This window comes from Ornithodoros turicata, unplaced genomic scaffold (assembly GCF_037126465.1).
Source record: "Ornithodoros turicata isolate Travis unplaced genomic scaffold, ASM3712646v1 Chromosome132, whole genome shotgun sequence".
NCBI classification, from domain to species: Eukaryota; Metazoa; Arthropoda; class Arachnida; order Ixodida; family Argasidae; genus Ornithodoros; species Ornithodoros turicata.
In genome coordinates, this window is record NW_026999309.1 from 270,343 (window position 1) to 375,381 (window position 105,039).

The 105,039-nt window shown below is 46.4% G+C and overlaps 2 protein-coding genes and 3 long non-coding RNA genes across 10 annotated transcripts; 2 read left to right on the forward strand and 3 right to left on the reverse strand.

The window, feature by feature from the left end:
- Nucleotides 1-4,404: 4,404 nt before the first annotated feature.
- LOC135372225 (uncharacterized) lies at nt 4,405-9,671 on the reverse strand. 3 transcript variants are annotated; one of them, XR_010415891.1, is made up of 5 exons: nt 9,444-9,671; nt 9,196-9,377; nt 8,526-8,616; nt 5,468-6,362; nt 4,405-4,488 (listed from the first exon to the last, which is right to left on the reverse strand). It is a non-coding gene; the product is annotated as an uncharacterized LOC135372225 (long non-coding RNA). The 3 variants fall into 3 exon arrangements; XR_010415890.1 differs by having other exon boundaries at nt 9,251-9,377; nt 9,440-9,671; XR_010415889.1 differs by having other exon boundaries at nt 9,440-9,671.
- Nucleotides 9,672-13,444: 3,773 nt separating this feature from the next.
- On the forward strand, nt 13,445-33,635 carry LOC135372228 (uncharacterized). Its single transcript, XR_010415893.1, has 10 exons — nt 13,445-13,583; nt 14,541-14,663; nt 16,002-16,104; nt 18,464-18,566; nt 20,926-21,028; nt 23,387-23,489; nt 25,847-25,949; nt 29,831-29,933; nt 32,290-32,392; nt 33,309-33,635. It is a non-coding gene; the product is annotated as an uncharacterized LOC135372228 (long non-coding RNA).
- A 4,623-nt stretch (nt 33,636-38,258) lies between these two features.
- Nucleotides 38,259-50,385, reverse strand: LOC135372226 (uncharacterized). The gene is made up of 4 exons (XR_010415892.1): nt 49,539-50,385; nt 43,096-43,990; nt 41,221-42,107; nt 38,259-38,841 (listed from the first exon to the last, which is right to left on the reverse strand). It is a non-coding gene; the product is annotated as an uncharacterized LOC135372226 (long non-coding RNA).
- A 1,104-nt stretch (nt 50,386-51,489) lies between these two features.
- LOC135372227 (zinc finger protein 501-like) lies at nt 51,490-69,996 on the forward strand. 3 transcript variants are annotated; one of them, XM_064605899.1, is made up of 5 exons: nt 51,490-51,783; nt 54,053-54,240; nt 58,844-58,996; nt 59,705-59,857; nt 67,733-69,996. In XM_064605899.1, the coding sequence occupies exons 2-5, from the start codon at nt 54,135-54,137 to the stop codon at nt 68,896-68,898; spliced, it is 1,578 nt and encodes a 525-aa protein (XP_064461969.1). In that variant the 5' UTR covers nt 51,490-51,783; nt 54,053-54,134; the 3' UTR covers nt 68,899-69,996. The 3 variants fall into 3 exon arrangements, with proteins under 3 accessions (XP_064461969.1, XP_064461970.1, XP_064461972.1); XM_064605900.1 differs by having other exon boundaries at nt 54,058-54,240; XM_064605902.1 differs by lacking the exon at nt 67,733-69,996 and adding an exon at nt 63,553-65,200.
- A 3,648-nt stretch (nt 69,997-73,644) lies between these two features.
- Nucleotides 73,645-86,845, reverse strand: LOC135372230 (uncharacterized). 2 transcript variants are annotated; one of them, XM_064605906.1, is made up of 5 exons: nt 86,717-86,845; nt 84,194-84,215; nt 84,036-84,108; nt 79,833-80,278; nt 73,645-74,248 (listed from the first exon to the last, which is right to left on the reverse strand). In XM_064605906.1, the coding sequence occupies exons 3-5, from the start codon at nt 84,085-84,087 to the stop codon at nt 74,027-74,029; spliced, it is 720 nt and encodes a 239-aa protein (XP_064461976.1). In that variant the 5' UTR covers nt 84,088-84,108; nt 84,194-84,215; nt 86,717-86,845; the 3' UTR covers nt 73,645-74,026. The 2 variants fall into 2 exon arrangements, with proteins under 2 accessions (XP_064461976.1, XP_064461975.1); XM_064605905.1 differs by having other exon boundaries at nt 84,036-84,215.
- Nucleotides 86,846-105,039: the final 18,194 nt, after the last annotated feature.

Sequence of the window (105,039 nt, forward strand, 5' to 3'; positions counted from 1 at the left end):
ACCGTGACTCCCTCCTTTTCCTCCCTATGTTCTTCAGCTACGGTACCACTCAGTGGCATTCACAAATGTTCCTTTTACGTTTTTCCCTATTTCCCTCTTCCCAATCCCTTCCCCGCTTAATGTTTTTACCGTGACTCCCTCCTTTTCCTCCCTATGTTCTTCAGCTACGGTACCACTCAGTGGCATTCACAAATGTTCCTTTTACGTTTTTCCCTATTTCCCTCTTCCCAATCCCTTCCCCGCTTAATGTTTTTACCGTGACTCCCTCCTTTTCCTCCCTATGTTCTTCAGCTACGGTACCACTCAGTGGCATTCACAAATGTTCCTTTTACGTTTTTCCCTATTTCCCTCTTCCCAATCCCTTCCCCGCTTAATGTTTTTACCGTGACTCCCTCCTTTTCCTCCCTATGTTCTTCAGCTACGGTACCACTCAGTGGCATTCACAAATGTTCCTTTTACGTTTTTCCCTATTTCCCTCTTCCCAATCCCTTCCCCGCTTAATGTTTTTACCGTGACTCCCTCCTTTTCCTCCCTATGTTCTTCAGCTACGGTACCACTCAGTGGCATTCACAAATGTTCCTTTTACGTTTTTCCCTCTTCCCAATCCCTTCCCCGCTTAATGTTTTCATCGTGACTCTCCCCGTCTTCCCAACGTTCTTAAGCTACGGTACCACTCAGCGCCATTTACAAATCTTCTTTTTACATTTTTCCCTATTTCCCTCTTCCCAATCCCTTCCCCCGCTTCACCGTGACTCCCCCCACCCCATTTTTCTCCCTACGTTCTTAAGCTTGGGCACCACTCAACGACATTCACCAACGTTCCGTAACACAGGTGCAGTCTTCCGTGACACTCTCTAGTTGTTGTCTCCGTTGAAATGTCTGCTCAAGGATGATGCCCAGGGTTCGTGGATTGTCCTCACGTGCCTGTCGAGTGCAAACTTTCGAGAAAACCTCTTGCAGCACACTTGGCACGCGTGCGGCGTCTCTCCCGTGTGCGTCCTTTCGTGCGCTTTCACGTTGGTCGTCTTGTCGCTGGAGTAATTGCAGAAGCGACAGTGGTGCCGCCCTTCCCTGTAGAAGCGCCGAACCCTGTGGCGCCCACCCGGGGGTGCTTCGTGGGCCGGCGCGCTGCCGCTCCAGGACTGCTCCAAGGAGTCCGTCGCAAGTCCCTCTTCGATGCCTGTAAAGTGAAGATGATAACCGACAGAATTAATTACATGAAAGAGACCCAAGAAAACTCGCACAATTAGAAATTAAATAGAGAAATGGAATTCAAATTCGTAAATTAAAATAAGTTAGTGATAAAATTGAAATTAATCATAAAACAGATGGAATGCAAATGAGCTGATGATGGAAAAATGGCTAGGAAGCAAGCGAGCTTGTGAAGATGATGCATAACGTAAAGCCCCGAGACTAGGGAACACGAAGGGACAGACACAACACGAAGTCGCTGATGATATTAAACCCCAAAATGATGAAAACCCCAAAAACGAGGGAACAAAAGGGACCAAAAGGTAATAAATTATATTGAAGTGAATATTATAGTGAACCATATTGTATGAATTATATAAACATAGAAATTAATCATAAATTAGACGGAACGCAAATGAGCTGGTGCCAACACCCGTGATGAAAGACTAGGGAACAAAAGGGACAAAAAGGAATTGTGCATGTGTGCGTTCCTTTTTCTTCCCCAGTCTCGAGGGTTTTTGTCAAGGGTACCATAATTTTCGGTGTATAACGCGCATCTTATACACGAAAAAAATTGAAAACAAATAGGCAGTGTGTGCTATACGTCAATATATTGGCATATAGGACAGCCGGTGGGCTTGTATAGTCTGTTTTCTGCTTTGTTCATTCAGTTTGCGAGTGTCCAACAGTAATGCCGCATGCGACACACACAATGTGTAAGTTGTGTGCTACACTGCAAAACATTTTCCTCCATGGGTGCGTGTTATACAATGAAAATTATGGTGGCACATAGTTCAACAGTGGATTATTAGGCTACAGTGTACAGAAAAGGTTGGACCATTTGCGTAGGAAATAGCAGCATCTCTGTGTAATGTGATACAAATTGTCAAATGTGTCATTGTGAGGCAAAATCAATCGTCAGTCGAGATGCGATCAATCATGTGGCATCCCACCAGGTGATTGATCACGTTTGGAACATTCCCATGGTCTTCCCTCGGGCATGGTATGTCATGTGTATGCCTGCACCAAAGATTTTTTGCTTCTCAGCGCTGTGGTTTAAACTTGATGTGGTCTGGCAAACCTATGTGGTCATATTTTGGCCACTCTAGTGCAGCACCTTGAGGGGTGCCTTGAGGGGCACTACAGCTGCCAGGACACAATGGTGGGTATGCTTTCAACCAGTGTGCATGGAAGAGTGCATTGGATGCTGTGATTTATCTCCTCACCCCTCACACCCAAATGTTTAGCAACACTGCCACCCTTGTATTTCATACCTGTGCATTCTTTACTGGGAAGGGGTTTGTGTTATTACAGCTCTAAGCACATGTCAGCAATGGTGCCTGCAGCTGTTCCAATGTAACTGTAATAATGACCCCCTCGGACAGACTACTGACCGACAGACTACTACAGACTACTACCCTCTCGGACAGACGTGATACGTGCGCACGCTTTTGCCATGATGCTATAGTCCTTTAGGAAAGCGTTCTCGTTTTGTCGGGGCACTCGGTATCAGTGGAAAGTTATGGAAGCGAGTGTAGTGGAATTCATCTCACATAATCTTTGGAAAATGCATGTGCATACAGGTTGGACATTTTGTTAGCATTTGTCAGACAATAAAAATGAAATGACTTAAGGTGAGCAGCTTGGCATGTCGAAAACTTAAAATGGCTGCAAAACTTCGTCTCAAGATGCACATGATAAATGTGAAGGGCAATTATTTGCACAGATATCATCCTGCATTTCAATTTTTACAGCAAAGGACGTACGTAATAATAGACGCGTAGAAAACTGCCACCGCAAATACCGAAACTCGTGCGGCTCTGTCATCAGGGCAGGCGTCTTAAGCGTGCAAGATGTCACATGCTTATGACTACCAATGACAGTGGCCCGAGATCTGATGTCACAGCTTGATGAGTCGTGTGCAAGGGTTTATGTCTTGCCAGGTACGATACGTAGAATTTTTTTTTTCTCTCTCAATGCTCTATAGTCGTGTTCAACTTAAGAAGGAAAATAAACCTAGTCTGCCAACTACATAAGCCGATGGAGATAAGGAGGCGCAACACTGTGCCAGGAGAGATACTGCAGCGCCAATACGCAGTGTAGTGTCATGTGGCCAGTCTTAACGGCCAATCCAGAAGCAGAGTGACTGTGACGGATTACATTATCTCACTGAGGAGGCAGCATGACCTCTCTGTGTCCAACCATCGTATCCGCAGTGGAGTAATGTTTTGGGAGCTGACGGACTACATTTCTTTTCCTTCCTCAAGTTGAACACGGCCACAGTGTGCGATTCAATGCGTGCATGATGTAAATTGATGTAACATGACGTAACCACGTGTATCGAAGTGTCACAGCCCCTTTAACGCAACAGATGTCAAGTTATGCTTCCTTACATAGACGTCTTGTTTCGTACAACCGTACACAAAAAATTTTCGCTTCCCCCGACGTGATCGTGTCACCAGCATCATGGTCGTGTCAAGACGCTCCAAAAGTCGTTAAAAGACAGCCCTTTGCACATTTGGCACTGTAGTATTCGTTTGCGTAGATTACGTGTCAACCTAGACGCCCTTCTAACGTCGAGGAAGTCCTCGAGAATGTCCGCAGGGCTCTGTCCTCGCAGCGCAGCGACAGCTGCAGGTCCTCTCAGCACTTGCGAACAGTCTTGAAAAAACGTCCGCAGGGCTCTGTCCGCGCAGCGACGGCTGCAGCAGTCCTCTCAGCACTCGTGGACCGTCTTGGAAACGTCTGCAGGGCTCTGCTCGCGCAGTGCAGCAATGACTGCAGGTCCTCTCAGCACTCGTGAACAGTCCTGGAAAAACGTCCGCAGGCCTCTGTCCGCGCAGTGCAGCGACGGCTGCAGCAGTCCTCTCAGCACTTGTGGACCGTCTTTGAAACGTCCGCAGGGCTCTGTCCGCGCAGCGCAGCGACAACTGCAAGTCCTCTGAGCACTTGTGAACAGTCCTGGAAAAACGTCCGCAGGGTTCTGTCCCCGCAGCGCAGAGCGACGGCTGCAGCAGTCCTCTCAGCACTCGTGGACCGTCTTGGAATGCACCTCCAGGTTTGCCTTCCGGGTAAATCCCTTCCCGCAGGTCTCGCACACGTACGGCTTCTCTCCCGTATGTTTTCTCTCGTGGGCCCTCACGTTGGTGGTGTAGTCGCTGGAGTAGCTGCAGAAGTTGCACTTGTGCCTTCCCCCCGCTCGGAAGTGCTTCACCCGGTGGTGCTTCTTCAGGTAGTCCGCGCTGGCGAAGAGACTGCTGCACAGGTGACACCGCACGGGAAGCACTCCTTGCTCACCTGCAGAAGGAACGAGAGGTTTTGCGCTTCCGTCAACTGGCTCGCGGCCATCCTGCGGCGAATTCAGGCGGTCATTTCGTGGCAACGTTTTTTTTTTTTTTGCCGGATCCCGAGCCGTCGTGTTAACCTTGGTCAAAGCGAAGCAGTCTCACAGGGTCGCGTGACGCTTTCCTAGCGCTTGGAATTTTCCAGCGGGCTCTTTTTTTCGCTCAGTCTCAAAACGACCGAGGAGCGCGGGTTGCCAGACTATACCCGGCGGCGTCACATCCGCGCTGCAATGGTGGCGAGTGCCCTCATTGGCCCGCGTGTTGAAATCACGTGGCTTAGCAGACGACAGAACTCGAAGACGGGCGACTGGGATGCCCCCTAGTAACTAAAACCGCTAGATTTCCAGCACTCGTGTTCGGGTGGCAATCGTCACGTGATCCAGCTCGGCCTGCGACTTAGCAATTTCTGAGCGCTAGGCTGTGTTGCCACGAAATGACCGTATAGCTGCATATTACGGTTCTACAGTGCTGGACAAAAGTTTACGGAACACACTCCGGCACGTTCCAATCTCAGAGTGGCACGCGAGCAGCGGACGGTACTGCAAGGACTTGTAAGAGGTGACTGGGTCACCTAGGCCCATGTCTGTACGGTTCCCGTTTGCTGCTGGTGCGCCACCCTGAGGAAAGAATGCACCAAAGTGTGTTCCGTAAACTTTTGCACCATACAGTTCCTTGTGGTCGAGTCTTTCTGAACCTTACACGGGATACAAGATGTGAGCATTTGGGTTAGCTGTCCGTAGCTGCGGAGACATTCTAGCGGTACCTTGGCCTTTGTAATTACATGCCATAGTTCTCCTATCCTGGTCTCTCTCTCTAACCATAGTTTCAATGCCTTAAGAATTAAGCGTGGTCCACAAGAGGCTTGACTATAACGTACTATATACACATCTACGAAGGAAGACTAAGAAACTTGTCCATGACTACATACGTACACGAAACACAACTGCCCGTGTCTTGTAGCCACAATCAGTACTTATATCTACACATCTAAGAGTCACAAATATTTGGTTATGAGAGCCCACTTCCTGCTAGCATAAAGGGTTTCAATAAAAGTACAGTGAACTGTACTATTACTCGTTTTATCAGGCAACAGTAGTCAGAGACAACGTGTTCGGGAGAAATAGCCACAATCTATAACAATAGCAAGACAAATAAAAACAAAAGACTATTTTCAAATGACAGACGCAACTGCCGAAGCATTACGAGACAAGCAACAACAGGAAGCACAAGTGATGGCTTCACATGGTTTGCACAGCACAAGATGTTTATGTAGATTCACCGGCGACGTGTTTCAACATGAATGTTCCCCTGATGAACTCGAAGGTGATCTAGTGGATGGCAAAAACTCTCCTCGAACTTGTCCCTGATCCTATCCTTTCCCTTGGAACATGATGCATGTACACTCTTGCATTCCTGATGCATGTACGGCTTCGCTTGCAATTTGCTGCTAGCTGACTATTTCAATTTCTTGCTTGCACGTTAGCACCGCAGTGCAACTGCTGCTATAGGCAGTTATGCCAGCACGGAAAGAACAGGAGACACGGGGTTTAGTGCGCGTCCTGGGACGACTTCAGGGGGAGTTGCACCGACGTCTGTCTAGAAAGAGCGGCAGAAAGCCCAAGGCAGCTCTCGGACAGGACAGCAAGATGGAATGATTCCAACACCTTCTACCTTTCGGTCTTCAACATAACCTTCTGAATGCCACCAGCAGTCGCTCTATCACCACAGTTCCGTCCTCATCACTCATCTCTTGCGAAGGTACCTTGCGGAGGTACTTTTGCTACTCAGTGGGACCTCCTAGGATTCAAAGGTACACTTTTTCAATGCCTGCAAAACAAAAAAGGGTGCTACAGTCAGCCGTATTTGGTAAATATCGGGAAGCGTAAGACACCGATCTTTTGCTTTTCCCCCTTTTGCTTCCCTTTTTTACCATTGCCAGAAATTATGATGCCAGTCACTAACCGTTCTATCTCTTTGTTGAACTCGTACGCACACTATATTTAGGGCCTGACTTTTTAGGGTTAAACCCGTATCCGCCCGATATTTACCCCCCGAACGAAATCTGTAAAATTCGGGTTTAACCCGAATCTACCCGAAAACATCCGGGTCGTGTGGCACACTCGTAAGCGTGCATTAAAATAAAGTTTGATAACATTGCTAAACATTAGTTCCATGATAAGACAAATTTTTATTAAACAAAAAAAAAATCACCCGAATTTCTGATGACAGAATATGCCGTAACGGGATTTAACCCGAATACACCCGAATTTTCAAATGAAAAATATCACCCGATATTTACCCCCCGAATTTGGCCAAAAATAAAACCCGAAAAAGTCAGGCCCTAACTATATTTTACAAAATGCTGGACAAAAGTTTACGGAACACGCTCCAGCGCATTCCTTCCCCGGGGAGGCACTCCTGCGGGGGACAAGCCATCCATTACGGATCCGGGTAACTCAGTCGCCCGACAGGGCAAGCGAGCCTGCAGGCCGGCACTGTCCCGTTCTCTCCGCCGGCATGTCGCTCCGAGGGAAGAACTCGTCGGATCATGTTCCGTAAACTTTTGTCCGGCAGCGCGCGGTGAAATCTGTGCTGCCGGGGCTCCCGTGTGGGGCCTGGAGTGTCCGTATAAATAAATGAAATAAATAAATTAAATAAATCAAATAAATAACACGTGCAGTGTTTTTTTTTCTTTAACTTCCGCGTCAGCGCCTCGAAGCAACTGTGGCTGTGAGTGGCGTACGGATGTGGGCGGATGGAGAGGGGACAGCAGGAAGGAGTGCGGGGCAAGTATGTGTCCTGGGCCAACTTCGCGGGGAACCGTGCCGACACTGGTCTGGAAAGTCTCCGGAAACTTTTCCCAGGGAAAAACCTTAGACAGCACGGCCGGTGACGGGATTCGAACCCGTGTCCTCCCCCCCTCCACCCCACCCCCAAATCTTGGGGTGGATAGCGATCATCTCAACCATTATGTGAGGGGAGCCAGTGGAAAGCCAAGGTCATTTATCGTTATTGTCATTTCAGTCATCCTTATGGCTGTCGCAAAAAGAAAAAAAAAAACAAGATAAAGCGAAAAGAAAACACAACAAACTGTTATTTCTACTGGATGACTACGTTACGCATCTACAACCAACACCACATGAATGACGAAACCCACTTATTCGCGGAGTCACGAGAACTTGTTTGTTTTGGGGTTTACACTTTCTCCAAATCGTGAGGGAAAATATTTGGTTTTTATGTTAGAACCTGCAAAATAGGGGAGACCTGGTAATGTTGTATGCATATTTTTGACTGGACACACTAGATGATAGCGCTGGGTTCGTGGTATTTCTTATTACCTGTGCTCACATAAGTGCAGGCCTTATACGTTTTGGACTGTGACGCAAATTGTGAGGCAAAAAAAAAACAACTGATTTTGCTGAATTTTGGACTGTGATGCAAATTGCGAGGCAAAAAAACTGATTTTGCTGAAGAGAGCAGTAGTTGAGTTTTATTCTAAGGCGTGAGTTTCTAAGCATAATCGACAGTTAGAAAAAAATTCTATTAGATAATACCCTTCTATAAATTAGTTTGCATTACCTCTGTCCGTATCATAAGCCCAACTGATCTCACTGTTGTTAATGGGCACATTTCCAAAATGAACTATTATTATTATTATTATTATTATTATCACTTCCTGCCATTGTAAAAAATTCTCAGGATCAATGCATATGGAGGCATCTATGAGCATACACCTCACTTTAAATACCGCTTCTCTTGGTCAAACTTGCTGAAACACTTTTAAGGATATATACAGGGTGTCCCATAAATGTGTCATTGAATTATAATAAAGAAACTACACCACCTAGAGTCATGCGGTCAATGGCATTTGTTCTTACTGGGTTTTTGCCACCTCCTCATGTGAATGTCGTGTAACGTAAGTTTAATTATGTAAATTTTTGCGAGCTTAAGTCGGAAATTTGCCTAGTAAAGGTCACTTTTTTACCCCACCAATGTGAAGAGCGTGTTATTTCTTTCCTTCCATGCATGATCACTGTCTCTGTTCCTGCAGCACCTCCTCTAATGCTTCATTGTGACTGGGCTGGAAAATAGGAGGAAACGTGCATTTAATTAATTTAATTATTTGCCACCTGATGTAGTTCAAGGTGTATTTTTTATCAAAACTGGATCAGAAAAGTCGTGATTAGTTTTACGAAGAAGCTCGAATCATGTGGGCCATGTAGCTGGTGGCATGTTCTATGGGATCTGCGGACCTTGCCATAACACGAAGCCGTACTTTCAGCACACCTACATGTGCAATTGGCATGTACAAGGCTCAGTAACAGAACAGGTCCCAATCGCATTACAGCATGGCCAGGATCGGGTTCTAGGTCTTGAAATTAAAGCAAACATTTCAAGTTTTGGAGCAGAGCTGGCAGTGCGGTGGTATTCAACCCGTATTTTCTTTCTGGGCAAACTATAGTGAATGATATCATATAGCTCTATAAACTTAATATTGTAAACATAATTTTCCACACTGTGATTAAATTTTCTGCAGCCTGTCAACAAGGGCAGGTGTAATGGAGACTTCATTCCAAAGTGGAAATGAATAGGAAAATGACAGCTCCCTTCCTATCAGCTGTGGCCCCGGGGAAAAGAAATATTCGCTTATTTGTCATACCTTGTCATACGATGTCCTTGCTTCACCTGTAGACAAAAGTACAGATATGACTTACATATTTGGTGCGGTAAAAGTGAAGTTTCACGCGAAGTTCGAGGCATGTTATTGTGCGAAAGCACGTGTAGCAACGCAATGCGTGAAATCCTGAAGATCACTTCGGCTTCCTCCTCTTTCACACGAATCTGCAGCGAGACGACGACACATCAGAAAGGTAGTTCACACTACATAAACATTGGGTCACTACCTACACCGTAGTTCGGATTTGGTTCCTATGTCCCGCTTGTACCTTCTCTTGGTTCGGCCGGCATTCAACTGGTTAGTTTGAAGATACTGTGCGTGGCACAGTAGCTTGCGTCACAGATTCACAGATATTCACAGTATGAAGAGATGAAAGGATGACACAACTCCGACAACCACCAACAACTGACACATCGACGCGAACTGGCCATGCCGACTTGCTTTTCAAAACCTTCAAAACAGACAAGAGTACAGACAGACAAACAGACAAGTTCTGATGCCGATGGCGCTCGGTAAGATATCGCTTCATGTTTCGGTTTTGTTATGATTGCGCATTTTCCATGATACTCCGCTATCAGTTGTTCTTTCGAGTCGTATATCTTGTTGACATGTTTTTATCTACGTGTTTCCTATAGCCGCAAGCCGGTTTCCGTCGTCGGATTCCTTAAAAGAAAGTTTTGAGTAATAAAGGGTTGTGGTTGGTTTGGAACGAGGCAGGATGGTCCCTCATTTGATCGGCGGCTCGCGACATAACAGGTTTCAATACTGATATTTATATATTGGGTGATATTTAGCAAAGAAGGGAATTCTACGTTCCAACGGAATTATAGTCAGCGACACAAGCACCACAAGGACCGTGATCAGACCACGGTTTTTCTGGCAGTAACACCGGGTGCGTGTACTGAGCGGCGAATGTCGCAACAGGATGCCGAGATTGTTGTCATTCTATCAGGGCCTTTCTAGTGATTAAAACGTACAGGTGGGAAGGTATGCAACTGTTAAAAAACTTACACATTATCTATGTGATCAGAATATGATCGGACGAGATTAATTAATGCGGTATATTCTTGCAACATTTTCGAAAACTTGCGCATGCGTGATAGGAAGGAACAACAACCCAAGCAGCACAATGTACTGGAAGTCGAGTGTATTAGAGGTGGACGGCATGTGTCTTATCAATGTTCTGTAGTTTCATGAATCTGTTCAAGGCCTTTCATCTACCCGTGCACCCCTATTGCACTCGACTTCCAGTGCATTTTGCTGCTTGGGAAGGCCTTGTTAGAACTCAGGATAAGGCAGACCAGCTGGAAGAGCGGCAACCTTGAGCATTGAAAGATAATGAAGTTCTTGGTTCGCCAGTCAGTGCAATGTGTTTTTGTCCGTCTTTTTAGCTCCCCGGCACTGGGGGCTTTTTAACGCTTGTAATCGCGATTATTTTTATAGACTTTGTTCTCCTTTCTGATAATAAAGTGCCACAGTCCAGAATGCTGCTAGGCCGTCTCGGATTTTCTGAACTCTCTCGCACACGCTCGTAAAATGCACGTAGAGGAACAACATCTGCATCACCTGAGCGTAATCACACGCAAAGCCACATGGATGAAGAAATGCATATGCGGCATCGGCATAGAAGCGCGGTACTGCCCGTTTTCAAACTGTCGATTCGGAGTGTACGTAATCCAAACCGTACAGGTTGGGACAAAAGTTTACGGAACACGCGAGTGACGTACTCTTTCTCCGGTGCGACACCCCAGCGGCTGCCGGAAGCGAGTGAGTCCACTGTTTCGGAGGGGTGGAAGGGTGCGCTGTTAGCGACACACAGCGGTAACTTGTACTTCCCAGGCACAGCGCATCCGTCCACCCCTTCGAAACAGTGGACTCACCCGATTCCGGCAGCCGCCGGGCTGTCGCACCGAAGAAAAAGTACGTGGCTCGCGTGTTCCGTAAACTTTTGTCCCAAGCTGTACGACATGTCTTCGGACGTACGCCACGGCACTCTCAGCTGCAATTAGGAAGCGATACGTGGCCTTTACCGTTTATGCTGAGAGCAACACACAAAGTATATGGATTCGTGCTTCATGAAAGGAAGAGATACAATATGTGTTGTTTGCACTGATGTTTTAGCAGGTGGTTGTGTGAATGTCCGTAGAACCTATACATTAGTTCCCTGTGCGCCAAGGTCAACCGACCGAAGAAAAAACGAGGGTGTGCCATCCAACATAGGAACCCACATGTAGAATGCCAACAACGAGTGGTCTACCGGATCCCACTGCAGTGCGGACGCGTTTATATAGGGCAAACCGGAAGATGTCTTAACGTCAGACTTCAAGAACATGGGACATCCATTAAGAAAACACCATCCGGGCACCTCGCTTTGCACTGTCGTGACTGTGGGTGACCTCGCGCGAACAGATGTATACTATCAGTACACAATGAGCAGCTAACGAGGGAAATAGTAGAGGCATTTTTTATTACGAAACAGGACGATGATGAATGCGTAAGCGCTCCGTCACTGAGCCTCTCCCCCGCGGAGATAAGTTATCTCGGGAACACGTTGCGGTGTAACCCGATGGTGTCATGTGACTATAAGAGCAGGCACCAATCTTTCTTTTGTGTATAAACATGCTTTGTTTAGTTGAGAGTTAGCAGTCGTCCTGTCTTCCTTCTTTGTCCGCGTCTTTGTGCTGCTTTATCACGATGAACCTATACATCTCTCGTCCCCCACACGAGTAGAGCATGAGTTCAGGTGAGTCACCCCGTCTGCAGATCAAGCTGGTGAAGTTCAATGTTGTTAGCGCGGCATCCATGCACGCTTTTTGGGTGTCTTATTCGCCATTTTGGGCAGTTTCTTCCCCGAAGAAATTTGTTCCGAGCGGATGTTAGTTTCTCTGTTACGTATCATCGTAGAACGAGAAAAAAAAAAACAATGTGCAAGCTTTTTTTGCGATAACGATTCACAGGTGAAGTGAAAACGGTTTAGAGCACTAAACAGTTAAATTACGAAAAATGAGACTTTTGTTCAATTGAACTGTTTAATGCTCTCAACTGTTTTCGCATTTTTCCGTTACGTATAGTTGACGTAGTCTATACCCAAGGGTTGTTTGAATTCCCATCAGTTTCCTGCTAAGGCCCCTCTTCCTGTTTGACACTGCTGCCTCGAAGAGCGTAGATGAAGGTATCGCATCTAATTAATTAATCTTCTAGGCTAGTTCCTAAAATGTTCCTCTGGCCACCTTGTGAAATCACTTTCTCTAATGAGTTAAACCGACTCAAACCTGTTGGGTTTGCCATCCACCGGCTCCCCAATGGCAGATGCAGGGACGTATCCATCAGTGATGGCCAGTAGTTCAACTACCTGATTGTAGTTAAAAAGCAGTTAACTACTTGCAGAAATGTACTGTGCAACGACTAGTTACACTACTATTTAGAGTAGTTAACTACAGTAGTTAGGTTACTGCAGACTCCAACTATAGTTCCGATTTTCCCGCAAGCTTTACGGCACGATTCTTCCGACTTTTACTTTGAGCTACTTGTTTGATGAGAACGGAGTTGCTGAGCAATTGTGCCGTGCATGTGTACTAAATCTTCACCTTTATAACCGCTTGTGATTCACATTGTCCAAGAACATATAGAATATATACAACAACAACTGTAGAATGGGATTGGTGTTGATGTAGTTAAAATACATTGCAGTAGTTAAATAAGTAGTTTCAATTACCTCCCCTGAAAAGTAGTTGAACTACTAGTTAAACCACTCCATCGCGAAGTAGTTATAGTTAAACTACTGTAGAAGTCGTTAGTGGCCATCACTGGTATCCATACCCCCCCTTTCTACACCCCCAAAAATTATGCAATATTTCGTCAAAGACTATAAAAATAAATGGGAGTAGCTGCATGTTATCATCTAACTCAGGGCCGGCGAAACGGTGGAGCAGCCGGGGCCCGTAATTTCTTTCGCCGGCCCTGATCGTGATCACTTTGACGGAGGTTTGAAAAGCGCGCGTCCACGAGGAGGAAAAGGAGAGAGGAGTCACGTGGGGTAGGCTGATAGCCGGCAAAGAGACTCTCCCATTTGGAAACAGGCATATCGTTTTGTAACGCCGCTAAATCTTCCCCGAAGCGACTACAGACTCTCTTCCTGAAGCTCTTGGTGCTCTCAAGCTATATCTCGAGCTCATTTTACGATTCGATTATATCATCATCATCATCATCATGGGAAATATGGCCGCGCCCACACAAGGCAGATCCGGCGAGCGCAGCCCAGAACGATGCGTGAAACGCGGCATACTAGCGTTCTATATGCACTATTAACCTGCTCGTTACAAGACGAGAAAGGAAAATATTTGCTTTGAGACTCAGTCCCGTAACTATAGGTGGGCGATTTTGCAAATTTCTGTTCATGAGTCTGTGTTACTGTGTGAGGGAAATGAGCTAAGTTTTCCCATTGGAGTCAAATTCCCTGCATCGTAATGCGAGCTTTGCACTGTTACAGCTCGGGAGATTAAGGGGTAGCAATCTCCCATTTACTTGATTATTTCAATAGCGCTCTCAATCGCGGAAGGCTGCATGGACGATGTTTTTGGTTGTGTCAAGCGCGAGAAATGTCTTGCGGGCTGCCGCTTTAAATGAGGTGACAAATCGCTGTATCACGGTACCCGCTAAATAATGATAATTTTGTGGTTCTGTGACACCAGAGCAACTTAACTTTTGCTTTTCAAGACGTACCTGTTTCGTGCGTGCAAAGCTACCGCTCATCAAGAATTTTCTCGGGTCGGGGGTGGGTCTTGACGCCCATATCCTGTTGCTGTGGCGTTTTTGGCCTTAGAGGCCGGTATATTTGCCTTTGGTTATTTTTTATTTTTGGGGTGGGGGCATATGACATTACGGAGGGTGGGTAGTAATTAGGAAAAAAAAATCCCACGAAAGCGTGCTTTCATTTTTGCAACAGACACAAGAAGGTGAATTAATAGTACCAGTGTATGTCACACAGCGCTGACTGATTAACACAATTAATTGGATGCCAGTTACATAAAGTCGACCTTTTGCTCCTTTCGTTACTCCCAAACGGAGGTTATAAACTGTTTGACATCTTTTACAACGTTGCTAACTGTAATCTGTGCTGCAAAACGATTGAATAACAACCTGCTGTAACTGGAAGATATCGTGCAAATCCAGTTTTGGCTCACCGAACTGATATTTCTGTCGGACTGAAACATATAGCAAAAGCCACTATATGCTTTGAGTAATGCACACTTTCCTCAGACTACTCTGGAAGATACTGCTGAAATGAAATATTCAATGTGATATACTGAAATTATTTATTGTTGCAGGAGCAATGGCAAACTGCACTGCAGTACACATCAAAGAACAGGAGGGCTCTTCGACGCCTTCGGATTGCAGCTTGTCAAGCGAGTCGTCCAGTAGGAGCTCGAAGAACAGAACAGAGCCTGACAGTAAGTGTTCCGTTACCAAGTACTCACATATTCCCACTCCCGCAGAATATTCTGGTGGAAGAAAAAACTTCTGGCAGGAGTTCCACTACTATGCAAGTAGCAGACGACACCATTGGCTTTGTCGTCTGCTACAAAATATTGTGTAGCTGAGCCGCGGTATGTGCCCCACGGCTGGAAGAGCACAGAAATACATTTTTCGTATCTTCCGCTGGAACATTCTGGGGAACGCTGCTTGTGTGAATGTGCGTGGAAGAAAAAAACTGCTGGGCGGAAGTTCCACTACTATGCAAGTAGCAGACGACACCATTGGCTTTGTCGTCTGCTACAAAATATTGTGTAGCTGAGCCGCGGTATGTGCCCCACGGCTGGAAGAGCACAGAAATACATTTTCCGTATCTTCCGCTGGAACATTCTGGGGAACGCTGCTTGTGTGAATGTGCGTGGAAGAAAAAACCTTGCCGTGCTGTACATTCAATTTCCGCGGTAATTATGACTCTATTGCGGTGAGTGCATTCTGTTCATGTTTAATGCGTGTGTTGATGTGTCGGACAGATTGCTATCATTCCAATGCACACGTGAGCCAGTGTAGACAGGGGGTGTAACCTTTGGCGATGAATCAATTCTTGTGGTGCATGTTACTGGCCTGTTCAGCTCTTTTCTGTAAAGAAAAGAGCGTGTTAATAATGACTTCTCTGCTACTCTCAGTATGGCGGCAAGTGGATCGCGTTACGACTGATATAGTGCAAGAAAATTTCATTGAATTGTCGAAATCGCCCGCGTAGTTGAACTAGAAGCCGTCCCCACTGCGTACGTTAACCTTGGACACACTGCTAGGAGTACGTCTGATTGTTCCTTTCTTTCCCATGTGTCTTCATATTTAGGACGCGTGCCTGGGAGGGGGACAGCCCGCGGGTTTTTCCGAAAAATAGGCTGAACCAGGGCGCGTGATTAGAGATGTGGTGTTAGCAATGGCGGAGAGTGTTCATATTTTACACGCATGCCAGGGAGGGACGGGTCAACGCGAGAGTGATTGGAACTGTAAAAAGAAAAGATGTCGCGGATAGCGCAGGCTTTTCGTGTTTACTGCGTGTTTGGGGGGGGGGGGGGTATGGCTGCTTTTGCAAAATTTCGTCGGTTAGGCTTAGCCCGACCACGCGCTGAAGTGATTGGCACTGTGCCAAAAAGATATCGAGGGTAGCCCAGGTTTTTCGTGTACGTATTTTGACGAGTGGACTTCGGCCAGATTTCGTCGTTTAGAATTATGGAGCCGACCCCACTGCGTACGTTAACGTTGGACACACAGCTAGGAATTTGTCTGATTGTTCCTTTCTTTCCCAGGCATCTTTTGACGAGAGACGGAACCCTAGTTCACAGACGTGGACTAATGCCCAGAGGAGTGTTCAGAGGGAGGATGACCTGCTACGTGTGGCGTGTTGGCTCGGTAAGTGTCTCGTGTTCATATTTATGGCGGGCGTCGTTAGAGATCCTTCGTTAGAACGTATTCGTGATTAGAGATGTGGTGTTAGCAATGGCGGAGAGTGTTCATCTTTACGACGCTTTTCTGGGAGGGGGGCAGGCGGGGGTTTTCTTGAAAAAAATAGGCTGAACCAGGGCGCGTGATTAGAGAGTGGTGTTAGCAATGGCTCCAAGCCCGGAGTGTTCATATTGACGACGCGTGTCTGAGAGGGAAGCAGGCGGTGGGTTTTCCCGATAAAAAAAGGGGCTTAGCTCGAGTGCCTGGGCGCGTGATTTGAGATGTGGTCTTAGCAATGGCGGAAAGCAGAGTGTTTATATTTTTCATGCATGCCAGGGAGGGAAGGGGCCACGCGAGAGTGATTGCAACTGTGAAAAGAAAAGATATCGCGGATAGCGCAGGCTTTTCGTGTTTACTGCGTGCTTGGACGGTGGGGCTGCGGCAAAATTTCGTCGTTTAGGCTTAGGCGATCACGCGCTCAACTGATTCGAACTGTGAAAATATGATATCGCTGATAGCGCAGGCTTGTCGTATTTACGGCGTGTTTTTTTTTGGGGGGGGGGGGGTATGGCTGCTTTTGCAAAATTTCGTCGGTTAGGCTTAGCCCGACCACGCGCAGAAGTGATTGGCACTGTGCCAAAAAGTTATCACGGGTAGCCCAGGCTTTTTGTGTGCGTGTTTTGATGGGGGGCTGGGGCAAAATTTCGTCGTTTAGGCTTAGCCCGATCACGCGTTGGACTGATTCGAACTGTGAAAATATGATATCGCTGATAGCGCAGGCTTGTCGTATTTACGGCGTGTTTTTTTGTTTTTGGGGGGGGGGGGGGGTATGGCTGCTTTTGCAAAATTTCGTCGGTTAGGCTTAGCCCGACCACGCGCAGAAGTGATTGGCACTGTGCCAAAAAGTTATCACGGGTAGCCCAGGCTTTTCGTGTGCGTGTTTTGATGGGGGGCTGGGGCAAAATTTCGTCGTTTACGCTTGGCCCGCCCACGCGCTGAAGTAATTGGAACTGTGAAAATAAGATATCTCTGATAGCGCATTGTGTTCGTAATTGCTGTACTGCCTTCGCGTCATTCCGTTCCCTTGGTGGCGGCGACGCTGCTAGCGGCACCACACGGGAGAGATGGCGATCCGATAACCACGCTTCGTCTGCTAGCGCTGAATTTCCATTCCTCCCCGCAAAACGTGGAAAGCGCTGCCCCGTCGATGCATTTGGAGCTAGCAGACGACGCGGGGTTATCGGATCGCCATCTCTCCCGTGTGGAGGCGCTCGCAACAACCCCAGTCACCAGGGAAACGGAAGTGATTTGCTTGTCGGTGGTGGTGAGCGCCCTCTCCCTTTGCCGCGGAAACCAGTTATCGCCAGTTGCTCCGGAGAATTGGGGGTGGAAGAGGCGGTCGGGCCAGGTGCAGTGTTTCCCGTCAACCGTTCGTTATTCCTAGCGCCGTGCTGTACATTCAATTTCCGCGGTAATTATGACTCTATTGCGGTGAGTGCATTCTGTTCATGTTTAATGCGTGTGTTGATGTGTCGGACAGATTGCTATCATTCCAATGCACACGTGAGCCAGTGTAGACAGGGGGTGTAACCTTTGGCGATGAATCAATTCTTGTGGTGCATGTTACTGGCCTGTTCAGCTCTTTTCTGTAAAGAAAAGAGCGTGTTAATAATGACTTCTCTGCTACTCTCAGTATGGCGGCAAGTGGATCGCGTTACGACTGATATAGTGCAAGAAAATTTCATTGAATTGTCGAAATCGCCCGCGTAGTTGAACTAGAAGCCGTCCCCACTGCGTACGTTAACCTTGGACACACTGCTAGGAGTACGTCTGATTGTTCCTTTCTTTCCCATGTGTCTTCATATTTAGGACGCGTGCCTGGGAGGGGGACAGCCCGCGGGTTTTTCCGAAAAATAGGCTGAACCAGGGCGCGTGATTAGAGATGTGGTGTTAGCAATGGCGGAGAGTGTTCATATTTTACACGCATGCCAGGGAGGGACGGGTCAACGCGAGAGTGATTGGAACTGTAAAAAGAAAAGATGTCGCGGATAGCGCAGGCTTTTCGTGTTTACTGCGTGTTTGGGGGGGGGGGGGGTATGGCTGCTTTTGCAAAATTTCGTCGGTTAGGCTTAGCCCGACCACGCGCTGAAGTGATTGGCACTGTGCCAAAAAGATATCGAGGGTAGCCCAGGTTTTTCGTGTACGTATTTTGACGAGTGGACTTCGGCCAGATTTCGTCGTTTAGAATTATGGAGCCGACCCCACTGCGTACGTTAACGTTGGACACACAGCTAGGAATTTGTCTGATTGTTCCTTTCTTTCCCAGGCATCTTTTGACGAGAGACGGAACCCTAGTTCACAGACGTGGACTAATGCCCAGAGGAGTGTTCAGAGGGAGGATGACCTGCTACGTGTGGCGTGTTGGCTCGGTAAGTGTCTCGTGTTCATATTTATGGCGGGCGTCGTTAGAGATCCTTCGTTAGAACGTATTCGTGATTAGAGATGTGGTGTTAGCAATGGCGGAGAGTGTTCATCTTTACGACGCTTTTCTGGGAGGGGGGCAGGCGGGGGTTTTCTTGAAAAAAATAGGCTGAACCAGGGCGCGTGATTAGAGAGTGGTGTTAGCAATGGCTCCAAGCCCGGAGTGTTCATATTGACGACGCGTGTCTGAGAGGGAAGCAGGCGGTGGGTTTTCCCGATAAAAAAAGGGGCTTAGCTCGAGTGCCTGGGCGCGTGATTTGAGATGTGGTCTTAGCAATGGCGGAAAGCAGAGTGTTTATATTTTTCATGCATGCCAGGGAGGGAAGGGGCCACGCGAGAGTGATTGCAACTGTGAAAAGAAAAGATATCGCGGATAGCGCAGGCTTTTCGTGTTTACTGCGTGCTTGGACGGTGGGGCTGCGGCAAAATTTCGTCGTTTAGGCTTAGGCGATCACGCGCTCAACTGATTCGAACTGTGAAAATATGATATCGCTGATAGCGCAGGCTTGTCGTATTTACGGCGTGTTTTTTTTTGGGGGGGGGGGGGGTATGGCTGCTTTTGCAAAATTTCGTCGGTTAGGCTTAGCCCGACCACGCGCAGAAGTGATTGGCACTGTGCCAAAAAGTTATCACGGGTAGCCCAGGCTTTTTGTGTGCGTGTTTTGATGGGGGGCTGGGGCAAAATTTCGTCGTTTAGGCTTAGCCCGATCACGCGTTGGACTGATTCGAACTGTGAAAATATGATATCGCTGATAGCGCAGGCTTGTCGTATTTACGGCGTGTTTTTTTGTTTTTGGGGGGGGGGGGGGTATGGCTGCTTTTGCAAAATTTCGTCGGTTAGGCTTAGCCCGACCACGCGCAGAAGTGATTGGCACTGTGCCAAAAAGTTATCACGGGTAGCCCAGGCTTTTCGTGTGCGTGTTTTGATGGGGGGCTGGGGCAAAATTTCGTCGTTTACGCTTGGCCCGCCCACGCGCTGAAGTAATTGGAACTGTGAAAATAAGATATCTCTGATAGCGCATTGTGTTCGTAATTGCTGTACTGCCTTCGCGTCATTCCGTTCCCTTGGTGGCGGCGACGCTGCTAGCGGCACCACACGGGAGAGATGGCGATCCGATAACCACGCTTCGTCTGCTAGCGCTGAATTTCCATTCCTCCCCGCAAAACGTGGAAAGCGCTGCCCCGTCGATGCATTTGGAGCTAGCAGACGACGCGGGGTTATCGGATCGCCATCTCTCCCGTGTGGAGGCGCTCGCAACAACCCCAGTCACCAGGGAAACGGAAGTGATTTGCTTGTCGGTGGTGGTGAGCGCCCTCTCCCTTTGCCGCGGAAACCAGTTATCGCCAGTTGCTCCGGAGAATTGGGGGTGGAAGAGGCGGTCGGGCCAGGTGCAGTGTTTCCCGTCAACCGTTCGTTATTCCTAGCGCCGTGCTGTACATTCAATTTCCGCGGTAATTATGACTCTATTGCGGTGAGTGCATTCTGTTCATGTTTAATGCGTGTGTTGATGTGTCGGACAGATTGCTATCATTCCAATGCACACGTGAGCCAGTGTAGACAGGGGGTGTAACCTTTGGCGATGAATCAATTCTTGTGGTGCATGTTACTGGCCTGTTCAGCTCTTTTCTGTAAAGAAAAGAGCGTGTTAATAATGACTTCTCTGCTACTCTCAGTATGGCGGCAAGTGGATCGCGTTACGACTGATATAGTGCAAGAAAATTTCATTGAATTGTCGAAATCGCCCGCGTAGTTGAACTAGAAGCCGTCCCCACTGCGTACGTTAACCTTGGACACACTGCTAGGAGTACGTCTGATTGTTCCTTTCTTTCCCATGTGTCTTCATATTTAGGACGCGTGCCTGGGAGGGGGACAGCCCGCGGGTTTTTCCGAAAAATAGGCTGAACCAGGGCGCGTGATTAGAGATGTGGTGTTAGCAATGGCGGAGAGTGTTCATATTTTACACGCATGCCAGGGAGGGACGGGTCAACGCGAGAGTGATTGGAACTGTAAAAAGAAAAGATGTCGCGGATAGCGCAGGCTTTTCGTGTTTACTGCGTGTTTGGGGGGGGGGGGGGTATGGCTGCTTTTGCAAAATTTCGTCGGTTAGGCTTAGCCCGACCACGCGCTGAAGTGATTGGCACTGTGCCAAAAAGATATCGAGGGTAGCCCAGGTTTTTCGTGTACGTATTTTGACGAGTGGACTTCGGCCAGATTTCGTCGTTTAGAATTATGGAGCCGACCCCACTGCGTACGTTAACGTTGGACACACAGCTAGGAATTTGTCTGATTGTTCCTTTCTTTCCCAGGCATCTTTTGACGAGAGACGGAACCCTAGTTCACAGACGTGGACTAATGCCCAGAGGAGTGTTCAGAGGGAGGATGACCTGCTACGTGTGGCGTGTTGGCTCGGTAAGTGTCTCGTGTTCATATTTATGGCGGGCGTCGTTAGAGATCCTTCGTTAGAACGTATTCGTGATTAGAGATGTGGTGTTAGCAATGGCGGAGAGTGTTCATCTTTACGACGCTTTTCTGGGAGGGGGGCAGGCGGGGGTTTTCTTGAAAAAAATAGGCTGAACCAGGGCGCGTGATTAGAGAGTGGTGTTAGCAATGGCTCCAAGCCCGGAGTGTTCATATTGACGACGCGTGTCTGAGAGGGAAGCAGGCGGTGGGTTTTCCCGATAAAAAAAGGGGCTTAGCTCGAGTGCCTGGGCGCGTGATTTGAGATGTGGTCTTAGCAATGGCGGAAAGCAGAGTGTTTATATTTTTCATGCATGCCAGGGAGGGAAGGGGCCACGCGAGAGTGATTGCAACTGTGAAAAGAAAAGATATCGCGGATAGCGCAGGCTTTTCGTGTTTACTGCGTGCTTGGACGGTGGGGCTGCGGCAAAATTTCGTCGTTTAGGCTTAGGCGATCACGCGCTCAACTGATTCGAACTGTGAAAATATGATATCGCTGATAGCGCAGGCTTGTCGTATTTACGGCGTGTTTTTTTTTTGGGGGGGGGGGTATGGCTGCTTTTGCAAAATTTCGTCGGTTAGGCTTAGCCCGACCACGCGCAGAAGTGATTGGCACTGTGCCAAAAAGTTATCACGGGTAGCCCAGGCTTTTTGTGTGCGTGTTTTGATGGGGGGCTGGGGCAAAATTTCGTCGTTTAGGCTTAGCCCGATCACGCGTTGGACTGATTCGAACTGTGAAAATATGATATCGCTGATAGCGCAGGCTTGTCGTATTTACGGCGTGTTTTTTTGTTTTTGGGGGGGGGGGGTATGGCTGCTTTTGCAAAATTTCGTCGGTTAGGCTTAGCCCGACCACGCGCAGAAGTGATTGGCACTGTGCCAAAAAGTTATCACGGGTAGCCCAGGCTTTTCGTGTGCGTGTTTTGATGGGGGGCTGGGGCAAAATTTCGTCGTTTACGCTTGGCCCGCCCACGCGCTGAAGTAATTGGAACTGTGAAAATAAGATATCTCTGATAGCGCATTGTGTTCGTAATTGCTGTACTGCCTTCGCGTCATTCCGTTCCCTTGGTGGCGGCGACGCTGCTAGCGGCACCACACGGGAGAGATGGCGATCCGATAACCACGCTTCGTCTGCTAGCGCTGAATTTCCATTCCTCCCCGCAAAACGTGGAAAGCGCTGCCCCGTCGATGCATTTGGAGCTAGCAGACGACGCGGGGTTATCGGATCGCCATCTCTCCCGTGTGGAGGCGCTCGCAACAACCCCAGTCACCAGGGAAACGGAAGTGATTTGCTTGTCGGTGGTGGTGAGCGCCCTCTCCCTTTGCCGCGGAAACCAGTTATCGCCAGTTGCTCCGGAGAATTGGGGGTGGAAGAGGCGGTCGGGCCAGGTGCAGTGTTTCCCGTCAACCGTTCGTTATTCCTAGCGCCGTGCTGTACATTCAATTTCCGCGGTAATTATGACTCTATTGCGGTGAGTGCATTCTGTTCATGTTTAATGCGTGTGTTGATGTGTCGGACAGATTGCTATCATTCCAATGCACACGTGAGCCAGTGTAGACAGGGGGTGTAACCTTTGGCGATGAATCAATTCTTGTGGTGCATGTTACTGGCCTGTTCAGCTCTTTTCTGTAAAGAAAAGAGCGTGTTAATAATGACTTCTCTGCTACTCTCAGTATGGCGGCAAGTGGATCGCGTTACGACTGATATAGTGCAAGAAAATTTCATTGAATTGTCGAAATCGCCCGCGTAGTTGAACTAGAAGCCGTCCCCACTGCGTACGTTAACCTTGGACACACTGCTAGGAGTACGTCTGATTGTTCCTTTCTTTCCCATGTGTCTTCATATTTAGGACGCGTGCCTGGGAGGGGGACAGCCCGCGGGTTTTTCCGAAAAATAGGCTGAACCAGGGCGCGTGATTAGAGATGTGGTGTTAGCAATGGCGGAGAGTGTTCATATTTTACACGCATGCCAGGGAGGGACGGGTCAACGCGAGAGTGATTGGAACTGTAAAAAGAAAAGATGTCGCGGATAGCGCAGGCTTTTCGTGTTTACTGCGTGTTTGGGGGGGGGGGGGGGGGTATGGCTGCTTTTGCAAAATTTCGTCGGTTAGGCTTAGCCCGACCACGCGCTGAAGTGATTGGCACTGTGCCAAAAAGATATCGAGGGTAGCCCAGGTTTTTCGTGTACGTATTTTGACGAGTGGACTTCGGCCAGATTTCGTCGTTTAGAATTATGGAGCCGACCCCACTGCGTACGTTAACGTTGGACACACAGCTAGGAATTTGTCTGATTGTTCCTTTCTTTCCCAGGCATCTTTTGACGAGAGACGGAACCCTAGTTCACAGACGTGGACTAATGCCCAGAGGAGTGTTCAGAGGGAGGATGACCTGCTACGTGTGGCGTGTTGGCTCGGTAAGTGTCTCGTGTTCATATTTATGGCGGGCGTCGTTAGAGATCCTTCGTTAGAACGTATTCGTGATTAGAGATGTGGTGTTAGCAATGGCGGAGAGTGTTCATCTTTACGACGCTTTTCTGGGAGGGGGGCAGGCGGGGGTTTTCTTGAAAAAAATAGGCTGAACCAGGGCGCGTGATTAGAGAGTGGTGTTAGCAATGGCTCCAAGCCCGGAGTGTTCATATTGACGACGCGTGTCTGAGAGGGAAGCAGGCGGTGGGTTTTCCCGATAAAAAAGGGGCTTAGCTCGAGTGCCTGGGCGCGTGATTTGAGATGTGGTCTTAGCAATGGCGGAAAGCAGAGTGTTTATATTTTTCATGCATGCCAGGGAGGGAAGGGGCCACGCGAGAGTGATTGCAACTGTGAAAAGAAAAGATATCGCGGATAGCGCAGGCTTTTCGTGTTTACTGCGTGCTTGGACGGTGGGGCTGCGGCAAAATTTCGTCGTTTAGGCTTAGGCGATCACGCGCTCAACTGATTCGAACTGTGAAAATATGATATCGCTGATAGCGCAGGCTTGTCGTATTTACGGCGTGTTTTTTTTTGGGGGGGGGGGGTATGGCTGCTTTTGCAAAATTTCGTCGGTTAGGCTTAGCCCGACCACGCGCAGAAGTGATTGGCACTGTGCCAAAAAGTTATCACGGGTAGCCCAGGCTTTTTGTGTGCGTGTTTTGATGGGGGGCTGGGGCAAAATTTCGTCGTTTAGGCTTAGCCCGATCACGCGTTGGACTGATTCGAACTGTGAAAATATGATATCGCTGATAGCGCAGGCTTGTCGTATTTACGGCGTGTTTTTTTGTTTTTGGGGGGGGGGGGGGGTATGGCTGCTTTTGCAAAATTTCGTCGGTTAGGCTTAGCCCGACCACGCGCAGAAGTGATTGGCACTGTGCCAAAAAGTTATCACGGGTAGCCCAGGCTTTTCGTGTGCGTGTTTTGATGGGGGGCTGGGGCAAAATTTCGTCGTTTACGCTTGGCCCGCCCACGCGCTGAAGTAATTGGAACTGTGAAAATAAGATATCTCTGATAGCGCATTGTGTTCGTAATTGCTGTACTGCCTTCGCGTCATTCCGTTCCCTTGGTGGCGGCGACGCTGCTAGCGGCACCACACGGGAGAGATGGCGATCCGATAACCACGCTTCGTCTGCTAGCGCTGAATTTCCATTCCTCCCCGCAAAACGTGGAAAGCGCTGCCCCGTCGATGCATTTGGAGCTAGCAGACGACGCGGGGTTATCGGATCGCCATCTCTCCCGTGTGGAGGCGCTCGCAACAACCCCAGTCACCAGGGAAACGGAAGTGATTTGCTTGTCGGTGGTGGTGAGCGCCCTCTCCCTTTGCCGCGGAAACCAGTTATCGCCAGTTGCTCCGGAGAATTGGGGGTGGAAGAGGCGGTCGGGCCAGGTGCAGTGTTTCCCGTCAACCGTTCGTTATTCCTAGCGCCGTGCTGTACATTCAATTTCCGCGGTAATTATGACTCTATTGCGGTGAGTGCATTCTGTTCATGTTTAATGCGTGTGTTGATGTGTCGGACAGATTGCTATCATTCCAATGCACACGTGAGCCAGTGTAGACAGGGGGTGTAACCTTTGGCGATGAATCAATTCTTGTGGTGCATGTTACTGGCCTGTTCAGCTCTTTTCTGTAAAGAAAAGAGCGTGTTAATAATGACTTCTCTGCTACTCTCAGTATGGCGGCAAGTGGATCGCGTTACGACTGATATAGTGCAAGAAAATTTCATTGAATTGTCGAAATCGCCCGCGTAGTTGAACTAGAAGCCGTCCCCACTGCGTACGTTAACCTTGGACACACTGCTAGGAGTACGTCTGATTGTTCCTTTCTTTCCCATGTGTCTTCATATTTAGGACGCGTGCCTGGGAGGGGGACAGCCCGCGGGTTTTTCCGAAAAATAGGCTGAACCAGGGCGCGTGATTAGAGATGTGGTGTTAGCAATGGCGGAGAGTGTTCATATTTTACACGCATGCCAGGGAGGGACGGGTCAACGCGAGAGTGATTGGAACTGTAAAAAGAAAAGATGTCGCGGATAGCGCAGGCTTTTCGTGTTTACTGCGTGTTTGGGGGGGGGGGGGGTATGGCTGCTTTTGCAAAATTTCGTCGGTTAGGCTTAGCCCGACCACGCGCTGAAGTGATTGGCACTGTGCCAAAAAGATATCGAGGGTAGCCCAGGTTTTTCGTGTACGTATTTTGACGAGTGGACTTCGGCCAGATTTCGTCGTTTAGAATTATGGAGCCGACCCCACTGCGTACGTTAACGTTGGACACACAGCTAGGAATTTGTCTGATTGTTCCTTTCTTTCCCAGGCATCTTTTGACGAGAGACGGAACCCTAGTTCACAGACGTGGACTAATGCCCAGAGGAGTGTTCAGAGGGAGGATGACCTGCTACGTGTGGCGTGTTGGCTCGGTAAGTGTCTCGTGTTCATATTTATGGCGGGCGTCGTTAGAGATCCTTCGTTAGAACGTATTCGTGATTAGAGATGTGGTGTTAGCAATGGCGGAGAGTGTTCATCTTTACGACGCTTTTCTGGGAGGGGGGCAGGCGGGGGTTTTCTTGAAAAAAATAGGCTGAACCAGGGCGCGTGATTAGAGAGTGGTGTTAGCAATGGCTCCAAGCCCGGAGTGTTCATATTGACGACGCGTGTCTGAGAGGGAAGCAGGCGGTGGGTTTTCCCGATAAAAAAAGGGGCTTAGCTCGAGTGCCTGGGCGCGTGATTTGAGATGTGGTCTTAGCAATGGCGGAAAGCAGAGTGTTTATATTTTTCATGCATGCCAGGGAGGGAAGGGGCCACGCGAGAGTGATTGCAACTGTGAAAAGAAAAGATATCGCGGATAGCGCAGGCTTTTCGTGTTTACTGCGTGCTTGGACGGTGGGGCTGCGGCAAAATTTCGTCGTTTAGGCTTAGGCGATCACGCGCTCAACTGATTCGAACTGTGAAAATATGATATCGCTGATAGCGCAGGCTTGTCGTATTTACGGCGTGTTTTTTTTTGGGGGGGGGGGGTATGGCTGCTTTTGCAAAATTTCGTCGGTTAGGCTTAGCCCGACCACGCGCAGAAGTGATTGGCACTGTGCCAAAAAGTTATCACGGGTAGCCCAGGCTTTTTGTGTGCGTGTTTTGATGGGGGGCTGGGGCAAAATTTCGTCGTTTAGGCTTAGCCCGATCACGCGTTGGACTGATTCGAACTGTGAAAATATGATATCGCTGATAGCGCAGGCTTGTCGTATTTACGGCGTGTTTTTTTGTTTTTGGGGGGGGGGGGTATGGCTGCTTTTGCAAAATTTCGTCGGTTAGGCTTAGCCCGACCACGCGCAGAAGTGATTGGCACTGTGCCAAAAAGTTATCACGGGTAGCCCAGGCTTTTCGTGTGCGTGTTTTGATGGGGGGCTGGGGCAAAATTTCGTCGTTTACGCTTGGCCCGCCCACGCGCTGAAGTAATTGGAACTGTGAAAATAAGATATCTCTGATAGCGCATTGTGTTCGTAATTGCTGTACTGCCTTCGCGTCATTCCGTTCCCTTGGTGGCGGCGACGCTGCTAGCGGCACCACACGGGAGAGATGGCGATCCGATAACCACGCTTCGTCTGCTAGCGCTGAATTTCCATTCCTCCCCGCAAAACGTGGAAAGCGCTGCCCCGTCGATGCATTTGGAGCTAGCAGACGACGCGGGGTTATCGGATCGCCATCTCTCCCGTGTGGAGGCGCTCGCAACAACCCCAGTCACCAGGGAAACGGAAGTGATTTGCTTGTCGGTGGTGGTGAGCGCCCTCTCCCTTTGCCGCGGAAACCAGTTATCGCCAGTTGCTCCGGAGAATTGGGGGTGGAAGAGGCGGTCGGGCCAGGTGCAGTGTTTCCCGTCAACCGTTCGTTATTCCTAGCGCCGTGCTGTACATTCAATTTCCGCGGTAATTATGACTCTATTGCGGTGAGTGCATTCTGTTCATGTTTAATGCGTGTGTTGATGTGTCGGACAGATTGCTATCATTCCAATGCACACGTGAGCCAGTGTAGACAGGGGGTGTAACCTTTGGCGATGAATCAATTCTTGTGGTGCATGTTACTGGCCTGTTCAGCTCTTTTCTGTAAAGAAAAGAGCGTGTTAATAATGACTTCTCTGCTACTCTCAGTATGGCGGCAAGTGGATCGCGTTACGACTGATATAGTGCAAGAAAATTTCATTGAATTGTCGAAATCGCCCGCGTAGTTGAACTAGAAGCCGTCCCCACTGCGTACGTTAACCTTGGACACACTGCTAGGAGTACGTCTGATTGTTCCTTTCTTTCCCATGTGTCTTCATATTTAGGACGCGTGCCTGGGAGGGGGACAGCCCGCGGGTTTTTCCGAAAAATAGGCTGAACCAGGGCGCGTGATTAGAGATGTGGTGTTAGCAATGGCGGAGAGTGTTCATATTTTACACGCATGCCAGGGAGGGACGGGTCAACGCGAGAGTGATTGGAACTGTAAAAAGAAAAGATGTCGCGGATAGCGCAGGCTTTTCGTGTTTACTGCGTGTTTGGGGGGGGGGGGGTATGGCTGCTTTTGCAAAATTTCGTCGGTTAGGCTTAGCCCGACCACGCGCTGAAGTGATTGGCACTGTGCCAAAAAGATATCGAGGGTAGCCCAGGTTTTTCGTGTGCGTGTTTTGATGGGGGGCTGGGGCAAAATTTCGTCGTTTACGCTTGGCCCGCCCACGCGCTGAAGTAATTGGAACTGTGAAAATATGATATCGCTGATAGCGCAGGCTTGTCGTATTTACGGCGTGTTTTTTTGTTTTTGGGGGGGGGGGTATGGCTGCTTTTGCAAAATTTCGTCGGTTAGGCTTAGCCCGACCACGCGCAGAAGTGATTGGCACTGTGCCAAAAAGTTATCACGGGTAGCCCAGGCTTTTCGTGTGCGTGTTTTGATGGGGGGCTGGGGCAAAATTTCGTCGTTTACGCTTGGCCCGCCCACGCGCTGAAGTAATTGGAACTGTGAAAATAAGATATCTCTGATAGCGCATTGTGTTCGTAATTGCTGTACTGCCTTCGCGTCATTCCGTTCCCTTGGTGGCGGCGACGCTGCTAGCGGCACCACACGGGAGAGATGGCGATCCGATAACCACGCTTCGTCTGCTAGCGCTGAATTTCCATTCCTCCCCGCAAAACGTGGAAAGCGCTGCCCCGTCGATGCATTTGGAGCTAGCAGACGACGCGGGGTTATCGGATCGCCATCTCTCCCGTGTGGAGGCGCTCGCAACAACCCCAGTCACCAGGGAAACGGAAGTGATTTGCTTGTCGGTGGTGGTGAGCGCCCTCTCCCTTTGCCGCGGAAACCAGTTATCGCCAGTTGCTCCGGAGAATTGGGGGTGGAAGAGGCGGTCGGGCCAGGTGCAGTGTTTCCCGTCAACCGTTCGTTATTCCTAGCGCCGTGCTGTACATTCAATTTCCGCGGTAATTATGACTCTATTGCGGTGAGTGCATTCTGTTCATGTTTAATGCGTGTGTTGATGTGTCGGACAGATTGCTATCATTCCAATGCACACGTGAGCCAGTGTAGACAGGGGGTGTAACCTTTGGCGATGAATCAATTCTTGTGGTGCATGTTACTGGCCTGTTCAGCTCTTTTCTGTAAAGAAAAGAGCGTGTTAATAATGACTTCTCTGCTACTCTCAGTATGGCGGCAAGTGGATCGCGTTACGACTGATATAGTGCAAGAAAATTTCATTGAATTGTCGAAATCGCCCGCGTAGTTGAACTAGAAGCCGTCCCCACTGCGTACGTTAACCTTGGACACACTGCTAGGAGTACGTCTGATTGTTCCTTTCTTTCCCATGTGTCTTCATATTTAGGACGCGTGCCTGGGAGGGGGACAGCCCGCGGGTTTTTCCGAAAAATAGGCTGAACCAGGGCGCGTGATTAGAGATGTGGTGTTAGCAATGGCGGAGAGTGTTCATATTTTACACGCATGCCAGGGAGGGACGGGTCAACGCGAGAGTGATTGGAACTGTAAAAAGAAAAGATGTCGCGGATAGCGCAGGCTTTTCGTGTTTACTGCGTGTTTGGGGGGGGGGGGGGGGTATGGCTGCTTTTGCAAAATTTCGTCGGTTAGGCTTAGCCCGACCACGCGCTGAAGTGATTGGCACTGTGCCAAAAAGATATCGAGGGTAGCCCAGGTTTTTCGTGTACGTATTTTGACGAGTGGACTTCGGCCAGATTTCGTCGTTTAGAATTATGGAGCCGACCCCACTGCGTACGTTAACGTTGGACACACAGCTAGGAATTTGTCTGATTGTTCCTTTCTTTCCCAGGCATCTTTTGACGAGAGACGGAACCCTAGTTCACAGACGTGGACTAATGCCCAGAGGAGTGTTCAGAGGGAGGATGACCTGCTACGTGTGGCGTGTTGGCTCGGTAAGTGTCTCGTGTTCATATTTATGGCGGGCGTCGTTAGAGATCCTTCGTTAGAACGTATTCGTGATTAGAGATGTGGTGTTAGCAATGGCGGAGAGTGTTCATCTTTACGACGCTTTTCTGGGAGGGGGGCAGGCGGGGGTTTTCTTGAAAAAAATAGGCTGAACCAGGGCGCGTGATTAGAGAGTGGTGTTAGCAATGGCTCCAAGCCCGGAGTGTTCATATTGACGACGCGTGTCTGAGAGGGAAGCAGGCGGTGGGTTTTCCCGATAAAAAAAGGGGCTTAGCTCGAGTGCCTGGGCGCGTGATTTGAGATGTGGTCTTAGCAATGGCGGAAAGCAGAGTGTTTATATTTTTCATGCATGCCAGGGAGGGAAGGGGCCACGCGAGAGTGATTGCAACTGTGAAAAGAAAAGATATCGCGGATAGCGCAGGCTTTTCGTGTTTACTGCGTGCTTGGACGGTGGGGCTGCGGCAAAATTTCGTCGTTTAGGCTTAGGCGATCACGCGCTCAACTGATTCGAACTGTGAAAATATGATATCGCTGATAGCGCAGGCTTGTCGTATTTACGGCGTGTTTTTTTTTGGGGGGGGGGGGTATGGCTGCTTTTGCAAAATTTCGTCGGTTAGGCTTAGCCCGACCACGCGCAGAAGTGATTGGCACTGTGCCAAAAAGTTATCACGGGTAGCCCAGGCTTTTTGTGTGCGTGTTTTGATGGGGGGCTGGGGCAAAATTTCGTCGTTTAGGCTTAGCCCGATCACGCGTTGGACTGATTCGAACTGTGAAAATATGATATCGCTGATAGCGCAGGCTTGTCGTATTTACGGCGTGTTTTTTTGTTTTTGGGGGGGGGGGGGGTATGGCTGCTTTTGCAAAATTTCGTCGGTTAGGCTTAGCCCGACCACGCGCAGAAGTGATTGGCACTGTGCCAAAAAGTTATCACGGGTAGCCCAGGCTTTTCGTGTGCGTGTTTTGATGGGGGGCTGGGGCAAAATTTCGTCGTTTACGCTTGGCCCGCCCACGCGCTGAAGTAATTGGAACTGTGAAAATAAGATATCTCTGATAGCGCATTGTGTTCGTAATTGCTGTACTGCCTTCGCGTCATTCCGTTCCCTTGGTGGCGGCGACGCTGCTAGCGGCACCACACGGGAGAGATGGCGATCCGATAACCACGCTTCGTCTGCTAGCGCTGAATTTCCATTCCTCCCCGCAAAACGTGGAAAGCGCTGCCCCGTCGATGCATTTGGAGCTAGCAGACGACGCGGGGTTATCGGATCGCCATCTCTCCCGTGTGGAGGCGCTCGCAACAACCCCAGTCACCAGGGAAACGGAAGTGATTTGCTTGTCGGTGGTGGTGAGCGCCCTCTCCCTTTGCCGCGGAAACCAGTTATCGCCAGTTGCTCCGGAGAATTGGGGGTGGAAGAGGCGGTCGGGCCAGGTGCAGTGTTTCCCGTCAACCGTTCGTTATTCCTAGCGCCGTGCTGTACATTCAATTTCCGCGGTAATTATGACTCTATTGCGGTGAGTGCATTCTGTTCATGTTTAATGCGTGTGTTGATGTGTCGGACAGATTGCTATCATTCCAATGCACACGTGAGCCAGTGTAGACAGGGGGTGTAACCTTTGGCGATGAATCAATTCTTGTGGTGCATGTTACTGGCCTGTTCAGCTCTTTTCTGTAAAGAAAAGAGCGTGTTAATAATGACTTCTCTGCTACTCTCAGTATGGCGGCAAGTGGATCGCGTTACGACTGATATAGTGCAAGAAAATTTCATTGAATTGTCGAAATCGCCCGCGTAGTTGAACTAGAAGCCGTCCCCACTGCGTACGTTAACCTTGGACACACTGCTAGGAGTACGTCTGATTGTTCCTTTCTTTCCCATGTGTCTTCATATTTAGGACGCGTGCCTGGGAGGGGGACAGCCCGCGGGTTTTTCCGAAAAATAGGCTGAACCAGGGCGCGTGATTAGAGATGTGGTGTTAGCAATGGCGGAGAGTGTTCATATTTTACACGCATGCCAGGGAGGGACGGGTCAACGCGAGAGTGATTGGAACTGTAAAAAGAAAAGATGTCGCGGATAGCGCAGGCTTTTCGTGTTTACTGCGTGTTTGGGGGGGGGGGGGTATGGCTGCTTTTGCAAAATTTCGTCGGTTAGGCTTAGCCCGACCACGCGCTGAAGTGATTGGCACTGTGCCAAAAAGATATCGAGGGTAGCCCAGGTTTTTCGTGTACGTATTTTGACGAGTGGACTTCGGCCAGATTTCGTCGTTTAGAATTATGGAGCCGACCCCACTGCGTACGTTAACGTTGGACACACAGCTAGGAATTTGTCTGATTGTTCCTTTCTTTCCCAGGCATCTTTTGACGAGAGACGGAACCCTAGTTCACAGACGTGGACTAATGCCCAGAGGAGTGTTCAGAGGGAGGATGACCTGCTACGTGTGGCGTGTTGGCTCGGTAAGTGTCTCGTGTTCATATTTATGGCGGGCGTCGTTAGAGATCCTTCGTTAGAACGTATTCGTGATTAGAGATGTGGTGTTAGCAATGGCGGAGAGTGTTCATCTTTACGACGCTTTTCTGGGAGGGGGGCAGGCGGGGGTTTTCTTGAAAAAAATAGGCTGAACCAGGGCGCGTGATTAGAGAGTGGTGTTAGCAATGGCTCCAAGCCCGGAGTGTTCATATTGACGACGCGTGTCTGAGAGGGAAGCAGGCGGTGGGTTTTCCCGATAAAAAAAGGGGCTTAGCTCGAGTGCCTGGGCGCGTGATTTGAGATGTGGTCTTAGCAATGGCGGAAAGCAGAGTGTTTATATTTTTCATGCATGCCAGGGAGGGAAGGGGCCACGCGAGAGTGATTGCAACTGTGAAAAGAAAAGATATCGCGGATAGCGCAGGCTTTTCGTGTTTACTGCGTGCTTGGACGGTGGGGCTGCGGCAAAATTTCGTCGTTTAGGCTTAGGCGATCACGCGCTCAACTGATTCGAACTGTGAAAATATGATATCGCTGATAGCGCAGGCTTGTCGTATTTACGGCGTGTTTTTTTTTGCGATAAAGTCCGACTTTTGATTTTTCTTCTGTGCATAGTCTAAGGAACTACCTACAACATATAAAATTTTCGAGGAAAGTTTTTGGTGGGGTTTTTTAGATAAAGGCTTCCCAAATTCGTCATTTTTCGGTGGCATGGTGCTACTAAAAGAGGTATCGCTTACGTTCCTTACAGAGTAGAGCAACAAATTATACATCATTCGATAGCCCTATGAATGGCAAATTAAACGGCATAAAGCTCAGTCTTATCCGTTTTGTACATCGTCCGCAAAGCTGCAGTGAATATGGTGTTTTTCGGCACTTTGAGTCAACTTTGATATTTTTTTGCAGGCAAACAAAAACCGGTACGGCACTGCCAACGAAGGATCCTATTCTGCCCTAAGTGTTCTCAAGCCAGATCAAGAAATTACTATAATGCGAGAAGAAATGGCCTTGTAGCGAACGCTCAAACCCGCTCGCGACGACGTCGCCTTATGAGAGGCATTTTTTTCCTCCTCTCCTATTTCCCGAACCGCGCAGCGCAGAGAATTCGGAAAGCGTTTATTTCTCATAACTCACCGATGGCTTCAACATATATTTTTTTCCCGTTCATTCGAGACATCAAGTGTACCGGATTGTTCGATTTGAGATGGAACTAGCCCAAAGCAACCTGGTCCATCATTAAACCGCACTCTCTCATGTTCCTGTAGATGATGTTCCAGTCAAACCACACTGGTCCTGTAAGTGGACACATCGTTACCAAATGATCCAATGTGGCCACGTGGTTCACCAAGGCCATGGTCCATCATTTGAAGTGCACTCTCTCATGTTTCTGGAAATGATGTTCCAGTCAAACCACACTGGTCCTGTAAGTGGACACATCGTTACCAAATGATCCACTGTGGCCACGTTGGTCACCCAGGCCATATGGTCCATCATTTGAAGTGCACTCTCTCATGCTTCTGCAGATGATGTTTCAGTTGAAATGCCTGACCACAGGTGAGACATCTGTGGTTCCTCTGACCCTCATGAACTGTTCTTGAATGCGTCTTCAGGTTCCCCATCTGAGTGAACCCCTTGGAACACACTGGGCACACGTAAGGCTTCTCTCCCGTGTGAGATCTCTCATGGTATTTCACCTTAGCACTGCTGTCATTGGAATAATCGCAGAACCGGCACCGATGTCTTCTTCCCGCGTGGGAGCGCTTGTTCTTGTGCTGCTCCCTCAGGAACTCCTCCGACGAGAACGCACTCTCGCACCAGGGGCCTTGTGGACGCTCCTCGACGTCCCCTGCGAGGCACAGAAAAGAAAAATCACGCTCCCATCGAATGGTATCGGGAAATGGTTCGAGCTGCACTGTAACGTGTAGTATCCTTATCGTTCTTATCCTTATCGTATCTTATAGCCCTTATCGTTCGGGCACCCTGATAAATGTTCCAAAGTGCACCTAAAAAATTTACAGGTTCAGGTGCAGTTCAGGCATCGAGCACGGAAATAACTGTCCAAACTGCCTTTTTTAGGTAGTAAGGGAGTTGCCTCAGGACAGAAGCCGCCGATATTTCGAACAGAGACTGTTCTTCTTCTGGGCACCGTCCTCATCATTGGCATGGTATTTAAAGGGTTAGGTGTGACGTGTTTAAAGGTTCATGCGAATTGCACCTTTAAACACGTCACACCTAACCCTTTAAATACCATGCCAATGATGAGGACGGTGCCCAGAAGAAGAACAGTCTCTGTTCGAAATATCGGCGGCTTCTGTCCTGAGGCAACTCCCTTCCTACATTCTACCGGTTCGCTGGATTTCTACCCATCTACTTTTTTAGGTAGTGGTTTTTAGTTTTAGTTTTCAGTTAGTTCCTGGTTAGTTAATTCTGTTCCTGGCACATTCAATGTGTCCCAGGAACAGAATTTAGCATGAGTGCATTCAGTCAACATTTTTTTTTTAAGATCTAGAGCACGAATTTATTTAAGATACGCAGGATGAGTTGATGCGATGCATATGCGTTGTTGTATTCACTCAGTAGCAAGAAAATGTTAGTTACATGCGGAAGTGTGACTCGTCGTCGACAGCTTCGATTACGAGAGGGTTGAATTATGCGAGATGTAGCTCATTATGCGAGCTCAATTATGTGGGCCCAAGGCCAAAAGGATTACAAATATCGTGTACCACATTAGCGTGCTGAGTAATTTTCAGTCGTAACATTTGCACCACGAGGCAGCGTTTGTGCTCAACTAGGGTGTACTTAACACGTTTCTTATCATCCGTGTCCTAGAAAAAAATCGTTGGACAAGCCAAGTCCAGAACACGCGTTTCATTAGTTCAGGGTCAGTTCCCAGATCGTGAAAATAGTAGTAATCTGGTTCGGCTCTGGAGAAAATAGTTGCCTGGATCCAGTTCGACACCCTTCCCACGGCTTCTCACACAGACACTGAATACTTTTCCGTAGTCATCCCATGACGTTGAGCCACATTATCATCACCATCATCATCATTAGATAGTGTTAAAGTCATTCATTTCACGTGGAATATATTTTTTGCATTTTGGGGGTAGGTTTGAGGTAAAAAAAGAATTCCCAGTTAACCTAAATTTGTGACAGATCTGGACTCATATCGGTCGATCGCTTCAGTAGTCAACCTGGGGGTAGGCTTGAATTACTAATGATTCCGAAACAAGCAACACCAACACACTGTTCATCTTCTAGTTCTCCTCTAATTCCAAGTCTTTCCTTCCATCATCTATGGGGCCCACAACATTCATATTCAATGTCCAACGCCACTGTACTGTACCTCCAATTTGCGGGTACGTAAATTCACAAATTCTTCACGCACACAAAGAAATAGTTCCACTCGAAAAATTCAACTTGTACTATTCTCCACTCAGAACTGATTCAAGTCATCTCATATTCCTCTGAAATATGAGAAGCACTATTTTTTCTATACTACAGAAGAAATCTGCTGTATATCACGACATTATTTGCTTCTAATCCGTTTTACGGCTCATGACATGAACCTTTTCTTCCCCAATTTTGAAGAAACAGAAAACCAGAAAACGCGAGGGTGTATTAGCGGCCGTAAGTGCTGGACTGACTCAATAATCGAGCAAACCCTCTGTTAACTCGTTGGTGTACTGTCGAAGCAAGCTATGTGTTCACACTTGCAAAGCACAAAACATGTGTAGCGTGAAGAGTGTGTGAGATGATTTGATGTGTCCTTGTCAACTATTGATGTGACGGGTGTACCTGAACTGATAGGAGCACAAATAGGACTACACGTAGAGCCTATTTAATTGACAGTCCTTCTTCACATAGCACATGGAATGTACAAAGGTGCTGAGCTCCAGTACCTGCGCCACGTTACATCACTAGCAACTTCATTCTATGCACTGTGCTCAATGTACAATTACACATTTGCTCTCCTCATCACGGACGATAAGGGAAAGTGTCGACCGCACAGTTCTCGTACCACATGGAAGGATGTGGTCTTACACTTGGAGTAAAACGGTGTTTGACTAAATTAGGGATAGACAATTACTACCATCCCTTACCCCCGCTTAATGGTTTCATCGTGACTCCCCACTTTTCCTCCCTGCATTCTTAAGCTATGATACCACTCAGTGACACACACACAATTGTTCTTTTTACATTTTTCCCTATTTCCCTCTTCCCAATCCTTTCCCCGCTTAATGTTTTCATCATGACTTCCCCTTTTCCCCCCAACGTTCTTAAGCTACGGTACAACTCAGTGGTATTCACAAATTTTTTAAAACATTTTTCCCTATTTCCCTCTTCCCAATCCTTTCCCCGCTTAATGTTTTCATCATGACTTCCCCTTTTCCTCCCAACGTTCTTAAGCTACGGTACAACTCAGTGGTATTCACAATTTTTTTAAAAACATTTTCCCTATTTCCTTCTTCCCAATCCCTTCCCCGCTTAATGTTTTTACCGTGACTCCCTCCTTTTCCTCCCTATGTTCTTCAGCTACGGTACCACTCAGTGGCATTCACAAATGTTCCTTTTACGTTTTTCCCTATTTCCCTCTTCCCAATCCCTTCCCCGCTTAATGTTTTTACCGTGACTCCCTCCTTTTCCTCCCTATGTTCTTCAGCTACGGTACCACTCAGTGGCATTCACAAATGTTCCTTTTACGTTTTTCCCTATTTCCCTCTTCCCAATCCCTTCCCCGCTTAATGTTTTTACCGTGACTCCCTCCTTTTCCTCCCTATGTTCTTCAGCTACGGTACCACTCAGTGGCATTCACAAATGTTCCTTTTACGTTTTTCCCTATTTCCCTCTTCCCAATCCCTTCCCCGCTTAATGTTTTTACCGTGACTCCCTCCTTTTCCTCCCTATGTTCTTCAGCTACGGTACCACTCAGTGGCATTCACAAATGTTCCTTTTACGTTTTCCCCTATTTCCCTCTTCCCAATCCCTTCCCCGCTTAATGTTTTTACCGTGACTCCCTCCTTTTCCTCCCTATGTTCTTCAGCTACGGTACCACTCAGTGGCATTCACAAATGTTCCTTTTACGTTTTTCCCTATTTCCCTCTTCCCAATCCCTTCCCCGCTTAATGTTTTTACCGTGACTCCCTCCTTTTCCTCCCTATGTTCTTCAGCTACGGTACCACTCAGTGGCATTCACAAATGTTCCTTTTACGTTTTTCCCTATTTCCCTCTTCCCAATCCCTTCCCCGCTTAATGTTTTTACCGTGACTCCCTCCTTTTCCTCCCTATGTTCTTCAGCTACGGTACCACTCAGTGGCATTCACAAATGTTCCTTTTACGTTTTCCCCTATTTCCCTCTTCCCAATCCCTTCCCCGCTTAATGTTTTTACCGTGACTCCCTCCTTTTCCTCCCTATGTTCTTCAGCTACGGTACCACTCAGTGGCATTCACAAATGTTCCTTTTACGTTTTTCCCTATTTCCCTCTTCCCAATCCCTTCCCCGCTTAATGTTTTTACCGTGACTCCCTCCTTTTCCTCCCTATGTTCTTCAGCTACGGTACCACTCAGTGGCATTCACAAATGTTCCTTTTACGTTTTCCCCTATTTCCCTCTTCCCAATCCCTTCCCCGCTTAATGTTTTTACCGTGACTCCCTCCTTTTCCTCCCTATGTTCTTCAGCTACGGTACCACTCAGTGGCATTCACAAATGTTCCTTTTACGTTTTTCCCTATTTCCCTCTTCCCAATCCCTTCCCCGCTTAATGTTTTTACCGTGACTCCCTCCTTTTCCTCCCTATGTTCTTCAGCTACGGTACCACTCAGTGGCATTCACAAATGTTCCTTTTACGTTTTTCCCTCTTCCCAATCCCTTCCCCGCTTAATGTTTTCATCGTGACTCTCCCCGTCTTCCCAACGTTCTTAAGCTACGGTACCACTCAGCGCCATTTACAAATCTTCTTTTTACATTTTTCCCTATTTCCCTCTTCCCAATCCCTTCCCCCGCTTCACCGTGACTCCCCCCCACCCCATTTTTCTCCCTACGTTCTTAAGCTTGGGCACCACTCAACGACATTCACCAACGTTCCGTAACACAGGTGCAGTCTTCCGTGACACTCTCTAGTTGTTGTCTCCGTTGAAATGTCTGCTCAAGGATGATGCCCAGGGTTCGTGGATTGTCCTCACGTGCCTGTCGAGTGCAAACTTTCGAGAAAACCTCTTGCAGCACACTTGGCACGCGTGCGGCGTCTCTCCCGTGTGCGTCCTTTCGTGCGCTTTCACGTTGGTCGTCTTGTCGCTGGAGTAATTGCAGAAGCGACAGTGGTGCCGCCCTTCCCTGTAGAAGCGCCGAACCCTGTGGCGCCCACCCGGGGGTGCTTCGTGGGCCGGCGCGCTGCCGCTCCAGGACTGCTCCAAGGAGTCCGTCGCAAGTCCCTCTTCGATGCCTGTAAAGTGAAGATGATAACCGACAGAATTAATTACATGAAAGAGACCCAAGAAAACTCGCACAATTAGAAATTAAATAGAGAAATGGAATTCAAATTCGTAAATTAAAATAAGTTAGTGATAAAATTGAAATTAATCATAAAACAGATGGAATGCAAATGAGCTGATGATGGAAAAATGGCTAGGAAGCAAGCGAGCTTGTGAAGATGATGCATAACGTAAAGCCCCGAGACTAGGGAACACGAAGGGACAGACACAACACGAAGTCGCTGATGATATTAAACCCCAAAATGATGAAAACCCCAAAAACGAGGGAACAAAAGGGACCAAAAGGTAATAAATTATATTGAAGTGAATATTATAGTGAACCATATTGTATGAATTATATAAACATAGAAATTAATCATAAATTAGACGGAACGCAAATGAGCTGGTGCCAACACCCGTGATGAAAGACTAGGGAACAAAAGGGACAAAAAGGAATTGTGCATGTGTGAGTTCCTTTTTCCTCCCCAGTCTCGACCATAATTTTCCATAATTTTCGGTGTATAACGCGCATCTTATACACGAAAAAATTGAAAACAAATAGGCAGTGTGTGCTATACGTCAATATATTGCCGTATAGGACAGCCTATACGGCAGTCTGTCTGTTCTTCTATAGTCTGTTTTCTGCTTTGTTCATTCAGTTTGTGAGTGTCCAACAGTAATGCCGCATGCGACACACACAATGTGTAAGTTGTGTGCTACACTCCATAACATTTTCCTCCATGGGTACGTGTTATACAATGAAAATTATGGTGATACATAGTTCAACAGTGGATTATTAGGCTACAGTGTACAGAAAAGAATGGACCATTCGCGTAGGAAATAGCAGCATCTCTGTGTAACGTGATAAAAATTGTAAAATGTGTCATTGTGAGGCAAAATCAATCGTCGATCGAGATGCGATCAATCATGTGGCATCTCACCAGGTGATTGATCATGTTTGGAACATTCCCGTGGTCTTCCCTCGGGCATGGTACGTCAAAGTGTATGCCTGCACCAAAGATTTTCGCTTCTCAGCGCTGTGGTTTAAACTTGATGTGGTCTGGCAAACCTATGTGGTCATATTCTGGCCACTCTAGTGCAGCACCTTGAGGGGGCGCCTTGAGGGGGCACTACAGCTGCCAGGACACAATGGTGGGTATGCTTTCAACCAGTGTGCATGGAAGAGTGCATTGGATGTTGTGATTTATCTACTCACCCCTCACACCCAAATGTTTAGCAACACTGCCATCCTTGTATTTCATACCTATGCATTCTTTACTGGGGAGGGGTTTGTGTTATTACAGCTCTAAGCACATGTCAGCAATGGTGCCTGCAGCTGTTCTAATGTAACTGTAATAATGACCCCCCTCGGACAGACTACTGACCGACAGACTACTACAGACTACTACCCTCTCGGACAGACGTGATACGTGCGCACGTTTTCCCATGATGCTATAGTCCTGTAGGAAAGCGTTCTCGTTTTGTCGGGGCACTCGGTATCAGTGGAAAGTTATGGAAGCGAGTGTAGTGGAATTCATCTCACGTAATCTTTGGAAAATGCATGTGCATACAGGTTGGACATTTTGTTAGCATTTGTCAGACAATAAAAATGAAATGACTTAAGGTGAACAGCTTGGGATGTCGAAAACTTAAAATGGCTGCAAAACTTCGTCTCAAGATGCACATGATAAATGTGAAGGGCAATTATTTGCACAGATATCCTGCATTTCAATTTTTACAGCAAAGGACGTACGTAATAATAGACGCGTAGAAAACTGCCACCGCAAATACCGAAACTCGTGCGGCTCTGTCATCAGGGCAGGCGTCTTAAGCGTGAAAGATGTCAGATGCTTATGACTACCAATGACAGTGGCCCGACATCTGATGTCACAGCTTGACGACTAGTGTGCAAGGGTTTATGTCTCCCCAGGTACGATACGTAGAAATTTGCTTTTTTTCTCTCAATACTCTTTAGTCGTGTTCAACTTAAGAAGGAAAATAAACCTAGTCTGCCAACTACATAAGCCGATGGAGATACTGCAGCGCCAATACGCAGTGTAGTGTCATGTGGCCAGTCTTAACGGCCAGTCCAGAAGCAGAGTGACTGTGACGGATTACATTATCTCACTGAGGAGGGAGCATGACCTCTCTGTGTCCAACCATCGTATCCGCAGTGGAGTAATATTTTGGGAGCTGACGGACTACATTTCTTTTCCTTCCTCAAGTTGAACACGGCCACAGTGTGCGATTCAATGCGTGCATGATGTAAATTGATGTAACATGACGTAACCACGTGTATCGAAGTGTCACAGCCCCTTTAACGCAACAGATGTCAAGTTATGCTTCCTTACATAGACGTCTTGTTCCGTACAACCGTACAAAAAAATTTTCGCTTCCCGACGTGATCGTGTCACCAGCATCATGGTCCAAAAGTCGTTAAAAGACAGCCCTTTGCACATTTGGCACTGTAGTATTCGTTTGCGTAGATTACGTGTCAACCTAGACGCCCTTCTAACGTCGAGGAAGTCCTCGAGAATGTCCGCAGGGCTCTGTCCTCGCAGCGCAGCGACAGCTGCAGGTCCTCTCAGCACTTGCGAACAGTCTTGGAAAAACGTCCGCAGGGCTCTGTCCGCGCAGCCACGGCTGCAGCAGTCCTCTCAGCACTCGTGGACCGTCTTGGAAACGTCTGCAGGGCTCTGCTCGCGCAGTGCAGCAATGACTGCAGGTCCTCTCAGCACTCGTGAACAGTCCTGGAAAAACGTCCGCAGGCCTCTGTCCGCGCAGTGCAGCAACGGCTGCAGCAGTCCTCTCAGCACTTGTGGACCGTCTTTGAAACGTCCGCAGGGCTCTGTCCGCGCAGCGCAGCGACAACTGCAGGTCCTCTGAGCACTTGTGAACAGTCCTGGAAAAACGTCTGCAGGGTTCTGTCCCCGCAGCGCAGAGCGACGGCTGCAGCAGTCCTCTCAGCACTCGTGGACCGTCTTGGAATGCACCTCCAGGTTTGCCTTCCGGGTAAATCCCTTCCCGCAGGTCTCGCACACGTACGGCTTCTCTCCCGTATGTTTTCTCTCGTGGGCCCTCACGTTGGTGGTGTAGTCGCTGGAGTAGCTGCAGAAGTTGCACTTGTGCCTTCCCCCCGCTCGGAAGTGTTTCACCCGGTGGTGCTTCTTCAGGTAGTCCGCGCTGGCAAAGAGACTGCTGCACAGGTGACACCGCACGGGAAGCACTCCTTGCTCACCTGCGGAAGGAACGAGAGGTTTTGCGCTTCCGTCAACTGGCTCGCGGCCATCCTGCGGCGAATTCGGGCGGTCATTTCGTGGCAACGTTTTTTTTTTTTGCCGGATCCCGAGCCGTCGCGTTAACCTTGGTCAAAGCGAAGCAGTCTCACAGGGTCGCGTGACGCTTTCCTAGTGCTTGGAATTTTCCAGCGGGCTCTTTTTTTCGCTCGGTCTCAAAACGACCGAGCAGCGCGGGTTGCCAGACTATACCCGGCGGCCTCACATCCGCGCTGCAACGGTGGCGAGTGCCCTCACTGGCCCGCGTGTTGAAATCACGTGGCTTAGCAGACGACAGAACTCGAAGACGGGCGACTGCGATGCCCCCTAGTGTGATCCAAGTAACTAAAACCGCTAGATTTCCAGCACTCGTGTTCGGGTGGCAATCGTCACGTGATCCAGCTCGGCCTCCGATTGAGCAATTTCTGAGCACTAGGCTGTGTTGCCACGAAATGACCGTATAGCTGCATATTACGGTTCTACAGTGCTGGACAAAAGTTTACGGAACACGCTCCGGCACGTTCCAATCTCAGAGTGGCACGCGAGCAGCGGACGGTACTGCAAGGACTTGTAAGAGGTGACTGGGTCACCTAGGCCCATGTCTGTACGGTTCCCGTTTGCTGCTGGTGCGCCACCCTGAGGAAAGAATGCACCAAAGTGTGTTCCGTAAACTTTTGCACCATACAGTTCCTTGTGGTCGAGTCTTTCTGAACCTTACACGGGATACAAGATGTGAGCATTTGGGTTAGCTGTCCGTAGCTGCGGAGACATTCTAGCGGTACCTTGGCCTTTGTAATTACATGCCATAGTTCTCCTATCCTGGTCTCTCTCTCTAACCATAGTTTCAATGCCTTAAGAATTAAGCGTGGTCCACAAGAGGCTTGACTATAACATACTATATACACATCTACGAAGGAAGACTAAGAAACTTGTCCATGACTACATACGTACACGAAACACAACTGCCCGTGTCTTGTAGCCACAATCAGTACTTATATCTACACATCTAAGAGTCACAAATATTTGGTTATGAGAGCCCACTTCCTGCTAGCATAAAGGGTTTCAATAAAAGTACAGTGAACTGTACTATTACTCGTTTTATCAGGCAACAGTAGTCAGAGACAACGTGTTCGGGAGAAATAGCCACAATCTATAACAATAGCAAGACAAATAAAAACAAAAGACTATTTTCAAATGACAGACGCAACTGCCGAAGCATTACGAGACAAGCAACAACAGGAAGCACAAGTGATGGCTTCACATGGTTTGCACAGCACAAGATGTTTATGTAGATTCACCGGCGACGTGTTTCAACATGAATGTTCCCCTGATGAACTCGAAGGTGATCTAGTGGATGGCAAAAACTCTCCTCGAACTTGTCCCTGATCCTATCCTTTCCCTTGGAACATGATGCATGTACACTCTTGCATTCCTGATGCATGTACGGCTTCGCTTGCAATTTGCTGCTAGCTGACTATTTCAATTTCTTGCTTGCACGTTAGCACCGCAGTGCAACTGCTGCTATAGGCAGTTATGCCAGCACGGAAAGAACAGGAGACACGGGGTTTAGTGCGCGTCCTGGGACGACTTCAGGGGGAGTTGCACCGACGTCTGTCTAGAAAGAGCGGCAGAAAGCCCAAGGCAGCTCTCGGACAGGACAGCAAGATGGAATGATTCCAACACCTTCTACCTTTCGGTCTTCAACATAACCTTCTGAATGCCACCAGCAGTCGCTCTATCACCACAGTTCCGTCCTCATCACTCATCTCTTGCGAAGGTACCTTGCGGAGGTACTTTTGCTACTCAGTGGGACCTCCTAGGATTCAAAGGTACACTTTTTCAATGCCTGCAAAACAAAAAAGGGTGCTACAGTCAGCCGTATTTGGTAAATATCGGGAAGCGTAAGACACCGATCTTTTTCTTTTCCCCCTTTTGCTTCCCTTTTTTACCATTGCCAGAAATTATGATGCCAGTCACTAACCGTTCTATCTCTTTGTTGAACTCGTACGCACACTATATTTAGGGCCTGACTTTTTAGGGTTAAACCCGTATCCGCCCGATATTTACCCCCCGAACGAAATCTGTAAAATTCGGGTTTAACCCGAATCTACCCGAAAACATCCGGGTCGTGTGGCACACTCGTAAGCGTGCATTAAAATAAAGTTTGATAACATTGCTAAACATTAGTTCCATGATAAGACAAATTTTTATTAAACAAAAAAAAAATCACCCGAATTTCTGATGACAGAATATGCCGTAACGGGATTTAACCCGAATACACCCGAATTTTCAAATGAAAAATATCACCCGATATTTACCCCCCGAATTTGGCCAAAAATAAAACCCGAAAAAGTCAGGCCCTAACTATATTTTACAAAATGCTGGACAAAAGTTTACGGAACATGCTCCAGCGCATTCCTTCCCCGGGGAGGCACTCCTGCGGGGGACAAGCCATCCATTACGGATCCGGGTAACTCAGTCGCCCGACAGGGCAAGCCAGCCTGCAGGCCAGCACGGTCCCCGTTCTCTCCGCCGGCATGTCGCTCCGAGGGAAGAACTCGTCGGATCGTGTTCCGTAAACTTTTGTCCGGCAGCGCGCGGTGAAATCTGTGCTGCCGGGGCTCCCGTGTGGGGCCTGGAGTGTCCGTATAAATAAATGAAATAAATAAATTAAATAAATCAAATAAATAACACGTGCAGTGTTTTTTTTTCTTTAACTTCCGCGTTAGCGCCTCGAAGCAACTGTGGCTGTGAGTGGCGTACGGATGTGGGCGGATGGAGAGGGGACAGCAGGAAGGAGTGCGGGGCAAGTATGTGTCCTGGGCCAACTTCGCGGGGAACCGTGCCGACACTGGTCTGGAAAGTCTCCGGAAACTTTTCCCAGGGAAAAACCTTAGACAGCACGGCCGGTGACGGGATTCGAACCCGTGTCGTCCCCCCCTCCACCCCACCCCCAAATCTTGGTGTGGATAGCGATCACCTAAACCATTATGTGAGGGGAGCCAGTGGAAAGCAGAGGTCATTTATCGTTACTGTCATTTCAGTCACCCTTATGGCTGTCGCAAAAAGAAAAAACAAAACAAGATAAAGCGAAAAGAAAACACAACAAACTGTTATTTCTACTGGATGACTACGTTACGCATCTACAACCAACACCACATGAATGACGAAACCCACTTATTCGCAGAGTCATGAGAGCTTGTTTGTTTTGGGGTTTACATTTTCTCCAAATCGCGGGGAAAAAATTTGTTTTTTATGTTAGAACCTGCAAAATAGGGTAAAACCTGGTAATGTTGTATGCATATTTTTGACTGGACACACTAGATGATAGCGCTGGGTTCGTGGTATTTCTTATTACCTGTGCTGACACAAGTGCCTGGACTTATACGTTTTTGGACTGTGACGCGAATCGTGAGGCAAAAAAACTGATTTTGCTGAAGAGAGCAGTAGTTGAGTTTTATTCTAAGGCGTGAGTTTCTAAGCATAATCGACAATTAGAAAAAAAATTCTATTAGATAATACCCTTCTATAAATTAGTTTGCATTACCTCTGTCCGTATCACAAGCCCAACTGGTCTCACTGTTGTTAATGGGCACATTTCCAAAATGAACTATTATTATTATTATTATTATCACTTCCTGCCATCGTAAAAAATTCTCTGGATCAATGCATATGGAGGCATCTATGAGCATACACCTCACTTTAAATACCGCTTCTCTTGGTCAAACCTGTTGAAACACTTTTAAGGACATATATATAACGCTGATGGGCAAAGTAGTTCAAAATTGTACTTTGAGTCCAGGTACGAGCACCTGCTGTACTTTGAGTACAGTCCAAAGTACCACAAACATCATAAAGTACCACACCACAAACATACTCAAAGTAAAGTGCAAAACCCTTCGGAAAGTACTTTAAAAGTACCGATCAAGTACATTAGAAATTTAGATTGTACCTGCGGACATTTCAACAACTGGTAGCGGTAAAACATGAGGTAGTTATGTTTTGACTGTTGTCTTTAGAACGCTGTTAGCTAGCATTTTTTGCCAAGTGCAGGCTAGAAAACGTGGATAGTCTAAGTCGACCCATTAATATGTATTGAAAGAAATAACTTTTGGACCAAGCTTTGTGTTTGTATTGTCAATCTGGTACCTGAGCACTACCTGAAAGGGAAGTACAAAAGAAAAGCACTTAAAAGTACAGTACAGAGCACACAAGTTAAAATGTACTTAGAGTAGCACGTGAGTACTTCATACTTCAAGTAGTTCCCATCGCTATGTAATGCGTACCTGTGGCCTACATGCACTGCATCTCTTTGAATTTCTTTTTTTTTTTAAATGCATAATGACACTAGAAAATATGGTGATAAATTCGGGACACCTATTCGGTGGGTGTCGGCCAATGCACTGGCCCAAGAAGCCCTTTGGCTTTTTCGACTGCCTCGCTTCAACTGGCCACTCTTGAAATTGCGTACAGTCTCTAAATGTACATCGAAGATACAGCTTCTGTAGAAAGCCTGCCGACACTGATCGCATGCACCCAATAAGCTTGCCCTCAAGTCCATTAACATTTACCTCGCCGACTGATTTTACAGGTTTTCCCGGCGATTTTAATCCAAGTGCCAGCTAAATTAATCCGTGCCCCGTAAAGTTTGCATGGCACGTGGATTAATTGCGATGGCGCTTGGATTAAAATCGCCGGGAAAACCTGTAGTCGTGACTGGTCCGTTCATCACTGAAGTGAGCAAGCACCAGACTTGTGCGTAACGCGTTACTAGTAATTGCGTTACTTGTAATCAATTGCTTTTATGAGTAATTTTTCGAGTAATCAGTTACTTTACTGCCAAAGTAATTCTTCGAGTAATCAATTACTCTTCTGAGTAATCGATTACTCAGTAATGGATTACTTTTCCGGTAGAGATTAACTCATCTTTCAGATGTTCTGCCCCAAGTCAAGACCCTCGTGCAGTGAGCCCTTTTTGGACCGTTCTACTATACCAAGCGGGGGTCGTTGTAATAAGGTTATAGAATTCCAGGGCCTCTCTCCCTAATCTCTTACTACACCAGTGTGGTGATACCATTGTGGTAGCTTCGGAGGTGTAGTGAGTCATGGGAAGATCCAGGCAATGCTCTTCCACAATCGGGTCCACGTCTTCCCAGGCGATAAATACAGTAGACGTACAGATCTACTTGTCCTGCACATTTTTGTTTTTCGTGTTATTTCAGTTTTTTCCGCTGTCGAACGATTTCTTTCTCCCCCCCCCTGAGGCACACAAAGACTGGTATAATTTGCGTGAGTAACGACCGGACTAACGCGTTACTTTTTTACTCGTTACCCAGTTACATTTGGAGTCCAGTAATTGGTAACGGTAATCAGTTACTTTTTCCGTACAAGTAACGGTAACCAATTACTTTCTTCGAGTAACGGGCACAAGTCTGGTAAGCACACCAGCACCACAGTGCAACTGTGGCTGTGCACGGACAAGGGACGAACAGAGGGAGGGCAGCGCGGAAGGAAGGGGGTTTAGTGTCCGTCCTGGGCCGACCTCAGGGGAGGGGAGCTACGCCGACGTCTGTGTACAAGGAGCACCAGAAAGCCCTAGGCAGCTCTCGAACAGGACAGCCGGTGGAACGATTCCAACGCCCTCTACCTTTCGGTCTTGAGCACGACCTCCTGAATGTCCACGAGCCGTCGCTTTATCGCCAGAGCATCTGCCTCCGCCACTGACGGAGTTGTAACGGAGACTGTAACTCGACTGTGAAGCGTGGCAGTGCAAGTGTCGAAACTCACCAGGCATCAGGAATCGGAACCGGTATTTTTTTCGGTCCGGTTCGGTTTCAGGAATATCGGGTCGTGTTTAGCTCCGCTGAACGGAAATTATCAGCTTGAACCAGTTCAGGTATATATCAGTTCAGGGAGATCACCCCCCACACACAGACAGACAAAAAAAAAAGATCTATCAGAGGTCGGGACATTTACAGGGATTGGAACCGTAACTTTTTCGATCCTGGTATAACCCGTTCATGGGCAGTAATTTTGCTACATGAAAGCGAGCTCACGCTCACCATACACGGTAATAAGAGAAAGGTGTGAGATAACCGTTTCAGGCAAGTCAAAAAAAAAAAGGTCAGTCAGTAGTACAATTATTTCACATCTGAACCGACTCTGGAACCGGTAACCGTATGAATTTTTTTCGGTTCAGTTCAGGACAAGCAAAAAAATTGTGCGGGTTCGCCAGAAAATAACTTTTTTTTTTCGGTTCGGGTTCAGTTCCGACCCCTGCCAGGCATTTTTGCGGCCTTCAAAAATTTGCACATCTTACAATTTGCACAAAACGTTGGGGCTTGCAAGCATCGAGGCCTTACAATAATGTGCACCATTGCACGAGACAAGCCCATGCAGGCGTGCGCGAAAATAACATGTCATCCAAAACTTTCGCGTCCACCTTGCTGCGCAGTGGGCTCAACACGAAAGAAAGTCCCGAAAATAAACGAATGAATGAATAGACCCTGAAGTTTTCGGGTTTTATTTTTTTCCAAATTCGGGGGCTAAAATTCGGGTCAATCACTTGATGTCGAAAATTCGTGCAAATTCGGGCGGAAAAATTACCATCAGACTGAATTTGGGGATACATCGGGCTCTATTGTCGAACAAACGTTCGTTGTACAGCGTATCCAGAGTATCAGACGTTGAGATCAACCGTGTATTTTGTGAAAAATTAGTATGTCATTGCCGCGAGGTGCCTAGCTTAGGTGCAGTTTTGCGGGTAGAAATCGGGTTTAACCCTAAACCGGTGAACCTCGATTCGGGGTGCAAATTCGGGGAAAAATCAGGTTTAACCCTAAAACTTCAGGGTCTATGAATGGATGACGACTGGAAGAATAGTGCGGATATATATAATTTTCATATTGATGCAGAAACACCGAGGGAAACGTCCTGCAAATTTGGTTTCCGTTAACGTTACCACTCTTGAATTTCGTTTCCGTTTCTGGTAGTGGAAACTAAAACAATTTTGTTTCCGCTTCCATTTGAGTTTCCTGCTAAATTTCGGTAATTACCGTTTCTCGTTTCCGTTAGCCAACCCTGCCGATCACGTATCGAACAGATATCGTTTTTGCACTCGATTTCTCGCCGGATTCTCTGTGTAAATAGCACCCGATCTTTAAGCCCCCCGAAGTTGGAAAAATCATAAAACCCGAAAATGAAGAACCCTACGCATGCTCCAGAAACCTCTGCACTGTTCCGCAGGTGTAGCGGTTGATGCATTTCGGGAAGCACAATGTATTCCTGTTCCATGTAAGTTCATGTAAGCAAAGCTGGCCAGCAGATACGTTATCTTATATGTGCAGTGTTCCTTTTTGTCAGAGCTGCACACAAAGAAAGCAGCCTCAACCTACCCATTCACCCCTATGTACTGGCATTTTCAGTACGTTGTGCCGTGGTTGCTTGCTACACCGATACTACGCCACACTCATTTGATTTTACGCACCAAGATCAGGACCTTCGAGGTCGTGTCGCACAACAGCTCACGGCTCGATTTTTAGGCTCGAATTTTAGTGAATTTTAGTAGTGCAATCACGAGACAATGCCGGGTTAAAAATATCTAGCCGTCGTTTCAAGCTCAACCATTTGACTTTAAAAGCGGATCTGCCAGAAAAACACGGCGCAGTGCTACTGAACATGCAGCGAGCTGTTCCTGCAGAACAAAACATGAACAGATGAACAAACACATGCTTTCACCATTCCCCCCACATCACGCAATTCTTTACAGACTTCACTTCACTTCACAGACGTCTCACGTGAAAGCCCTTGACTTGAGAAACGCTTTCGTTAACCAATGCTGGCTCGACGGATGACAGCAGACACAGGTTTGGATCTCACGGTGCCGTCGCTGCTGGCGATTTTGGCGTCTAATCTTCCGCTCACACAAGATGGTGAGCGTACGGCGTCACCAACGAAGAACATCAAACACATCGACTGTATCAAGCGCTCGCTATGGGTGGAAGAACACGAAGACGACAAAGAATAGGGATCGACTTGTCCCAGGCGTTCCAAAACATTGGGCTTCGCAGAACGTTTCTCAATGGTTATTTCGCTCTCTCTCTATGTCGGAGTGGGTCCCGCGCACAACGGGTGCAAGATACTGCCGCGGTAACGCAGATTTTAAAACAAACGAGTACTTTTTGACAGAACTTGAAGGTCCCGCTCTCCATCCGTAAAGCATCAAAGAGCGGACATGATGTGATGGCGATGACGATGATTCAGACATTTATTTCTTTTTTTTTTTTTTCTTTCTCATTTGGCCAACAGAAAGGCGCATTGGAAACATGCAAGGTTTCGGTTTTTATACCATATTTCTATACAAATATTTCAGGAAAAAAGAAAAAAAGCTATCAGAGCAGCATTGCTGCCATCCTTGCAGGCGGACACTCTGTCAAAGGGCATATGCAAGTGCTTTTTTGATTACAGTTCATGCCTATATGCAAGTACATTCATTAGTTCGCCTTTTTATTTGCTGTCAAAGGGCATATGCAAGTGCTTTTTGGTTACACTTCATGCCTATGCAAGTACATTCATTAGTTCGCCTTTTTATTTGCTGTCAAAGGGCATGTGCAAGTGCTTTTTGGTTACACTTCATGCCTATGCAAGTACATTCATTAGTTCGCCTTTTTATTTGAGGTTTTCGGGAAAGGGAAAACGTGAGATAGCAGACACTGAGTCTGAAATTGTCAAAGCCATCCTCGTTTTAAATAACTCTGAAACTAGCGCGTGCTTATATATCACAAAATTTTGCTAGGCAAGTGATCCGAAACCGAAACCAAGTGCATTAAAAAGACTTCGCGAGAATTCGAAAAAAAAAAAAAAAAAAATGTGAGCATCATACCGACCACGGTCCGTTCCCTTGATACCGAATACTACATTCTCAATTCATTTTAGGCTTCCAATTAAGTCGTAAATGATGACAATACCAAACCGAAACCAAAATGCAAAGCGCACAGCGGTCCGCCCTGGCCCAGATCAACGGATGACAGCCAGGTGTTATATCTCATTAACAGCACCCACATAAATATAACAGACGACGTCAACCATTGTCATATATATCACGCTTTTTCTGTTGAGCACATAAAGATATTAAGAGAACTTCAGCTATATATACGTGCCATGCAGAGCAATGTATCGTTATTCTTGCATAATGTAAAACCCTGAGACTAGGGAACACGAAAGGACAGACACACCTAGTCTCGGGGTTATGCATCATCTTCACCAGCTCGCTCGCTTCTTAGCCATTTTTTCATCGTTATTCTTCTTTACAGTTAGCGACACGCAAGGATATCGGCATCATTTTTTCCTCCTCCTCCTTTCATCAATGGCGGTAATTAAACTCGTGAGCATTCTCGGTACAAAGTTTGAAGGTTCAGTACGGTTTCAGTAATGGCAAAATAGCTTCGAGTGTTACTTTTCACTTCGAGGTATCTGAAATGAAGTGCTTCGTCAACGGAGGAGCTAGTGGGATCTTTTTTGTTTTGAGAACGCCTTTTGTTCCGTGCTACTTTAGTGCACAAGCATTGTCCAGGACAACAAAACAATTTTGAGAAAAAATCCAGGAAGAGGAGAGGAGCAAGACACAGGCCGCATGCGCAGGTGAGAACAACAGGGCTTCATATACGGGAAACAGTAAGTTCTATCTCGCGTAATTCATCTTGGATGAGTAATTAAATGTTGTAGGAAGTGTCGGAGGGCACACCTGATTCTTCATACGTGGGAGACTGCACTCCGCTTTCAACATCACGGTATCCCCCGGACGGGTCCTGACATCTATGTACTTGCTTTTGCCAAATCGTGGCTTAACTTCATACACAATGATGACAGGCACCTACCTCAAACATAAGTACAAGTCACATCGGCAGCGCATTCTTTTTTGGCGTAACCTTTTGTTGGCAATGAAAAAATGGCTAGGAAGCAAGCGAGCTGGTGAAGATGATGCATAATGTAAAAAACCCCGAGACTAGGGAACACGAAGGGACAGACACAAACACGAAGTTTGAGCTGTGTTTGAGACTTAGTGTTTGTGTCTGTCCCTTCGTGTTCCCTAGTCTCGGGGTTTTTTACATTATGCTTTTGTTGGCGTTGGCAAGTGGACTTCCTTCATGCAGTGCCGTTAGTTTAAGTTTAGTTAGTTTAGGTCGTCAGTTAGTTTAGGTTTCGTTAGTGCAAGTTAGCTTAGTTTGCAACATGAGACAATAATTGATGTTCCGAGGCTGGAACACATATAGAAAGGACAAGCACACACGAAGCCTAAAGTGCCTAAGAAATTAATGATGACAGATGGATAAGTCACTGAAAAGGTTAGTCTGCTGTAGGACTCGAACCCATGGCACATCCAGAAGATGTGGGTTTGAGTCCTACAGCTGGCTAACCTTTCTAAGTGACTTTCATCATTACTTCGCAAGTTAGGTAGCAAGTTAGTACATCTCTAGGTTGTAGGTTTTGTTGGTTTAGGTAAATGAGCCTAGTTCCTCATATCATGGACCCCTAGCCACGAGTGTTAATGCGGACCTCTAGCCACGAGTGTTGCAACACATGAGGAGGGTCGGAGGAACATCAATTTCCTGAAAAGAACTCTAAGAACTGTCCAGGTGTGCCAGGGTAGATGATATCCTCCTCAGCAACGTCACTTTCGCGGAGCTCATCCGAAGTCTTTTGTGGGCATTCGCCGGGCACAGTCGCAGTGTTCTTGCATTCCTAAGAGTCGCATAATCCGCAGTACCTCCCCAAACGCACGTCTGGTCTCATCGTCATGAAACTGCTGAAAACAACGTGTTATGAATGCAACGCCAGTCAACATGCTCATGAACCCAGGATGGGTCAGGGACCAAGCAATTTTGTGTGTGGGGGGGGAGTCTAGCTCATTGAGGGATGCGGAGAGTACGGTTCGGGAAGGTTCCTCTGAAAGTTACCACGGTACAGATGTACCGAGTTAAGTTACAAGTTACCAAAAAAAAAAAAAAGAAATCAGTTGAGTATCATCAAGACTGAGTATCATATTTCTACGGAAGGAGAAACGTCTAAGCAAGATTTCGCCAAGAACTTCTCACTTACACCTCTTCCGTCTCAACTGGGAACCCACCCGGACGTAGTCGACCCTCTGAGAAACAGTGTCGGAGCTTCCATCAGCACCTTAATGGCAGTGATGACCAGTAGTTAACAACATGTAGTAAACTACCTGATTGTAGTTAAAAAGTAGTTAACTACTTGCAGAAATGTAGTGGCAACTACTAAAACTACTATTTTGAGTACTTAACTACAGTAGTTAGGTTACTGAAAGTGCCAACTACTTCCGATTTTGCCGCAAGCTTTACAACACGATTGTGCTTCCGACTTTTACCTCGAGCTACTTGTTTAATGAGAATGGAGGTGCAGAGCAATTGTGTCGTGCATGTGTACTAAATCATCGTTTTTAATGCTTGTCCAGTGAAGCCTCATTTGCTGCGAAATAAATCTGCAACTTAGTTTATAATGCAGGCACAGAAAGAATCCCGCCGCAACCTTTGTATTTGACGATCGCAGCAATGGCCTGAGCCAAAGTTTATCATTGCTCGTGATTCATATTTAGGTGTCCAAGAACACTACGAGGGATTGCTGTTCGTGGACAACGTTAAGTAGTTATAGTTGTAGTTAAGCTATGTTGCAGTAGTTAAAAAAGCAGTTTCAACTACTCCCCTGAAAAGTAGTTGGACTACTAGTTATTACTGCATAATTGCAAAGTAGTTATAGTTAAACTACTGTAGAAGTATTTAGTGGCCATCACTGGTTAATGGTTTTCATGTTCCGTGAGTGTATGAAAACCGTTGCTATATTTGTTTCAATCCCGGACTCAATTTTCTCTTTCCTGTTTCTTATACGGGATAAGGACAGCAATAAGGAGGAAGCAAGAGGTACTTGTGTCTACGAGTCATCGCGTGCCAGCCCCTTTGGAATCACGACTCTGAGAAATGCAGCTCTCCCAGGAGTTCCGTGGTCAGCTCGTGAGGGTGAAATCAGAACCACCTGATGTTGCATGCCTGCCAGAACAGGGCCAGGTACATCAACAGCACTGCGGTGAGTATCCATCAGGAGGTGATGCTTATGGTAAAATCCTGGTAAATTATACAGTCAAGTGGGGAATGCTTTATAGATAAAGTATGACTTTTTTTGGGGGGTTTAATGCCCGAAACGAATTCGGGAGGGAATAAAAATTGTCCGCTGTCACGGTTCCCACTGGCCCTTGACACACTCAAATGCCCTAGAATATGAAAATGAAATTGTGAAGGTTTAGAAAACCCCAGATTTTTCCAGAGTCCTTGAAAATTCTCGATAATGGATCTTTTAGTCTCTGGATGGGAGTCAAATTCCACTTATCCCGAGATATTAGCGGTTTTGAACAATAGTTTCAAAACCACTGGGGTTAGCACCCCTTGTAATAGGAAGCTAACTTAACAATTCGAACCAAATTAATTCGCACAACGCTACCACTTAGAAGAAAACCATACTAAAAACAGAGCTGTCTGTGGCAGCAACAAATGAAGGTACCAGAAGGTACCCCAGAAGGTACACTTTGGCAACATCCAATGAGACAGCAGGAGAAGAGCACGCATCCCAATCGTGACTTTTGTGCATTTGGAATGTGTCTGATCGTAGTGTTCTGAATGCGCACGACATGATGCTGCTTTTTTCAATAGCGATTCACTCAATTGTAGCCCACTACAGTTCTCACTAATTTTCTATTGACAACAATCATCATCGTGTCCTTCGGACAACGACGCCAGTCCACTTCGCAATGCGCATTTATTTTCACCAACCTGACACGTGATTGTAATTTGGGGCAGGGAGAAATCTGGTTTAACGGGAACCAGCCATAAGGTGATTCTCGAGGGGATAATCGGGAATAACTCGAAAAAGTAAGACCCTGTGTATACAGGGTGTCCCAGAAAACGTGTAATTGAATTATAGTAAAAGAACTGCACCAACCAGAATCAAGCAGTCAACGGCGTTTGTTCTTACTAGGCTTTTTGCCGCCTCCTGATGTGAATGTCGTGTAACGTAAGTTTAATGATGTAAAGTTTTGTGAACTGAAGTCTGGAATTTGCCAAGTACAGTCACTCTTTTACCCCACCATTGTGAAGAGCGTGCCTTATTATAAATATTATACTTTACTTATATACTTTACTTTATTATAATATAATAATAGTATATTACTATATGAATATGTAATTAATATATATAGTATATATATATATAGAATAGTATATTATTATAGTAATATATATTACTATAATAATAGTAATAGTAGTATAATAGTATAATTATATATGCACTATAATAATAGTAATATTACAATAAATATTTATTTATAAATAAATATGTCGTTGACCGCATGGTTCTAGGTGGTGTAGTTTTTTTCATTATAATTCAATGACGTTTTCAGGGGCACCCTGTGGAATGCTCTTGGGGAACATGACACGGTAATATTTTATAGACGTACTATTCAAACAATGGACTACTCAAGCAAACATTACCGAGGACGTTCGGGATAGAAACAAAGGATTCCTAGTTTCATAGTTCGTCGACTGACGCTTTTGTATGCATTATGTAAGATAACTGACAATTAGAGCAGTGTGCATTGAAAGCTATTCTGTTGCATCAAGTGGCGACTCCAGTGTCAAAAGAGTCGTGACTCCACCAACTAAATGGGCAAGCACACTTCCAGTGCTCGTAACTAGAGTCAAGATTTCCGACACCATCTAAAAAAGTGGTGTCACGGTCCCAAGGAGACGGGGAGAGAAGCGAAGTGTCATCCCACCAGGTGGCAGAGTAGACGTGATTTGCGGCATGGATGCTCGTTGGGCCTGCGCGTATTTACAACGATGAACAATGCTCAGAAGACTCATTCGAGAATCACTCGATCGATTCACTGAAGGATAAAAGCTCAATAGCTTGTAAATGCATGTTAAAGCTGTTCAGTTGTGTTCGTATTGTCGTTGTGTTCGTCCGTGTCCTTTGGGTTGCGTACAAGTACGAGTGAATCGATCCACTTCGTGAAACTTACCATCTCTGGTCGCCTGCGTGAACGCTGGTGTGAGCGACATTGCAGAACGAGATGACTTGTCCTTTACCAAATTCAATTTATTTGACTGCGGTGTCCATCAAAACCGCGAGGACACTTCCTTCTCTAGGCGCACCTTTCGTGCACGCTTCTTTACGAAAATCAAGCAAACAGGGCTAAAGCACAATTTTTACTAATTCTTTTAGACTATTTCTGTCAAGATACTGCGCATAGTTTTTTGCTGGTTCTGTGGTTATCCGTGGAGGACTTAATATTTCTGTAAAAAAAATAAGTGAGGTTTGCTCTGCAGTTTTCAAAATTCAATCGAAAAAAAAACAAAAAAAAACTCGCAGTTCAAAATAGTCCAAAGCCTTCCTCGATGGCACAAAAAGTTTCCAAAGAGGTAATTTCCAAAAGTCCCACAATCCTCCGGCAAGGACGTTGCCAGTTAGAACTTTTTTTTTTTTTTCACTTTACGTGAAACACCCTGTATAATGTCCTTCTATTGTGCTCCACTACGTGCATTTTTGTGCGTGAGTGCGGACTCTCCAACGGTACATTGTAGACGTCTTTCACGAGAACACCATCGGGCGTTCAGAACAGCCATGACTGGTGCACTAATATTATATACGTGCCACATCTATACGCTGTACGGTCGTAGTAGTTCCCAAACTGGATGATGGCACACTGCTCCACGTACAGCCCATGACTTACTGCTTTAGTGTTCCGAATCTCGAGGTGCTTACCGTAACCGTGATGCAGCAGGCTGCATACAGGCAACACCGCAGAGTGTGCTACGAGCCCTGGGAAAAGTGCCCACCCCTCCCGTTAGGGGATTTCGCTTGTGGTGCCCCCATAGGCGCTGCACGAGGCGTATGGCCTTTCCAAGTCCCAAACCCTTTCACCCCCAACATCCCTTTCCATGCTTCAACTCGTGCAGCATTGGCTGAGGCAGCGCCCCGACTTTTCGTTACTGGCGATAGGGCACACAGGGTGCTGCTATCAGACAAAAATAGCAGGGCGTGACCACTGGATATATGGTCTCGCAGCAGGCTTACGTCATCGCCATGCAATTCTGTCAGCCAAGTGTGAACGGCAAGGAGAACACACCCTGCAGGACCATGTGGGTGCATGATTTCAGTTTGGACAACAACGACGTCATATACAGTCAAACTCCTTTATAGCGAACACCTTTTTAACGAAAATACCACTACAGCAAATTTTTTTGCAGTCCCGCTGGAGCCCTATTGGTCCAATAATGGACATCCTTTTTAACGAAAATACCTTTACTGCAAATTTTTTTTGCTGTCCCCTGAGTTTCGTTGTAAAGGAGTTTGACTGTATCTGCCATCGAAATCACTTGAAATATGGCATAAGGCAGATTCTCAGCAATGGAGGAAGAGATTGTGCGACACACTCAGCATCTATGGATCGTTCGGTACTCAGCAGCTCGTAAAATGTCACTGACGGAGGTGTGTTCTGACGAAGAAGAACAAAGAGGAAAACGTGCTCCGGTAACCATGCTGACAGTCAACGGCTATGCAGTAGAGCCTCGTTAATTCGAACTTCAGGGGACAGTTTGTTTGAATTATCAGAACCTGTGTTCCAAAGCAAGATTCTGGCTCGTAGTATAAGCAGGCCTTATACAAAACATGTTTTGGCACATACTAGCACAGGGCAGTGTTTTACGTTGCTCAGATCGACTGCAGCCTCCTCACCGCTGACAGCTTTGAAGACCAGGCCGTGTCTCTCTCTAAATCGTGAGCTCCAACCGTTGCTAAATTTGAAATCCGCAAGTCCGAGACGCTCCGCCAGTTCATTGGCTTCTGCCTGCAGGATAGGGCCGCTTGCCGGTAGATTCGAACTCTCTCTCCCCCTCTCGCACGGAATGGACTCACCCACGCAGCCTCGTTACCGGGGGTGCTGAGCGGAAGGGTTCGGCCCAGCGTTCGGTGTCGCGGTGACAGCTGCGGCGGAGCGCGAGCACCGAAGGGGGCCGAGCGCGAGCATCTCAAACGTCGGCGGGGTGAGAGGGGGAGTGAAAAATTCGAATTAACCGGAGTCAAGGTTCGAATGAAGCAGGCTTCAAGTGCATTAAAAACATAGCGGGCCAAACAAAACTTCGAAGTTTGTTTGAATTAACCGTGAATTTGAATTATCCGAGTTCGAATTGACGAGGTTCAACTGTATTACATTTCTCGTAGGATTCTGTGTCAACGGTTAGATGCAGTGTTGTCCCCAGGTCAAATTAAAACATATTTCATGGCGAAGTACACAAGCTTGTTTGCAAATTTTACAGTTTGCTCGCAAAAGCCCGTCCATGAATTTGCATCATGTTGTGTGTATGATGTCACGGTCAGTTCGCCTCGGAGGCGGGCCAGAGCAGCTGCCATTCGCGCCTGTGGTTAATATAGAACGTCTTGGCTATTTGAACCATTTTGAATTTCATATTTCACAGAGTGAATGCTTTTAGTACAGGGGAACAAATTAAAATTACCGTAGTCTTGTCAAATATCCTTTCATGGTCCCTTTAAACTAAGTTCAGAAAAAGTGTGGAGGTGGTCGTCACATGACTTGGCGCCTTGTGGCTTACTTCTCTCCCTTTTTGTGTTACGTCAGGAGCTGCGGCTGACATGCATCACATCAAAGAAAAACCTCGAGCGGAATCTTCGGAGGAACATCCGGTTGCCGAAGTCAAAACGGAGCCTTACAGTGCTGCAATCTCGACAGAACGGGACCACATGGGACACAGATGTGATTCAACATCAAAAGGTAAATACAAAATGGTCAAGGACATTTACCTAGTCAACACCAAGCTTAATAGCGTGACAAAAAGAGGGATACAACAGAAATGCATTTTAGTTTTCTGACAGACACGCATGGATTTTCTTGCACACGCCCTGTTCTGTGAAAGATTCTCAAAGTAGGCAAAGTAGACGCGGAGATTCTTGATCCAATTTCACATCACTGTTGAACCGCAATAATAAGGAAATAGAAAGTGACCATGTTCCAATTTTTGTGCTCATGGGGCTCAACTGAAATAGATGTCTTCCGTATGTTTCGCCTCTTTTTCTTAGTTGCACAACTGCTAGGAATCCCTGTTATTAATTACGTATTCTGCGTGAAAATCCGAGCTTCGAAAACTGCTGTCGATTCTAAAGCCATTCCAGAGCTGCTCAGCGGTTTTAGTTCCTCTTCCAGATTTTGTGATGCCTTTGAAGAATCCATATTCAAAAAGGGATTTCATTTGGCGTGCTGAAAATAAATCCTGATTTAAAGTGATTTGATTTACTCGAATAAATTTAAATCCGGACTGGATTAGATTTCGCGCCTTCTGCAAACCGCGGATTCGATTTAAATCCGATTTCTTTCCTCATCAAATCCTCCACACTGTACGGATGTGGCTGTTACGTGACTCGAAGCCTTGCAATGTTTCTTACTTCTTTTCTTTTTCTTTTTTCTTTTCTTTTTTTACTTCAGGCATGGCAGCTGGGATGTGTCACATTAAGGAAGAACAACGAGAGGAATCTTCAAATGAAGACCCAGTCATAGAAGTCAAGACAGAGCCTTACAATATTTCAATCTCAGCTGGACAGGACCAAGTAGGACACAACTGCGATTCAGCATTAGAAGGTAAATACAAAATTATCCAGGAGATTTAGTCAACACCAAGCTCGATAGCACGATATTGACAAAGAAAGTAGGGACGTGCCAACAGAATCCACGAATCCTAGGCACGGATTCGAGATTCGAGAATACGAACCCTAGTGCCCAAGAACGGCGAATCGAATCTTTCGAATGCACCAACCACGTTTGTTCCTTTCTTTTTCAAGTTGGCTCCTTTTTTTCTCTCTCTGGTTGTTGTTTCTTTATTTTTTATTCTTGTTCTCGTCATATGAATTCCATACAGTGAAACGCACGTATAACGATATTGACGGTAATCGCGAATTCCATCGTTACACGGGGTACGTTGTTTTAACCAGGGCTGACCTAAATAGCGCGTCCCCGAAAAGTCGCGCGCCACCCGAAAAGCAAAAGAAACAGATGCTAAAAAAATGGGAAGCTGTGTGACATCGCACTGGCTTTGGAAAACAGCGACCAGAACTTGTGGAGGGAACCAGGAACCATATCAGGACAACCTCTGGTAATACTACGCCAGCATTCCGCAAGTCGGCTTCACCTAATGCCTCCGTGCTTTAGGAGAAGCTCGCTTTAGAACACTATCGCGCGACTCGCGGGTGGAAAGCACGTGCTAGGCGTTTTGAATCAACTAGCAAATTTGAGCAGCATAGGCCAAATACGGAGACACGAGAGCGTTACCACCTACCTCTTTCACTGACAGTATTGGAAAATGAACAGTCCCTGTATATTTTCCTGCTTCAGTTTTTATTTTGGTTTAATTCTTTTGATGTGAATTTCGGATGATACAATTTTTTTGCGCTACCCCGTGAGATTCGTATCATCGAGATTCTACTGTATCTTATCGCGGCAAAAATCGCGCACGGGACAGCGTCCAACATCGTTATACGAGTACTCGTAACTGCGGTCTCCATCGCTGTACGCTGGTCGTTTCCCCAAAGAACCAATGTATATTTTGACGGTAAAATCATGAATAGAGCCTGAAGTTTTCGGGAAATATTTTTTCCTACATTCGGGGGATAAAAATCGGGGAAATAAACATGTGCACTAAATTCATGCAAATTCGGGTGAGAAAACTTCCAGTACGCTAAATTCGCGGAAAAATCGGGCTCAATTATTCAAACTAATTGTAGCGGTTTGGTACAAACGGTGATGTAACTGCATTTTTCTGCCAAACAAGTAAGTTAGTGCATTCCTATAGACATCCTAGTGAGGGCAATTTGACGGGTAAAAATCGGGTTTCACCCTAAAGAGGCAACCTTCAATTCGGGGTGCAAATTCGGGGAAGAATCGGGTAAAACCCTAAAACTTCAGGCTCTAATCATGAACCATCGTTTTACGAGGGGTATCGTTATTCGCGTTATCGCTATCTGCGGGTTTTACTGTATTTAATGAACTTATCATATTCAATTTATGTCTTCATATCGGCTGGATGCTCCAAGTATTTAAAACATGAAGCCCTGGTTTCCCCCGAACACCTTGCAACCCGCTCTCGTCGTTTTACGGGTCTTCTACTTCGCACTTCCCTTGACGCTGTTTCACTTTTTGAAGGCATGTCAGTTTCCAGGTGCCAAAGCTCTCACTTCTCCTCCTTCATGCAACAATCGCTGGGTGCCGCGTCTCTCAGTTAGCACTGAAACTGACGTTGCAAGATAGGCGCTCCTGTAGCGCAATTATCCCGGAATCACCCCATCTGCATCGCAGATGGGAATAGAATGGTGGGGTGGGTTTAGGGATGGAATAGGAGTGACACCTGGTAGTAATAATTCGTGGCTTTCGTCGCGAGACAACCGTGATCGTGAGCGACAGCACAGTGGTCGGTCTGTGGATTGTCCTTGTGGAATGTCCTGTGGATTGTCCTTTCCCACCCGAGGGTTCCTTAACGTGCTCCGAAAGACACGTGGTGGTTATCGGAGGAATGGAATGGAATCAACGCGTACCAGAAGGGTCGTGCAATTACTGTTTCCATGAAACTGTTGCCATGTTCCATTACTGTTGCCATGAAAAGGGCAGATGTTTTTTGAAGAAAGCAACATGCTCCTGTGTGGGACTCGATTAGTCTTATTCTGTTTGTCGTACCTGGTCCTCTTCAGGGCTACACGATCCAAATCACACACGTGTATTTGCTTTCAAGACCTGGCTCTGACGACCTTTGCAGCCTCATCGTCTTTAAGGTAGCGTACTCTCAATATCAGTCGGTAGTGGTTACCTCGATGAAAATTGGGGAAAAGGAGTACGACTGCAACCGGGGTGCAATATAATGTTTTTTTTTCTTCTTTTCTGCACTCGTAAAAGTGTAATTTGACTGCTACATAACCCAGAAAAGTTGTAGGTAATACGATAGTCGCAGCTCTCAATTGTGTAAGCTCTCGGCTCTTTTCCGGGTTGTCGCCCAGTACCGTAAGAGCCACGCGGGCCTTGCAGTACTTGCGAAGAGTGTGTGTGTGGGGGGGGGGTGGGGGGGGACGTCGCCCCTCAAGTTTTTGGTTAACAGTTTTATAGGAAGAAAACGTTAATAGAGATTAAGCCTGAAAGAGAGTTAGGCCTCATCCGCAGGTCTCAAGAATGCCATTTCTTCCACCACAAAAAAAGAAAACACACAGCGGCTAAAATCGGCCAAAGAACATGCACAGTGATCTGGGCATGAACACACACACACAATCGAAAATACATTCTCGGTTTCCCTCTGAATCACGTAATTTTGTTTCAGGTTTCATTTCGTTCCGGTTCGTCCAAAAATGAAGCTTTCTTTTTGTTTTCGGTTCAGGTTTCAGTTTTGCTTAGTTTTTGTAACCCCGCTCTTAGCTCAGTACCTTAGGAAGAAGTCCTTCAGCGGAGTTGCGTCAGCTCAGATAGCAGATCTTGAGTGGCTTCTTCGAGACACTTAAGAAAACCTCGATCGATTACAACCTTATGAGCCCAGCAAGCTGAGATGTTGAATGATCATCTTCCCAGTCGTTCTAAGCCTACCATCACCCGCATGGTCGTGTGCCAGAGTAAGGGCCGTGCACACCTGGGCTGCCAGGCAGCATTTACCCTAAGGTGACTGGTACACTCTAAGAAAAAAAAAAAGGAGTTAAATGGGGAGTAATTGCAGCTTCTAGTCCCCAAGACTGCAATTGTTGCAAGACTGCAAGACTCCCTATGTTGCACACACACCAACACATTAGTAGAGCCTGGAGTTTTCGGGAAATATTTATTTCTAAATTCGGGGGGTAAAAATCGGGTAAATAACCATGTGCACTAAATTCATGCGAATTCGGGTGAAGAAAACTTCCAGTGCACTAATTTTGGGCAGAAATCGGGCTGTACTACAAACGAACTGTACTGGTTTGGTACAAACGGTGATGTAACTGCATTTGCTGCCAAACAAGTAAGTTATTGCACTCCTACAGACGTCCCAGTGAAGGCAATTTGCCAGGTAAAGATCGGGTTTCACCCTAAAGTGTCAACCTTCAATTCGGGGTGCAAATTCGGGGAAGAATCGGGTAAACTCCTAAAACTTAAAGGCTAAAGGGTAAAGGCTCTACACATTAGCCATGTGCACCTCCATACACATCGATAGACAGCCTGAAACAGCACATGTTTGCACAGTGTCACAACGAGTCTGAAAAGTGTCCCATTACTTCTCCACCAGAATGATAAGATGGAAGAGAAGGGTCTTACGTATGACATCTGTCCCCCTGCAGTCTTACCATCTGGGAGTGACGAGAGCCACGTGTCAAAGCGTACTGACAAGAAGCCAAGCAAGTCCGATCTCTGCCAGAGCACGAGTCTGGGGTGTCACAGGCGAACATATATGAAGGAGAAACTGCACAAATGTGACCTCTGCCCGGCAGAGTTCAGCTGGATTGCGCACCTGCGACTTCACAAGCGAGTGCACACTGGCAAGAAGCCATACAAGTGCGACGCCTGCCCATCAGAGTTCAGCCAGAGCTGCCAGCTACAGCGTCACACGAAGACACACACGGGCGAGAAGCCATACAAGTGTGATGTCTGCCCTGCAGAGTTCCGCCAGAGAGGGAGCCTGACGTATCACAAGCGGACACACACGGGCGAGAAGCCATACAAGTGCGATGTCTGTCCTGCAGAGTTCAGCCAGAGAGGGAGCCTACACCAGCACAAGCGGACACACACGGGTGAGAAGCCATACAAGTGCGATGTCTGCTCTGCCGAATTCAACCGTAGCGGGAGCCTGCAACTGCACAAGAGGACACATACGGGCGAGAAGCCATACAAGTGTGATGTCTGCCCTGCGGAGTTCAGTCAGAGAGGGCACTTACAACGGCACAAGCGGACACACACAGGCGAGAAGCCGTACAAGTGCGATGTCTGCCCTGCGGAGTTCAGCAGGGGTGGGAGTCTACAGGTGCACAAGAGGACGCACACGGGTGAGAAGCTGTACAAGTGCGATGTCTGCCCTGCAGAGTTCAGCAGGGGCGGGAGTCTACAGCTGCACAAGAGGACGCACACGGGTGAGAAGCCGTACAAGTGTGACCTCTGTCCTGCAGAGTTCAGGCACAGCCCGAGCCTGTCATATCACAGGCGAACGCACACGGGCAAAAAGCCATACAAGTATGATGTCTGCCCTGCGAAGTTCAACCAGAGCGGGAACCTACAGCAGCACAAGAGCACTCACACTGGCAAGAAGCCATACAGGTGCGATGTCTGCCCTGCAGTGTTCAGCCAGGGCAGGAGCCTACAGCAGCACAAGAGTGTACACACGGGTGAGACGCCATACAAGTGCAATGTCTGCCCTGCGGTCTTCAGCTAGAGAAGGACCCTACAGCTTCACAAGAGGACACCTACGGGCACGAAGCCATACAAGTGCGATGTCTGCCCTGTGGAGTTCTGCCAGAGTGGGAGCTTACAGCAGCACCAGCAGACACACATGGGTGAGAAGCAGCACAAGTGTGATCTCTATCCTGCCGAGTTCAACAAGAGCAGGAAGCTGTGGAATCACAGCCAGAGGTGGAGACTTGAGGGCGTGAAGCCGTACAAGTGCGATATCTGTCCTGCAGACCTCAGCCAGAGCAAGGGTCTGTCGTATCACAAGCGAAACCACGCGTGCAAACAGCCCTACAAGCATGAAACTCTGTCCTGCAGAGTTTATTCACTTGATGAACAGACTCCAGCCAGAGAACAAAACAGCTGCAGGAACTGGCAGACCAGGAACCTGTGGCTTTACACGTATCCACGAGTGACAATGAAACCGTGAAAGTACAGAGGCCATGTACGCGTATGCATGAAAGAGTTTGTTCAATTGAGTGTTAGTTCTGTTCTGTCGCATATGTCCTTGTGTCCAGGAAGAAAAGGTCCCGGAAAACCCCAACTCGAGATCATTGTTTTTATTGATGTCGATCGAGTGAACAACTGAAACAGATACGAGACAATAATTATTTCAAGCAATCATTTTCTAAGCGGCAAACGAGAAATATTTAGAAGTTTTCTACAGAGGAAATCAACGGACACAACTCGTACACCCTGCATACATGGTTCCCAACTTGGAGAATATTTTTATTAATACCAAACGAGTGAACACCTGAAACAAGGTCGAAACAACAATTAATTCGGGCAGTCATTTTCTAAGCAAGCAGCGTGAATACACCACAGAGTCAGTACAGAAACTTGTGTTTTCCTGTTAACAGACAGGAACAACTAGTAGATTCAAACAGTAAAGTGAGAGAGGGAAGACGCTGACCAATAAACTTTCCATACACTCCCGTCAAGGTTATGCCTACAAGGAAGGAGGAGATTCTCGCACGGTCACAGAACAATTGAAAGCACACGTTCTTTCATACAGGTCATATATTTTTTGTAAATCAGTTGCGATAATTCTCCTGGTGTCATGGGCAGGATATTAATAGCATTCTAAACCTGACAGCATAACAGGTTTTTAAACGATAAAATGAGCACAGATATGCTTTAATGAAGTGTAGGACCACACTAGAAAATCGAACGAACAAGGAATAATCATTGAAGACATGGAAGGATTTTGCACTTCATACCACAAGTCGTGGGAGGATGTGATAAAAAAACTGCTTCGAAAAAGAAGACCCTTGAAATGATTCCACTATCACTGCATTTCGATACGTCATAGACATGGTAGTGTTCAGAGATATGGTAGATATTAGAGAATTGAACATACAAGAACTTGTATGCCGAATCTGCAATAGTTAAAAAAATATCTTCAGTTGAAGATTGGAAGGGCTACTAGGATTGATGGTGGGGTTGTTGAGGTCGGCTGACGAAGAATTGAAGTACTCGACATCAGATGGAATCATCATAATATATTGATATAATATATTAATATATCATATATATCAACATAATCATTGCAGAGGGCATCGCATTCATCAAGAAAGAAGTAAGATCAAATTATCATATACAAGTGGTCTATATCGCACGACTCATTGTAGATTTGCTGAAATTACATCTAACTATTGACATGGAAAGTACATAAAAAACCGTATCACGTGATATATTTCACTACCAAGGCTATGCGTTTAGTTTCTACCAGCTCTTGCAACAATGTCAAATGAGCAGAAGTTCAATATTGTTGTACAAGGTCTGACGTATCATCACTTATTGAAACTCAACGACCATACCAGCTGCGGTGGACCAGTGGACAATTTTCATCCGATACTCTCTTGTACGCCATTCAAGAGTCTTCCTACAAACAAAGGAAACATCAATAGGAGATTGCGCAACCGTGCACAAGTTCGTGGCAACCAAATGAAAGTTAGTGATTCGATACATATATGGCGACATCGTATCGATTGCATTAATCAACGCTGGATTCAAGCGACCAATAATAAGACACTACTATATGATGCATTCTCAATTCATCAATCAAGACAAAAAGCGAAAACACACAGTGGTCACACCCGTCTGGTATAAAATGAACATCGTGGCAATCTGAGTGCCATTAACGCACATTTACGTATCATTTGCGCATCTTTTGTCTCTGGATCACGTGTGCCTGAAGTGGGCATTCGTGAGTGAGCATGGAATTGCAGGGAAGGGCGTTACGTAGCATTCCGTAAATTAGGCTGCATTTGTGGATGCTGAATGAAAGAATTTCCGCTTGCATAAGCATTGGTCATGTACAGATCTACAGGGTTAGCACGGGCTTGGTGTTATTACGAAAGTCAAAGAGACTGTTGTAGGTGGTGCTTTCTTTCTATACTGACTATAGTTACTCTTCCCATCTGTCACCTAGTTCCCTGACTGTGATACTTCGTTTAAAGTTAAACGTCTCGATTGTTTATTACGTCGTTCGAAGAGAGTCCACTCTCAGGAACTTGCATGAATTGGGCTCGTCACGAAGGACATGCTGTTGTTCCTCTTTCTTTGTCTTTTCTTTGCATTCGTGTGAAATCCACAGTCTCTCGAATTTAGTGAGGATGGGTGTTGCAAGCATCTCAGAATGAAGGATTCCTTCGACATTGAAAAAGACTGTTCACTTTTGGGAGGGAATGTGGGAGGGCAAATCTAGCTGAGAAAGATAATCGTTGTTATTCATATCCTGCTTACAAACCCACAAGTCACTCCTGGGCCAGGGTGTCGAAGCGTAAAAGGTGTTTCGGTTCGAAGGAAATGGTTCAGTTCCTGTTGAGCTTCCGAGTAAAAACAAATAACTGTTCGAAACCGGTTCAACGCTGTTCAGTGTCACCCAGTGCACGGAGAATTGATTGTAGCGGAGAGGGCGAGCGGCTTCGAACTTACGGCCTCAATAGCATACAACGTCAGTCAGATGCGAACAGCCTGAGGGCAAACGCGGCACCATCAAGTTTTTCCAAAAATCGTCAATCAGAGATGCGCCTGTACTGGTATGCCCTCTTAATTTCCGATTTTCCAAAATTTCAGGAGCAAGAGCGAGCACTGGTTTGCTCCACGTAAAGGACCAGCCAAGAGGCATTTGTGATCAAGACTCTTCGGGTCGTACTTCTTCAGAGGCACAGTTCAAGATCAGCACAATGACTGTTGAACCACAGTTCGACAGCGCTCTACTAGTCACTACGAACGGTGAACCCACTGAGCGACTTTCAGACCAGAGCAAGCCATGTGCGCCTGAATACACATCGAAAGACAGTCTGAAACAGCATGTGTTTGCACAGTGTCACAGTGAGTCTGAAATGTGTGCCATTACTTCTCCACCGGATGATCAGATGGGAGATGAGAGTCTTACGTACGACATCTGTTCCCCTGCATTCTCACCATCTGGGAGTGATGAGAGCCACGTGTCAAAGCGTACTAACGAGAAGTCATGTAAGTCCGATCTCAGTCCTGGACAGTCCCACCAGAGGAGGAGCCTGCAGTGCCACAAGCGAGCACAGACGGGAGACGAGCCGGACAAGAGTGATGTCTGCCCCGCGAAGCTCAGCCAGGTTACGCATCGGCTGCTTCACAAACGGACACAGACAAGCGAGAAGCCGTACAGGTGCAATGTGTGCCCTGCGGAGTTCAGTCGGAGAGGGAAGCTGCAGCAGCACAAACGGACACACACGGGCGAGAAGCCATACAAGTGCGATTTCTGCCCGGCAGAGTTTACGCAGAGCACTAACCTACGGCAGCACAAGCGGATACACACTGGCGAGAAGCCATACAAGTGCGACGTCTGCCCTGCTATGTTCAGGCAGAGCGGTAACCTAAGGCAACACAAGCGGACACACACGGGCGAGAAGCCGTACAAGTGCTGTGTTTGCCATGCTAAGTTCGGTCAAATTGGGACGCTACGTCATCACGAACGGACACACACAGGCGAGAAGCCATACGAGTGTGATGTCTGCCCTGCGGAGTTCAACACAAGTGGGAATCTACGGAAGCACAAGCGGACACACACAGGCGAGAAGCCATATAAGTGTAATGCCTGCCCTGCTGAGTTCAGCCAAAACAGGACCCTACAGAATCACAAACGGACGCACACAGGCGAGAAGCCGTACAAGTGTGACGTCTGCTCTGCAGAGTTCAGCCGTAGCAAGGGCCTGATGTCTCACAAGCGAAAACACACAGGCGAGAAGCATCACAAGTAGACACATGCAGAGACATACAGGAACGTTTTCTGTTCTGCAAAGTTGAGGCAGAGTGCAAACGTGCAGCACTACAAGTGGACATGCATGGGTGTGCAGACCTACAAGTGCAGCCTTTGTCTCTGCAGCGTTCAGCCGCAGGATGAACAGACACCAACCAGAGAATAGAGTAGCTGCTAGCAGAGCAGGACTTAATTCAGCCAGAGCAGAAGCCTGTGGCTCCACATGTAGCCATGAGACGCTTGGAATTGAAGCCGTGCAGGTACAGAGGCCACATACTCTTACACATGAAGAAGTCTGTCCAAGTGTAAAATCTGTTATGTCGAATGTCCTCAACTGAGAGACCTGGAGAAGGCATTTGGTAACACACAGACGGGGATGATTCTTCAAACGCTGTATGTATCCCACTGCGTTTTACTACTGCTGGATGTTTTGAGACTGGCATGCATGAGAATGAGTTGAAGTGGAACTGGGTGGAATATCAGGAAACCCAGTGCTGGGGAAGCAAACGCACTTGAAAAAAGACATCCTCACACAGTGAACCTCTGAACTGCACACCAAGGTTTATTTCCATGAGTGGCATGCCCTTACATTGTTCCCCTTTGCTTTTTTTTATTCCTCTCGTAATGAGTGGTTATCTTCTTCGTGGTTGACTAATGAGGCGCCAAAGGAACGTGTACAATAAAGGTAAGATTATGCAAGTGCTCGTACCACCTTACATCTCTCGTCTATATTTTCCTTTGGCCCTTCGTTAGTCAACCGGGGACAGTCACGAATGTCGTTCGTTTGTCTTACACCGAGCTACACGAAGAAACAGAATGTCACTGTGGATAATTAAGACCGAACATATGAAGCATTATACAGGTACATTAGTTATACTTTCATTTCTTTTGCTCGATACTGTCGCACCATTAGATTATTTCACAAAATCGTTCTTTTTGAAGGACACTTAATTGGCTAAGTACCACAAGCAAAGACAACAAAGAAGCCTATCTGCACCGCACTTGGCGAAGTTGCGACTGGGAACGAGGGTAGTTCTCCGAAGAACAGCCGTTTAGCTTTCCTTCCTTCGTGTCAAAAGCTACCAAACTGGTGATAAAATGTTGGAGTGCAGCTGTTTCATTTGTCTTTCATTTCTTCGAACGGTTTATAGTTGTTGTTTTTGCTACCTCCCTATACTGTGAGGGTACGCTGTCGGTGAGAAACGGAAAGCGAATGAGTTTCCCGAACTCATTCGCATGTGTTGCCATTTGATTTCACCGTGTGACACGAAACGAATGTCATTCAGTGTGAATGTCATTTGCTGGGAATGACATTCAGCTTGCCGTGTGACAGGGCTATTAGCTTGTTCGAGTGTTTTATTTAATGCCTTACGTTTTGCGGGCCGAAAGAAGGTGAACAAAGAACTCGACCCAAAGAAGTAAAAAATAGTTTACAGCCCCTTAAGTGTGCCAATTTGTAACCAATATCCAGAGAGTTCCCTTTTTGCGTCACGACCAAACTAAATAATAAATGTATACACTCTCTGTGTAGTTATACTTCAGCTCTATTGGGCAACATGACATAGTGGAGAAACGAAATATAACGTACAGGGTGCGTACAGAAATACGTAACCCGTATTTAGGCGCTTAGCTCGTTGTCTGCCTAACTAACAAACTTCCGGTGGCGGACGATATGACGCATTTATGCGTGCGAAATCTGCAGAAAAATCGTGGAAGCCATACTAAAGGCGTAAAAAATAAACGGAGCAACGAACCGCTAGGGGAGCTATCGTTGCAGAAATCGAAACGACGTCCCACATGGATGCTCATGGGTAGTGCGCCTGGCGGTGCCTGCGCATAACTCCTGCGACCGCCATGACCGTCCTATTCTAATGCATGGAAGCCGATGTTTTCGCGCTCTATTTATTTTTTTAATGCTGAGTATGGCTTCCCGGATTTTTTTTTGTACCTTTCGCACGCATAATTACGCCATCGTACGCCACGGGAAGTTCCAGAGGTAAGTAGACAATGAGTTACATGTGAAAATGCGCCTTACATTTTTCTGCACAATCTGTACAGCTGTGATTGTGCTACTCCTGCATTTCTGTGATCTCTGGGCGCAGACATGTCGTGATGCCGATGGCACTACAGACCTTCCACCACAGGGGTGACATCCAATGTATTGCTCCATGGACGAAAGCGTGCTGGCCGAACGCAATGCATCCTGGACAGGTCCTGGTCGCACGTCACAGTAAACGTCAAGGCACACATGACCTAAAGGAGAAAATTTTCTCTGTACGCGATGTTTTTCGTAGAAAAAAAGACACTTGAACATCGGCGTGCGCGTTCCCACTCGACTCGCTCCTCCGGGTCAAACGAGGAGGAGAATGAAAAAAACGTCATTGGTGACGTAATAAATGTCCAAAGCGGGGATCGCGCTTTTATCCGTGTCAGTGCTGACTGGTTTTCTTTTCTTTCTTTCTTTCCGTTTTCTTTCCCCCTGCTTTATCCATCTCAAGGGATGAATAAGGGAGGACCTCGATTCCTGGTCGTGAAACCCCCGTTCTCTAAATTCATGTTTTGGAAACAAGGAAAACCAGGGAAAATGCTGCTTCGTAAGATGATTGGCCGCGATGAAGAACATTACATCACTATTTAACCACTCAAATTCGGGGGTTTCCTATATGTGTCCAAGTCGTCTTAGCGAACGGAAGACACATTTTAGCAGCCATTTGGCTTAGCAAGACGGCATGTTAGTTGGCTGGGTTAGTCACAGTTTGCCGTTGGCAGTTTCCCGCGCGCGACATGTGCATTTTATAGTCAGCTAAAATTTACGCTAGTCACGTGTTGTTTCAGTGCACGCTGATATTGTCGGTCACTATATGGTGGATAAAACAAAAGGCGCCGAGCATGGATGAACCAGAACTTGCGTGTCTGCGTCGTCCACATTTGTAGTCTGCACCGGCCAATTCTCGTTTAGCTCGATTACTGGTAAGTTGACCATAAATTGTGGGGGTCTTATGACACTGCTTGGCTATGCTGGTGTATAACTCGGGCAATGAATGTTCAACGCCTGATGCCACGACGTGCCGGCAACACGCCGGCCATATTGCGATAGATTTCACTGGATTGTATCTGAAAACGTATCGGCAAGAACACTCCTCCAGCTGAATAAGAAAATAACTGAGTGGCTAGCGAAGTTGCTAGTCGAAGTGACGGGCACTAGTGATCACAGCGAATTAGTGATATAGCGAATATTGATATAGTGACAAATCTGTCCATCATCAAGCAATTCGAGACATACTTTCGGCCACAGGCTTTATTTTATTTAACGAAAGTACGCAACAAGTGACCTAATGCGTTCTTGCAGCTACAATGATATTACGATACCTTATTTTGGTTCTACAAACTGTTTGCGTGCGACGGCAGAAGCAGACGACTTCCCACAATCCAAACACGCCGTGACGCACGACTTCCTGGGATGAACTCCGGAATTTCTCTTTCTATACCAATGAGAGCCCTCCGAAAACTGCTACTGCTCGTAGCCACGATCCACTTTAGAGCACTTAACTTAGGGCGTTCGTCGAAGTGTTCGTGCAAGCCACTTAACTGCAACCCTAAACCTAGTGCACTGACGCGTTAGTGCAACACTGTTAAGTGTTACACTTAGGAAGGTTTGGTGCAGGCCGGCCCAGAAATGGGCTACCATGTTGCGGAAGAAGCACCGCATAGTTTACCTGTCTGCTGTAGAAGATCTAGAGCACATCCTTCACCGTACTCTCCCCTCAACGAGCTAGACTTCCGCCCCCTCCCTATCACAATGTCGCTTGGTCCCTGGCCACGGTAGCAGCTCATATCTTCCAAACTCCCATTTCCACCGACGTCCCAAATCAACCAAAAGCTCATTTCCTAATATATATATATATAGAGAGAGAGAGAGATAGATAGATACTCATTGAACGATGCGACAGCACCGGAGAACACGTGTTTCGCCGTGTTTGCGGCTCGTCGGCCCTGGGTAGCTGCGCATCGTTCGGGATTGGCAAACCAGGGGTCACTCAGCGAGCGATATACACCTGGGAGGGTGACACTGCACTCCTCAATGCCACAGTGCAAGCCAGTGAATTATAAAGAGAGGGGAAAAGCCATGAAAAAATAATTAAATGATGCTAGACGTGTTTGAAATTCAAACTTACAGATTAAAATGGCTTCTATGGCTGCACGTAGAGAAACAGATACTCATTGAACGATGCGACAGCACCAGAGGACACGTGTTTCGCCGTGTTTGCGGCTCGTCGGCCCTGGGTAGCTGCGCATCGTTCGGGATTGGCAAACCAGGGGTCACTCAGCGAGCAATATACACCTGGGAGGGTGACCGAGCACTCCTCAATGCCACAGTGCAAGCCAGTGAATTATAAAGAGAGGGGAAAAGCCATGAAAAAAATAATCAAATGATGCTAGACGTGTTTGAAATTCAAACTTACAGATTAAAATGGCTTCTATGGCTGCACGTAGAAAAACAGATACTCATTGAACGATGCGACAGCACCAGAGGACACGTGTTTCGCCGTGTTTGCGGCTCGTCGGCCCTGGGTAGCTGCGCATCGTTCGGGATTGGCAAACCAGGGGTCACTCAGCGAGCGATATACACCTGGGAGGGTGACTGAGCACTCCTCAATGCCACAGTGCAAGCCAGTGAATTATAAAGAGGGGGAAAAGCCATTAAAAAATAGGTAAATGATGGGTAACAATAAATGATACATTGTGCTGCTTACAGGTTCGGTTTATTTGTTAACACAAGGTTGAACGGTTTATCACAGGAGATAAGGATTAATCGAAACTCTCTGGCACGAGGAATGCAAGGAGGCTAGGATATATATAAGCACACCTTCTTTGGAAAATAAACATTCTTGGTTGGCCAGTTCAGTGCGACAGTTTGTTTTTCTCTTCTTTCGGCCTCTTTTCACTCCGGCACTGTTTTTTTAAAATCTCTTTTAAGATATCCCTCCGAAAGTTTACTCGGAAATTAAAAATATATTTAGCGATCCCCATCACACGTATAACATAGTGCTGGCATTACACTATACGCCGGCAACGTAGCCAGCCTTCCTCCTGCTTGGCGGTGTACCTCTCGAGTCTGCTCGTTTTCTTCAACGCCGTCTTCTGCGAAGTTCGTTTAACTGTGCGTTGAAGTGTCCGCCAAGACCCTTGATTCCTTCGTTGATAGCCGTGGCTCCCTTTGTTTCGATGAGATGTACGATGTTGTCTCTGTTGTCATGCACAACCCGGTTGAACAAATGACGCAGCGCCCAGTTGAAGACGACAGACACTCCAGTGGCCTCCGTGACCTCTATGTCGCTCAGGCGGACTACCTGCAAACACCAATTTCAAAGGGTGTTAGTAGAGAGAGAGAGAGCTGTTACACCCCTGCCGCAGGGAGTCACACTGGTTATACATTACACACGAACATCCCGTCATATACATGTATGACGAACGTGTATAACAAACATTCCTTAAACATGTATATGATCATACAGTGCTGTGAAAAAATGGCTAGGAAGCAAACGAGCTGGTGAAGATGATGCATAATGTAAAAACCCCGAGACTAGGGAACACGAAAGGTTGCTGGTCACACTGCTTATATACACCGGCAAAACATGTTTTAAAACACGCGTATATATAACGAGTGTGACCGTGCCGTCATACAAGCAAGCGCTCTGACTATGTTTGACAACATGTTGTCAAACACACGACGATGTATTTGGACACTGTCGAAAAACGATGATGGACAAGTTGGATAAACGGGCGTATTAGCCACCACAGTTTTCGTTCGCACGAATCAGTGTCAACGACATCGTGATGCGCGTGAGTTATTTTCTTCCTCCAGTTAAGTTGTATAACTAGTGTGACCGATATGTTTGAACAACATATGTTCGAGACTATGTATAATCATACAAGAGTTTGGACCAAACGATGTTGTCAAACAAGAATTATACAGGGTGTTACCCCATAAAAGTCTACCCGTGCCGCCATCTTGTACTCGCCAATTACTCAATGCAGGTGGCACAGTGTGCGATCTTCATATAAAGCTCATAAGGACATTTAATCTTGGTAAATTTCGAAGTGATTGAGCGCCGCAGCACGAAGTTATAACTCAAAACGTTCAATTCCCGTAGTCAAAACATTCAAAATGGCGGCGTTGAGAAGAGCAGTTGACATGCTGCTCCCCAGACGGCGACGTGTCGCATATCCTGCCAGCCGGATGGAACTGCAGTTTTCATTTCGCTTTCGTGTAACTGTCGTATTTTGCTCAGAAGTAAGCAACGCGAGGAATGAAAATGCCGACGTACTCAGCAGTGTGAATAATAATAATAATAATAATACGTAATAATAATAGAGGGAGTACAGAGGGTGAAGGAGTCATTGAAGGAGTACAATTTGGTTGATGATGATGATTCGGGTTATTATGGCGCACGGACAACTAAGGTCATAGTGCGCCAAAACTGTGGTGAAAAGACAATGGGCATGGTTGGTGACTATGCAAAAGCAGAAGAAAATTAGCGTTTCAGAAAGCTTTCAGACAAAATACGTGATACATGAGCAAAGCTGGGTAAAACTATATAGCGTTTAAATAGCGAATATCCTTAAAATAGCTATAAATTCTCATGAAGGGTAAAAGGGGCTCATCACCCAACAACCATGCTGGGTGAAGTGGCAATTCTGATATCTGTATACCTCTTGAAAGTGATGGTGACGATGAGGTTCGTGTAGAGGGCACGTGATTAGGATGTGCGGCACAGAGAGCTGCTCCATACAATGCGTGCATTCCGGTGGTTCCTCCCGGCGCAGTAAAAAAAACGTCTGTTTGGTTGGTTGGCGACAACAAGAACAATTTTTGTCCAGGTGCACGGGCTCACACTCACGCGCACCCGCGTACTACTGGTCTTCCTAATTTAAACCGGTAACCCTTCCAGCAGTTAGTTGCTTTCGTTTTTGCTGCCCCTCTTCTTGTTATGAGCTCCTGGAAGCTGTACGAACAGACCCCCACGCGAGAAACGTCACCATGACGTTGGTAGACAGACCGAAACCGAAACAAATCGGAAGTGGAGGGCTGGGTTTCACGGATAGACCTCTCAATCTTTGTAAACAAATGACGTCATAGTGTTCGACAGCGCCACCAGTTTGGTAGAGTTGAACTATGCTCGAAGTTAGGGGGCGCAAACAAAGTCGCGCCCGAAAGCCACGGTCTTGAGGGTATCACGATGGTGCCTGAGAGGGACGCGACCTTCGGTCCTAATTTTCTTTCAGTGGGAGGCAGCGAACATTCGTGATACTCATCCCTCCCCTTCCGGTTTGTTCTGGTTTCAGTCTGTCTACCAACGTCATGATGACGTTTCTCGGGTAGAGGTTTATTGGCACTTGTTCGACGCCTCCTGCTGATTGAAAAGTACGACCGAAGGACGTACTCGTCGAACATGAGAGAACTCCTACAGCTGGCTAACCTTTTCAGTGACTTTCATCTTTCAACGTACTCGTCCCATTCAGGAACCATTGTAATCGTACTCATCCCTTTCAGGAACCATTGTAATCGTACTCATCCCTTTCAGGAACCATTGTAATCGTACTCATCCCTTTCAGGAACCATTGTAATCGTACTCATCCCTTTCAGGAACCATTGTAATCGTACTCATCCCTTTCAGGAACCATTGTAATCGTACTCGTCCCTTTCAGGAACCATTGTAATCGTACTCGTCCCATTCAGGAACCATTGTAACCGTACTCGTCCCTTTCAGGAACCATTGTAATCGTACTCATCCCTTTCAGGAACCATTGTAATCGTACTCGTCCCATTCAGGAACCATTGTAATCGTACTCGTCCCTTTCAGGAACCATTGTAATCGTACTCATCCCTTTCAGGAACCATTGTAATCGTACTCATCCCTTTCAGGAACCATTGTAATCGTACTCGTCCCATTCAGGAACCATTGTAATCGTACTCATCCCTTTCAGGAACCATTGTAATCGTACTCGTCCCTTTCAGGAACCATTGTAATCGTACTCGTCCCATTCAGGAACCATTGTAATCGTACTCGTCCCATTCAGGAACCATTGTAATCGTACTCATCCCTTTCAGGAACCATTGTAATCGTACTCATCCCTTTCAGGAACCATTGTAATCGTACTCGTCCCATTCAGGAACCATTGTAATCGTACTCGTCCCTTTCAGGAACCATTGTAATCGTACTCGTCCCATTCAGGAACCATTGTAATCGTACTCATCCCTTTCAGGAACCATTGTAATCGTACTCGTCCCTTTCAGGAACCATTGTAATCGTACTCGTCCCATTCAGGAACCATTGTAATCGTACTCGTCCCATTCAGGAACCATTGTAATCGTACTCATCCCTTTCAGGAACCATTGTAATCGTACTCATCCCTTTCAGGAACCATTGTAATCGTACTCGTCCCATTCAGGAACCATTGTAATCGTACTCATCCCTTTCAGGAACCATTGTAATCGTACTCATCCCTTTCAGGAACCATTGTAATCGTACTCATCCCTTTCAGGAACCATTGTAATCGTACTCGTCCCATTCAGGAACCATTGTAATCGTACTCGTCCCATTCAGGAACCATTGTAATCGTACTCATCCCTTTCAGGAACCATTGTAATCGTACTCATCCCTTTCAGGAACCATTGTAATCGTACTCGTCCCATTCAGGAACCATTGTAATCGTACTCATCCCTTTCAGGAACCATTGTAATCGTACTCATCCCTTTCAGGAACCATTGTAATCCACTAAAGACCGTGGTTTTCGGGCGCGACCTTGTTCGGCCCTGGCTAAGAGTGTAGTTCGTCTCTACCAAATTGGTGGCGCTGTCGAACACTGTGACGTCATTTCTTTACAAAAAAATCAAGGTCTGAGGCTCCCGAAGCAGAGGTCAAGCAACGTCAGGCTGCCATAGTGATTTCACGAGACGGATTCGAAAAAGTGCTCTCTTCCACGCTTAGGGAGCACTGGAGCGGCATAAGGTCCACATTTTGTAACTACCCTCAAGCGGTCGCCATCTTTTCCTGGCTCCACGTCACGGGAAACGTCATCTTGAGGTCATGTGATCTTGCTGTCCGTTTTCGCGCTGGCCAACATATCATTATCAGCATAAAATCATTAGGCGAATGAATTTTGCTGGCGTAAGTTATATACGGTGGCTGTCAATCGTCGTACTTGTTTGTTGTAACAAATTATCAGTGCATCTCATCGGCTGACTGAGGCCGGCGTCGCTCTATCGTCGTTGTTAATGGCGGCAAAATACGGGGCGCCACATGCAGAGACGGCGAGAGGGGCGGGGACAGCTGGAAATGGCACCCCTGAGCCCCTTCAGGGGCCCGCACGGTCGACCCTAGGCCTGTCGTAATCGTATAAAGACATAAGTACCTTGACTATATGTAGGGAGTGACTTTTTCGGGTTAAATGCGTTTCTCAGATTCGGGGGGTAAAAATCGGGCGATAATGGTGCCTTCAGGTGTTACCGGGTGTTTTTGTTTCTCCTCTTGTCTATTAAGTCCTTTCCTAATCTCTCTTTTTTTTGCGGGATCGTGATTTTCCAGTGGTAATCCCCTGCGTAGACAGTGTTGACACACACGGGTGTATTGCTGGGAACGTTAAGTGACCCATTCTTACATGTGTTACACGTGGTAACCTTTGTTCGTCTTCACTGGAAGCGTCACTTGAGGATTTCATATAGTGACTGGAATTCGGGGAGAAATCGGGTTTAACCCGAATTGGTCGGAGGTCAGTTCGCGGGAGGAATAACCGGGCGGAATCGGGTTTAACCGGAAAAAAGTCACTCCCTAACTATATGTTATCGAGACGTGAGAAGGGGCATGTCCCATCCACGGGGCCCGTAATTTTTCTCGCCGGCCCCGGCCATATTGCAGAAGCCGACCTGTTTGACTGCAAGCATATTAGATTACTGGTATAGATCGGAAGACGTTACAAAACGATGCAGAGTAACGGCTGTCGGTTTGTTCACGAACAGTGTGCAGCGGCTGGTCTTGGATGCGCCGCCATTTTTTATGGTCACGTGCATGACGACGTCCGCGGTGACGTCAGTCCAGGACCTGTCCAGAATGCATTGGGTTCCCCCGGCACGCTATCGTCCACGGAGTACTATTACGTGGAGGGCTCCCTTATATGTGTCAGGGAGTCGTCGGTCCGTAAGCGAATCAGCTTCCGACTCAGCGGGCTGCGCTGTGATTGGCTGACAGCGATATAGGGAGTCGGAGGGCCCCGATTAGGATTCTCTAAACCTTCCTACTGAACGATTCTATATATATGTATATATGTGTGCAGAAAAACATGACCCGCATTTTTACATGTAACTCGTTGTCTACTTAGCCGAGGAACTTCCGGTGGCGCACGACGGCGTATTTATGCGTGCGAAAGCTACAAAAAAATCCTGGAAGCCATACTCAGTGTAAAAAAAATAAACAGAGCGCGAAAAAATGGGCTTCCATGCATTAGAATAGGGCGGTCATGACATAGCGTGGTAGTGCATTTCGATCTCACGAGAGTTATGTGCAGGCACCGTTAGGGTTACTGCCGATGAACACCCATGTGGGACATCGTTTCGATTTATGCACCGATAGCTCCCCTAGCGGTACTTGAACACAACTCTCCTCCGTGCACCACGTTGCCCTTTCACATACACCCTATTGTCCACCATGTTGCCCTATTCCGATGCACGGTAAGCCGACGTTTTCGTTGTTCCGTTTATTTTTTAAGCTGGGCATGGCTTCCACCATTTTTCTACAGATTTCGCACGCATAAATGCGCCGTCGTGCGCCACCGGAAGTTCCTCGGCTAAGTAGACAACGAGTTACGTGTAAAAATGCGGGTCATGTTTTTCTGCACACACCCTGTAGAATCGAAAGAAGAAAGAAAAGCACCCACTTCCAATCGCTGCAGAGTCGCCGTGCCACTTCGACCAATGTTTACATCCATTAGGATGCTGAAGTCTGCCACTCTCGCGCTCAGATGACCACTGAAGGGAATGTTGATGACCTTCTTCGACCATGCGGCCTCGACGACGAGATCCCGTGCCCCCAGGTGTACGACGATGTCGAAGGAGGTATCGGAAAAACGAAGAGTGCAGTTGTCGCTCCTGTACATGGACTCCAACCCGCGGAGTTTGACGTCGTCGAGTCGAAGACCGCCGTGCTCCAGGGTTCCGACCTCTACCGGCGTTATCTTCTCAAGAACCTTGGGGTCGCTCTTCATGTTCTCCAGGGCGTGGTCGACGAAGTCGTTGGCGTCGATAATACCGTGGCCAAACGCGTCATCTGCTGGGGTACTGGTTGACAATACCTCGGAAATAGGTGACGTGCTGGTCTGGACGGCTACATGGACGGATACAAGGCCATTATTAGCAACAGCAAGTACAACGGTTCGGAATGTATGGTGTATGTATATGTACAGTGGGACAGGGAGCCGCCTTAGTGGCGAAACATCCCCCTACATCATCATCACGTATTTGTTGTTGTTGTTGTTGTACAGTTCTCGCAACTTCCAACCAATCTCCCCGTTACCCTGACGCCGCTTCCATAAGCGACAGACTGGTGGCGGACATCGCAATCAGTTCCGGGCCTTATCCATATGCTCTTTCGAGGGGTGGCAGGATACCGACATGCTGTCGCCGAGCCTTCATGCTCTGGACTTCACACATTATCACTACCTCACATCAAACAGCGATTTATCGCAAGCTTGTGCAATAATCTTAAAGATACTACTGGCAAAACAGACACGTTGCAGGGTCGTCCCGAAGATTGTCCCGAGGATTGCCGTTTTTTTGTTCAGTCTGTTGTAACACGTGTTGACAACAAGCGACTGCATGTCAACATGCTGCCACCCCTCGGAAGAACATGGCCCAGACCCGGTACTGATTGCGATGTTCGCCGCTATAGTGAGCCGCTCATCGAAGCCAGGTCACGGCAACAGAACTCTACTCTACAAACGTCATCATGACGTTAGTAGACAGACTGAAATCGAAACAAATCGAAAGGGGAGGGCTGGGTTCCACGAATTGTCACTTGTTCGCACCCTCTATAGTGAAAGAAAAGTAGGACCGAAGGTCGCGTCCCTTTCATGGACCATCGCAGGGACCACTAAAGACCGCGCGGCTTTCGTGGGCGACCTTGTTCGTCTCTAGCTTCGAGCATAGTTCAACTCCACCAAATTGGTGGCGCTGTCGAACACTATGACGTCATTTGTTTACAAACAGGGAGATGGGGGGATATATTTAGTAGACGAAAAGGAAACAAAAAACGCGGGAAACGTCAGCCAACAGGGAGAGGTCCATTGTCCTACATGCCGAGAACCCGAGAACGACCTCACGACGCGGACCGATTTGATGCTGCGTGTCTGTACCAACCGGGGAACACGTGAGGGATATCGTCGTCGGAAACAGAAGGAGCTTCACCACCGGAGCTGTAAAGTAACTAATTACAAGTAACTGAGTTACTGTAGGTAGGTAGTTACTTTTTTTTTCGAGTAACTTGCGCTCTGAGGAAAGTCACTTCTTCAATCGAATTTCCAATGTTTTAGGTCCTGGGGTGGAACGTTACGGAGTGATTCTAATAATTATTAAACTTTATTATTTATTTATATGAGTTATTTAATTTAATAAATAAATAAATTAAAATAATAAATTATAATAATTTATTATTTTAATAATAATAAGTATTATTATTATAATAATGAAAAATAATAAATTAAAATAAATAAAATAAATTAAAATTTATATGAGTTATTCTAATAATTCTAATAACTTTGAAAATATATCCTGCTGTTAAAGTGCCACTCCGAGCTCGTAAGAACCCCGGGGCGGTAATCTGGAAGATGTGGGTTCGAGTCCTACAGCCTGGCTAACCTTTTCAGTGACTCCTTTCTTTCATCCATTGCGGAATTTCGGTATATGCAAATGAGCTGAAAGTCAAAGAGCGCGACTCAGGGAGGGGGGACATCGCCTTCGCCTATAGCGTGAAAACGGTTTATTTTTGCTAGCAGGTCGGCACATACTCCAATCATCTCCACCGCTCCAAATCACGTGACCCTCTCACGTGAAATGAGCCACCCAGGTCCCCCAAGGTCGCCATTTTCCCATGTATTTGTTCCTATCCCGATGCGTGCAATGCCGGAGGCCGCCCTCAGATACCCCATTGTTACCAGACGTTGGCTTGCGTTTGATTGTAGCGCGCTAAAGATCCAGTTGAAGCACAATCCAAGCCAGGCCAAGTCACCGAAGGAGAAATGGACGACTGCGCCTGCGGCGCCTGGTACGACAGGTACGCTATGTGATGCACGCAGCCGTGCACTAGATCCTTCCGATCGCTCAACACGTTTAAAAGCGGGACCGAAAAGTGAAACACGACACAAAAAGTTGGTATACGCGTTTTATTTGGACATATAAAGACTAGGTTCATTCACAGAAACAACAACAATATTTTGCCGCTAAACTTAGCGCGTTGAAGTGATCCGGAACGGCAACGGTGGGGTATCTAGTGGCGGCCTTCTTCATTGCACGCTTTTCCAAGGTGAGTTTGGGGGACCTGGAGCCACCCATAGATACAGAAGGCCTGCGCATTGCCTGCTCTCTCTCTTTCAAATAATAGTCACAATTCGTCTGCTATACTGCGATTCCCCGTCCTGCGAATAGACGATTTCAGAAATTGCATGGATGGCCCGCCAGAGAGCGCCGTGTTGCGAATGACCCAGGTCCCCGAAACTCACCTCGGAAAAGCGTGCAACCAAGAAGGCCGCCACTAGATACCCCACTGTTGCCGTTCCGGATCACTTCAGCGCGCTAAGTTTAGCGGCAAAATGTTTTTGTTGTTTCCGCGAATGAATCTAGCCTCTGTATGTCCAAATAAAACGCGTATAACAACTTTCTGTGTCGTGTTTCACGTTTTGGTTCCGTTTATAAACGTGTTGAGCGATCGGAAGGATCTAGTGCACGGCTGCGTGCATCACATAGCGTACCTGTCGTACCAGGCGCCGCCACTGGCGCCGCAGGCGCAGTCGTCCATTTCTCCTTCGGTGACTTGGCCTGGCTTGGACTGTGCTTCAACTGGATCTTTAGCGCGCTACAATCAAACGCAAGCCAATGTCTGGTAACAATGGGGTATCTAAGGGCGGCCTCCGGCATTGCAGGCATCGGGATAGGAACAAATACATGGGAAAATGGCGACCTTGGGGGACCTGGAATGACCCACTGCACCTTGGGATTTAGTTTTCATGAGTCAGACAGAGGAAGAAGAGCGCAAATGGTTTCGGTTTTCGCTCCTTCCTTCGAGCAACAGGCAGACACGCACGGATGCAAACCATTTCCCACGACACATTGCGCGTGACTTGGGCGACGGAGGGCCCCCGTGCGGAGCACAAGGGCAATATCTGAAATCGCCTGTTCAAGAACTCGCAAATGACTGCAGCTCACCGGGAACCTGCAGATCTAAATATTTAGGCAAAAAAGCGCAAGACGTACTTGTTCCAGAAAATCAGTTTGGAGAAAGATTGAGACCGTTTTGCGCTTCATTTATAGTACGCCGAGACGTTCAATCAGAACTCGCAGACGACGGTCTTCATATAGACACGACCGCTGGAGGCACGTTCGTGATTGGCTGCCGTCGTTGAAAACACAATCCTGATTGGCTGACCCTTAATTGTTACGTCACGTCGACGAGCGCGCAGGCTTTCTGTATATCTAGGTGGTGTTGGCGGTTTCGGTTTTGACTCATATGCATATCAAATTTCGGGGATTTATATTGTAACACATACGTGCGTGTTTCAGGAATTTTTAAGCGTGGTATGGAGGATAGTTTTTTTTTTTTTTCAACGAGGACATAGCTTCTCATTCTGTAGTCGCGCCTTCGCCCCAAAACCCCCAATTAAAGAGTTAATTAATGAAGTTTAAGTAATTATAGTCATTTACTGGTTGCATACTTTCTTCGAGAGAATGTTTGCCTGGCAGTATAACTCAACAGAAAAAAAAAATACATATATATATATGGTGTTCTCACAGCTTTTTCATTGAAAAAAAATCTGTAAAGGGTAAAAATAAACACCCTGTATAATGTACTCATAACAAAGAGTATGTCTTACCGTGACACAAAATCACCGCAATAACGCAGAAAACAAGGAGCACAGGAGTCATGCTCGTCCAAGTGTCGTGGTTCTGCGATAGCCAAGACGAAAGTGCAGTGAGATGATGATGATGATGGTAGAAGAAAAAAAAAATGTGGAGATCCGAGCCCGCTCACCGTGGAACAAGCTACTCCAGATCTAGCGGAGGAGAAAAGGGGAAAAAAAAGGAGGGAGAAAGGATTCAGTGCGGTGAATACAGGAACACTTTATACCTCACTACCGTATTTTGACGCGTATTAGCCGCACCGCAGATAAGCCGCAGGACTCGTTTTTAGATACATTTTGAAAATGTTTTGCAGATAAGCCGCACTCGCAGATAAGCCGCGGGTAATACGACGCGACTGCTTTGTGCGCTAAACCAGTGATGCACATACAAAATCAATAGAGACTCTCAACGCTCGTCGACGTCGCACTCCCTGCTAGCTGCCCTGTTCCTGTACTGGTCCTCGAAGTTGGCGACTTTTAGTGTCGTAGCTGTGCCTCCGCATTCGAGCCATGCCTCACCTCTAACTTGCGTGCCCGTGTCCACGAATGCTGCTGCTCTCGTCAAATGAGAACTAACGCTTATCTGACCACGTTTTATCCCGATGTCAGGTGTATTGAACCCTTCCTGTGGGTCTGCCAGCAAAGGAGACCGTAGGGAAGGCCGTAAACCCTGTTGTCCACATTCCGGTGTCGGCATGATGTATAACAAAGGAGGTCAGTTCTAGTGTCCTACTAATATCGGATTGTGCCCTTGTTGCGTGTTTTTCGCGGATTGACGGGTTAGTGGTGTTCCAGCGGACATGAATCACTGTCACCCCTTTGGTTAAAGCCCGCCCCTGGTCGGTATTGTTCGTGCACTGGGAGGGCGGTCCTGTTCCGAAAAACATGAGGCACTGTCGGCCCTTTCGTTTAATCCGGGGTATGGGGAAAATACCAGGAAAAAATAGTCATCAGATAAGCCGCAGAGCGTCCGCGAAAAAAAAAATCGCGCATAAGCCGCGGCTAATACGCGTGAAAATACGGTACATTTCGCTATACTTCATGGACTATATAGTTTGCTCTGGAGTCACTAAACAGCGAGCAGAGTGGCGACACTCAGCCGCGCCGGCAAGCGAGACCACCATCTTTGGTCCGGCGCGGCTGCGTCGCCTAGCAACGGGACGCCAATCTCCCTCTTCTCCGTAAACGTAAAGAAACTTGTCAGCTGTAAGAAACAACCAACGTGCCGGCACGAATGAGGGGCAAAATGGCGGCTCAGCCTGAGAGTGCTGCTTTTCCGTCAAATGACGCATCGTGATGTCAAGCTCCGCCCAATGGCCAAACTCTCCCTATACACGGCTCTGTTCTCCGCCGGAGAACAGCGCGCTATCGAGGCAGCTCGCAACCGAGGAAACCTGCTTTTGGATGGAGGGGACTCAACGTGGATAGCGCGTTCTTGGGAAACGAAACCACGTGACACGACCGGGTCCAATCGCGGACACCGAAAGGCGTCTCCTGCACGGAAAAGCGAATGCGATACTGGGTATCCCTATTTAGGGACTCTATACTCTGCTCCACAGCACTATATGGTCATACTAAAAAACAGAAAAAAAAAGAACGCGCTTGAGTGTGTCGACACAACGAAAGGATCTCAGAGACGTGGTCGGCTTGCGGTATTGTTTACATCGATATTACTATAGGATAGCATTCATCAGGTGGAGAGTTTTCAATCTGTGAGGAAGCGCAGTGCTCCAAATGCTCGGTCTTGGACATTATGTTTAAAAAAAACTACAAGATATTTTCAGCTATTTCTTCCGCCAATGTACCTCCGAAGCATAGGCTTCAATATATATTGGAACGAAAAACATCTGAGAGGTCGACCGGACCACCCTGCCTGATTCTGGCTGAAATCACCCACCTCCGTCCTGCTATATATCTGCCATCTCATGCCAATATCTCCGGGAATCAACTCAAGCAGTATGTCGTGGCCAGCATATACAGTCAACCTTCGATTTATGAACACCCTCGGTTCCCCGAAAAATCGTTCATAAATCGAGGGATTCATAAATCGAAAATTCCGTTAAGGGAGTACTATGGAGCAAATGGAATTCCGAGTTGATATTGCGTAATTTTGCTTTGGACCATGCCTTCTGCTGTATCAGTCTCACAAAACACAGATGTTAGCGCATTCACACTCTGTTTATTATGCAATACTAAACAGTTTCATTTTGCTTTGGACCATGCCTTCCGCTGTGTCAATTGAGGTCAGGAACACTTCTGCAAAAACCCGTTTGTTGATCGGATTTTGAGGGGTTAAGAACCGAGGGTGCAATACCTCGAAAACATTTTGTCTGTTCAGACGTCATTCATAAGACCATGAATAACCACTTTGAAGGTTTTTGTTGGCCTCGGAACGATCCGTTCATAAATTGAGGGCAAAAATGCTGGGCAACTCCTAGTTGGTTCCCAGAAATTCCATTCATTATTCGAATATCGAGGTTCATAAAACGAGGGAAAAATACATGTAAAAAGTTTGGTTCCTCGAGCTAGTGTTCATAAAACGAGGGAATTCACAAATCGAAGGTTCATAAATCGAGGGTTGACTGTATACTGCTTTCTTGTACGCGGTGAGAGTTTCAAATATTTCTTTACATTACAAGCACATAATGCCTTACCTTGAAATGATCGAGTGCAAATACTGGGCAGGAGACGCACGGGCTCACTACCAACACAACCTGACAACACACGTTTATAAATCCCTCCGCCCTCTCCAAACCACGTGAGCACAAGGCGGCTTCGCAAGGGCTATCGCCTGACAACAACCACCAGGAACTCCTTAACCATTCTTTTGTAGGTAGGGCCATTGACTCCGAACTTGCGTATCTATCCCCCTCTTGTTTGATAAAGATAAGACTCGTCCTTTGTTCTAAATTTTATCTCGGTGTTCGACACAACGGGTGATCAGCCACACTTTTTCTCGTGGTCCCGCGTGAGGCAGGTTGCCCTCGATGGCTGTCTAATGTGACTCATATACTCATACGAGTATCTACATCTGGGTTCGACTTCTCAGGGATGGGCAGTATTTAAATACATTGTATTTAAAATAGTATTTAAAATATAAATACATGTATTTAAAATACGTATTTAGATACAGGCAAGAAAAATGTATTTATATTTTTATTTAACTACCGTTTTAGGCGTATTTATATTTAAAATACACTTAAATACACATATCTCATCCTCCCGTATTTGTGGGCTTCTCTCGCGTTCCACATTGTTAGCCTCCAGCGATGAAGAGTGTCTTGGTCCAGGTACAGTCGACCCCCGTTTATCCGGACTTCATTTATCCGGATCCCGCGATATCCGGACAAAAGGCACGGGTACGGATTTTCCTCCATGTATTTTGTTCTCGTTTATCCGGACTTCAGCATCCGGACTCAGACAAGAATTCCAAGGAACGAAAGTAGAAAATTCTTGTAATCCAGCTTCAGTTATCCGTACTACGATGAGGAAGAGGAGACGCTGACCCCGCTTCGTTACCCTTTTCGCTGTGTTGGGGTCCCGTCACACGTCAGGGACCTACATTCCTCCGTAGGGGAGACAACTGTGCACGATGACCCCCTTTTCTATTTGTGTGCGTTGGGTCACGTTGACCAGTCGAGTCATTTGGAAATATCTCGAGCAACTGTCCGGTTCTAGAGGGGAAAACTCCAACCCGAGGGCCTGCTGCTTACGGCCCGTTGGCCGATGAAGACATTCCCCTAGCTGAGCTGCGATCCCTGATACAGAGGCTCACTGCGACTGCCGTACATGATGCTGCGGTTTCTGACTACGTTGACGTTGATAAGGATGATGACGCGTGTGCAGCTATGACTGATGACGATGTGATTGCTGCTGTTGCCCCCGATGATGTGCAGCAAGACTGTGCCGATGACGCCAGTGAGAAACAAGGCTCCGACGTTGACACTTTGCGTCCGCACTGACATTCTTCGAGCAGCGCAACAGCGTGACTCAACTCTATGCAACTAGCAAAAGTTTGCCGGAATCGAGTGCCTACACTACTATGTAACAGCTGTCATTGACGAGATTTCTGTGTTTTAGTTAAACCTTGCTCTGTAGGACGTTTCTGTTCGGTCGTTTCATTTATCCGGATGCCCCGGTATCCGGACGATTTCGCCGGGAACGGCACCGTCCGGATAAACGGGGGTCGACTGTACTTACTTGGACTGAGCACTGCGTACAGCGACGACCCGTCAGTGAAGGCTTTCGTCAGGAAGTCTGTTAGCTTGGCATCTGTTCCGGTGTCGTTTATTCGTGTCGCCTGGAACGAACTGAAGGTTACAGCCCCATGGGTGCCAGGGATTCCGGCCTTCATCCTATATTTCGAAGACGTGTAGATGATGGGCTCCTTCGATATAAAACAGTGGAACCATTACAACAACCGCAGTGCTCGAACCAACAATCTAAAGGACGCCTGGCACCGGTGAGCTGTGAATGGCAACGAAATTTGTCTTGCTCTAGCGCAGTTATTCACATCACACGGTATGTGCAAAAAACTGAATCACACTTTCTTTCTACAGGAAGATTAACCACATGCTGGGGAAGGCCCACCCAAATATCTACGCATTCATCGACATGATCAAAAAAGACGAAGCAACAGACACGGCAACCCTACTTCAGCTGTCCAGTGGTGGGAGAGCACGGAAGAGGATGAAAAGGTGGGACACCTGAAAGATTAAGAAATACGGAAGCTGGAGGAACGTCTGAGCCACGGTGAGATCGGTTGTGCCTCATATGCACCAAATGCTCATAACCTCCAAACTCTTAAAACCTCCGAACGCTCATATGCACCGAAAAAAAGTTGGTGGTTTTGAGCGTTTGGTGGAAATGAGCAGGAGGGGAGAACCTGCTCATAAGCACCAAACGTCCAGAACATCCGAATGCTCATATGCACCGAAAGGCGGGCGACCACAAAGGCCGGGTCTTCCTCTCCCGCATTTGGAACAAGGTCATAGGGTGAGAAAGGTGCAATGAATGGCGATTAATGTGTCAGTTTGAAGTTTATGTAACAGCTTGGTCCTGCTTGTATGTAGCCAGAACGAATAGCGCCTTCTCGTTTATGGATTTCAAATTGAGCTCTATTTTCATAGACATGGAGGCAGCCTAGGACAAAAGACTTGATTCTAGCTCGAAAGGCACTCGGCTCCCAGGGCTGTAGCAACAAAGAGCGTGGTCCCCTCCGAACATATGTCCGGGTTCACTTACAGCGCACAAGCTGGAATACGATATTTATATAGGGTTTATATTATGCATACATAGGCCTGCAGTGAACATTTGCGCAAAACCCTTCTTTCGAGCCTTGTTCTTCGCAAGTTGGTTAATCAATGCATCATAGTCCAGAGATATGATAATCATGTTTTCGGTTGACTACGAACTCAGAAAGCCTGACATCTCTTATGGTTAATTGAGCACAGGATACTCTTGATCGGTCAGTTTCATTGTGCTGAGACTTCTTTCAGCATCAGCGACAGTAGCTGGTGTGGTCAGAAAATGGAGTGCTGACGCAAATGCAAGGATTCAGATGTATCTCATGGAGGCTTTCTTGTATGTGTACGGTAAAAATTGTTTGGTGTCTCTTTGTTTGGCGTCCTCTCTTTTTCTCAATGACACAAAAGGATATTCCATTATAAGTTTGCTGGCATCGATGTCTACCATTTCTGCATTTTGCTGCGATTCTTCAGTTCAAGTTCCCATTGACGCTGCCCCAAGTTGTTAGCGTTTTACAGAAATCCAAACAACTTTTACCACTCCACGAGTTGGTTGACAAAACAGAAGATATGGCCTGATCAGTGAGAATAAGAAAGAACTGAGATTTGAATTTTCGTTCTGCAGAAAGACGACTCTTCCTTTTTTTTTTCCACTTTTGTTTATTATTATTTGTTTATTATTTGTTTATTAGTGCTACACAAAATCAGGAACACACTTGAGATAAGGGACCGTGAGGGGGAAACCCTGTTAAACGGTCCCGCAAGAAAACATATTATTCAAATGCATCTTATGAGGGAGAGGTAATGCAAAGGTAGTAGTCCGCACATAATGTAACAAGGAAATATACAAGATGATACACATCAATACATATAATATGCACAAACGGTGTACGTTGCTACAATGAAGTAATGGACACGAAGAAATGGACATGTCATTGAACTAAATAAAGATATTAATGCCGCTGTTGAAAGTGTAATTTGCATGAGCGCTTGAAAGCGAGAAAACTAGTTGTTGACCTTAGGTTATGTGGGAGTTCATTCCACAACCTAGTTCCAAAAGAAGAAAGGGAGAAATGACCGAAATTAGAGCGAAAGGCCGAACATTGAAGTGAATGCGACACGTTCCGTAGGGAATATGGTGGAACGAAATTTTGAAAGCTAAGTTGTTGTCTGTCAAAAGACCTGTAGAAAAAGTTATGCATAAGAAGGGCAACTTTATAATCACGGAGATCGAAAATATTAAGTACAGATAAAAGGAGAAAAAGCGAACGACACCGACTCCAGACGGCCGACAGAAAGGATAATTCGTAGCGCACGCTTCTGGGCAAAAAGCAGTGGGCTCAGATTAGAGTTATACGTGAGGCCGTAGACTTCAAGGCCGTAGTTGATATGGGAATGAATCAGGCCGTAGTATATGGTTAAAAGTATGTTAGTTGGGACTAGGTTCCTGATTTTGCTTAGAGCATACAATCCACTGGAGATTTTACTCCGCACATGGTTAATATGATGGTGCCAGGATAAGTTTTCCTGCAAAAAGACGCCCAGAAACCGGGTGACAGAAACACGAGAAAGGATATTCCCTCCGAAGGAAAGCTGCAAATTAGTGAAATCCAGGCTCTTTTGAGACGGTCGGAATACCATATACGACGTTTTTTGAAAGTTAGCAACAAGTTTGTTACGTGATAGCCACAAGTTAAACTTATCGAGAACAGAGCTCGCTTTACAAAATAGTGTTGTGAGGTTTTTAGATTCAACAAAAATAGTGGTGTCGTCTGCGTAAAGGAAACAAGTAGTTGAAAGAAAGCCAGGCAGGTCATTTATGTAGACGAGGAATAAGAAGGGACCTAATATTGAACCCTGGGGGACACCCATAGAAAGCGTTCCGAGTTCGGAACTGCAGCCAGACTGAATGACATACTGTTTCCGATGGGTCAAAAAGCTTTCTATTAATTTTAAAGGGGTGCCTCTAATGCCGCATCTGTCTAGATTCTGAAGTAAAATTTTATGGTTAATTAAATCGAAAGCCTCGGTTAGATCAACGAAAATGCCCAGAGACAATATTTTTTCTTCGATATTCATTTTAAATTTTTTTCCGTCGCATGAATTAACGCCAGCGTGGTTGATTTCTTTTTCCGGAATCCATACTGGGATGAACTTAGCAACTGATTTGAATCAAAAAAACTCTCCAAGCGTTGCAGAATTATCTTCTCCAGCACCTTACTAACAGTCGGAAGCAAGGAAATAGGACGATAATTGGAAGTGTCACATCGATTCCCTTTTTTATAAATGGGTGACACTTTAGCTATCTTCAGTTCTTCGGGAAAAATACCGTGCAGAAAAAATTCGTTACACAATTCTGCTAGCGGTTGAGAAAGGGTGTTACGAAACCTTTTGAGAAATGTGGAAGATATGCCATCGTGTCCAGACGACGTTAGTGGCTTTAGACCATCAATAATAGACATCACTTCATAACAACTTGTAGGTGTCAAAAAGAAGGCTTTGTTGCCTTTGTGCCATTAAACACATAATCAATCAATCAATCAATCAATCAAAAAGAAGGATGTGGGGTTACAGATAGGAAGAGGGACGTCTGCAGGGGGATCGGTCTGAGGACTAAGACCACTAGCAACGTTGCAAAAGTAATGATTAAATATGTTTGCAATATCTTTTGGACTGCTGGTTTTAACTCCATCCTGCGCGAGCAGGCACGCACCAGTTGCCGCTTTCTCTGTATTCCTTGACAGGACGCTATTTATGGTTCGCCAAATAGCCTTGGGATCTCCAGAGGAGCTTTCCAGCCTGGACGAGACATATTTACGCTTTGCAAGCCGAAGGATGTCTCTTAGGATGTTATTATATCTCGTGTACCTGGCGCGGAGATCGCAATTCGTGGAGTTCAGCCGGGCTTTTTTTGTACAGATTATTCTTGTGCTTAATGCTTTTCATGATTGCATTTGAAATCCAAGGCTGCCTAACCGTTGCGCGCCTACTGCGAAAGACTGGACGAGAACACCTTTGAAGGATATTAGAAAGCGTAGCAAGAAAATAAGTAAATTTATCCTGGGCGGTACTAAAGCTGTCAAAGCACCAAGTTACTTGTGACAGGCAAGCTTCAACAGCATTGTAGTCCGTAAACGTACGGGGTGGAAGTAATTCTGTGAGACGTGCAAGTGGACGACCGCCAAGATAAATTACTTCGTGATCAGATATGTCGCAGGCTGCAGAACCATAGGCCAACTTGGACTCATTTAAATTAGTGATCACATGGTCAAGTAAAGAACCCCTACTGTCATCAGAACAATGAAAGCGGGTTACAGTTGAAATTAATTGATTGAACCCACACGAACTAAGTACTTCAACATAAGAGGTAGACACATAATCTTTCTTCAGCAAATCAACATTGAAATCACCAACGATTACACAATTGAACTTAGAAAATGACAACATATGCAACAACTCTTCAAATGCACTTAGAAACGAATTGAAATCACCACTTGGTGACCTATAAACGACGCCGAAAATCAGTGGGCGGTGGGGGCAACAGCAAAGAGCAGTGGGACAAGTGGTAGTTTCCACAAATAGAGATTCAACCATAGGTGTGTTAATACATAAATCTCGTCGAACACTGTAACTAACGTTACTTTTAACGTACAGCGCTACGCCACCATAAGAGTCGTCTCGATGACAAAACTCAGCGTTGAATCCTTCAATGTGGAGGAATGGTTCACGAGCTTTCTTAGTCCATGTTTCAGACATTGCGAAAATTTTTAAGTCACTTTTTAAACCAGAAATAAATGCTTTTACGTCGTCTAAATGTCTGGGAAGGCTACGAACATTAAGATGCATCGAAAAAGGATCAGAAAAAAAACAGCGTTAGATAAGTCATCTAATGAAAGGTAAGACATTACAGCAAACTCGAAGAAGTATTGGACGATGTACCGCTTCGCTCTACAGCCCGAATCCCATAACAAGCGACACGTGGCAGATACACGCGAGAAGCGACAAAATCGACGTCACTGCCGCCACACGAGCGTCAAAAAAGCTTTGTCGCGGCTCAATATTTCTGCATCTACTCCCAGTAGATATTTGTAGCATGTCGCTGAGTTCGTTGCCTGTTGTTTGACAAAACCAGCTAGATTTGGCGGCGTGAAACAAGAACTGAACGCGTGGGCAAGGGAGAGGGTGGAGAGGGCAACCAACAAAACTAGCAGACGAAGAAGTGGGCGGGGCGTTGGGTACTTCAACCACAGCGCCACTGCGTTACGGCGAATATTACATAGCAACTTCATTACAATTTCTCCTCGTTTTGACGAATGAAATACTATTTTTGGTATATTTATGGCAATTTACAACTTAGCTCGAATAAAATAAGCATTGCTTCTCCAAAAGCATCATTTCTCGGTGACGAAATGTCGCTGCTCAAATGGACCAGGAAGTCGCGCCATGACCAGACGCGACAGCGACAAATTCTGCAGCGCGTCGCGTGTCGCTTGTTATGGGGTCCGCGCTTACAGCGTCGTGAGGTCTTCAGTATGTGTTATCTGAATAGCCTTTGTTCCGTCTGCGCGTCGAACAAAGGAGCGCCCGTTTCGCACCGCAAACGAATTGGTATGCTTTCTCTTTTGCCGACATCCGAGCTTGCCACAGAAGCTTCCTATTTTGAGGCGTGAGACTTTCACGTAGGAAGATTTGTTCGTTGCGCACAGTTTGAGAATTCAGTTTCAGTTTACTTCGCTGTCCAAGCCATCCATCTCTCGTTTTTCTATCTTTGAATTTTATGATGACTGGAGGTGCATGGGCATTGGACGTAGACGGGAGCCTGTGCATTGCATCGTAGTTCACCCCTGTCAGCGGGGGAAGTTCTAATTTCAGAGCAACTTCGTTAACAACGTCCAGTAAGACTTCTCCCGCCAAGTAGGGAAGACCACGTATCTCGATATTATTACGACGGCCGTACTGGTCAAGCTCGTTTATCTGCACCTTTAGCTGACGTATTTCTGCGTTACGTTGATCACCTGAATTATCGATCTGATCAAGACGTATATTAGCCTCTTGTATAGAAGCCGCGTTGCTTTCGACCTGCGTAGCAAGATCATCATGCTTGTTGGACAGGGAATTTATTTTGTCCTCTAGTGATTCAACTTCTAGTTGGTTCTAGTGGGTTCAACTCTCAGTGGGAACTTTCTAATATGGTTCCCTCTGCTTCTTCTTACCCTGGCCACTTTTCGTTACGGTAGCTTTTTTCTATCGATCATTGCTTTGCGATGAATCCAACACACAGGGTTCAACTCTCAGTGGGAACTTTCTAATATGGTTCCCTCTGCTTCTTCTTACCCTGGCCACTTTTCGTTACGGTAGCTTTTTTCTATCGATCATTGCTTTGCGATGAATCCAACACACAGGGTTCAACTCTCAGTGGGAACATTCTAATATGGTTCCCTCTGCTTCTTCATACCCTGGCCACTTTTCGTTACGGTAGCTTTTTTCTATCGATCATTGCTTTGCGATGAATCCAACACACAGGGTTCAACTCTCAGTGGGAACTTTCTAATATGGTTCCCTCTGCTTCTTCATACCCTGGCCACTTTTCGTTACGGTAGCTTTTTTCTATCGATCATTGCTTTGCGATGAATCCAACACACAGGGTTCAACTCTCAGTGGGAACATTCTAATATGGTTCCCTCTGCTTCTTCATACCCTGGCCACTTTTCGTTACGGTAGCTTTTTTCTATCGATCATTGCTTTGCGATGAATCCAACACACAGGGTTCAACTCTCAGTGGGAACATTCTAATATGGTTCCCTCTGCTTCTTCTTACCCTGGCCACTTTTCTTTACGGTAGCTTTTTTCTATCGATCATTGCTTTGCGATGAATCCAACACACAGGGTTCAACTCTCAGTGGGAACTTTCTAATATGGTTCCCTCTGCTTCTTCTTACCCTGGCCACTTTTCTTTACGGTAGCTTTTTTCTATCGATCATTGCTTTGCGATGAATCCAACACACAGGGTTCAACTCTCAGTGGGAACATTCTAATATGGTTCCCTCTGCTTCTTCATACCCTGGCCACTTTTCGTTACGGTAGCTTTTTTCTATCGATCATTGCTTTGCGATGAATCCAACACACAGGGTTCAACTCTCAGTGGGAACATTCTAATATGGTTCCCTCTGCTTCTTCTTACCCTGGCCACTTTTCTTTACGGTAGCTTTTTTCTATCGATCATTGCTTTGCGATGAATCCAACACACAGGGTTCAACTCTCAGTGGGAACTTTCTAATATGGTTCCCTCTGCTTCTTCTTACCCTGGCCACTTTTCTTTACGGTAGCTTTTTTCTATCGATCATTGCTTTGCGATGAATCCAACACACAGGGTTCAACTCTCAGTGGGAACTTTCTAATATGGTTCCCTCTGCTTCTTCATACCCTGGCCACTTTTCGTTACGGTAGCTTTTTTCTATCGATCATTGCTTTGCGATGAATCCAACACACAGGGTTCAACTCTCAGTGGGAACATTCTAATATGGTTCCCTCTGCTTCTTCATACCCTGGCCACTTTTCGTTACGGTAGCTTTTTTCTATCGATCATTGCTTTGCGATGAATCCAACACACAGGGTTCAACTCTCAGTGGGAACATTCTAATATGGTTCCCTCTGCTTCTTCTTACCCTGGCCACTTTTCTTTACGGTAGCTTTTTTCTATCGATCATTGCTTTGCGATGAATCCAACACACAGGGTTCAACTCTCAGTGGGAACTTTCTAATATGGTTCCCTCTGCTTCTTCTTACCCTGGCCACTTTTCTTTACGGTAGCTTTTTTCTATCGATCATTGCTTTGCGATGAATCCAACACACAGGGTTCAACTCTCAGTGGGAACTTTCTAATATGGTTCCCTCTGCTTCTTCTTACCCTGGCCACTTTTCTTTACGGTAGCTTTTTTCTATCGATCATTGCTTTGCGATGAATCCAACACACAGGGTTCAACTCTCAGTGGGAACTTTCTAATATGGTTCCCTCTGCTTCTTCTTACCCTGGCCACTTTTCGTTACGGTAGCTTTTTTCTATCGATCATTGCTTTGCGATGAATCCAACACACAGGGTTCAACTCTCAGTGGGAACTTTCTAATATGGTTCCCTCTGCTTCTTCTTACCCTGGCCACTTTTCGTTACGGTAGCTTTTTTCTATCGATCATTGCTTTGCGATGAATCCAACACACAGGGTTCAACTCTCAGTGGGAACTTTCTAATATGGTTCCCTCTGCTTCTTCTTACCCTGGCCACTTTTCGTTACGGTAGCTTTTTTCTATCGATCATTGCTTTGCGATGAATCCAACACACAGGGTTCAACTCTCAGTGGGAACTTTCTAATATGGTTCCCTCTGCTTCTTCTTACCCTGGCCACTTTTCTTTACGGTAGCTTTTTTCTATCGATCATTGCTTTGCGATGAATCCAACAAACAGGGTTCAACTCTCAGTGGGAACTTTCTAATATGGTTCCCTCTGCTTCTTCTTACCCTGGCCACTTTTCTTTACGGTAGCTTTTTTCTATCGATCATTGCTTTGCGATGAATCCAACACACAGGGTTCAACTCTCAGTGGGAACTTTCTAATATGGTTCCCTCTGCTTCTTCTTACCCTGGCCACTTTTCTTTACGGTAGCTTTTTTCTATCGATCATTGCTTTGCGATGAATCCAACACACAGGGTTCAACTCTCAGTGGGAACTTTCTAATATGGTTCCCTCTGCTTCTTCTTACCCTGGCCACTTTTCTTTACGGTAGCTTTTTTCTATCGATCATTGCTTTGCGATGAATCCAACACACAGGGTTCAACTCTCAGTGGGAACTTTCTAATATGGTTCCCTCTGCTTCTTCTTACCCTGGCCACTTTTCTTTACGGTAGCTTTTTTCTATCGATCATTGCTTTGCGATGAATCCAACACACAGGGTTCAACTCTCAGTGGGAACTTTCTAATATGGTTCCCTCTGCTTCTTCTTACCCTGGCCACTTTTCTTTACGGTAGCTTTTTTCTATCGATCATTGCTTTGCGATGAATCCAACACACAGGGTTCAACTCTCAGTGGGAACTTTCTAATATGGTTCCCTCTGCTTCTTCTTACCCTGGCCACTTTTCGTTACGGTAGCTTTTTTCTATCGATCATTGCTTTGCGATGAATCCAACACACAGGGTTCAACTCTCAGTGGGAACTTTCTAATATGGTTCCCTCTGCTTCTTCTTACCCTGGCCACTTTTCTTTACGGTAGCTTTTTTCTATCGATCATTGCTTTGCGATGAATCCAACACACAGGGTTCAACTCTCAGTGGGAACTTTCTAATATGGTTCCCTCTGCTTCTTCTTACCCTGGCCACTTTTCTTTACGGTAGCTTTTTTCTATCGATCATTGCTTTGCGATGAATCCAACACACAGGGTTCAACTCTCAGTGGGAACTTTCTAATATGGTTCCCTCTGCTTCTTCTTACCCTGGCCACTTTTCGTTACGGTAGCTTTTTTCTATCGATCATTGCTTTGCGATGAATCCAACACACAGGGTTCAACTCTCAGTGGGAACTTTCTAATATGGTTCCCTCTGCTTCTTCTTACCCTGGCCACTTTTCGTTACGGTAGCTTTTTTCTATCGATCATTGCTTTGCGATGAATCCAACAAACAGGGTTCAACTCTCAGTGGGAAGTTTCTAATATGGTTCCCTCTGCTTCTTCTTACCCTGGCCACTTTTCGTTACGGTAGCTTTTTTCTATCGATCATTGCTTTGCGATGAATCCAACAAACAGGGTTCAACTCTCAGTGGGAACTTTCTAATATGGTTCCCTCTGCTTCTTCTTACCCTGGCCACTTTTCGTTACGGTAGCTTTTTTCTATCGATCATTGCTTTGCGATGAATCCAACAAACAGGGTTCAACTCTCAGTGGGAACTTTCTAATATGGTTCCCTCTGCTTCTTCTTACCCTGGCCACTTTTCGTTACGGTAGCTTTTTTCTATCGATCATTGCTTTGCGATGAATCCAACAAACAGGGTTCAACTCTCAGTGGGAACTTTCTAATATGGTTCCCTCTGCTTCTTCTTACCCTGGCCACTTTTCGTTACGGTAGCTTTTTTCTATCGATCATTGCTTTGCGATGAATCCAACAAACAGGGTTCAACTCTCAGTGGGAAGTTTCTAATATGGTTCCCTCTGCTTCTTCTTACCCTGGCCACTTTTCGTTACGGTAGCTTTTTTCTATCGATCATTGCTTTGCGATGAATCCAACAAACAGGGTTCAACTCTCAGTGGGAACTTTCTAATATGGTTCCCTCTGCTTCTTCTTACCCTGGCCACTTTTCGTTACGGTAGCTTTTTTCTATCGATCATTGCTTTGCGATGAATCCAACAAACAGGGTTCAACTCTCAGTGGGAAGTTTCTATTATGGTTCCCTCTGCTTCTTCTTACCCTGGCCACTTTTCGTTACGGTAGCTTTTTTCTATCGATCATTGGTTTGCGATGAATCCAACAAACAGGGTTCAACTCTCAGTGGGAAGTTTCTATTATGGTTCCCTCTGCTTCTTCTTACCCTGGCCACTTTTCGTTACGGTAGCTTTTCTCTATCGATCATTGGTTTGCGATGAATCCAACAAACAGGGTTCAACACTCAGTGGGAAGTTTCTATTATGGTTCCCTCTGCTTCTTCTTACCCTGGCCACTTTTCGTTACGGTAGCTTTTCTCTATCGATCATTGGTTTGCGATGAATCCAACAAACAGGGTTCAACACTCAGTGGGAAGTTTCTATTATGGTTCCCTCTGCTTCTTCTTACCCTGGCCACTTTTCGTTACGGTAGCTTTTCTCTATCGATCATTGGTTTGCGATGAATCCAACAAACAGGGTTCAACACTCAGTGGGAAGTTTCTATTATGGTTCCCTCTGCTTCTTCTTACCCTGGCCACTTTTCGTTACGGTAGCTTTTCTCTATCGATCATTGGTTTGCGATGAATCCAACAAACAGGGTTCAACACTCAGTGGGAAGTTTCTATTATGGTTCCCTCTGCTTCTTCTTACCCTGGCCACTTTTCGTTACGGTAGCTTTTCTCTATCGATCATTGGTTTGCGATGAATCCAACAAACAGGGTTCAACACTCAGTGGGAACTTTCTATTATGGTTCCCTCTGCTTCTTCTTACCCTGGCCACTTTTCGTTACGGTAGCTTTTCTCTATCGATCATTGGTTTGCGATGAATCCAACAAACAGGGTTCAACACTCAGTGGGAAGTTTCTATTATGGTTCCCTCTGCTTCTTCTTACCCTGGCCACTTTTCGTTACGGTAGCTTTTTTCTATCGATCATTGGTTTGCGATGAATCCAACAAACAGGGTTCAACACTCAGTGGGAAGTTTCTATTATGGTTCCCTCTGCTTCTTCTTACCCTGGCCACTTTTCGTTACGGTAGCTTTTCTCTATCGATCATTGGTTTGCGATGAATCCAACAAACAGGGTTCAACTCTCAGTGGGAAGTTTCTATTATGGTTCCCTCTGCTTCTTCTTACCCTGGCCACTTTTCGTTACGGTAGCTTTTCTCTATCGATCATTGGTTTGCGATGAATCCAACAAACAGGGTTCAACACTCAGTGGGAACTTTCTATTATGGTTCCCTCTGCTTCTTCTTACCCTGGCCACTTTTCGTTACGGTAGCTTTTCTCTATCGATCATTGGTTTGCGATGAATCCAACAAACAGGGTTCAACACTCAGTGGGAACTTTCTATTATGGTTCCCTCTGCTTCTTCTTACCCTGGCCACTTTTCGTTACGGTAGCTTTTCTCTATCGATCATTGGTTTGCGATGAATCCAACAAACAGGGTTCAACACTCAGTGGGAAGTTTCTATTATGGTTACCTCTGCTTCTTCTTACCCTGGCCACTTTTCGTTACGGTAGCTTTTCTCTATCGATCATTGGTTTGCGATGAATCCAACAAACAGGGTTCAACACTCAGTGGGAACTTTCTATTATGGTTCCCTCTGCTTCTTCTTACCCTGGCCACTTTTCGTTACGGTAGCTTTTTCTATCGATCATTGGTTTGCGATGAATCCAACAAACAGGGTTCAACTCTCAGTGGGAAGTTTCTATTATGGTTCCCTCTGCTTCTTCTTACCCTGGCCACTTTTCGTTACGGTAGCTTTTTCTATCGATCATTGGTTTGCGATGAATCCAACAAACAGGGTTCAACTCTCAGTGGGAAGTTTCTATTATGGTTCCCTCTGCTTCTTCTTACCCTGGCCACTTTTCGTTACGGTAGCTTTTTCTATCGATCATTGGTTTGCGATGAATCCAACAAACAGGGTTCAACACTCAGTGGGAAGTTTCTATTATGGTTCCCTCTGCTTCTTCTTACCCTGGCCACTTTTCGTTACGGTAGCTTTTTTCTATCGATCATTGGTTTGCGATGAATCCAACAAACAGGGTTCAACTCTCAGTGGGAACTTTCTATTATGGTTCCCTCTGCTTCTTCTTACCCTGGCCACTTTTCGTTACTGGTAGCTTTTTTCTATCGATCATTGGTTTGCGATGAATCCAACAAACAGGGTTCAACTCTCAGTGGGAAGTTTCTATTATGGTTCCCTCTGCTTCTTCTTACCCTGGCCACTTTTCGTTACCGTAGCTTTTTTTCTATCGATCATTGCTTTGCGATGAATCCAACAAACAGGGTTCAACTCTCAGTGGGAAGTTTCTATTATGGTTCCCTCTGCTTCTTCTTACCCTGGCCACTTTTCGTTACGGTAGCTTTTTTCTATCGATCATTGGTTTGCGATGAATCCAACAAACAGGGTTCAACTCTCAGTGGGAAGTTTCTATTATGGTTCCCTCTGCTTCTTCTTACCCTGGCCACTTTTCGTTACGGTAGCTTTTTTCTATCGATCATTGGTTTGCGATGAATCCAACAAACAGGGTTCAACTCTCAGTGGGAAGTTTCTATTATGGTTCCCTCTGCTTCTTCTTACCCTGGCCACTTTTCGTTACCGTAGCTTTTTTTCTATCGATCATTGCTTTGCGATGAATCCAACAAACAGGGTTCAACTCTCAGTGGGAACTTTCTAATATGGTTCCCTCTGCTTCTTCTTACCCTGGCCACTTTTCGTTACGTAGCTTTTTTCTATCGATCATTGGTTTGCGATGAATCCAACAAACAGGGTTCAACTCTCAGTGGGAAGTTTCTATTATGGTTCCCTCTGCTTCTTCTTACCCTGGCCACTTTTCGTTACGGTAGCTTTTTTCTATCGATCATTGCTTTGCGATGAATCCAACAAACAGGGTTCAACTCTCAGTGGGAACTTTCTATTATGGTTCCCTCTGCTTCTTCTTACCCTGGCCACTTTTCGTTACGTAGCTTTTTTCTATCGATCATTGGTTTGCGATGAATCCAACAAACAGGGTTCAACTCTCAGTGGGAAGTTTCTATTATGGTTCCCTCTGCTTCTTCTTACCCTGGCCACTTTTCGTTACGGTAGCTTTTTTCTATCGATCATTGGTTTGCGATGAATCCAACAAACAGGGTTCAACTCTCAGTGGGAAGTTTCTATTATGGTTCCCTCTGCTTCTTCTTACCCTGGCCACTTTTCGTTACGGTAGCTTTTTTCTATCGATCATTGGTTTGCGATGAATCCAACAAACAGGGTTCAACTCTCAGTGGGAAGTTTCTATTATGGTTCCCTCTGCTTCTTCTTACCCTGGCCACTTTTCGTTACCGTAGCTTTTTTTCTATCGATCATTGGTTTGCGATGAATCCAACAAACAGGGTTCAACTCTCAGTGGGAACTTTCTATTATGGTTCCCTCTGCTTCTTCTTACCCTGGCCACTTTTCGTTACGGTAGCTTTTTTCTATCGATCATTGCTTTGCGATGAATCCAACAAACAGGGTTCAACTCTCAGTGGGAAGTTTCTATTATGGTTCCCTCTGCTTCTTCTTACCCTGGCCACTTTTCGTTACGGTAGCTTTTTTCTATCGATCATTGGTTTGCGATGAATCCAACAAACAGGGTTCAACTCTCAGTGGGAAGTTTCTATTATGGTTCCCTCTGCTTCTTCTTACCCTGGCCACTTTTCGTTACGGTAGCTTTTTTCTATCGATCATTGGTTTGCGATGAATCCAACAAACAGGGTTCAACTCTCAGTGGGAAGTTTCTATTATGGTTCCCTCTGCTTCTTCTTACCCTGGCCACTTTTCGTTACGGTAGCTTTTTTCTATCGATCATTGCTTTGCGATGAATCCAACAAACAGGGTTCAACTCTCAGTGGGAACTTTCTATTATGGTTCCCTCTGCTTCTTCTTACCCTGGCCACTTTTCGTTACGGTAGCTTTTTTCTATCGATCATTGCTTTGCGATGAATCCAACAAACAGGGTTCAACTCTCAGTGGGAAGTTTCTATTATGGTTCCCTCTGCTTCTTCTTACCCTGGCCACTTTTCGTTACCGTAGCTTTTTTCTATCGATCATTGGCTTTGCGATGAATCCAACAAACAGGGTTCAACTCTCAGTGGGAACTTTCTATTATGGTTCCCTCTGCTTCTTCTTACCCTGGCCACTTTTCGTTACGGTAGCTTTTTTCTATCGATCATTGGTTTGCGATGAATCCAACAAACAGGGTTCAACTCTCAGTGGGAAGTTTCTATTATGGTTCCCTCTGCTTCTTCTTACCCTGGCCACTTTTCGTTACCGTAGCTTTTTTCTATCGATCATTGGTTTGCGATGAATCCAACAAACAGGGTTCAACTCTCAGTGGGAACTTTCTATTATGGTTCCCTCTGCTTCTTCTTACCCTGGCCACTTTTCGTTACGGTAGCTTTTTTCTATCGATCATTGGTTTGCGATGAATCCAACAAACAGGGTTCAACTCTCAGTGGGAAGTTTCTATTATGGTTCCCTCTGCTTCTTCTTACCCTGGCCACTTTTCGTTACCGTAGCTTTTTTCTATCGATCATTGGTTTGCGATGAATCCAACAAACAGGGTTCAACTCTCAGTGGGAACTTTCTATTATGGTTCCCTCTGCTTCTTCTTACCCTGGCCACTTTTCGTTACGGTAGCTTTTTTCTATCGATCATTGGTTTGCGATGAATCCAACAAACAGGGTTCAACTCTCAGTGGGAAGTTTCTATTATGGTTCCCTCTGCTTCTTCTTACCCTGGCCACTTTTCGTTACCGTAGCTTTTTTCTATCGATCATTGGTTTGCGATGAATCCAACAAACAGGGTTCAACTCTCAGTGGGAACTTTCTATTATGGTTCCCTCTGCTTCTTCTTACCCTGGCCACTTTTCGTTACCGTAGCTTTTTTCTATCGATCATTGCTTTGCGATGAATCCAACAAACAGGGTTCAACTCTCAGTGGGAAGTTTCTATTATGGTTCCCTCTGCTTCTTCTTACCCTGGCCACTTTCGTTACGGTAGCTTTTTTCTATCGATCATTGGTTTGCGATGAATCCAACAAACAGGGTTCAACTCTCAGTGGGAAGTTTCTATTATGGTTCCCTCTGCTTCTTCTTACCCTGGCCACTTTTCGTTACCGTAGCTTTTTTTCTATCGATCATTGCTTTGCGATGAATCCAACAAACAGGGTTCAACTCTCAGTGGGAAGTTTCTCTTATGGTTCCCCTGCTTCTTCTTACCCTGGCCACTCTTCGTTACGGTAGCTTTTTTCTATCGATCATTGGTTTGCGATGAATCCAACAAACAGGGTTCAACTCTCAGTGGGAAGTTTCTATTATGGTTCCCTCTGCTTCTTCTTACCCTGGCCACTCTTCGTTACGGTAGGTTTTTTCTATCGATCATTGGTTTGCGATGAATCCAACAAACAGGGTTCAACTCTCAGTGGGAAGTTTCTCTTATGATTCTCCCTGCTTCTTCTTACCCTGGCCACTCTTCGTTACGGTAGCTTTTTTCTATCGATCATTGGTTTGCGATGAATCCAACAAACAGGGTTCAACTCTCAGTGGGAAGTTTCTCTTATGGTTCCCCCTGCTTCTTCTTACCCTGGCCACTCTTCGTTACGGTAGGTTTTTTCTATCGATCATTGGTTTGCGATGAATCCAACAAACAGGGTTCAACTCTCAGTGGGAAGTTTCTCTTATGGTTCTCCCTGCTTCTTCTTACCCTGGCCACTCTTCGTTACGGTAGCTTTTTTCTATCGATCATTGGTTTGCGATGAATCCAACAAACAGGGTTCAACTCTCAGTGGGAAGTTTCTCTTATGGTTCTCCCTGCTTCTTCTTACCCTGGCCACTCTTCGTTACGGTAGCTTTTTTCTATCGATCATTGGTTTGCGATGAATCCAACAAACAGGGTTCAACTCTCAGTGGGAAGTTTCTCTTATGGTTCCCCTGCTTCTTCTTACCCTGGCCACTCTTCGTTACGGTAGCTTTTTTCTATCGATCATTGGTTTGCGATGAATCCAACAAACAGGGTTCAACTCTCAGTGGGAAGTTTCTCTTATGGTTCCCCCTGCTTCTTCTTACCCTGGCCACTCTTCGTTACGGTAGGTTTTTTCTATCGATCATTGGTTTGCGATGAATCCAACAAACAGGGTTCAACTCTCAGTGGGAAGTTTCTCTTATGGTTCCTCCTGCTTCTTCTTACCCTGGCCACTCTTCGTTACGGTAGCTTTTTTCTATCGATCATTGGTTTGCGATGAATCCAACAAACAGGGTTCAACTCTCAGTGGGAAGTTTCTCTTATGGTTCCTGTTGTGTC

Excerpts from the sequence above, each read along its gene's own strand:
- LOC135372227 (XM_064605899.1), top strand. The coding sequence starts at position 54,135 with ATGCAGCTCTCCCAGGAGTTCCGTGGTCAGCTCGTGAGGGTGAAATCA. Across the intron at positions 54,241-58,843 it reads GGTACATCAACAGCACTGCG|GAGCTGCGGCTGACATGCAT; the intron begins GTGAGTATCCAT and ends GTGTTACGTCAG. Across the intron at positions 59,858-67,732 it reads CTGCGATTCAGCATTAGAAG|GAGCAAGAGCGAGCACTGGT; the intron begins GTAAATACAAAA and ends CCAAAATTTCAG.
- LOC135372230 (XM_064605906.1), bottom strand. The coding sequence starts at position 84,087 with ATGACTCCTGTGCTCCTTGTTTTCTGCGTTATTGCGGTGATTTTGTGT. Across the intron at positions 80,279-84,035 it reads TGCGGTGATTTTGTGTCACG|CCGTCCAGACCAGCACGTCA; the intron begins GTAAGACATACT and ends CCGTCCATGTAG. Across the intron at positions 74,249-79,832 it reads CGACTCTGCAGCGATTGGAA|GTAGTCCGCCTGAGCGACAT; the intron begins GTGGGTGCTTTT and ends TGGTGTTTGCAG.